The sequence below is a fragment of the Strix aluco genome, chromosome 4 (assembly GCF_031877795.1).
Source record: "Strix aluco isolate bStrAlu1 chromosome 4, bStrAlu1.hap1, whole genome shotgun sequence".
Lineage (NCBI taxonomy): Eukaryota > Metazoa > Chordata > Aves > Strigiformes > Strigidae > Strix > Strix aluco.
In genome coordinates, this window is record NC_133934.1 from 125122757 (window position 1) to 125266935 (window position 144179).

The 144179-nt window shown below is 41.4% G+C and overlaps 1 protein-coding gene across 2 annotated transcripts; it reads left to right on the forward strand.

Annotated features, from left to right (window-relative positions):
- Nucleotides 1–59050: 59050 nt before the first annotated feature.
- NUDT14 (nudix hydrolase 14) lies at nt 59051–120273 on the forward strand. 2 transcript variants are annotated; one of them, XM_074820986.1, is made up of 6 exons: nt 59176–59249; nt 77843–77917; nt 87458–87504; nt 101292–101356; nt 106172–106409; nt 118203–120273. In XM_074820986.1, exons 3-6 carry the CDS (start codon nt 87488–87490, stop codon nt 118441–118443), a joined length of 561 nt encoding a protein of 186 aa, XP_074677087.1. In that variant the 5' UTR covers nt 59176–59249; nt 77843–77917; nt 87458–87487; the 3' UTR covers nt 118444–120273. The 2 variants fall into 2 exon arrangements, with proteins under 2 accessions (XP_074677085.1, XP_074677087.1); XM_074820984.1 differs by lacking the exon at nt 77843–77917 and having other exon boundaries at nt 59051–59249; nt 87461–87504.
- Nucleotides 120274–144179: the final 23906 nt, after the last annotated feature.

The following is a 144179-nucleotide window of genomic DNA, read 5'->3' on the forward strand; positions in this document are numbered from 1 at the left end:
GGTAGCCCCAGAGCCTTTTGTGTGGTCTATATTATGGAACAATTATCCACAAAACAATATACTTCTGGTGACATTTCGATTGCCCAAGAAATTGCCACCTTTCACTCTGCTGGTGTTACTGTCATTTCATATTCTCCTTAATGACAGTCAAAATCTTTCTGTTCATGTGGAGGGAAAAAAAAAGCAAAACCCTCAGAGCTGGATAGTGCTCAAAATACATCGTTGTACTAGGTGATTGCTAACAGGGACCAAAGGGTTATAAACGGTGTCAAATCTGGACCCAGTTGTGCAGTCTTTTCAGATTTACCCTGGTGTCTGTGAGAATAGGGCTTGTCTGCGGGTGTTCCCAAATGCTCCCTCCCTTTGCACCAGCTGCCAACACTGTATCTTTGTCAGTGAGATAATTGAAACGTGCGCTTATCTCCAACATTGCCGTCAGCTCTGCGACTTCCACAAAACACCTGTGAGTGGTACCTTCCTACGCGAGGTTGCGCCCATCTCTCCTTGGGAGTGAAGCGCAGCGCACCATCTCCTGACTGGGGAAGGGAAGAGGGGTGGCCAAGATCTTGGCACTAGCAGCCCCTGCTTCAGCCCCTTGCTGGTGCTTATCTCTTGCCCTCCGCTCCATCCTCATGGCTGGTGCCTGATGTAGGTGCACTGCTTGCTCCAGCAGTGGCTGTACCTCTTCACCTGGCTGCTGAGACATTGCTCTCGTTTTTCTGGTGAGAGTGATACCAGAGTATGTCCTCTTCCTCCTGAAGGCAAAACAGTCTGCAAGCAGCATTGCTGCAACTCTATAAAATGGGAGTCCAACTCCTTTTCCCCCTGTCTTTTCCTTTTCTTGTAATGACAGGATAAATTGTGGGCTTCTCTTGACGTGGAGGGCAAGCTGTAGCTTGGCAGCACATCCTTATGTGCACACACCTCCATCACAGCCTTTGCGGTTCTGATGAAAATGGAGAGTATTTTGACATTTGTGAGTGATTGAAAAGATTTAGAAGTTTCAGAACCGTGCTCCATCATAACTGATACCAACAGAGCAACAGTTCAGTCTATATCCTCCTGCAGTACTTGCTAAAGGCTTCTAGAAAATACATGAAATTAGTAAAGGCATTTTCCGGTTTGATTCAGAAAGCTTTTCTGTTCTCAGATTTAGAGTTCAGCAATAAACTCTGTGTTCGAGTATCACTGAGAAACTTTAAAATACGGGAAAAAAAATTGTCAGCACTCTAACAGAATGAGACAGACAGCCTTCTTTCACTTTCTAATCCCCTCTGCTCACTCACAATGTACAACAGTAAAGTTCCACAGCAGTTTTTCAAACAATTCTAGTTTGTGAAGAACTCCACTAAAGTTTTAATCTCAAGTAAAGTTTTAGTACCTTGTTCAGATTTCAGAGTTTTGTCCTAAAGAAAACATGAGCTGATACATTATTAGTAATGGTCTGGACACCCACAGCTCATTTCAAACTAGAAATAATATAGCTTCTATGGTAAACAGTCATAGATTTTGTTTATGTTAAAATTTGCAGAAAAGGCATTTGGAGGATGCTTTGCAGCCTTTTGAAACAGTGCAAAGAACATTATTTTTCCCATGAGCCTTTCAAACTCACATATCTAAGGGCAGCTTAAAGTGAAAGATATAGTGAGGGTGTCATGAGGCCGCCCCTGCTCCAAAATAACAATAATACACAAATAGTTCAGCTATTGAATAGGATTGGGTAATCCTTTGTACTTTTAGTATTTCACCATCTGCCATGTCTAAAAAGAAGTACATGTAGCCAGGAGCACTGTGAAAGATAGGCAGGCAAGGGATCACGACCCCTGCTTTTGACCTTGATGCTGAGAACTCACATCTCAAAAGAGATCTAGGGCTGCAAACCTGTCACTAGTCCTGCCCTTTAGAGGTAGACAATTGGCAGGGCACAGATTCATCTCTGTAAAAATGAGAAACTGTTGTGGGGGGCTTAAGATGAGAGGGGAACAAACACCAGAGAACGACTGCATTTCGAAGTACCCAACTTATTCCTCTCAATCTTCCTATCAGCATTTCCCTTCTCTCATTTCCATACCGAAGGCAGATATAAAGCTGTGAAAGATGTTCAAGATGTGGCATCCATTTGGAAACTTACCAGGCAGTTGTACTAACATGTTTTTAAAGACTGCCTGTAGGTCTTTCATCTGGATTAGCTGTACATTCTTTCCTTGACTCTTTTTTTTTGTACTGAAGAGCTCACTCGCTTTTATCCGCTGCAGGACAAAGTTCCCCTTAAATCCCCACCTCAGAACTAGCTAATTTACACAATAGAAGAGGCTTGCTTACCACGGCTTTTGCATCTGTATTTACAATCGAGTGGCACCTGGATCCAAGTGAAGCTTCTTTTGGGGATGGACTTCCCTTTGCAAATCAGGAGTACATTCCAGAGCTTCACTCACTTTAAGTTCACACCAAATATGCAAGTTCAGCTGGCTTATTCATGGGAGTAAGGCAAGCAGAAGCTGGCCGCCTACTTGACTTCTCACATGAGCAAGGTCTGTCTTTTTTTTTTTTTCTTTTTCTTTTTTAAGTGCTAGAAGTAAGCAGAGGTTTCTACTTTCAAAGAAAGGACTGGTGGATACATCACACCAATCTTGTTGTCCTGAGCTACTTCTCTTTCACTAGGTTGTTTTTTTATTATAGAAGAGGAAAATAACATAGGTGGAAAAAAATGCAGGAAGATCTATGCCAGACACATAAAGCTGAGGTGTTCGTGTTTTGCAAATTGTTTCTTCTCCTGTCTGCTTGTTGATAATGGAGTTTTTGACACTGAGCCACAGAAAAACAAAAAAAAATGTTGCCTGCCTTGGCCAACCTATTGAAACAAATCATCTCCTCTTTCCAGTCTGTTTTCATTCCCCTCATTAATCCTTCTTTCCTGCCCAGCTTAACTCTCCCATCCTGTTATCTTTGCTTCATGATGTTTCACCCAAGACAAGGGTGATGCCTACCATAATAAATTCCTCCAAGAGACCTGGCAAAAAGAGAACATGACAAGAATCTGCAGGTAGACAGAAACCTGAATGGCTGGCCTTAAGCTATATTGATATTTCTGTAGTGATATGTAAAGGAACTGCAGTAAAAATCTAGACCTTTGGCTCAGTAGGGCCAGATACTTGTTTTCAGATGTGGCTGCTAATTAGTCTTTCAAAGGAAGATGAAAAGTCACTGAGACCCAGTGTAATGCTACACAGAGGAAATTTTTCCTCCACCTTACAAAATCAGCAACATATGTCATGCTTATTCTGGTATTGCCTTAATCCAAATAGCTACAAATGTTATGAATCAACATCAAATAACTGAGTCCTACTCAAAATACAGGTCAACAAATCTGTGTATGAGACTATGTAATCGTGTTATTGGTCACGATATGTTGCCCTTTAAAAATTTTATTTTTCCTTCATTTTGGAAAGGCTGAAATATATTATCTGATTGTCTTTGACCCAGAAAAGGGAAATGAAATAAGAGCAGCTGGGTAGGTCAAGAAGGGGATGAATCATGTTACAGTCAACTCATCAGGAAGGGCCAGAGATCTGGACTACAGGAATTAGGACAACTGAGTGGGAGTAAAGCAGTTGCAAGACTTTTATCCAAATCCCTTAAAATGGGCTCTGGTTCTTGCAAAGACAGGGCCAAATAGAAAACTGGTAATGTTTTGTTGGAAATATATGTCAAAATTGGAAAAGAAATTGCTTTTAACACAATGTTCAGTGGAAAATGTCAATCCCTTATTTGAAAATATGGGCTGCTGTCTGAAAACCTGGAAGGTTTTAGCAGAAGAATTGTTGCAACAAAATCCAAACTAATTTTGGTGAAATCAACAATCTATCAGAAATGTTGTCAAAAGATTTCTTACCCTGACTTGATGCACGCTTTTTGATTTTTTTATTCCAAAAGTATATTATGCAGACCTAAATCAATACACTGAAATACTGGCAAATATTACGAACAATACATATGCTTTCATTTTACTATTAAAGTTATTAATGCTAGAAAGAGCAAACTGTGCTCTTTTTACATGTATCTGATTACTTCCACTTACAAATATGGATTTGCTTTAATAGTGATCTTCTAGAACAGGACACACCCTTGAATGCCTCACACCTTTCCTATAAATCATGTGTAAACTCCTTCCCCTGGCCAAAAAAATCTCTCTGCACCATTGCTCCTGATCACTTCCACCATTTCTGCTTCTTATCCACTCGATACTACAGTGTCCACAAGTAATGACTGTGATGTCTCAAACTCAAACAAAGCAATTGTGGGTGAGTGAAAAAAGCTCTGAGTCCACAGGACCTCAGATAACGCTCTAAATACAAATGTGCAGCATGCCAGTGGAATAGCTGAAAACTCTCTTCAGGTCAATGAAGATCGGGTAAAATTGGAGGCAAGCAAAGGCAGGCAAACAGTCTTTGGATTAAGCACACTGGTTTTTTGCTCTATGATTTTGCCTCAGGTTCATTTTGAAGTTTATAAGGTTTTTTAATTATAGTTCAAGTGTTTGAGGTTTTATTGGGATTTTGGGGGTTTCTTTTTTTTTTTTTTTTTTTTTTCTGGGTAAAAAGAATATCAAAATATGATAAATGCTCAGACAAACTGGCAGGAAATATTTCCTGAAACCAAGAGAAACAAAGATGAAAGTACCAGCAACTCACATGGCCCTTACTAGTCACTCCAGTGCTGAGGGTAATTGTTTTTTCTCAAGGAACAAGAAGGAATGTATGTGCAACAGCAGCATCTCCACAGGACAAAGGACTAGCACTGTATTGCCCAGTACATGAACTCCATTAGCTCACTGCTAAATATCTGCATGGTGGGACGTATTTAAGTATCACACAACTTCAAGAGAGCAATGAGTGCTTCAGATCATTGATTGTTGTGGAGTCTCCATCGCTGGAGATACTCCAGACTCAGCTGGATATGACCCTGAGCAACCTGATCTAACTTTGAAGTTGCCTCTGACTTTGAAGTTGGCTCTGCTGTGAGTGGGCGTTGGACCAGGTGACACTGAGAGGTCCCTTCCAACCTAAGTTGTTCTATGGTTCTCTCTAAAGCTGCTCAAATTAGTCACTTGTATATCTAGAGTGACATAAAAAAAGACAGTGATAATGCTTTAGTACAGAAGCTGTAGGCAGCAACATGAGTAATGTCTCTCTTTCCAGAGGTGAAGACAAGATGTGAGAGTTGCTAAAGTCATGATGATCTAACGATATAAACAAGGTAGTTGTTTGGAAGGAAAGATAGTATCTTTTTATTAAGCCAACTGATAAGAGTAGAAAAACAAAGATAACATTTGGGGCATGTAAGTCTTTTTCAGGTCTGCTTTTTTCATGTCAGGTCATCTTCAGTTGATCTTGTAAATAATCATAATTACTGCAGTGCTAAACTATGGAGAGATGGTGACTCTATGCATATAATTACTCAAGAAAATGAAGAATGTGAGATTAAGCTTTAAAATGTGTATTAAGCAGACGTACAGCCTGAAGCAAAAGGAGAATTGAGTTTGTTTTGAAATAAAATACAGTGTAAGGGCAAATTCTACAAGTTGGGTTTCAAAAGTAATTTTAATTTACAGGTTTATGTTTAATTTCCTTGGGATATTCCAGTTTGCACAGACTATAAAACTAGTGTTCAGTTCACTGGAGATGATGGTGTCTGCTGAAGAGAAGCCCTTGTCTGGGACAGCAGAGGACATTTCAGGTCAGAAGTAAAAGAGGTCTTTGCTAGCAGTGATGGCCTTCAAAATGCTTCCTAGAGCTGTGCTTACCTCATGCCAGCCCTATGAGTCACTCTTCAACAGAAGCAATAAATGTATCCAGATTATATATACTTAAAGCAAGAAGCCAGGCTTTATACTTTGGGGTTTTTTTTTAGATATGTCTTATTTCTTCAACTGTTCAACATTAAGACATCTCCCAAGTGCAGTGTGGCAGCCGTCTATATCCTGCATTCAGACAGCTGCCTGACTTGATCAGGGCTGGTCTGTAGTTTGGACAAATTCAAACCTCCTATATTTTTGCCCTTAGATTACCCTCTGGATTATTTGTTAAAAAGTCCCTGCCATTGAGCAGCAGAATGAGTTACTTCTTTAGAGTCTGAGGAGGACCCCAAAGCCTCCTTTCCTCTGGTTCCTGACTGTCTTCAACTCCACACAGCTCAGCACCCCTCTTCTACTGCCTCTCACTCTGTGTGGATTAATTAAGGGTGAAATTATCTTGGTGGGGGGTGTGGGGGGCCTCTTGGGACTTGTTTCCAATTGCTGGTATTTTTAAAGAATCCAAGGTTATATGAGGGGTGGGCTACATATGTCCCAAGTAAGGTAGCAATTCTGAGAAAAGTCACGATGTGCTGGTTGGAAAAGGCACAAAGGACCCACATCCAAAGCCCACCGGATCAATGGAAGGATGTGCAACAACCTAATCTGATGAAGCATGGGGCAATGAGACTCTCAGAAGCTGAAGCCTTTGATACATGAGCCCTGTAGCAAAGATTCCCTGAATGCCATGAAGGTGAACTGAGGTTAGCAGGGAGCAGATAAACACAGGAGGGTGCAGACTTCCATCCACCTGATGAGGGAGCACAGTTTGCTTTCATCTAAGCGGGGCCCTGTGTTTTCTAAACATTTCAGATGCTGCATTCTTGTTTTGGTTTGGTTTTCATTATTAAAAACGCAGCAAATGAAACCCCCCAAAAAGAGGCGGGAGGGAGAGCTGCTCCCACATTTTCACCTCTAGGTGGATTGCTTGACCCTGCCCACAGCCCCACCTCAAGTGACTAACAGAAACATAAATCCCTGCGGGACACGGGAATATACTGTTTTTATGTACCAGCAGAGCATGCCTCAGGAAAAGGTATGAAATAATCACCAAGGAATCTCAGCATTTGTGTGCAGCTCCAAAGTAATCACCATCTTCTGTTTATTGCCTGGGTAAAACCCTTTATTTCTTGGGTGCTGCGTATTTGAGTTCCTACCTATTGCAGAAAAAACGGACATTTTATTCTTCTTGCAGCTGCATCCTGTATACTCAGAGGTGTCCATGCTCTCTCAGATTTTCCTTTCTTTTCTCTTTATTGGCATCATTTTCCTCATTGAAGAAATACAGCAACACTTTGTGCAGGAAACAATGACATATACCAGAGCTGCCATGAACATCCTGTTATCTGTAAGCAATGCTCCCTATGCTTACTTTTCACAAAGGATATTTCAAAATTTCCAGACCAAAACGGCTTGAAAACTCATTAGTTAACATGAAGCTGTTCCAGTCTTTATCAGGCCTGATATTTCTCTGAGTACAATCCATCCTCAGTGAATTATGTCTACAGGGCATCAAGGGCCCTGTAGGGAAGGAGGAAAGTTCCCCATAACTCACAGCTCATGATTTAGGCAGGGACACCTGTACCAGGAAAGCAGAGGCCAATCAGGCAGCATAAACCATTCCATTCCCTGTGTACATTTATTACATGCATAGTTGTTTCAGTGATGCACCAGGTTCAGCACACGTTTTCTGCAAAGCAACAGCTGATGGAGAACTCCCTTTTGAACACCTACAGAAAATCCAAATCTTGAAAAACATCGTCTTTATGAGATGAGAAACAGCATCTTAACTAACATATGACTTGTGCCTAGCTTCTTATGACTATTGGTCCTTGGGTGCCAAGGCAAGAAGAACACAGGTTAGGAAGACATGCCCATGTCCAGACCCTACAGACACCCTCAGTCCAGGCGATGGCAGATTAACTGAGTTGAGGACAGTATCTGTTCTCAGGAGCTACCTAGGGCAGACCTGAGCAGGTGTCAGCACAAAACACAATCGACCTGAGAGGTTTACTTGAGCAACAAACCCTAGTCTTTGTATCACAAGCAAGTTTCAGACTATAGCACTCAGAGGGTGACTCGGATCACCCTTTCAGCAGCGTGCTATGATGGGAATACTGTAAAACACTTTGGCAAACATGAGTGTGCACTGTGTGAATGTTATAACTGCCAAATGTGTTCTGGGTCCCTGTGACTAGCCAGTGCTTAAGATTTCAGCAGGGATTTTATTTTGTAGCATGTCCCAGGGAAATGTGGGAAAGTCATCCTTGGTATAATTCCTTAGACTTTGGGGTGAACTGAGACCTGTGTAAGTATTATTCCCAGGTAATTATTCCATAGGATTTTGCTAGAAGAAGGTACAGAGATTTGATACTTGAGCACTCTAGGGCTAAGGAGAGTTGGGTTTAATGCTGAGTCTTCCACAGATCTTGTCTCGCATAGTCTGGCTGGGGACTGCTGGGTGACAAACACCATCTCTTCTCTGGTTATACCCTGGGAGACTGGCAGGAACTACATGGCATCCCCTATCTGCCCACCCCCTTATTCTTCTCCTCCATCCTCCACCTTTCCAGTCCAGTGCTTGCTGCCTGCAGCTGGCAGTCCCAGGAGCTGCAGCACAGCCTGCGTACGTCACGGCTGTTCTGGACATGCTCGTGGTTTTAGATGTCACGGCTGCAAAATGTTGCTTTGCCAAATTTATGTCACTTGCAGTCTCCTATCTGGATGTGACTTTACCAAGGCACAAAGATAGGTTTGTTAACACCACACCAGCTACCATGTTTTTAAAAAAATCACACCTTTTGCCTTGTGCTGGGAAATCTGTGGGCGTTGGAGTGAGAGATATATATACATACACACATATGTTTGTGTGTACGTATGTTATATATATTCTGCATATCTCTGTGTGTGTGTATATATATCTGTATGTACTTACATATATGTGTATATGTGTAGTTTAAGCTTTATCTGTAGAAGCAGGCTAATATGCCCCCTTTTTTGAAAAACAAACATTTATTGCTGACTTGTCAGGCATATTCCTTTTTGTTGTTTTTTTAACTTGGCCAGTTCTTAGAGTACAATAGTACATTGGCCATCTGTGCAGAGGAGAAGAGGGGTTTAATGAATAGACAAAGCAGGGAATGATTGACTGATTGGGACTGTTTCCCAGTCTCATTCATACCAGCCATACAATGGAATCACTCCCCATTTACACCGCCAGAAGTGAAAGGAGAATCATGTCTGTTTTGAGTTCATTCCTCAGAAGCTCAGATCATCCTCCTGGGCAAAAGACTTTAAAGCACGTGCTGCTGAAGCCAGGCTATCTAGTTTATTCAGAACATGCCCAAGCCTTTTATATGTGCTAGTAAAATTAGCTTCTCCTCGGCCCCTCTGATGGTGTCACGCAGCAGACGTGGCCTTTGTATAGGGCTAGGACAGTTTGTGTCCGGACAAACTTGTTTATGCAACCCAGTATGCCCCTTCCTTTTTTTGTCCCCATGTATAATGACAAAGTTCTAGGCACGTGGGCAGATCACTTTCTTTCCCCTTTTGTCAGAGTACAAATTTACAACAGCCTGTTTGCATACCGTGCGCTGGATTTTAATCAAGTTCACTGTAAGGAGAGATAATAAAAATGAGAACCATGATTACTTCACAGTTGATTTCATTTGAATAAAAAGCCGCTCAATGACAGATGGTTTCTAGAGCTGCTCTATATGTGAGCTGCCATGATGTTGAATAGTAAGAAGAACAAGAAAGTATGCTGCTGTGGTCTTTGGGTCCTTACTTTGTCTTATCTATATTCATGTTTTATTCAGAGAGGAAATTAGATTCCACACCATTTTTTATTCAGAAGAGAAGGTTGGAAAGGGATAATACACAGTATGCAAACCTGCCAGCTTCTCTCGGATCAGGTCCACATCCCTCTACTTTGCCAATACAGCTTTAACAGTATTCTCCACCAGCAAAACACCTTATTGTGAATGTAGCTTACATCAGGAAAACTGCGCTTTTGGCAGCGTGACTTGGTTCACCTCCACCCTCAGCCCAGAGGCAAATGTGTTATCCCAGAAGAGCAAAGCAAGGGTTTTTGTTTGTAAGACCTCTGTAAGGAAGGGATGTCTCTATGTACTGCCTGATGCGGCTATACCTGCAACTCTTTGCAGCGCAGCCGTGAACTGTGAGTCTGTTTCCACTGGCTTTGCATTTGGTTACTTCTGTTGGTTACTTCTGACTTATCTACTACAGTATTACACAAAATTCTTGAGGACTTTCTTTTCAGAGTTTTATTCTGTGACAGCAATGCCCCTCTGGCACGTATTGAGGGAGTATATAACCTGTCCAAAACAAAGATGTTTGCAAACTTTTCCTTACCTGCAAAACCAGACGTCTGCTGGTCACAACTATCATTTCTTACCTTATCTTGCAACATCTTGGTGACATATCCTTGTTGGAATGAGTGGTTTGTCATCAGCAACTTAATTTTTTTCTTTTTAAAAAGAACATTGTTTGTCCTTTCCCACCTTTTCTGATCTCTCCCTGAGAGACTTGATTAATTAAAATGCTAGGCTTGCTTTGCAGTTGGAACAAGTTTTCCAGAAAAGGCAAAAATCTGCAATTTCTGAGCATCCAATTAATAGTTAGGAAGGTCAAAATTTGTAGGGAGAAGGAATAGCCTTTATTAGACCAGCTGTTGTGCTTGGAAGGGTTAGACGAGTTTTTAAGCACATCACTGAACTTCAGTTCAGAAAGTACCAATCTTCAAAACTAGGTACAGATTGAAAACTATTGCTCTGAATTCAGTTAATACATCAGGAAGTAATATCACTTGAGATGAAAGGTAGTTAGTGCCTGTGGCTTGTTGGTGTCAGAAGTGGAGTCCAAAATGGCATTAGCCCATGTGGTTCAGAGGGAAAGAGACAGGTAATTTGTCACCTGAGGAACACAGAGGCATTTGCTGAGAATAGTTACCAAGGGATTAGAACATTCCATAAAACCACAGCCTTTATCGCATGCACAAATTTTGCATCCAGTAATGATTAAAGCCAAGAGGTATAAATATTTCAGCTCCTTGGGCCTCATTAATGGGAGTCTTTCCAGTGGCTTTAAAATGCTTTGAATTGTGCTCACATAGAGCACATTCATTTTGTAAGCTTTTGGACTAAATTTTTTTGGCTGTTGAATCATGGGTTCAGCTAGTGACCACCTGTGACTCTTGAGATCACTGTGATTATTAGCTTAGGCAAATGCACTTGTCTTCCATTCCTCCTTCCTGTCTCCATTTATCCCACTGGGTTATTCACCTGTTGCGTATTGTCTAAATCCTTGATTAGGAGGTCTCCGGGTCAGGGCCTGTCTTTGTGTCCTTTGTTAGATCTCTTCAATATTAATCCCTTTCACATTGGCAGTATATGAAAGGTGGATTCCTCACAAATTCTTATTAAGTACCCAATTAATAAGAGCAAGAGCGTGTTAAGAGCACAGCACAGAGACAATGCTCCATTCAGATGCCACATGAAATCTTGATGCTGATACTGTCATTTGAGTGAAGTCTGTCTAGGGCTGGGGATGAATCCCATGACAAGCACTAGGAAAGAATTATTAACAGAGCTGGGATTTATTTATTTATTTATTTGGAATTTGGTGTATGATGAAATTAAAATAATAAATGATTCTTTTGTTTTTCAATATGCACCATTTATACAGATTTTATTTTAGAAATTCAGACATAATTTGATCCTGGGAAAAAAGATAAATTGACCTAAACATTAGCCCCCAAACCTGAGCATAATCAGGGGCTTCATTCTGCTTTACACCTTCTCTAGAAGCATACCACAACACAGAGCCCTTTATGGCCATTTGGAGGAACTAGCATCCTCTCCTGGAATCTCTCTGTGTTTCTGAGGGAGTCATCAGTTCCCATGTGCCAAAGGATTAATGAAGTTGAGACATAAAGCCCAAAATCTGAGTAGAGCAGAATTGCCTAAGAGCATCAGAGAGGAACCTTGTGGCAGTTAGGTACTGAATAAAAAGGGGGTTCCATTAGTCTCAGAGGGGAGCTGAGAGCGAGATGACTCTTTGGGGTCAGTGACAGCAGGGAATTGGCAAGGGCCAGATGTCCACAAGAGCAAGCAAGCTGAAGGGAAAGGTTCTGGTAGGCCTGCCTGGGACTGCAGGTTGAGAGAAAACCCTAGGTTTTACCTGAAACACCAAACTAAATAAGGTGCCAAGCTACAATATTTTCTTTTAGAATAGATGGCTCCAAATTTCTGAGGCTCTCATCTGAGGTTTCCAGTGGGGCCCATACTGAGAGGTGCCAAGCTGTGAAACCTGGCTCTGCTTCCAGGCTCCTTCCCCTTGCAGGGGTCCAGACTTCCCTCACTCCAAGTCTCCACAAATACAAATATCAGAAAGCACGGGCATGCATGGAGTGCCTTGAGCTTCTGACTCTACCATAGCAGTGCCTTGAAAAAATATTCCCACGGTGCACCTCCGGCTGTGGATGCGAGGTGATAAAAGCAGGCCTCTGTGCGCTCCCAAAGATGCTGGGTGCTCGTTTGGCCATTCATTGCCCTATAGAGCAGCCTTTAGGCTGCTCTGAATGGTAACAGGTGCTTCTGGCCCCATTGTGCTGTCCCAGCTGTCAGGGATTTCTGGGGACCAGTGAGTGAGATTGTGTAGGAGTTGCTTTAGTGGCTCTTTGCCATTCAGGAATTCTTTTGCGCCAAGGGAATCCTCCAACAGCTGTTTGGGCTGGCTTGGTGACAGCTTTGTGCTGCCGGAGCTGGGCAAAGCAGCCCCAGCTGGGCCAAGGATCTGGCTCCTTGCGTGTAACTTGCTTATTTAGGCCTGTCGCCCTGTTTTGTAGGTAATCTCTGCTACTGTTAGTGAATGCAGAAAGCTGCTGAAGTTGGTGGCCTTTGCCAAAGAGCAAAATACTGACTGATGTAATTGGAATGTGAGATCTGCAACGCTTGAAAATTCTGCCAGAAACTAGTTAAATGGAGATGGCATCTCATTAAAGGGAAGAATGGGGTCTCTGTGCATGTTTTCTGTCCTTAGTGTAGGCAATGGGTCTCCAACAAGTTTCCTCTGCAAAAGATAAGAATTTGAAAGAGAGGATGTAGAAGAGCTGGATCTATGGGTGAAATCTGTAGGTGCAGGCCTACTGTATTCAAGGATGTGACATCCACAGGTGCGACAAATGAAGATCTGGCTGAAGGCTACACATCCCTTATAAACAAAGATATGCTTTGCCATGCCGTACTTTTGGTTTGTGCATATGCCCTGAATATCTTTCCTCATCCCTTTGTGCTATTGCCTATTCAGAGGCCACGAGGAGCATATCATAAGGCCAGTTAGCGACAGTGTCTCCATATCTACTGAGTCACGACTGGCAATGCACGCTTCGAGGATCAGCTGTTTGATTATCCAGAGAGCATGTGGCTTTACTCAGCTGCTCCAAGCAAAAAAAAGCCAAGAAGGACAACTGACTGATTGTCAAGAAGTGTGGACAATGAGGCAGGAGGGAGAATCCATGTGACTGGTTTCTGAGTATGGTCCTTCAGTATCCAGTCAAAATAGAATGGGCTTGAGCTATCTGATGACCTGCATATGTAAAAATATTTGTCTTTATTCAAAAGGGAGTGGGGTACCATATACTGTGAATGGAACAATGCATGCAAGCATTTGGAAAACCAAGATGTGCCTTGTAGCTAATTCATATGAAATGACATTATCTGTCCCAGTGTATTGTCGATGGGCAATCAAGTCCCAACAAAGCTGTGAAGAAAATAAAAGTGGCACAAAACAAACTCCTTGCTAATGAGCAAGACCATTATTTGTCTGCTGCTAAGTATGTAAATACTGAAACAGGTTAAGCACGGTAGCTTAAAAAGAGGTATTTTTCTGTTATTTTTTCTGTATTTTGTAGCCTAATGGATTAAAGTGCAAAGCTGACAGGTTGCTTTAAAGAGATGTTCCTTGTGGGACATTAAAAAGTCTTCATACATTACAGCAGGCAAAACAGACAACCACATCACTGTCTTTGCTCTGAGTGAAAATGGGGCTGCTTTTTATCTTCAGTACTACTAAAGGATATGCTTTATTCCAGTAACGGGATGGAGGAAGGATATGCAATAGAGATAGACATCATCTAGAAATTACAGTAGTTGCCATTATTTGAAATACATCTCCCTCGGGAGGATGGTAAAAGCATTCACTTCCCTCACCTCTGTTACAAATATGGTTACAGAATTATGTGGCCTGGATTCATCCATGAAAGTAATGCCTTGAGGAGATCTTCCCAAGGGAAGAGAGGTAAACGTGGTCCCGTGGTTCCCAACTATTTCCTTCTGGACTTTAGTGAAGATACTGCCTGCAGATGGTGCCCCTACGGGATGCCAAGACGGATGTGCCAAGGCAGGGCTACCGAGGAGTTCTGTCCTCAAGACAGCCTTCCAGAGCTTATCTGGAAAAGCCAGAGAGGACTGAAGCCCCACCACATCTCCTGCGCTGTCTCCAAGCTGTCTGCTGTGGAGCAGCAGGGTGTCATGGGGTGTCCAGCCCCTGTGGATAGGCATGACTTTCCACAGAACCCCTAGGATGTGTGATACCCCTGGAAGCCTCTTGGATGTGAACCGCCCAGCTCTCTTCTTTCTCCAGCCTCAGTAGTGAGACTTCACCACATTGACGGAGAGGGGCCTGGGCTTGGATGATGGGCACCCTCCAGACACTTGCTCGCCCAGGGGCTTTGGTATCTCCCTTTCCCACTGCGGGGGAAGCCAGTGCCCATATTCGGGGAGCTGAGCTGGGGGGCAGTTTCCCACAGGAGGTGAGAGAGGCTGGGTGGTTTGGAGCCAGGACTTGCAGCTATTTGAATGCAGAGGTAAAATTCATCTGCGCTCAGAGCCAGCGCATGTGGGGGTTGGAGGGAGGGAGGGATGGACTCTCCCTGAGGTGATATCCTCCCTGCAAGGGACTCTCCAGGGTTTTTAAGTGTAGGCTGCAGAAATCTTTTTGATTTGAAGATGCATGTTGCTCTTCTTTGAAAGAAAACAACCCCTCCCTGAGCTACTTTAAAATCTTCTTCTCCCATGAGGACTTTATCCAAGGAGAGAAGACTCCTCACTGCGTTAAAGAGAGCCCCGCTGGGTGTGAGCCATTGCACCAAATTCAAAATAAACCAGGAAAACGTTGCCAAACATCATAATAATAAAAAAAAGGCTGTGTGGTGTGAGAAAACATTTTGCAAGCAAATTAAAGTAGGGAAGTGAGGGGGATCTTTCCTGAAGTGGAGCCCAGAGGATTTCTTAGGGCAAAGTCTGAGCATTGCTGACCCAGCTTCTGCCATTCCACTCCTGCTCCTGTGCTACACAGAGTCCTCCCAGGTCTCCTGACTCTTCCTCATCACACATGGTGCCTCCTTTGCCACATGAACCATCCCACTGCCCTCATTGCCCCACCCAGGAAAATGTGACAGCTCTGTGTGTGAAGCTTGGTGCAGATTTACCCTGCTCCAAAGTTAGAGCATAGTACAGATTAGGAAGAAAAGCTCCATGCTCCTCGGAAAGCCTAAGTTTATGTCATCGCAATGCTAATACAGGAAGAAGGCCAGATACTATCTTTTCATGAAGTGCTTTTTGTCAGCTTGATCGTGAGTAATGTCAGCTCACTGATATTTTTCATGCTTTAATAAAATGCAACCAACACTTTGGGAACAGAATGCATTTACATTTTCTCCCTCAGTCTCAACCACCTTAAAAATCAGCAGTACCAAATGCTAGGCAGTTACCATGACCGACTTACAGTCACTGGTGATGATGGACCAGATAGAAGGGAGAATACTGTTTTCTCAACACCACTTTTATCTCATACTTTAAACCCCCATCAAAGAATTTCATACATATTTCTCTACATATTGCAACTTGTTGTAGGGGCTGGACTTGGACTGTCTTTTTAGTTAATTGCTACTTCACTTTATATTTTATTTAAAATACACCAGTTCTAAGAAGCTATGCTAGGAGGTCATTGTCTCAGGTACTGTGTAAATGTCAGCTATGTTTTCATTTGCTCCTTTATTTCCTTTTTTTTTTTTTGTGTTAGGATTTCCCTCCAGGCCATTCCCCCTTGAGGTTCAGAGTTCTTGAGCCTCTGTTCCAGCTCCTTTACTTTCCAGCTCAGCATCCTACTATCATTAGTGATGTAGTTCCAATATACACACATTTCTTAGAGTTGAGATAAGAATCTTTGGGGTTTTCTTTAAGTAGTCTCTCTTTCTTTAGCCTCACATGAAAATGTTGCCCTTCACATGCAACACATTTGCACGGCTTTGATTCACAAATTCATCTCCCCTGTCCTTGTGGACCTAATCCTGTAATTGGATCCGGACACAGAAGCTAAATGTACACTGGTAAATTAAACATGCCCAGCAGTGTTCCTGGTCACTGTGGCCAGTTGGCGTGGAAAAGTGTCTGTGTTAGCAAACTGCCTAGTTAAAAGTGTTCACATGGTAACCACTTGCTGGAAATGGTCCTTGGACTGGTCTAAGTGATGTGCCCAGGAACAGAATTAGAATGGGTCAAATTCATGTTAGGAATGCTCTAACAGTCTGCTAGTGCAGGCAGTCACTGCCCAGCACCTGAGGATGCTACTGCCATAGCTGAATTTACTAGCATAGCTGTTGCTGCCTGAGTATCGTGCTACAGAAACAGTGCTGTGGCAGCAGGCAGCAAGGATCAGCCCACTACTTTTTCTGGGTGAGTTGTTAATACTGTGGTGCAATCTGCATCTGCTGTATATGCCACTGGTGGCTCAACTGCATGTCAAGGTACATTTGTTTTAAGTACTGTAAGATACACCGTGAAGCTTAAGCCATTGCTAAATGACACACATGATCTGGATACATGGGTGGGTAGGTAGGTGGGTAGGTAGGTAGGTAGGTAGATAGATAGATAGATCAATCGATCGATCAATTGACAGATCAGGACTTGTCATCCTTTGGTTCTTCTCCAATGTCTAATTAGAGAAGATGAGGTGGAAGGGACCTCAAAGGGATGTCAATCCTCACTGCAGATAATCAACATAAAAATTCTTACACGAGGTCACCCATGAGTTCAGGTGCCTCAGGACCTTGTCCCTGACAGTGACCTGCAGCAGGTTTGCAGAGAGAGTCCAAAGCAGGGCATGGTACAGTAATCCTCCTGTGGGCATAGCCTCTTCCCAGCTTTTGGCAAATCAGCAACTTCCTAAGTCTTTGCATTCAATAGACACTAAAGGAGTTTTTCATCATGAATGTTTCTATTCCTTTTCTGAAACCAGTTATATTCTTGGCCTCCATAACACCCTGGGCAAGGAGTTCCACATATCCATTAGATGTGGTATGAAACAGTATTTCTTCTTGTCTGAGTTTGCTGCTTGATCATTTCTTTGTATGTCTCCCAGGTCTTCTATTGTAAGAACAGCTGTCTTTATTTACCTTTTCTATGCCATTTGGGATTTAAAACATTTTTCTCAGGTGTTGTCTTTCATCGTTGCTTTTTTCCATAAGGAAGATTCTAGTCTACTTGTTCAATCTTTGCACAGAAGTTATTCTTCCATAACTATCATACCCTATTCTATCACAGTTACAGATCTCATATAGTTCTGCTCTGTGCCTTTGAGATGCGGGGACTAGACCATTTGAATGTACTTCGATTTAAGTAATGGCTTAATAATTTTTTTTTTTTTTTGTATTTTTTTCCAATAATTACTAGCAACCCATTTGCCTTTTTGATTACTACTGATCACTGGTGGTGTGATAGTTTCGTAGGACTGTCCCCAGTGACTCCAGTTTCCCTTTTCTGATTGGTAATAAGTAGATTAGAAGCCCTCGTTACATATGTAATATTCAGATTGTTTTTCCCTGAAGTGCATTACTTTGCACTTTCCAACACTGAATTCCATTTTCTGTTTTATCATCCAGTCACTCAGTGATGCCAACCTCTTCTGCTACTCTTTGCTGTCAGCTGTAGTTTTGACAGGCACGTCCTACCAGATCCGGTGGAAACTCCCTATGCTGACTCTTTATTCCACCTTTGATTCCTCTCTTTTAAAAAAAGTCAGTTCACAGAAGAGCCCATCCATTTCTTTGCAGACTCACACACTATTGCTGTCGTCCAAACAGAAAACCTGCCATAGACTTGCAATTCTCCTCCAGTTGAGGTTGAACTAATGAATTAAATCTCTTATGCATGTTGCTGGGAATAAGATTGGACTTTTCCTACTCTATAAGTGATATACTGTGCTCCATTGGCCCCCTGCAGCAGTTTTCATCTCCACATATCAAAGTACTTGCAGAGATGGGGGAGTATCAATGTCTCCAGGTGACAGCCAGGGAAACTGATATCCCTTTTAGCAGTAACAGTATGCAGTGTTCTAGAGTGGCCTGAATGCTATTTGTTGAATAAATTAGTTAATGAGTAACAGCAATAGTTGCTAATTAACATACTCAATGAATATTTATGCTGGCATCTCGCCAGTTGTACATCTTATACAATGTGTCTTTCACTCTCACTTTCCCCTTATTTATTTCATACCATGAGCTCCCATCGGAAACGACCTATCCTGGCTCTGCCTCCCCAGCATCTGTCACAAGGAAAGCCAACTTCTTCTTCCCATCCTGTAACGGCCAATTACGATCAAATGTAAACCTCAGAAATTATCCCCAGCCTCGCTGTGTCCCTACTTCCCAGTGTAGCAGTCAATCAATGGGCCCTCCACAGCACCCCTAGGCTTTACAGAGTCAAACTGTATAGGGGAAGGAGGATCCCAGCTTATGGGATAAACCAGAACTGACAAGTAACCCGTGGGATTCAAGGTTACACCTTCACATTTTTTGTCACTGTCACAAACCAGCATCAGAAGAGGTGTGCCTTCAGAATATAAGTGTCCTGGGATATTTAAACCTTCATAAAGAAAATCAATAGCTTAATTTCAACCTGGAATCCAATCTGCAGCCCGCATAGCTCCAGGCCCATCACTGTACCCCACAGCCTGGATTAGCTCCAGTGCCTGGAATAGCCCCAAGCGTGTGCATTACACTCATCTCACTAATCAGGCATTTCAACTCTGTACTCCCTGTAGTATGATGAGGTAAGAATCGGTGTTTCTAACTCAAGAAGTGAAGGAGTCTGTTGGTGTCATCTCTCCTTTTGAGATGTCCAACACTTCTTTGGTCCAGAGAAGAGCATCATACAGGCACAAAACCCAAACTCTGGTGGCTTGTGTCCAATACTACCCTTAGAGATGAGACTCAAAGCACCAGCCCTCTACTAATCTTTCCCATCTTACTAAAAAGCTAATACTAACTGTGAACAGTAAAGCAGCTAATGCTGGTTGTGAAGAGTTGCAGAAAATCTCACTCTACCAGTGACTTTGATCTCACATTAGCGAACGCTAAAACAGCAAATAAAAGTTTCATGACAGCAAATGCAAACTCATGGTTGGGGGAGGGAGGGTGGGGGGTGGAACCCATCCTAACAATGTCTATACAGTAATGGACATTACATTAGCTATTACCACTCAGGAAAGACACCCTGCGATCACTGTGGATAATGCTATTAAGTACTCAGTGCTGTTAAGTACCAGCAGCACTCAGAAAGAAAAAGTGAACATCAGGAACTATTAGGAAAGAAACTGAGAAAACAAAAAGAGGCCTGTCCTCATCCCTGTGTTGCTGTGTACATTGATGGTATGTGCCCTCTTCACCACTGCAGGCAGGGCTGCTTGCTGTGCCTAGGAAAAATGGAGTAGGACCAGAAAGGTTCACAGGAGATCAACAGGGATGATCAAAGCTACGGAAAACCTTCAAAATAAAGAAGTATCATATGGGCTGGGACTGTTCCGCTGGAAAAGAGACCACTGGGATGGAAGATGAGAGAGGTATGTGAGATCAGGAATGGCCTGGAGAATGTGATAAAAATGTGTGTCTCATAGTGCAAGGACTGGGGAGTCTTTATGTGATTAAGTGTCAGGTTTAAAGCAAACACACCCAGTGCATAACCACATTGTGACACCCGTTGCTGCAGGATGTCGTGGAGGCCAAAAGTATAAATGGGTTCAAAAAGCAATTAGAAAACTCTTGAAAGAAAATTCCATCAAAGGCTCCTAGACTGCAGAGATGAAGATACAGCCCTGGCTCAGGAAGTCCCTAAACTCCAGATTGCCAGAAACTGGAAGGATGAAGTGGAGGAAGTATCGCTGTACTTGCCCTGCTCTTGTGCTCTTTTGCTGAGCATCCGCTATGGGCTGGTCAGAGGCAGGATATGGTCTAGGTGACCCCTCGGTCTGACTCAGCACTGCTGTTCCTGCAGTCTGGCTCTCTTCCAGCTGGGCTCATTCACGTGATGGCTGCTTGGAGGCTGTATTTCTTCATGTCCCATTGTCATGTGTTCTTCAGGTTATCCAGAAGAGAGGATTGTCTCTGCCAGTGGGGGCAGACCCTCATTGGGATCAAGTCAGAGGGGCATAAGTTTTCAGACACAATGACCAGAGCTGAGGAACTTGGTACTATGAGGTCAAGGGTCCTGACATAGCTGCAAAGGAAAAGTGATGACAAGGACAAGAGCAAAAACGGAGCCTGGGCCTGCCATGGCCAAACCAGCACTGGCTACATCACTCTGGCAGGATCTCACTAGCGTATAGGAAATCGCACTTAGATCCATTTCTTCTGAGACAGGCCCCATCTCCAACCTGTGCCACACAGGTGGGAATATGGATGTGTAAGGGATTTTGGATCCACGCCATGCCCAGCACTTAAACACTTTCTGCCAACTTCTCCTTCTACCAGGGCATAACAACTCTGGCTTTTGCACTGCAGTTCCTTGCTAAACAAAAGAGGGGGCGAATGTCGCTCCAGGCTCCTGCCAGGCTCCTCTCCGAGACTTCCCTGCCTTCTCAAGCCAGATGCACAGAGCTGCAGGAGGTTCAGATAAGGCCTCATTCAAAAAAAAAAAAAAAAAAGAAAACAAAAAAACAAACCACTTGAGCACCCAGGTAATCAGCAGCACCTGTGCACCTCTAGGCACATGGTGCTTCCCAGTGCAGCCCTTAGAGATGCTCCATGTGCTGGAAATTATGCCTGCACTTCAGTATTTTGCTGTATCAGGGCATAAAATTGTGCAGAAAAGCTCTCCTTTGCCTCCCTTTGCAAAACTACAGTATTTGTGAATGTCTCGCTGCAGATAAGCAGTTTAGGTGCATTATAGAAGTGCGGCTGTTTTTGAATTACTAAAAATCTCAGCACTACAAGCCTTGTCTGTGATAAGCCTAATCTTCTCTTCTCATCATTATCATGCTAGAAATCATGCTGGAGGCCTTTATAATCTGACTTGATTTTGCATTAACCATAATTGTGAGAACTTGCTTTCTGCATGCGTGTTTGGGCAGAGATTGTTTGCCAATGACTTTATACAATTATTTTACTCCCAGAAGTACACCAGAATTAATCTTTTTTCTTGATTTAAAAAATAAAAAAGGAATTATCCCAGGGGAAAAAGAAAAGGAGAAGAAAAGAAAGTCCCTGTCGTACAGCGTGACTCTGAAGTTTACAGTAATAGCCTTAGTAGCACAACTTACAGTTAGAGCTACTGAATAACCAGGCTTTGCCAGTCAGCTTGGTGTACATTCAGTGAACAGTGCTGTGACGGGTGAAGTCTCAACACATCAGCTCTCAGTGGGGGAAATATGGGATGGCATGTATTGCAGATGTATCTTCACTTTTGTTACTCTCTAATTAATATAGATACAGTGTTGGGTTTGGACATCCTTTTTTTTTCTTCCACTATTACCAAAATCCACACTGTCTGTTCACTCATTGCTTTTTCCTTTACAGACTATCAGGAGTTTTCCTTACCTCTGGAGACTGATCCTATTCCTATTAAACCAACAAGAGACCTTACATGAGGTGTGGGACGGGGGCAGGGGTTGGGATGGGAGCTGCAGAGGAAGCTCTGCACTGCAGAGGGTGTGGAGACAGAGCTCAGGCTAACAGCTCTCAGGAGTCAGTCAGGAGATACAGGGTTCAAAGAGCAGAGCCAATATTTGCAGCTGCAAAGCAGACCTGATGCCGATCCCAATCCTTTAGATCCCAGTCTGATACGAGAAAAAAAATATTTCATAGTCTTTCCATTAAACACCTTATCAGCAATGTTAAAACATCTGGAGTGACTGAGTGCTAAGGAGGAGACACTCATCATGAGAGAGGTTTATAAAGAACATGAAACCAAAGATATTATTATGGCTAATGAAACAAAGGCATTTGATTAATTACTGACATCGCAGAAGTACATTTTTAAAAGTGATTACTATAACTAGAGATATCGAACGTGATAATATGCACTGAACAACATACAATAGGGCAGGAGAAGATTTATGAGATTCCCCTGCACCTTGGCTGCAACAGGGTAAGTTCATCGAGTCCTAGGAGTTCACAGGAAGAGAGCTGAAGAGCTGTGCGTCTTCTCTGAGCCCCCGGAGAGCCACACGAACTAACCAAGAGTGTCAGCAACACGGATAGTATACCATGAGTCACCTAGGAGAGGGAGAAGGCATCCAGGCTGCTGGGCTGAGGGCCTGTTCCCAGTACAGGAGTATGGTGGCTTGGCCCTGTCCAGAATATCCAGGGAATTGTCTAAGCGGGGGCACATGGGGCAATTGCAGTGCTCACACTGATGTGCCACTTCTACCTGGCAGTCCCCATGGAGCAGTCTCGGGGTGGGTGGGGGGGGGATGGATGTTCTGCCATGGAGGGGCAAAACTGAGTTTCCCTGAAGGGTTTCCATGGGAAGACCTCCAGCACACGTGAACCTACCTATCTGCTGGTGCTTTCCACTGCCCTGGCCAAGGCACGGTGGAGTCATACAGCCTCCCTCTTCTTTTATGTTGCCTTCCAGCACTTGGTCCTGCACAGTTTGCTCGGGGAACACAGTTACACATTAGCCTCATCCGCTGCAGGGAAGGGAATGCATCCCACCTCCATTTGCTGCTGCAACCCCAAAGAGATGGGAAAAAGCTGGCCGAGGGAGGGGAAGCCCTCTGAAGAAGGGCTCTTCCAGCCTCCTGCTTCTAGATCAGGATGTCTCCAAAAGCTGAGGGCTGTCACTTGCATTATGGATAGATATAAGTGTTGGAAAACGGGTCATTTTTCATGAACATCTTATACATTATCAGTTGCCACACCTGGGTCTGATTAGTCACTGGTGTCTAGCAGAGCAGTCTGGAGAAATACCACTATCTGCTGCCCTGTTATTATCCTCTTCCAAGACACCAGTCCCTGGCTGCTCTCAGAGAACATCAACACGTAGCCTAAGCTCAGGTTACATGTTGCATGTTAATTTGTAAGCTAATTTTGCTCTCTTTGCTCTGTTTGTGTCTGGCTCTGAGTTCCCATTTGCAGTTAGACTAGCCAGGCATATTTAGACAGTGATGGTAAGGAGGGGAGAGCTCAGGACAGGCAGGCAGCCGGGTATTTAACATTTCCACCTGCATTCAAGCTGAGGATGGTACCCAGAAACACTGTTCCTCTCTGCATTCTGCACAGAAATATGGCTTTATTGATTACAGGTAGGGCTGCAAACAAAGCGTTTCTGAAATGGCAAACAAATGATGATCACAGAAAGAAAAACAAGTTATTAAAAAAAAAGAATCAGATATAAGAAGGCAAGTTGCAACAGTGAACACTGGGGATTTGTCTAAGGGCCAAAAACTAACCCAGGGTTGGTAGGTGCTCTTGGACAACTGCAATGTAAAGCTTTGGAGCCAGGTTCTCTCTCAGGGTAAGCAAGCAATGAAGTAAATTGCACTAATCTCATTTATAGCAACAGACACTCTGCCATTAAAAGCATAGATCCCTCCAGAAGAGCAAGGGGCATCTTTTATGAGTTGCTGCATGACAGCAATTCCTTACGCACTGGAGAAATATCTCAGTGATTTCATTGGCAGACACATGCCTGTAGGTATGTTTCAAAAGCTGAAAAAAATAACAATATCCTTAAGCTACCTGTAACAATTGCTAATTTCCAGCTACCTTCTTTTTTAATCATCGAGACTGGTGTATGTTGACATTCCTTTATCATTGCTATTAATCAGATCTGACTATCTCTGTTTAACTACCACCTTCATATGCCCCATGGCATTTTTTGCATTTGTATGACAGCTCCATAACCTTAACTGTGTTGCCCTGTGCTAATGACACTGAGTGTAATGCGATAGGTTCAGATAAAGGTGCTAATAAAATATGCTTTCTGATGCCCTTAACAGCAGTGTTGAAGGAAGATTATAGGTCCTGCCCTTGCCAGCAGAGGTCACTGCAGAATGGATGTGTGAACATTCACCTAGAAACCATTGAAGTCAAATAGACAAAGTGAGTTTCTTTCTTCCCTCTCAGACACATACGTCTGAACTCATACACATTAAGCCTTTTTTAAAAAAATTTACACTGATGGAGATATGAACCCAAACAGTGACAAAGCCTCCAGGTAGCACAGTGGATCTCCCCAGAGCTCAAGTGACCAGATACAACATATTTCTAATGCTCTCCCCGTAGGACCGATGACACTGGTTTTAGGCGAAGGTACCCACTATAACCAAAAGCAATACAATATTTTCTCAAAATAGCAACATATTTTAATATCATTGCTAGCAGATTGGTTACTTTTGATTGCAGATTTATTGTGTGGAAAAAAAAAAAAAAGGAGGGCTATTTTTTAATTATTAATTGTTCTTTATCTCAGTTTCTGAGGCCCTGATGTTGAATGCTGTAATCTCAGTGAGATTTAATTCTGATTATCCAGTATGGAAACACTTCTCTCATTCATCTCTCTGGGGTATATAAACACAATGTGAATATGGACCATATAGATTTGCCAGTGCATGCAGGGTCACACAAGGGTTGTCAGAGTAAGTACTAAAGAGTATTGGCATGGAAGATCAACTCTGCTATACATTCAGTTTTGTCGTGGGAGCTTTCATGATGATCATCTGACCTGCTGTATAACCGTGATGTAAAATCATCTCCCATGAGCTCTTCTCCATCTTCAGATGTTGTAGAGCAGATTTTGGGTAGTCATCCACCCTTGATTTAAAGAGAAACTGAGAATCCAACTTTACTCTAGTAAGTAGTGGTTAATTACCTTAAATTTTTTTACTTGACTTCTGTTCTGGATGTGTCTACCATCAACAACCAACCACTGGATTTTATTATGGGTTTATTTTCTGCTTGAAACATCTGTTGCATTTTCCCCATGCTCATACTTGTAGACCGCAACCAAGTCACCCCTTAGCCTTCTTTCAAACAGACGAATTCCACTGAGTTCTCAGTCTCCTACAGTAAAGTTTCACAGATCTCAGATTGCTCATGTACCTTTCCCTGATGCCTTTCCAACCTATCAACATCTTCTTTGAAGAGCGGACTTGAAAACAGGACAGAGCGATCGCAAGGTAGCCCTGTGCTTTTGTGCACAGAAATAAATCCAGGTCATGGCTCCTCCTGTGCGTGTTCAGAACGTTCTGCACAGCAGCACCACACGAGGAGATGACATTTATCTGGTTATTTCCCATCACCCCTACATCTCTACAGCTGCCCTGTGGCGCAAGGAATGGAGTCCTCTTCTTCTTGGAGGGATCTTTGACACACCCGCAACCCCCCCGCCCCCCACTGTAACAAAAGGCTGGCCCTGAGCTTGGGGAAGAAAATGGCTCCCCTGATCCTTGGACCATTTGGCTTAGGACCAACCCCAGGTTTAAGTTAGAGCCTCAAGGGAGACTCCCCAGCTGCAGCAGCACAAAAAGGATGGAGCTGGGAGCAAGGGTGGAGTCTGCATTCCTCAATCTAAAAGGAGACTTTTAGTCTCTTCCTCGCCTGCCTTTCTTTGAAATGTCTCTCAAGAGATGGTTAGAGAACAAAGGCAAGGAATGAATAAAACACACATTATCATCACTTTGCATGAGTCCTGCAGGGAAAGGTGGCAAGCTCTCTCCTTTTCTCCTCTCTTTCTTGTTCCTCCCTTGCCATAGTGACTCTCCCAGCTCCAGCTGGCTTGGCATTCTCTTTGCAATTCTTTGCAGATCTCCCCTTGGAGTCACAGGAGATGCTGGCTTCCTTCTCTGAGGGCCTCACTGCTTTGCTGCTGCTTATTAGCGTCCCAGTTAAAAACGCCTTGATTGGAATGACACAAATGGCAGTAGCAGAGGGAAACACACAAGAATTGGAACAAAATGCTGCACGATGATAAATGAAAAGCCATAACTGTTGGGGGGTGGTGCACACTACTGACTCACTGGGGAGCAAAGCAGAGCCGTATCACTCACCGCCATCAGGAAGAACTGTAAGGACTAATGTTACATCCTAGAACAATGACATTTTTAAAATGAATATATTCTTTCTTTTCTGTCTCTTGAAGAATACTTTTGAAAACTACATTGTCCAGTGCTGCACCATACTTGTTTTTTTTAACATGGGATTTTAATGGAAATTACTTCCTTTCCAATCCATAGAGCTTTATAGACAGTCTCTCCAAGTGTAACTCCATTAGTGTCATGCGATGGAAAACCAAGCCCTACATCTTGTCCTAATTGGTCAGAGTTACTCGTATAGGCCAGAAAATCTTTTGAGTGCATCCTTTTATTAGCTATTAAGGGTTTTGTGCCTTTTCCAAGCAAGTTCTGCAGAAGACGAGCATTTGCTAACCTGGAATATGTCAGCATATCTCCATGGATGATGTAAAGCCAAATCTGAATAATGCCATTGGTGTTAATTTGCATCATCATTTAATATAATCACAGAAAAGGTGGATAGGGATGGATTGTCCATTGTATTTTGCTGTACATGATCTGGGCTCAAAACAAACAAGAGGTGGTAGTTTTGCATGCAATAGATAGTAGATCTATGGAATTGCTTGCCAAAGGATGTTGTGGATGATAAAAGTTTATAAGGGTTCAAGCAGTGACTGGACAAGTTCACAGTAAAGAAATGCACTGTGGTTACTAAACATACAGAAACCACACCTAGCTCAGGAAGTCCCTGACCTGAGAATAGCTGGATGCTGAAAGAGTATCAGGGGAATGTATCGTATAGATTTTCCCTTTCCTTACTCTTCCCAAAGGCAGCTGTTTATGATTACAGTCCAAAATTGGATGCCAGGCTGGATGGACCTTGGTGTGACCCGGTATGGTTATTCTTCTGGTTTTATGTCTGTGGTACAGATAGTGTTTGTATTTCCTGAAGTGTTTAGTTCTTACGAGAAAAATTACCTTGATATTTGTATTTATTTCTACTATGATTTGGGTTATGCATGGCAATATTACTTATTTTCTGTGGATGAGTTGTGTCTCCTTTATTCACAATCTCACAAGAAAATCAGGAGAGTAAAAAAAAAAAAGGGGGGGGGGGAAATTAAAAACAAAGAAATCAAGTACACGTATTATTTTGACCCAAAACAAGTCCGTGACAGCTTAGTACACACAGACATTTCAACAGGCATGTTGGCTTTATAATCCCTTTTTTGGCATCAGCGTAAGTGATGAAAGGTAGCCATGTGTCCAGATAACTCCATATGAGTGATTAGAAAACCTGGTCATTTTTCCTATGGCACAGGCCCCTACCTGCCTTTTTAAAGACAGCCTTCATCCAAGATGCTTGATGGATGCCAGCTTGTTGCAGTATTATCAGTAATGTCATATACCTGTGAACATGCAGCCCAGCCCTGCAAGAGGCAAGTGCCAGCAAAGAGGATGAAAAGCAGCCCCTAAAAGCTTGAATACTCCAGATGGGCAGACTGTCCCCAGGGAAAAGCTCTCCTCTTGTTTCTATCAGCAAGCAGAGGGAAACAGTTAAAAGAGACAGGCCTTGTTTGCATTAATATTTAGAGTGTTTTGGCCAAAACGTAGCTAAATAATGAATCTGAAGGTACTAAACACTGTTGTGTGAAGCTGGAGCTCAGACCAAACAGAGGAAGAGAGGTGGCAGGAAGGCATCTTGGGGAAGCAGACACTCTGCTTGGCCCTGTGTGCCATCAGGGTCTCTCTGGAGGACTCCACAGAGATCAGACTACGAGACCATAACGAACCTGACAGCAACCTCAGGAGGAAACATCGGTGCCAAATTAATGGCCTGGCCAGTGGAGAGCTTTTATTGAAGTAGCTAAGGACTGCAGCTTAGCTGAGAAAATCCAGTGAGGGCTTGTCTATCCAGCAAGCCAGAATCACCTTGGCTGAATTACCCAGTGAAAGCAGGAGAGGCCTCGCTTCCCTGAAGGGCCAGAGATCACCTGAAGTTCCTCACTGCCAGTCAACAGGAGCGGCAAAGGAGGAACAGACGCTGAATGAACACCACCGTACGGGATATTCAAACTACAGGTGGAGAACTGAGCTCAAAAACTACTGCCAAGATGCTGCTGGGGGTGGGAAACAGTGAATCTCACTTAGCAGCCGTAGATTAGATCTAGATGCAGACACAGATATTGTTGGTTTATTAATGCGCCTATTCTCGAACTGGGTGGCATGTCCCCCCAGGGGGCTGGAATGCATAGGGTTGAATAGTTTACTTCTGTGAAGGAGAAAGCAAGTCTGAAGTAAATCCCCCCCACTGCTTCTCTCTTACTACTCTGTTACTGCTTGGATCAACCAGACTTGCTCTTCCAGGATGCCAAGACCCACAGGCCACATCCGATGTCAATGTGGAGCCCCCGCCGCTGCATCGCTTGTCCTCCCCTGGCCAGGGACATACCCAGCTGCTCTCACCATGCACTGGCCTGGCCACATTCCCGACCCTGCATCAGACAAACCCCAGCAATTCCTGCTGCTCCCCCAGATTAGGATATTTTCCCTGGGGTCTGTTGTCTGAGTGTCAGTTTTTCCAAGTTGAGGCTATGCCAGCTTTTCATTTCCTATTCTTTCCTCATACACTAACTCAAGCTTTGTCCGTGGGAAGCTTTGTCTAATAAAAGCACCTGGTGAAGATACTAGTTTTCCTAGGCCTCCAGGCTAGGGCTCGGGCTGGTGGTAGCCATCACATCTGATGAAATCACTAGGCATTTAAATCCATCTCTGCTGCTGTCAGTGGCAGCTGACAGGAGGGTTGCAATATCAGGGCATACAATAGCAATTTCTAACAAATGAATAATGTATAAAAACTGACCAGAGATTGAGATACCATGCCTGATGCACATAGTTGGTTCCACTGCCGAGAAAGACAGCCTACGCTGACCAGAAATCCTGACCTCTTCCATTCACTACCACCCATTTTGCTTCTGCTCATGCAGGTATTTGAGTTAATTCCTCTGCTTCTCGCACTGTGGTGCAAGAGGTTGGTCCTAACTCTTGCTCAGGGGGGTGTGCTGCCACAGCAGTCTCCTCATCTTTGTCAAGGGTAGAGCCAGAGAGCTAGTCTTCACCTCCTGGGCACTTCAGTCCCGCGTGAAGAGCACGGACACCACCTGCCCATGCTGCTTTAGTCACTGGTGTTCAAAACCCGCCTCAGTTCCTGGTTATCTGGGACCAGTGTCACTGCAGCAGAGGTGTGAGGGTAGGTCAGAAGAAAGTTCTTTGATTTCCAGTAACTTGATGCTGGCTGAGGTCCTGTCAGAGCCCATGGGTCTTTTCTCACAGCCTAATGGTTGGGCAGAAGCTGCCAATGGGATTGTCTGATGGGAAACTGAGGCCAGAGGTGAGTTAGTGACCAGTGACCAGATCAACTCACCAGGGCCACAGTGCTGGAAGTGCAGAAGTTGTATACTAAGAAAGATCACCCAATGCTGTGTGAAAGGGAGAAAGATATTCTGCCTTAGCGTCTCCTGAGGATCATCACAAGTTTAACTCCTGAGTGTGGGCTCAAAAAGGCTCTTAATTTTGTGATGAGAAATGCAGAGATTTGATTTGATGCTGGAGACCTCAACACCGGAGAGCTGGTGACTTTCAATAAACAGTCCCTATCAGCAGAGCCTGCCATAGCTTCACAAAGAGCTGAATTTCATTCTAAACAGATATATTTGTTTTGGAAGGTGTCCGTAAAGCCGAACATGGTGCAAGTATGCTGCTGGCAGTGAAATTTCTGGCAGAGTCCCTCTCGGCATGCACCAAAGTTACTAGTCCAGTCCCGTTGTTCACACTGGGCCTGAATCACCAGCATGTTGCTGCAGCTTTGTGCTGGTACCATTCCAGAGAAATGAGCGAGCAGCTCCAGAGAGCCCCTGAGCCACGCCATGGTCCTGCCTGCATGGCAAGACTGCCTGCCAGCGGCTGGGTCTGTGCAGGAACGTCCCCCGCACCACATCAGGATCCTCTCAGTGACATTTGCCATCTGCCTGTCTGTGCCTCATTTTCTCTCCTTGTCCTACATCAGGCTGGGTGGGCAAGGAGCAGCCCAGTGAACGCAATAAGCGGCTGCTGTTCCTCCTGCAAACAGTCAGAACCATGTCCTGGCTGTGTTGCAGAGTGATGATGACAGGGATGCCATGGGGGAAATTGGTGGGAGATGCACAAAACCCCGGTGAGGTTTGCATGAGCTACTCAAGGTGAGCAGTGCCTTGCTTTATTGGAGGAAATAGTCAAGTGGCTTAGAGTCAGATGTATGCCTTGTACATACAGGCAAAGAATTATTTTGAAGCTAAGACCCTCAACAAGGACTTGAAATAATAGGATTTAGCTCTCATCTGTCACGACTCTCATGTGTCACCAAACAACATTATTTCTCCAGGTTTCAGTTCCTTCCCTGTGGAATGTGGAATTTCATCTCCCTTCTCCCACCCTTTGCTGCTCCTGCCTATTTAAACTCTGAGTTGTTTAGGCCAAGGGTTGTTTCTCATAAGGTATATGTACAGTGCATATGCCTAAGAATAAAAATGGAAACTTAGAACTCCTGTAAAACTGACAAGTCCCGATAAGGAACCTGCTCACCCTGCAGGCTGTGTCTACCAAGTGGCAGCATATGTGGTCAGCGCTTTGAGAGGTATTAATCTGATGTTTCCTCGTACCCTCAGTCTCTTTGACCCCATGTGCTGCCAGACATCCATGACTACAGCAAGTCTCCCTAATCACTAGCTGCTGGCAAATACACAACCAGTCACCAGCTACTTTTGCAGCGTGCCAGACACATAGTGGAATATGTGCTCCTCTCAACCCATCTGCACAACGGGCTACAGATGCCAGCTGCTTTCCTTGGAGTGACATGGACGAGAGAGAAAGAAGGGAAAAGGAGAAAACTGAGTAACTCAAATTCGTATTCTCCACACTTCTAACTTGTTTCCCTCTTGCCTGCACGCTATTGTCTTGCTGTTGCCCCAATTTTTCTCTCCTTTTCATTTTTCTATTGACCAATTAGGCTATCATTGAGTTAATGAGGCTAATGAGTTTTTGTTGCATGACAATAAAATATGAGATGTTCCTAAAGTGGCTCCATATTGGTCTTTAAAATACAGGACTTTTATTCAACATATCGCCTACTTGATGGTTTAGATCACTTGAATACACTGACAAGAGCAGCCAGTTCTGAGAATCCCTCACTGTAACTCACCCTTCCTTCACAAAGAAAATTGACACAGCAGTTTTTCCTTGAGAATATGCCTGATTTTAAAAAGTGTAAGATACAAAAGAGCACTAGGGATAATAAACTTAACCTTGTTCTCCTTTATAATTTCCAAACGCTGCTCTGACTCCACTGACCATGATGAAAGAACTCTCCTGGTTGATGCTGGCCAGCAGCAGTTGAAATGGAAGCTGGGTAGTCTGAAGTGAAATCTAGCTGGTCTACACATGAAAATGTGAATGTGCAAGTTCTGAGGCATGTTGGTACGGCAAACTGTTGTGAACAAAGCTACTAGGTAAGTAGCTGGTCATCATGTTGCAACAATATTAACAGGGTAATGATGTCACCGTGACTCTTGTGCAGGATATTTTGTGCCAATATTTTAGGAAGAAAATTTACTTCGTAAAATTTTTATCCTCCTGGTGCAAATCTACAAGAAAATCCTCTTCTTTTCAAATAAAAGAAGGTAGGTATGATTTTGCACATGAGCATGGGTGTATCACCTGTATAAATTCCAGTGCAATGGAACTGAACTAGTAGTACAAAACAAAGTGCATTGGACCACTTGTGTATAGGAAAATAGAAGAAATAGATCATCACTATGTGAAATTTTCCTTTTGAAACCAAAATGAATGAAGGCAAGCAAAGGTTAATTGTTCCATGTGCCATCAGACAAAGGGTGGTTGATGAAGACAAGAAGTCATTCTGGGAGTTTGATTTTTTTAGCACACAAATTTTTGTGAAATTCTGAATTCGGTCAGCATCTACCACATCAAGCTCCCCAGCTTATCTGGGAGCCCTGCAGACCCTCCCCGCATGTGTAATGAATAAATAAAGATTGTGAACAGCAGAAGCCACATTTCTTCTGAGTGAAGTCTGTCTGCACAGACACACCATATGAATGAAACCATTTTCAATTCACAACTCTTATTAATTTGGTGACAGAGGGGGAGAACACAAGACTGGTGGGTACAATGAGCTAATTGGATAAAAGGCATGTGAAAACACTATACCTATAATGTACCTTGTTAGCATATGCAAATGAGATAATTATACAGGCTGATAGCAGTTAGGCACAGTAATACATAGTCCATGTGAACTGTCCACAAATACTTTTGAGATCAAGAAATGAAAGTAAATTCTTTAAACATCCTAACTGGTTGCCAAAAGGAAATTCATTCCAGCTAGAACTTAATTCAGTGTAAAGTAACGTAACTCATTTGATCTTAATGAAGATCAAAAAAACACAACCATATCCAGACAATCTTGGATTAGGATGCATTGTTTGTATATATTTACTGCATAAAGTTATTATGCAGAAACAACCTAAATGAGATGGAGGCTCTGTGAAATCATTCATTACTTTTTCTCATGTGTTATTAGTGAGCTGAACACTGTCCTGTTTGTGCAAGGAGACACTAGATCCTCCTAAAATCTGAGTTTGCATGCAGGATTTCTACAAGTCCAATGGATAGTCAGATGTTTCTTATTCCCTCAATTGCACTCAGTGATTTTGCACTTCAAATTTAGGCCAGCCTCTCACCTTTCAAACTATTAATGTACCTCAGAGACATTTTCTAGGGAATTATTCAGGTAGACAACATTTTTTCTACTTGATTTGCTATGAAATGACAAGCACTGTTAAACCAAAGGTTAATCATTGATTAAGTTTAATGACACTAAAAGAAACAGGTCATGTGAGAAAGCAATTGCACTTTCATTTTTGCTGTCACAGGTCATTTATAGCTTTTGATTCAAATTCCACCCCACGCAAAGGGTTGCTAACAACATCCTACTTCAAATTCTAATGTACTACAACTGCAGAGCAAGCATGTGAGCTGGCAGTAATCAGGCCATTTGTAAAGCATACACAGATTCTTTCATTCATCCTGGACATTAAACTGTTTGAAAAGATTATTTTATTGTTCCACATTAAGAGGCAGTGCTTTTGACAACTTGTTTTACAGAGAAGTGCCCTATTTTGTTTGTACGCAAGGCTGTTCTGCCATTTTTGTGCATTTAAGAACCTCAAACTCATCAACACCTGCAGTTCTTCCCACTTTGGTATGGACTCAAAACAAAAACAACAAAAAAAAGGAACCCAGCTTGAAAAGAAAGCATTTATTTCCTCTGTGACCAATAGCTCTTGTGCCCCAAAATACGTGAGGAGCTGAAAAGTCAACTGTATGTCTCTATGATTCTTTCAAGGATGGCTACATCAGCAGGGAGCTGCTCATAGCAGTAATAGAGCTTGCTTCTGATCTCATCCTCCTTTGTACCACGGCATATCCATTTGTTTCCAGGATGTGACTCTTCCTTTACACCAGCATCAAGCAGATCAGAATCAAATCCTCCACCTGCTGAGGGAGAGTTAATGGGCATTGTTAATCCAATATGCATCTATGCTTTGGCCTACTAGCCAAAATAATTAGCCCTCTAACAAAGAAAGGAGCCTTTGAAAACTTAGACATGGGCAGGAAATAAGCAAAAGAAGTAGATCATGAGGCTTATAAGGCTATATAAAGCCTCTGTAAGCTTTCTTTTCTTCCTTTTCGTCCATGTAATATGAAAAAGAGGGCCTACTGCTCTAAGGTTTTGGGCACTCACATCAGGACTCACATATTTTAAGCACCAATGTCAAAGAATTTTCAAACCTGACCTTGTTTGAAAGAAAAAAACCATGAAGGCAGTGATATTGGCTTGACCTAAAAAGTCAGGGTTTCTGTTACAAAGAGCACTTACAGGCAGAGGGGAACTGTGCTTTCAAAAAACTAATGGTGGGACAAAAGAGAGGAGATTGCATTTATTTGCAGATTGTACATGAATTCAGGGATGAGTCTGGCTCTCTGGTACTAGACCATTGCCAGATGCAAAGCTGTGGAGAACGGTTTGTCTCTGAAGCATAGCACTGAATCTTCATGCAATGGGCAAACCACTCTAGGTGTGATTTGATGAAAATGGACTGTTGGTATAGATCAATTCCAGAGTATCACCAGAGTTGATATCAAGAAATTGGCTTTAAAATGGTAGTAGAACTGATACAACAAAAGGAATGCCTTGAAGCATTAATATATTTCTCTTTTCAAAGAATGCGGTGAGCATTGTTCAAATACATAAAACATGAAGAGAGCTCTAGTTCTGCAATCCTGACATGATTTTTTTCCTTTAAATCTAATTCAGGAATGATCATAAAAGAGTCTGCAGTAAAAATTCTCATTTTCAGTGCTGCAGCGTTGGAGCACTGTCATGGGCTTTTTGAAGAGTCACTCCACATCCACATCTATTTTCACCCTTTCAACCCAATTCTATATTGTTACTGCTGAGTGGTGGAGCTGTCTTTGAAAACATACAAAGCAGGTGATTTTCAATTGTGTAAAGCCGTGTTTGGCTTTAGGCATTTGAGTTCATGGGAATAGCCTTTCAAAGTGCCTGGTCCAAAGCACAGTGAAGTCAATGGAAAATCTCCAGGTGACTTCACTGGGCCTTGGATTCAGTCCAAACTCTGGAGCCTCGAAGTCTGGAAGTCTCAACTGGGCTTGAAGTTATTCCTAATTCTTCAAAAACAGAATAAGAATTTTGTAAGGTCAACCTCCTCCATACATGCTGTGTCCTATTTTGCAATGACTTGAGAGTCTCCTCCAAGGCTATAGGCATTCAACACCTCGCAAAATGAACTCTCATTTTAGGATAAACCTTACATTGTCTCAATTCTTCTCTGCCCAAATTCGTCCAGCTGTGCAGTTTAGTCATCTTTAACCACAGGTTGTGGTTGTGGCTCATCTGCTGAATTTAGAAAGCCACATGGAAATTCACTTCTAGGAGACTATTCCCTCCAGGAAATCAGCTAAGAAAAATAAATAGCTAAAAACAAAAATACAAAAATTTAAATTAAAAGTGTGATCTGATCTCTGAAAAAATTCTTTATCCATAAAGTTCCCACCCGGTAAACCAGTTATATGCGTGCTTCAAGGAACTATATTGTTTAAAGAAACAGTAAATGTCACACAGTTAAAAGAGAAAGATGCAGCTAGATTTAGTTAAACAATTGGCTAATAACTCAGTCAACAATATTCTTATCCTAGGTAGTAGTTATCAGCTTAGACAGCTGTTACAGTCTTTCACTGTAATACTTAAAAGGCAAACCACCAAATTCAATACCATATTGTTTGTGTAGTAGTGTTTGTTTAAAGGTAAATCACTCATAAAAGTGTAATTTCCTGCTGATACATAATGGCGGATAGCCGCAGGAAGCCAGCCCGAGCAGACTGAGGCCCTGAGATATGCAGCACTAAATCGCCAGCAGTACTTTACCCCAGCTCTAAAATGATTGTGTTTTTACACCCAGTCACACCTAAATTAGCACCAACATATTAGGCCTTCTTGCAGACGCCTCTCTTCTCTTTATGCAACAGCACAAGATAAGAAAAAGTACTACAATCGACACAATGAAGTCGTGTTTCTCCAAATAAAGAATCTCTTCCTGCCGGGAAGACCCTGCTGGGCAAAATTCCCTCCCCAGTCTGTTTTTCTTAGTGATTTGTTACAGAATCATACTTATATTTTGGGTTTCCTTCTGCTTGCTTTCAGCTGACACATTAACTCATAGGATTTCATCATTTTTGGAACTGCTAATTGAAGTTCCCAAATTCACAGTGTTTCATTCAATGGTTTCTGAGTGTCAGCAGCATAGACAGAGAAGCAACTGCTGCTGGCTTTGGAAGAGCTGCTCTAGATTCATGTCAGTATAATCAAAATCCCAATTAACTTGTAAGCATGTACTAACTCTTCACCCAATGGGCCCCTCAACCTATATAAGGGCTGGGAGTATGAAAGCAATGGGGATGCTCCCAGGGATTAAAACTGAGACACTGGCACTATATCAAGCATAGGAAACACGCCCTGAGAGGAATCACCTATTGTTCCCATCTTGGTCCTTTGAGCTGAATGCTTTTTGCCCAACTTTATCTGACTAAATCTCAGGTTGCTGAGTCCAAGACAGCTCTCCACATGATACATTTTAAGTTATAATCGATGAAAGAGAGGCAGAAGGCAATTCATGCTGTGAATGCTGTGTACCTTTTCCGAATCAGCATCCATCTCTCAGATGGTCCCTGGTGCCCAGGGCAGGTAAATATGTATTTTACTTTCCTGCATTTCTCTAAAGAAATATCCTGGGTTGCCATCAATATGCCTTGATGGCTTGATGCCAGAGCATTCCCCATGTGCCATAAGAACACACTGGATAAAATCTTAGAGCCTATAGCTCAAGTCCATGCAGAGTGGACTTGAGGACTCGCACTGCATCTCTCACCCTTTCTCTGCCAAGAGCCTAATTGCTCAGCCAGCTTAAAAGAGTAAGAACAACTTGTGTCCTCTTACCCATCTGTATCTGAAAAGCTGGACCTAGCCAGACCTGAATCTAAGCCACGGTGTTCAGAGGAAGTTTTGATAGAGTGAGGATGTTGAGCCTCATTTGGTAGGAAGGGCAGTTGCTGTGGAATTTGTACTGGGACTCTTGTTCTTTTGGACAGGACAAACTTCTGATATGTGTAGACATTCTTTACAGAATTCTTTTTAGCAGTCCACAGGAAGGAAATAGGAGTCCTGAAAAGATCACAGAAAAGTGAACTACTCTGCTAAATTTAAAATCATAAAACATTAATAGAAGGCTAAATTGGAAATCAGTTCCATCTTCCTCCATCTGCCAAGCTCTGCTTTCTCAGCAGCAAAGCATGTAGCTCAGGGAAATTCTCCCATCTCTCTCCATTAGGGTTTGATATTATCAGCTTTTTCCTGTCACATACGAAAAATTACCTTTAATTAGCTCAGTTTACAGCTATACTACCCAGCCTTGGAAACTTGTTTTGGGATATGAAGAACCAGTTGTCTTCTCAAGTGTCTTATGAATCAGCAGCAGCAATAAGTACATCAAAGTCCTGCAGCTCAGGAGGACTGTCTGGCATAACTGAGGCCAATACTTAGTCCTGGAGATGGAGCTCCATTGAACATGCCATTCCTTGTGCACAGTCCTGCATCCAGCCCAGTTCAGCCATCACTGCCCCTAGGCTATCTCAGCACTGAGAGGAACAAGAGCAAAAAGCTACCTTGCCTTCCTATGTCAGAAAGTGTATCCCAAAATATGACCTAGATAGAAGACTTGCTTGCCTAAAAATCCTTTTTTTTTTTTTTTAATCCCAGTTGTGTTGGTTTTTTAACACAAATGCATTTAGGAACATGAGTTTCCAGTGCAGAGTGAGCTGCTCACATTCCCTGAAGTTCATGTTGTTAGAAAGGAAGGGGGATTCATTTTGTGATAAATGGGATGAAATCCTCTTGCAGGTTGCATAGTTCACAAGTAAATATAGCATTTACCAATGCTTTCCTCGCCTGGAGGAAGAGAAGATTGTCTATTGGTTTCCTCTTCATTAAACAGTTGCTAAAATAAAATGTCTTTGTTTAATTGAATGCCTCTGCAGACTTAGTCAGGTGCAACTCCTATTTCTTCAAACAAAAGGATAACAAAGGAAACGTGCAACTGCCATATAACCTTGTCATTTGCTTTGAGGAGAGGAAGAGTTACACACCAGTCATACATTTCCCTCAGTGCTTCAAGGACAGAAGGAACAGCTGTCAGTCTGGGGGCAGCAGGATGGAGGAGGATCACACACTATTTAAAAGCCGAATAGAATGTGGAGTTAAATTGCAATCAGCAGGAGAATAGTTTGGAAAAGGCTATGAGGGACACAGTTTTGTCATGGCAGTTCTCTCTGCTGGACCATCAGGTCTCTGCTGTGCTAGGTGGTTTCTCACCTGAAAAGTTCTCTTGAAGCCAAGTGAGATTTTACAATGACCCTGGTGTGAGTGAAGATGCCATAATTTGGCATCAATTGTGCAAAATGGACCTCTTTGGTACGAGGATCGAGTTACTGGCCTGAGTCAATTATCAGGTAAATGTCTGTCCTTTTTTAAATAAATATGATTTCTTACTATTGTTTGTGCCGCAACCCTGACTGAGAACAAGACCTCTTCATACTTACAGAGGCAGACCCTGACCATCCAGACTTGCATTTGAAATCAGTGAGAGAGATGTGGTATGGCAAAGATAAAGAAATGGAAAGGAAAGAATTAGGTTGTCAGAAATCACACAGAAGGTTAGCGGCAGTGCCTGAATGCTGATTTTAGGATGCCAATAATAGATGGCAGGAATATGGGGAAATAATTAAGGAAATCCCCCAGGAGTTCATCATTTACTTGATGATAAAATTCAGGGTTTCTGAGTAATACTCTGTGTTATTCATAATAACTGAATTCAGAATAACACACTGTCAATAACATACGTAGACCCATATTTTTGCAGTCTGTACTCCAAAAAAAGCATAGGAATCTCAGGCTTTTCTTCTCTTAATTCATCGGGCTTGAATTTGTTCTCCTTTCAGTCACAGCAGGGGTGACTTTGTGGAAAACAATTGAGTTATACCAGAATGGAATTCAGCAGAGAGCAGAAAACCAGCAAGTCTCCTGCCTTGCAGTTGCAGTGAGACTCTGCCTGCGTTGCTGTTGTTTGCTAGCCTGCAAACCACCTCCATGTCAACCTGAATCTGTCCCCTCTTCCCTTTCTCCTTATCTTAAATGGTACAGCAAAGGCAAAGTCCCACGCTGATCTCTGGCTGTGGCAGCCTGTGCATTCATAGCTCCCCAGACCTGAATACCTTCTCTAGCAGGAAGAATAAATCTGGGCAATGACTGCAATTCATGGATTTGTAATCATACAGCTTTTAAGGCCAGAGAGGCTGTCACGATCTCGTGATCTGATAGTCTGACCTTTGGTGTAACCCAGGGCAGAGAAATTCATGCAGAAGTTCCTGTGGTCTCAATTTGTGGTTGTTAGTGGTTTAGAAACTATGGCTTGCTCCAGTCTCCTGATGATGGAGAATCACCACATCCCTGGTCAGGTATTGCAGTGGTTTGCTACACTCAGTGAGTCACCTTAACACAGATCCTCTTGAGCCTCACAGGCCTCCTATCCACTTGCAAACCTGGAAACCAAGACATTTTGCAGATTCTGTTTCAGTACCATACAAATAAAATCTTGTGTTGGGTCAATTGCTCAGCCTAAAGCATCCAACAGAAAACAGAGCTGGTGCTCAGAATATATGGATATTCTCTATAAAGTGTCACTGAAGAGAGGAAAACCTACTTTCTACCTACATCACAAATTTACAAGCTGATGTATTATCCAACCCAGACATTGCTATTTAAGCCAGTCTTGGCCTCAGAGAGAAGGTATGACTTTGCCAAGAGGCTCCTAAGGACATTGAAACCGAATTTTTCTTCCTATTTGAAAACATCGCTCACTGCAACACTCTTTGAGGGAAATCACAAACGCAGGAAACAGCAGCTACAGTGCCGCATGTTTGTCCGTATAGAAGGAATGTGATGATATCATTTTGGAATGTGCTTTCTTTCTCAGGTTTTTGTTTTGGTGGTAGGAATGTCACTTTCTTAAAAAGTAAAGCACATTCTTGGCCGTTCTCTCCCTCCCCCTCCTTCCAAATTTTGCCTACAAATCAATATTCCCATCTCCTGCCATGTGTTTTTCCCAACCTGTCAGATACCGTTCTCATGTTACTAGTACAACCATCTGATGTCAGGCATCCTAACAGGCAATTATAAATAGTCATTTACTATTAGCTAGAGGGCTTGTTTCTATAGATATAAGTTTCAAGATGTTCTTTGCTATTTTAACTTGAAAGCTTATTTATTTGCGTTTGGCATAGAGGATTTGACCATTTAAAACATGTTCATTTCCATCATGCTGTGGTAAAACCCCAAGTGAAACCTTAGCCCTCTGAAATGAACCCATTTTCAGAGGAACACAAATGCATGTGATGTCCTGTTCTCCACAAATCTGACTGGGCACCTCTCTTTTACAGCTCTGCTTGAGAGTGCCTATTTCCCAATAGACATATTCTTATAGCCAGATAAGATTTGTCAGTGCAGATGAAGCTGGCCAAGACATGGACATCTCCTTTGCTATGCTTTTCTGTGGAACTGTCACTTTTTTCCCCATTTATATCTAATCCATGTGTTATGCACTTCTACTACATCCCCTATAACACCACACTTTTATGTTTCCAATTGTTGTTAAGACTAACTTAAGGTTAAGTGATATCCTAGACCAGTCCCTCAAGGCCTTCGAGGACTAATGCCCTGAAGGGACTGAGATGCTGGAGAACGCACCTGCACTTCAAGACACAAACCCTGTCTCATCATGCCAAGTTGTTTTCTCTGGGACCACCTTCCATCTCGTGGAGGAATGAAAATCCAAAATTGTCAGGAAACAAACCTTCAGACAGAAGAATCTGAGAGTTCAACACTATTTTTCTCATCTGAAGTGGCTTCCTGCTGTGGATCTCAGTGTGCTTTGCAGATGATCAGGACAGAAATGATCCTTCCAGGAAACCACACAGGGGAAACTCTACATGGTTGGAAAGTTCCCTTGTCCGCATGGGAAAGATGAGCGTGGCTTTCCCAGAAGACAACTCTAGAGCCTCAGGAGTTTGTCCTGCAGCAGTCTGGGACCTCTTCAAATGGCTGGTGGATCCCTGCTGGTTGGAAGGACAAAATGAGCTTCTTGTCCACTGTAGTGGCCACTCACAGTGTTTAAATTTTTATATAGAGAAGGGCAATGTGTATCAAAACAGTGAGTTACAAAAGTCCTACTGATCCCTAAACCCACCATGTTTTCTGAAGTGTGTGCTTCAGCAATGAACATCTGGTAAATAATACAGTAGAAGAACAGCTGGGCATAGCCAACGTGGGACTCAATTCAAACGCAAAAATGTTGATTCCTGCGTAAATGTAAGTTGACTCCAGAAAGCTGAGTCTTAAAGTCAGATCTTGTCCTAGTATATCTCATGGCTCAGAGATGACATGGTGTGTTTCCTAGGTCTTTATTCTCAGAGAACAGTGACATCAACATCAGTCAAACTGCAATCTCTGATCAGGATCACCATGACTATAGTAATGAACACAGAACTAGTGAAGCAGAATTCACTGTCCTTGATCTAATGTTCTGTCAGATCTCCAGGGTCATTTCCAACGAACTCTGTGGGTTTTTGTCATAAAAATCTTTCCTTTTATTGAAGAATGTTTGACAAAATGCTAAGGATCTGTAATTGGACAGAGAATCAAAATTAGCTAATATAATCAAGGACACTGCAAGATCAAATATTGACTTTGCACTAGCAAAGCCATTGCTACAAAACAATTAAGAAGCCTGGCTGGGCAGATGTAATCCTGCAAGCATCAGCTAATACATTTTCTTAAGTCTTCTATACTGGCTACAAAATGATTATGCAAAAACAGAGGCTTCCTACTGACTTAAATCAGGATTGTGTGTGGGTGTAAGGGTGTGCCTTCACTGGAAGGGCAGGGGCCAGAAACCCAACTCAACAAGTCTCTGTATTCTTTAACAATTAGATAAACCAGTAATAAGTTCATAATTACAATTCCACAAGGTAATTTCATGTGCCTGGGAGATGACAATATGCATACAATTAAAAGAAGAAAGCTTTTCATCCCTGCAAACTATATTAATGAATACTCCGGTCTTTTCTATTTGCAGCACACAAGCAGAAGGGAGGGCAGGGGTCACTCTGAGCAGCGTGGAGATACCAAGATGGGAAGAGGGAGTCCTCAAGGCTGTAAATTCACTGAGTTCAGTTCAACAGAAAATATGGAAATGCAGCTCTCTGATATGCTACCTCTTCTTAGCAATTTTCAGCTTTTTGGTTCTATGCAAGAGGAAATGTCTTGGGATAAAGTTCTTAGATCTAGTATTACAAATAGGGTATGAAAAATCCCTTTTACTCTGACCATCTTTGAAATAACAAAGCAGCTCAATTTCTGAATTATTATATTTAAGCTGTCTTTCAACTTTCCTTTTTCCCCCGACAGCTTTAAATCTCTCTGTGGGTGGAGGTCTAATGTCGGCACATGCAATTCTATACTTTAATCATTTTTTAACTACAAGATCAAAGCAAGTAGGTTTTTATTACTCCAGTGTCCGACACTTCATAACTTAACTATTGAATGTCAGGCAACAGCTCTTCTCAATGCACTGCATTAAAATAAATCTTTTCAGCTATACTCCCCTTCCACCAAGAAATGTAATAAAGAAAAAAAAAGAATATTTTATTAATCATATGAAAATTAGTAGTAGTACAAATAAAATATAACAAACTTGTTTCTACACTTACTCTGGGGCTGTGCAAGCAGTATACTGCCTAAGAAGAAACACTGTGGCAGACATCGTTAGCTTCTTAATCTTAATTTCTAACACTTTTCTTCACTTTCCCTGCTCCCACACAGGAATCCAGAGAAATTAATACCTGGCCCATAGCCAGACTGTCTGTGTGAGTAGTCTCCTGGGGTATTATTCCTCTGGCCATGGCAGTGCAGACCCATCACGCCAGAAGAATGAAGGCATCTTTTACCCCCCTGGTGTCAATCCCTCCCTAACTGTGCCTGTCTACATCGCTGGTCTCTCTCCACCGCCCTGTCTATGGGAATTCCTCCCATCCATTTGCTCATGTCTCACTCTCATGGCTGGATATCATGGCAACAAAGTTCTCCAGACTGACTGCACACTTGGTCATTCTTTTGTTGACACCACTGGCTTTGAGTTTGGGGCAATAACTGCAAGACAGGGCAAAATTTTGATCACTCCTTTATACTTCTGGAGAAAAGATTTCCCTTTTGATTATACACGACTTGTTAACATGTTCACTACTGCCCACAGGGAAGTGACATACTCTCATTTAGTAGTCCAGAGGAATCTTAACAGTGTCTTATCGTGACTGTAGCATAAGCTCTGAGTTAACTTTTCTGCATGTGAATCACTTTGGGCACCCAGGCAGTCCCACTGACCCTTGCCATTCAGCTGCTCCACGTGCACGTGGATTTGCTGAGCGGCATTTCCAACCGAGCAGAGCGCTCACAACGCTCGCACTTTGTTGTCAGGTTGAAATCCTCCCAAATACTTCTCTGTCACAAGCTGTTCCAATTAAGAAGGCATGCAGTAATATCCCTAATTACATTTTACTTTGATGAGAGATCTAGGCGTTTTTTAAAAATGCATGTTGTACAGGGTTAGGAGAATCTTCATTTCAATTCTTTGCATATTTTGGCATGAGCCCTGTCTCCGCCCTTTGGCGGGCTCCAGGCCCTGCAGGGACACGTGCATCTCTTCTGCTACAGCAACCCAGGCTCTGGATGCCAGATGCCAGCAGAGCGACACCGGGCTATTTTTTGCTGACTCACCCCAATGCTAAATCTTCAAGCTCTGACAGCTCCAATGCAAGAAGAAAAAAGACCCTGAGCAGTCTGTAGGCTTGGGTGGAGGGATCCCACTGTAAAATGCTCCCTCAGAGCTGTCAGGTTCAAGCAAGCACTTAGAAGGAGATTTATATTTTGTTGATTACAATGGTAATAAGCCACAAACACAAATTCAAAGAGTAAGAGGCAACCAAACCCATGTTCTCTTTGAGTGAGATAAAATCTTTACCTTTTACACGCCTATCTATTGATGTGTTCCTGGATAAAATGTGTAATTTTAATTAACTGAAAAAACCCTGTCTTTTATATTGAACTTGGTGCTAAAACGAAAGAAAATCATACAGCAAAAATGCCATGTTGGCTGAGTGCATCTATCCTTTGTGCTGAGAAATTGATATGTGCACTGCTTTCCTCTCAATCAATACACATTAGTGTGTAATTGGTGACTATAAAAATATCCACATCACTTTGCTAATTCTCTTGCCAAACAGGCACAAGCATTTATATGTTCAGCTTCTCTGATGCAGGTTCCACAGATAAATTTCTTTCTATTAGTGAAGCAGCTATGGGGAATGCAATTATCCCTAAAATAAAGAAGGAAAAGAAGAAAAATCTAAAAACAAATGTGTCAATACAGAACTAAAGTTAAGCACAAGGAAATTAGATTCTTCACTGTAATTGTTTAATACTGTTCTATATGAAATATTTGTCTCTATTATTTAAACTATTATGTCAAAACCATCTCCATTTAACACACATATATGTAAGTATGGATGGAGGTATACATATTTATCTATGTCTATCTCAAGAATGCTGTGTTTTTGTTGGATCTCTCAGGATTATTTGGTCAGTACAGATCCCTTGATCAGGCTAAAGAAGAATTTTTGGTCAGGAATTTATATTTATACTGAACCAAAAATCTGAGCAAATGGGTATTTCATTAGAGCTAACTTTTAATCTCCATCCAGACCCAGGTCTCAAACAACCCTTCCTGGATATCCTCTGTTGTCTCTGCCCAAGGGTTTTGCCATCTCACTCTCTCTTTCGACACCACCCTGTTGTCTGGCGAGCGAGACACATTGTTTCTCTAACTAGATCAAGGATTTTGCCAAGTCCCGTTGCTTCCACTTCTGTAGCATATTTAGAATTCCTCCAGCCCTCTCTATCTCGAAATTCTTGGCCCTGCACAACTGTTTTATTTTGGCTGCTAGAAGCCCACACTAACCTAACCAGATTTTGGCTGGCAACAGAGATCTTTTTAACCATGTCTGTTTTTCCCTGGGCACATCCTTGTTTACCGAGTCTGGTGGTGATGGAACCAGTACAGTAAAACTCAGCATATAAAGACACTGAGGAAAATCTATGCTGAGTCTTTAAAACAAATAAAAGTGCCACAAAACAGAGCTGAGGACATGGCTTAGCCTAAGACTCAGGTTTTCTTTGTTTTTTTTTTTTTGAGGATACTTGTGTCTATCTACTGACTACAGCTTCTTTTTAATGTTTCCAAAATGTAAGCATATGATGCACAATTTTAGTTTTTCCTGCCCAGTTTGCACACAGGTGAATGCCCACAAGCAACTGTCTCTGTGTAGCGGCAAACATGATGCAGAGACTCTGCGATTCTCCCATTAAAGCTGACTGAATTGGGCTATTACAGCTAATAATGTCTGTTAATATATTAGTGGATTGCTTGTTTAATGTACGCTGGTAGATAAATGTAGATGTTGGTATTGGTGATGGCAGTGATAAAAATAGAACAACACAAACATACTGTCTTCTGCTGCAAATCACTTCTTCCTCTATTACCTTCTCCAGTGTTTTAAGTAAAATTCAGCTTCAGTTTTAGTAGCAAACCTTTAAGTAAAGCTCAGATAACATTTATCCCATGACCATTTTTATCAGTATTATCTTCCTCCTCTGGTAGGATAGACAGAGCACTAACTTCAACAGTATTCCTATATACAAGATGCAGAAGATTGCTTTCATTTAAGAGTTGCCTCAGTGGTTTACTAAAAGACAAAGTTCATCTTTTTTTTTTTTTTTTCCCCAAAGCTTTTTGTAAAACCCATTTTGGCTGAACTTGGAAAATGTGACTATACAATGGGAAAGGGCAGGCCCTCTTTTTTTTTGTCTGAACACAATGGCAGGATAAGGGAGGCACCACTCATTACAGGGAATACACTTTATTAAAGTTGCCCAGCACCAAGTATTTGTCTTCCACCACTCTAGATGCCAATGTTTGTTTTCTGTCTGGGAGAAGAAACAGACAACACTTTTCATTTTAATAAAAATCTTTCCGAATGAAACAAATAGATGACTTAATTTGGAGGATCTACTTCTTTGCTTGGTTTGCAAGTGACTTAGGAGGTAAAGATGACTGGAGGTCTCCCATTACAATGTTGCTGGAGGAGATTTAACACTTTCCTGCTCAGTTTGCTAGCTGAGAAGCATGAGATCGATTGCAATGGTGTTTGATTCGACTCTCACTGCTTCAACAACATTGCTATTACTGTCACATACAGCTTGGCTTGAGTGGGAACTGCAAAATATGCTGCTATGACCAAAACTGCAGTTGGAAAGGTGGAAATCTGGTTGCATTAAACACATGTGGGTGCCTGTTAAAATTACTTCTGCAACTAAAACCAGGACTTCATCTTCAGTCTCACAACAGTCCCATTCTCTGGTACGACAGCATCCAGTGTTGCCAGTTTTAAGTATATCACCACAAGTTTTCTGATATGTTTCTTTATCCTACAGTATTGGGTATCTAAGTATATGAAGACAAGAAACTATAATCATAAGGAAGACTCATCTTTCACCTAAATAATTCATTTCAAGTCTCCAAGTCTGTGCAGAAAAACACAAAAGCCTTAGACTCAGAGTGCAGGGAAATTGAAATGCTTATTTATTTTGAACCCTCATTATATCATGGCCAATCTCCAGGACTTCGGGGCTCAAGTGCTACATTTTTTATGTTATTGGCTGACAGCAGATACTAATAACACTTGAGGGCTTGAAGCATCTTGTCCTGTCTGGATGTAGCAACTGACAACAGCAGAGATTTACCTTATTGTCTGTGACCAGGTCGAAATAACAGCCTGAAGACTCCTGTTCTGGTCTAGGATTCATCTGCTTTAAAGCCAGATCTCCCACCCTTTTCTCCCAGCAGCACTTAACTCCCCAAAATCAAGGGAGGAAAGGGTAAGAGGAAGGGTGAAGAGGCAGAAACATGACACCTAACTCCTCTTTCCCCTACATGACCTCACATACCATGGGAGCAGCCCTGTTGTCACTGAGCTGCAGGCACAAAGGACGCCAGCACTGCAGGTTGTCCTCCTGAGACTCTGCTGGGAACACAGGAGGGACACCAGGGAAGAGGAGACAGGAGGCAGTGGACGACTGGAAGCAACACTTTTTCTGTCATGCACTTCTCCCCAGATAAATCCCTGCTTGTATTGTGGCACACAGCCCATAACAGCTGAAACTTGGTGGATCTGTCAACTTGTCTACAAGCTACCAAAAAATATCATATTGACTATCAGTCACCACGAGACGATTTCCCTTGGAACCTGTGCTCCAGTGTATGATCCCCACTGTTGGAAACATCTTATTTCTCATTTAAACTTGCCTCGCTCTAGCTTCCTACTGCTAATTCTTGCTATTGCAGTGCCATACGGCATCTCCCTGAAAGGGTGGATTAAGCAAAAATGAGGCACACAAAGATATTGCAATTTTTTTTGTGAGCAGAAGTGGGACATGCTCCTCTGCCTGCCTGCACTGGAGAATACAGCCGGTATTACTGACAGCATGGAGCTGCTTTTGAGGCCCAGGCTACCTGTGCGATATAGCTAATGTACAAAAATAAATGGTCTGTTGTAAGGATATAGCAGTAATATCTGGCAAAACATACACTGGACACTGTACACCTTGAGGGGGGCGTTGACTGGTGACAAGCATGTCTCAGAGTCATCCATGAATTGATCAGTCCTCATTTTCATAAAAACCTTGTTTATTCTACTCGCCCACCAACTACTACTATTAAAGCAAATGACACCATGTATGCTTTTGCATGTACATTATTAAGAACATCAACAACCTAGAACTGCCAGGCACCTAGGTGTGTTGCAAAGTGCTGAATGCAAACATCTACACCTATCAGATGAGCACTTCTTTGATTGTCCCTCTTTGCTATCTCTTAGGGCATGTCCCCTTGTGGGCCCTGTCCATACTGATATCAGCTGCCTACCTGTTTTAGCCATCAGTTGCTACCAGCTCTGTGCTCTTCATTTGGCAGAGCTCTCACTCCTGGGCAGGTTGCTATGGTTATGGGCATTTTCCTGTGTTGGAGGAACCTGGAGTGAAGGTGCTTTCATGTGCTTTTGGCCCACATCACCTCTGTGGCCCATGAATCCAACTCCCTGAACCCACATCCCCTGTTCACTGCTGACATTGGAAATTATTCTGGATTCAATGGTACAAAATGTAATTTAATATGTACTTTTCCTCCCAAACACTGTAAACCACCTTGGGATTTTTTTTTTTTACCATTTCAGAGGTGACATCCAGGAGGCTGTAGGATTAAATTTCCTCTACCAAAACCAGAAACACTGTGTCAGCAGAGAGTTTGTCCCATAAACTGGACTGGAGCTGGACATGCAGCACTCCTGGTGACATGAACAATGAATTATTCTGGAAAATAATCTATAGAAATCCTTGTAAATCTCACCCGTAGAGAGGTGTCAGAGATCCTGAGCTGGGGCAGACACTGGCACCCAGGACAGGTTCCTGAAGACATCACTACACATAAAGCAGCCACTAAGTTTATCAACTCCAACACAAGAGTTTCATTTAGATGAAAACAGTTCAAATCAAACATCTCATCATTCATTAGTCATGTTCTTTTCTGTTTTTTTCTTGTTGTAAGAAAATGTTTTTCTTCCACCCAGAGCTTTTAAAACACTTTTCATTTAGCAGTCTGTTGTCCCTGCTTGGGAAGTGCAGAAAAGAAGTGGAGAAATATAAATTTATTTTCTATAGATTGGAAATCTCTTTTTCCGGTCAGCTCCGTTACTGAGTCAGTGATCTGTGTGCACTGCCAAAGGAAGTAATGGAAGTTGTCTATACAAAACAGAGGGAGCACAAATCACCAGGAGAGAAAATCGGGTTTCCCTTGAGCCACCGGCAAAAACAAACCTATCAACGATGTAAAATGAGACAGGGCTCACTGCAGACTTGCAGATTCCCTGTTCTGTGTTGATGATATCTAAGTTGCATGACTGCTTTGCAGCTCTTTTTCCTTTAATCCAAATAGTATCAGCCTTCAGACTGCTTCTCAGCGTATCTGTCTGCTTACAGACACTACTACATTGATTTCCATCTGGTGCACGTTTTAGAAGTTTTCCTCACAACCTTAAGGATTAACTGCCCTTTTTTTATACAGAAGTTTAGATTCTGAAGCATGCTGAAGAAAACAATCACAGCAAAGAAGCACCAAATCTCTTGCAGGCTCTCGCCTGATCATTGGGCATTGAAAGATCTACCAGCAGCTGTTAATGTAACGTTATGGATGTTTAGCAGGACTTCCTGTATCTAATGAACATAGCTCTTTCACTGAGGAGACAAAGTGCAATGCTGTCCCAGGAAGATAAAAACGATGTGACATTCGGTCAGGAATGCACTTACTACACGGCCCAGAATGGTGAATTGATCTCATGCTTCTGTAACAAAGATCTCATCTGTAGTCCCCATGCACTGCAGGCCCTGGCGCAGCTTCAGAGCGAGCGCGATGATCCTGCTCCCGAAAGGAACTGATTAGGAGGGATGTTCCAGGAGCTATTTGATACACGCAGCACAACCCAGAATGCCACTTATAGAGTTAAAAAAAAAAAAAAAAAAAAGCAATCTTAAATATTTTTATGTCTAAGAATGCCAACAGCATCATCTAACTGACAGTGAAAATAAAGGCTTTTTAAACACTCCTATAAACATAGTGTTCCTGGATTTGAAGTAGGCAGAGTGGATGGCCAGATGTTTTGGTGTGAGCATGGCACATAAAAGAAAAAGGTTCAGTTTGTTTTCCACTGCTTTCCTCTTGATTTTAACAGGAATTATACATGTAGGTCCACTTTAAATCCTACCGCTCATTTCTCTCTGCCTTGTTGCACACAGAATGTATCCAGGGAATTGTGAAGCAAAATGTAAAGTTGTGAGGCGACTCGGTGGTGTTGGAAACAAGGATGATGTAACACAGGCAACTTGTAAGAAAGGCGTTCAGCATCTTTGGCCAACTTTTGGCAACAGTGCAAGCAAGGGAGTGAAAATGTACTTGGAGTTTTGCTTCGTCAATACTATAAAATAAACCCAAGTTAAAATGGGTGTTGCCCAATCCAGTTGTCAAACATAGCTGCTGCAATACTAAGACAAATGTTTATTGGTTTAACTTTGAAACTGCAGTAAATGCTCTTCTATTCAATTAGATAAACAAATACAGTACTGAGTATATAATAGGGTCCTTTCAAGCAAATTATACTTCCTAACTCATGTGTAAAAGAAAAATGACTTTTAGTGTTTATATTCCTATAAAATAAGAAACCATCAAGGCTCTCTTTCTGTTATATGCCAAATATTAAAAAAAAAAAAAAAAGAAGTTTGAAATGATGTCCATTTTATGACAACGTGAGCAAAGTATAGCCAGGTTGACATTCCAGCTTTTCTTCTCACTGTTACGAGAGAGACGGAGAAAAAATTCTCCGTTCTGTTCTCATTTACAGTAGCACAAATCCCCAGGAACTGCACTGACTTCAGTTGGTTATTCTAGATTTATGGCAGACTGAAAGAGATTAGAATTTGGTCACACATGAATGAAGAGCAGAACATCCACATTCACTCTAAATGTATTTTCCGTTCTTACGTACACAAAACAGCAATGCTGTCCTTAGCAATGACAGATTATGTGCTATTGGTTTACCTGATTGCCTAGAGATATTTATCCCGGTACCAAGCAGGATGCCTTAGTGATGGAAGTACTTAGTTACTTCTCCAGCAAATGCATCCACATCTATCTCCAGAGAGAACTGCACTCTTTACGTGATCAGGGCGTTCATTGGGCTAAAATGAATACATACAGCATTATGCATCTAGTGATGAGAAACACCTGTTTGTGAGTCTGTTCTCTTGTTTCTGCCAAAGACTGGCTCTAAATCATGACAATCTCTCATGCAGACATATTAGCATACATGGATTGTATATCTTTAAAATACCAAGTAGAAAACTGTAGCAGTTATTGTAGAGCACTATGGTTAAAACAATATATAATTGCTGATCTTGATGAAGAAGGGCATTCTCTTCATGCAGTCTGCTTAGTTATGAGAATCTCAGACCTAGTCTCAGAAAAAAAGCAATGCAGTGAATAGCTCCCTATCAGTTTAAAAGCAATGATACCCCTTACACAGCCCAAACTGCCTTTAGGTCCTAATGTCCCATGCCTTGTCCATCTTGTTCAGCTGAGGTGCAACATCCTTACTCACGAGCTGGTGGCCAGACAAACAGTGTCTTTCCTTTGGTCTTGACAGCTATCAACAGTAAATACATCTGCCTCTTCCATTCTGCAGGCTTTCCAGTGAAGTGGCTGCAGGCAAGAAAGACGCATTAAGAGAGGGAGCATTGCAAAAGTAAAATGAAAATAGGCTGCTCCAGGAGATCGACAGAGATTAGGGTTGGATATCCCTGGGCTCAGTTTTACTGTGAGCATACTAATGCCCAAATCTCCAATTGAAACGCTCTGGAAACCTTCTCTGCAGCCTCCAAGAACACAGTGCAAAATAATAAATCCAGCAAGATGGTTCACAAATAGGAAGGGGGGGGGGGAAGGGTTGATTTTTGTGGGTTCTGGGGTTTTTTTGCTGAACTATAATCAAAGAATTAAAAATGTCTAAATATGCAGAACATTTATTAAAAAAAAATAAATGTCAAGGTTTCAATTTCAAAGTCAAGCACTCAAAAGTTAGGAAATGTCAGTGCCAACAGTTTTGAGTGTCCAGTGTAAGATGCCTACGACTTTATTTTTCAGAACCTTGATTCTTTTGGAGACTCAGTCTCTTAAAGACCCAATCTCCAACTTCCCAGCGAGCTCTCAACAACAGATCAGCTCAACTGCTTGCAGGATACTTGCTAAATCACCTCAAGTCAATCAGTCCAACTCCTGTATTTCTTCCTGACTTCAACTCTCCTACACTGAAATCTTGCTGCCCTGTATCTGCAGCCCACATCCTGCACAGCCGTAGTGCTCCCAGGCTCCATTCTCCATGCTGTCCTTCAATCACACACGCTCTTTGATGGAAAGTAACACCCTCTTGAACTAAGTTGTGGGGAGCTTACCCTGTCCTTCTTCAGAGCTCTCCTCCAACTCACTTCTAACCACAAGAATCTCACAAAAGCATTTCGGCTGTTTTGTTCTGTGTTTTGTTACTGACAAGCACAATAAAGTTCTGGATTCCTAAGCACTGCTGCAATACAAATAAATACGAAAATAATACAGTATGTCTAATGAAGAAGAGGCAGGAAAATGGCCAGTTGTGTCTCCTTACCTTTCTCTCTCATAAATCACATATACATGTATTTATATTTAAATATGTCAAAATAGAAGCTAGGTACCTGCTCCCTACATCTGGTGGAAAAAAAAACCCTCCGACTATTTTTTTTCCTCTGGAATGTCTCAATTTACCAAACAGAAACATTTCATACAGACAAGTATTCAATTAAATTCCTTCGGAAAACAGGCAAGCTTCCACTGGAGCTATGCCAGCCCTGGCTTCTGAGCAGCCCAGCTGGTAGTCTCCTGAGGACCAGGGCTTCCAGCTCCCACAGCTTCAACAAATCTTGCCAGGCAAACTGCCTGAAGATTAAGGACCCTTGGACTTATAATGCCTGCAGTCCAGGGCAGGCTACCAGGCATAGCACAGTGTCCTGGTGATTGGAGAGCTCAGAGATACCAGGGTCATGGCTAGAGCCATGGCCAACATTCAAGTATCCAATGACTCGGGCTCCAGTCCTTTTTACAGACTATTTCAAACTACTGGAACATCAAGGTTCCCTGAGAAATCAAATACTTTACTCCTTCCAGCTCTATTGCATACATATGGGGCAAACAAAAGTAGATTCTTCTTATTCCTTTACTCTCCTTCATCTGTTCCTTATTACTGTACGTTAGTCTTGTTTGTTCCTTTGTATGAATTAGTTTGCAGCTCTTTTGGGAAAGACACCATTTTCCTACCTGTATTTGAAGAGTTTCTAGCATAATGAGACCCAGATTGTATCTGTACATAGTACTGTAATACAAACAACAAGGCGTTATCATTTTCTTTTTTCTCTCATTAGAGAGGAGCTTATTGAAAAATCAAAGTCTTCCCTCTAATCATTTTCACTCTGTTAGCTGTAGGCAACATTTGTTGGACAGTAATTAAAATAATTTTAAAGTATCCAAATTTTGCATGCATATTGTTTCTTATTTTTTTACAGACTGTGTGTTTGTTCTTCCCTCAGCTGAAAAACTAGAAATCAGAATTTACTTCCCATGTTCTCACCTCCCTCTCTCTACTTTATACCATACTGCAATTTGGCATATTATATTATTAATAACTTATGAACTGTCTAATTGACATATTAGCTACATATTTATGTCAAAGAGTTTTTTTCCTCCACTATTTTTAGAGATCAATTTTACATGTCATGATATCCACATCTATATTTATACTGAATATATTTCGATTTTTTTTTCCTTACCATATTTAGTTCAAGGATTTTAATGATGATATGCACTGAAAAAAGAGCTTTTATCAGCCTTTCATTTCACAAGGCAGATGGATAAAGTTCATCACACTATTCTACTAGACACAGGTGAGTTTTCCACTACAGCCATGAGACAGTACTTGACTTTGCAAAGTAAAGACCGAGATGGTCTTTTCTTATTAAAAGAGACACACTTTGGTTTTCTGAAAACAAGGAGGAGCTAATGAAAACATCTGAGGGAAACAAACTGAAATATTCCTCTAACTTAGAGTGGTGCACATCAGCAATACCGCACACCATTCCTGTCTTGCTCATGCTGTCAGTCCTTATGAACCAAATTCTGCAAACCCATACATGAATAATTACCTGAGTTCTTCAGACTGAGGCTATTCATGTGATTAAAGCAGCTCTGAACCAACTGATGGTGAATAAAAGTGTTGGAACATAATGTTATGTACTGCAGTGTGGACCTCTAATTTTATATTTCGTAATAGAAATATAAATTATTTATAAAAATGTCATCTCAGAAATCTTACTACTAAAATAAAAACAAATTTCTTTAGGGTTCTATTTACAATGCCAGAGAATTGCATAAGCACGATTCCTGACTTTCATGAATGTAACCAGGGTGGTTATGCCCCAGAACTGAATAATAATTAAAAGCTAGATATTGGCAGCTTCAGGCTTGCTTTTCTGCAGGAGCCTAAGGGGTAAACTTTAGAAGGCAAACTTCACAACAGCCACTGCATTACAGAAAGAACCTGCATCTGATCCCCAGAAAGGCACTCAAAACTAAGGTCTCTGTGGCAACGCGAAGATGGCCCACATGAAGAGGATAAGCTTTCATGCTGCCAACCATAAGGATTCCTAACATGAAGTTACAAACTTTGGATATTTTCATCCATCTATCTCACTATTCCTTTACAGCAAAGGTGTCTGACCTTCCTGATACCCTTATGTGACCTTTAACAAAAACTGCCCATGGCCTGGGGAACCGAGGAGGAAGTTCTGGGAGTAATTTCTAGGCAGAAGACAATGGCTCTGCAGGTGTCCCAGCCATCTGCTGCGGGATGGGGCTGAACCAGGCACACAGCTGGATCCCGGGTCAGCCAGCGCCCCTTGGCTTCAGCAGCCTCCGCTCTTCTGCCCAGAGCTGGGAATCCAGGTTATGTGTCACCCCAACGTCAAAGCCTCTCTACTATGTATGTGGCATTGCTGTGGCACAGGACCTGTGCTTAACAGCTCACAAACCACAGGTTTGCCATAGCTTACATTTCCTGGCTTTTTTTCTGCAACCATGAGGGCTAGAAATCATTTTTTAAAAATGAAAGCTGAGAATTGCAAGTCAACATGCCTCTAGTTGCTGAGGCTTTGGTACTTGCAGTATCTTAGTAACTACAGTACTCACAAATATGAAAAGAAATGTAAGAAAGTAATGATACTCTGCAATGTAATAAGGAGCCCTCTGGAGATAAGAAAGTCTCAGGACTTGATGATTTTTGTTCATGAGCAATGGCATGTCAAAGAGCAAAGCGAGCCCGGTAAGGATTGACTGAATTTAAAAGCACATGCAGAAACGCACAGACACAAAAATCACTATGGAAAACCTGCTGCCTAACTGTGCATGGATGAACCCAGCAGCTCAGGCACTGTGCTAAGCTCCAGCAGGAAGAGGGAAGTACTGCAAGGGACATTCCTGGGTGCCCACCCACGGAAAGCAGGTGGTGAAGGACTGTCCCGAGTCCCTGCACACCCACACCCAAGCACGCAGGTGGAGGCGAGAGGGCGTGCTTGGCGAGCAGCAGGGCGGTAGCGCCAGGTTTGCACGGGAAACCTTCCCCGTTGTGTCCCAAAGCAAACAGCAATAAAGCAAACTGCTAATGAGGATGCAACCTGGCCCTCTGCAAAGTACGTGCCCAAGGACTGTGTGTCTGCCTGTGTTCAAGGGGAAGGGAAGGACCATGTCGGCGGAAACTTCAAGCTCAAGGGGATTTTTTTAAAAGAACAACAAAAAAAAATTGTTTGGATATTTTGCTGGTAATAAAAGTTACTCACAAAGTAATAGAAAGCAACCACTGCTTTGAAGGAAAGAGAAGACTGTTAAACAAAGAACCTTACCCTGCGGAAAGAATTCCTTTCTAACGCTAACATTAACATTAAATTTTTTATAAGAAATCCCAGTGAATCTTCCCTTGAGACTCTTCAGCTCCAGACAGGACACCTCTTTTTTCCTCTCTGCCTGTTGACCTACTCTGCTGATTTTTCTTTCCAGGAAAGAAACAAACTTTTACTCATGTTTTTTGCTTTTTTTATTAGGTTGTTTATCACACTGTTACACAAACCGTTCTCTGACCCATTAAAGCCTGTGCAGCCAAAACATCTAGATTTCAGCATTTTACAACAGACCAGCAGCTCCAGGAAACTTAAGAACCCACGAGAAAACCACTCATGACAACATTCACAGCACTCTTATCTGTTATTTTAAAAGGCAAGAAAACAACATATAATACAGAAGCCACTTCTAAGGAGTATAAAAGAATGTATTTAATGTAGTGAAAGGCAACCTGCTATTCTGACACCTTCCTGTTTTTTGGGGAGTCAAATTAACAATATGACTTAACCAGGCAGATGTGATGGCACCAGGCAGTTGGTTTACTGAAGCATATCACTGGCAGCTATTTCAATTAGGAGCATAATGGTAAACATGGATAGTGCTCTGAAAAGAAACTGTGATGGTGGAGGGTAATCCAGGATGTAAATTTGGGAACTGACAATCTAGGGACAGTATCATAGAAACGTAAATGATACTTTATGGAGCAGTGCTAACTGAAACCAAGAGATTTTGCAAGCAGTTAAACATAGGCTTAAACTTAAGTATCGGAACGATCTCAGTGAAGTTAATAGACAGGAACACAGTCCTTGAACACCTTGGAATTATGAATGTCTATTTTCACAAGTTTCTGGAGGAACACCAAGACTGCTTTAAAAAAGGAGCAGACACACAGGGATGTCAACTAACGCACAACAGAGTAGTCCAGAGATCTGCAAGCTGATTGCTATCTGAGGTTATAAATCCATAGGCAGCTGTGCTCTGTCTGAGCTAACACGCCTGGTCTCTCCATGTCCTTTGGAAGCAAGTTACGCCAGTAGAAGTGGTGAGCGCACGGTGGGCGCATCTGCCCTGGTGGGACTTTACATGTGACCAGAGCTCTCCCACCCCTGAGCCAAGCTGCTGAGTAACATTGCATCCTCTTGTACTTCTTGCTGTAAAGTTGGTGCAGTTAGAGCCAGGTCAGTGACCGTGACACTCAGCACAGGCAAGCCACAAAAAGTAGTTCAAGGGAACAGGAAAGCAGGAGTGCATCTCACCCATCCTAAGTTATTCCAATGGACAGTAATGAAGGGGAATAAGTGGGAGCTGAGGGGTGTTTCCTTTGCAGGAGTGTTCCTGGACTAGCAAAGGCAAAGCCACTTGCTGCAGGGGATATCTAGGGTGTAATGAAGAATCGTAACAAAATGCATGTCCAGCTGCTCAGTGCTAGTCCCACTACGCAGGACATTTTTTATTTTCTCACTCAGATTTCACCTGTAAAATGGTAACACTAAGACAGCTCCTCAATCTCAGCCTGTTAAATCCTTAGTTCAGGTAGCAGAATCACAAGGAACATTTTCCAATAAAGAACTCTACACCTTTCAATTGCAGTCCTAACACTAGAGCACCTTGAAACGTGTTTTCCTGCGATACTGTGCTCAACCGTTCCAGGTACATTAGCGTGATCCTGTCTGTAAGACATCACAACCCCAAAAGCTTCCCACCTAAGGCTAAGAATGGAATAAGCAATCCATCACACGCTATGACAGGTTCCCCAAAACACACACACACTCAAAACCTTAGAGTGGTGTAAGAATGTTTATTGAAGAGGGCAATCTGACTGGCTGCACTGACCTGGGTAGCCGGTAACTTTTAACATAAGCAAACAGAGATACTGTAAACTTGCTGTGCATGGAAACTGTGTTTATACTTAAATTGGACTTGTAAGACTGAAATAATTTAATAGAAAAATATAGCTGAAGTTCCCAGGAGCTCTGAATGACCTCAAGATCATTCGGAAAAAACAGAAATATACAGACACATCCAATGATGCAAACAGAGTTACACAAATATTTTCAAAGTCAGCTAATAAAACACATCTAGTTGCCTATTTGTTATGATAGCTTTGCAAATATATGTCTAAAAGCACACTTTTCAGTCCCAACAAACATTTTTTTTGTCACTTGTGTTATCAGAACTGAAGATAAGTGTTCTGCAGTGTAAGTGCTGCCTCATTTACTTATTAGTGAGTTTTGTAATTGCTGGATCTGTTCTTTTTAGCCTTACTGCTAAGATTCTTACTACCACATGACAGGGTAATAAACTTTCTTATTGATGCGGTAGATTAGAAGAAAAAAAAATGGACACAAGAACTTTTATATTATTCTCAGTGCAGTCGATGTATTGACAAAATAATTTTATTTATATAGCAACTAAAATAGGTGTACACTGGAACATCTACATAGAAAATGAACACAAATCAGGGAGATAATGACCAAGACAAACTGTGAACTCTCTTGCTCATGAATCTAGGAAATCATTATCAGGAATATTAAAACACCAAGGGGAATCTAACCTAACAGTGGATAATGATGCTCAAACTCCTATGAAAATCAGGCAATCATTTAATAGTGATTTGTTTAAAAAAATGAAGGGGGAGAGGGTAATTATTTTGTAACTTTGTCGCTGAAAACAGCCAGATGAGTCTAATGAAGCTGCATTTATTCTTCTCCCATGGGCTGGGTGCGTGGCCATGACTGGAAGCTTATGCCGAGAAGGAAAGTTTAAGCACCGAATGACGCATTGCAGGTTACCAATGAATCTGTATTCGTACCTGCATCTTCCACACCATACAACTCCCATTTCGACACGAAAACACCACACACGCAGACATAAGAGACCCTGCTTTTAACAGCAAGGTCCTCATCCTGAAAAACCAGACGTACGTCCAGGATCGGGGCGACCTGCAGCAAAATTCAGCACATAGATTACACCACGCGGGAAGGGGCCCCGGTTTCTGTTTAGTGCAGGAGTCCCCCATGAATTTTGCTGCAACGTGTGGGAATAACTGACCCCCGAAGGCCATCCCCCAACCTTCTGAGAAAACGGCATCACAAACAGCTGGTTTTGCAGAGTAAAGGCGACAAGGCCACTGTGTGACGCTGCCGCGCCCCCGTTTTGGGGGTGAAAGGCAGCATTTCGGCTCTCCTCCGAGGGAAGGGGGCAGGAGGGCGCCGCAGCCCCGTCCTGCCACGGCTCTGCGGGACAACTGCGAGGGCGGGAGCCGCCGGGCTCTGTAGCGCGCCGGGAGCGCGGCCCTGCGCTGCAACCGGCAGCCGCCCGCCCGGCCGCGGGCACCGCCGCGGGCCCTGCGCGCACCGCGTCCTGCCCGGTCCGGCTCGGCCCCTGCCCGGCTGCGTCCTGCCGGCTCGGCTCGGCCCCTGCCCGGCTCGGCCGCCAGCGGCTGCGCGCGCCTCTCCCCTTCCTCCTCCTCCTTCTCTTCCTCCCCCTCCACCTCCCGGCGGCCGCTGCCCCCAGCAGGGATGGAGGCCATCGAGGAGCTGGCGCTCAAACCCTGCACCTCCTCCCTCTACCTGCGGCCTTTCCGCCTCTGTTACCGGCAGGTGAGTGGCGCCGGCAACTCGACCCTTGGCGCCCGCCCAGCCCCTTCCCTCACGGCCGGGCCATCCCGTCCCGTCCCCCCGCCCCTTCCCTCCGCCGCGGCCGGACGGCGGGGCCTCTAACGCCCCGTCGCGGCGCGGAGGGGAGGGAGGCCGAAGGAGAAGGGCCGGGCCGGCCCGCGGGCCCCTTGGTGTCCTGTCACCCCTCTGCCTCCGCCATTTTGGGGCAGTGGCGGTGTCGCCGGAGGAGCGTGCGCCTCAGCCTCATGGCGCCCTCCCGCCCCGCGCCGCGCGGAACCGCCCCTCAGGCGGCCGCTCTGCCCCTGCCCGCCCGCCGCAGCCTTCCCTGGCCGGCGGGGAAGGTGGAGCGCTAGGGGGGCAGTGGAGGTAGCCCGAAAGGCCAGTGCATGTGGAGGGCACTGCCTTGGGGTGTGTTGTCAACTCCAGCTCCTTTATGTGCCCCGGGTGCCCGCGACCTCACCAGGGTCTGGGCTGTCTCCTTAACCCCGTTCTGTTTTTTCGGTTCACCTTTGAGCGGGGCACCTCTTGGTTTGGGCCTTGCTTTGGTGCTGATCGTTTGCAGAATCGAGCCCGTTGCTGGCCAGCCTTCAGCCAGTAACAACCAGCAGGTTGTTACTTACATGGACAAGTTACGCCGCTGCTCTGCCAGGCCAGCCTCAGCGCCAGCACGTAGGAAGCCAGGAAGGAAATCCCTTTCCATATCATGTTTTTATCAATGTGAGTCACCTTTCAAGGGATCCCTGAGAGCTGGTACTTCCAACAGTGGCAGAAATGCAAGGTGTGAAAGGAAAGTAGCTTCTCGCAGCGTAAAGTGCTGCGTGTTCCTTGAGCATTTGCGGGGAGCGAGGTCGTGCTCAAACCCAGTTGTTGACTCTAGCTGACGATGCAGCATTGCCCGGTCCAGTGTGAGCTTTTACCCAGGTAGAGGGGTAGAAGTGGAAATGCAGAAGACTTTGGACAGCCCTAGAAATGCATGTTGCAGACCACATCCTCTCTTAATCCTTTGCTTTGCTTCTAAACACAGTTGAAAATGCAGAAGAGGGAATGTACATGGAGGAGGTGTGTTTAAATCCAACAGTGAGATAAGATACAGAAAAGGAAAAGTGAAGGTTCAAATAGTTTGCATCAAAACAGATGAACTGATTTTTTTACCTTTTTTAATACATTTTGTACATGATTTTCCTAAAGAAATCTCTCTTCTTGTTGGTTGGGTTAAGTAAAACAATTTGATTCGTGAACAGCTGAAAGCTTTACAGTGAATTAATTATTTCTTTTTAGGTATCAGAAGAAAACCTGAAGAACAATTCTTTCATGTTTTGAACTTTTGCTGGCTTAGTATATAACTGACAAATCTTACTTGTTCATTTTAATTTCTGAGTCATGCTCTATTTACGTGAAAAAATGTCATTTAATTAAAATTTACAAAACAGTATTACCAAATTACATTTAATTAAATACAAGCGCCTAAATGTGATGAGTATGGTGAAGAAGAAATAAGGATGTGTTTGGTCACGTGCTGTGATTTGACAGAGACCAGCGTTGCCACCAAAAGAAGTAGACTTGCCCTTCCTGCACGTCTTGCTACTTCCTCTCCTTGCACAAGTGTTTGTGCAGCAACATCGTGAGCTGGATCAGGGATCTGGTCCAGGCCAAACCTACTCTGGCCAAAAAAAAAGTTAGTTTTAACTTAAACAAGGTCTCTGATTCAATTCAAATGCTTATGCTGGCACAGGGGAGATGGTAATGTGGTGGTTAGGGATGAGTGTTTGGGGGCTGGTTGAGGGCAGCGATTGTTTCTCTTGGCCACAGCGCTGTCTTAAAATGAACATGAAAATGTAGTGTATATGGCATCTGTACAGAAGATGACTTGGGTCCAGCCTACTGAGAGCATAAGCTCAATGAGTGTACAAGTGTTTGCACCTGACCTGAGACGCAGGCCCTAGGTTTATTAAAAACACATTTTGCATTTTGAAACTGACTTACTCACCAGAGGAAATACTAAATATTTTTAGTCATTTGACTAATTGTTTCAAAGGCATTTAGGTTTGCTGAAAACCCCATTAAATACCTAAACAGTTAAGTGTCTAAAATCTAAGGGAGTTAGGTGCTTGATCTGCCTAATAATTTTTGAAAATTCCACAACTCATCTAAAACTGAAAATGATTTCCAAAATCTAGCACTTGATCTTAATGGTTTTATGCTGAGTACGTCCTCCCCTTGTTAATCTTATTTTTTTATTCACTAGCTGGAAAAAGAAAAGAAACTTTTCTTCGCAGTTCCTAATTGGTGCTGTATCTTAAAGTAAAATTAGTTTCTGCCTTCCATGAATTCCTTGCACCTGCTTGCTGAACTTAACCCAAATCTAATAAAAAAGTCTGTCTGAATAACAGAATACTCTAAATGAGGAAAATTTAAATAACGGCATTTGTTGCACTGTGAAAACAGAGACTAGTTGGGATACTTTATGCACTATCTGGCATCATGCTGTAATTGGAAGGCTTGGGGTGGTCTTACAGATACTTTTTGTGAAGCTGTAACATGTCCCCTATAATTCATTGCAGTCTGAAGAAGATTCATTGATGCATATTTTTGTGTTTATATAATATTGATGAAGGTTAATTTGGGCCTAGAAGATTGAGATTTTGAAATCTATTTTCAAACAGATACGCTCCTAAAATAGGCATTGCTATTTCAACATAATTCCTAAGTCCAAAGACATATATAGAATTAGAGTTATTTTATTAGTTTGGGGTTTTTACAACTACTGCTTTTCTGTACAAACAGCAAACTGAAAGAATTTTTACATACAACATGTGATTTTAAGATTATTTCAAGGCACTCAGGAACACTTATGTTACAGCATTGATTCCTAGACATTTCATCATGAGCACATACGTTACAGAACTGATTCTATGGCATTTCATCTAAGTATTAGGCTACTTCTGTGGAAGTAATTTTGATCCCATCGCTATAGCTAAAACAGTTAAGTCTGCATCAGTTAAACATAAAATTAGATATAGGTGATTTATATCACAGCTTATTCTGCTAGTCTGATTTTATTCATTCAGCCCACACGCCACTGAGTTATAAACCTCTGTTGTTTTAGCAGGTTTACAGACCACCAGAAATTTGCAAGACATCAGGGGGTGAAATTTAAACAAAATGCTGAGTAAATACTGTTGTAAGCCTACACAGGTTATGCGTGTGAAGAAGATTGTGGTCACACCTGATCAAGAGTGGAGCCAAAGACTCAGATGGTCTCCTACCTGTTCATCAGAGGCACTTAACACATTCAAAACTGTAGGCCCAAAGATTGGATTAGTGTTTTGGCCAGTTGAGGATTCTCCTTGAGTATCTGGATGTTCAGACAGGGCGGTGTGGGCACACACAGGAACGGAGAATCAAGTCAGGCCATTACTATCATGTTAGAGAAGACTCCAGCAGCATCTTTCTAGGTTTGTGCTCAAGTCCTAAGTTTCCCTGTGTTTTAAGAGTTTGAGTCGTTCTTTGGATTGAACCTGTTGTATTTGGTTACATATAGAAATACTCTTCCAAAAGATCACAAGAAAAATGTAGGTTTCCAGGTGTTTAGCTGTAGTGAGGATTGTCATAAGACATAGGAGTTCCTGAAGTTACAGCAATTTATGCCCACAGTGGATCTACTCTTCCAACAGAGGGTCATGAGATCTTTTCATGAGGTCTTTCACCTTCCTCTTCCTCTGCACACTCATATTTTAAATGAAAGTGATGAGCTCTGAGTGTTTCCTATAGAGTGTAAAAGTAGGTGTACTCCTTCTGAAAGAATTCTAGGTTTTGAACCATGCGGGTTGAGGCAACATGCAGCTTGATGTTAGGCATCCAAGCTATGGGGAGTAGCCTGGCTCTCCAGACAAATCACTGTACCGACTCCTTTTTAAAATTATTTATTCTGTATTTGTATAGTGCAAAGGTAGAAAGGGGAGTGCAGTAAAGGAGTCATGAAATTCAGCAGACTAGGCACATTTGGTTAGGGCCAATATGGAGGAGTAAAGTACAGTTTAAAACTATGTTCTTCAAAATAGACATCTAACAGCTCCACAAAGTGAACCTCATTTTCTGCTTGGGATTTTCAGCTGTCAACCCTGCTCAAGATGGGGCCCTCAGTCAAGTAAGTCATGTTATTTTAAGTGGGGTGGCCTGAGGGTGAGAGATGGACAAGGTACCTCACATAGCCTGATGAATATCCTCTTCATTTTGTCAGTAGGAACCCTGTTTACATATTTCTGTTCTGCTTGGTACTGAAAGAAGAGAATTAATTTATCTCACATATAGGGTAGCATCTGGCTAGTTTTAATGTGTACTTGCCCCCAAAGTGCAAACTGATTTGTTGTCTAAAGTGGCTTTACTTTTTTTTTTTTTTTTTTTTTTTTTAAACATATATCACCTCCTGAAGAATTGGCTTCTTTACCAGGAACTCCATGGTAAATGTCTTTTCACTTTTTCCTATTGAAGTTTTTCTGCTTTTCATAAATAATTTATTCAAGAGACCAGAGGGATGGCTAATGAGAGATTAACTCAATGCCCAAGGGCTAGGGCATTTCCCTGGGATGTGGTAGAGTCAGGCTGCAAGATCTTGCTTCAATTAATAGTGCTTCCCACATCACAGGAGAGTGTGCTCACTGCTGGGAAACACATTTCTGTGTAAAGCTTCAGCTCTCTTTTGTGTGTGTTAGCCAGGCACTGGCCTATATTTTAGACAAAAAAATTACCGAGTTTAAGAATTCTGCTGAGACTAAGTCATGAAGTACACTCTGAGTAGTAACAGTTGAGCAGAGTTGTTAGGATTTTGGGCAGCATTAAGTATCCAAATGGGAATCAGCACCTGAGCAGGGATTTCGGTGGTTCTGCATGTTGGATTTGGACCCTAACACAGGGCTTTGACCGGCAGAGCTCTGATGAATCTTGCTGTAGTAATTTAAGAAGTTACTGTATGCAATTGTTTGTCCCCATGCTAGCAGTTATTACCTTCTGAGAATCAGCAGAAAGGAAAGTAGTTTTTTGCCAGCTCTTACTCTGCTGTTCCAGTTCAAACCCACCTCCATCGGCCCTTTAAGCTAGATTACTGAGTTTTGCATAGAACGAAGTGAATTGCCTTTGCATATTCTTTTTGGTGACCTCTGTGCTGGGGACAGTACCCTTCAAGGGGAGGCAGAGCATCAGTTGGGGGGAAGCATCTACCTGGGGGAATAGTATCTTGAGCTGTTACAGAAACTTTTGCCCAGAGTTCACATATCAAAGCCTTTGTGGATCTAGCCCAGACTCCTCTAGCTTTGTTTTTGAAGGTTGTTCTGGCAAGGGAGCTCTTGCCACTGCTTCCTCACATTGTATAAACATATATGTGCATTCTGCCCGGGAACTTTTAGAAGTTTGCTACTAGACTAATATCAACTGGCAGTAATTTTCCCAGTATGTATGTAAGTGAGTTTGTATTTCAGATCTGTGGAATGGTGAATGGGCCTTTGTTTAATGATGTGGGATAAACCTCAAAAACTTCATGCATATCGACTGAGCCATATAGTCAGTAGTGGTAAATTGGAACTATTTGCTCTTTTGTGAGCTTCACATTGCTTCCGCACTTCAGAGTAGTCCAGTGCCTGAGCATCACATTTCCTCTATTGATTTAATGTTTAGAATCATTCATTTTGAAGATAAACATGAAAAATGCTCCCTTCAATTTCATTTTAATGCATGATGTTTTCATGCAGTGTTAAAGGAATTCAGTTATAATCTCTGAGTTGTACAGTCATTCTAAAGTAATTTTCAAGACTATTGTAGATTTTAACACATCATAAACTTTATAACGGGTAGAAGATGTATTTCAGGAGTAGTGTGCAATTCATCAGTGAAGAAGGAATTTCTTATTTCTAATCTTGAATTTGCTACTGCTTTCTTCTGTGACCATAAGCAACCACCCTGTTTCTGTGCCTTACAATTTAACTGTCTTGGAGATGTCATGAAGATTAAAATATGTATATATGCAGAGAGAAGTGAGGCCTATATCATTAATGTCATGAAAACTTTGAAGAAGAAAAAAGCAAAGCAGTGCAGTGCTACAGTAATATTAAAAATCTGATTTTACATTCAGAATTTTTTTAGTATGATAATAGCAACATGAATGTGCCCAGCTGCCTGAAATATTCTCTGGAACTTCCGTCTGCTTTTTTATAAACATAAAACATTCTTTTCTATTTTGACAGTTAAAAATTATGCTGTTGAGGGAATAAACAGATTTTAAGGTTACCTGTTGAAACAAGTAGGTCTTCTGTTGAATCTTCAAAAGGTTCCAGTAGTAGGAAATATGCTACCGAGTAATACATTTATTTGCAGTTCATTTTTTCAAAGCAGTGGTGCAATAAAAGATGCCATTTTTTCTGCAAAATTTGTCTCATTTTCTTCAGCATGTCAAGTCGATTATGTCAGTATATAGTATTAATCTTAAATGCAAACATACCACTTCTATCTCAGGAAGTCACTGAGCTGCAAATTGCAGGAGGCTGAGTATTTTAAGAATATATTCTTCCTTAGGCATCTTGGCTTCTGGCAGAGGTAGGATCCTGGATGAGACAGATTTTTGATCTGACTGATCTGACTGCTGCTATGTTAACTGGGTATTATGGTTGAAGTGCAGTATAATTCTTTTATATGGGTGAAAGAAATGTGAAGTTTTTGCAGTGACAGCATTAGGGAGTTAAACACTGAGGGAACATAATTTCCTTGGAAAGAAACAGTCGTCTTTGCAATTAGAGCACAGGTTTAAGAAAGGAAGTTAAGGAATCTAGGCATATCTGCTTCTGGCTCTGCTATATACCTTTAATTCCACTCTGAAAATCTGTACAAGTTATTTTTGTATGAGACATTTATGAATTACTAAAGGGAGAAATGAGACGAATTAGTTAAGAGTAGTAGTTGAAAAGAACACTAGTATTTGGTTTTGTTTCAGTGAGTATTACATTGTATTAGTCTTAATTTTTTTATCCAGCATGCTTTGACAAGTGAATGTAGGGTTCTTTGAAGTAAATACGTGAAAAGTAGTTGGCAGTGACAAAACTTATTATTAGGTCAGTCATATTATGATTTAACAAACTTATGACAGCAAATGTCACTTATTGGAAAGAATAAGGCTCTGTCGAGCATCTTTTATAGCATTCTTGCACAGGGCTGAAATCTGTCTACGCTTGCATAAATGAACATTAAAATCTCATTTAATGTCATCAATAGCTAGACTACTTGGGTTACTGTGCAATAGCTATGAAGTTAAGACTATTAGGAGGAGTTATGTAAGTTGTAGTTAGTTTAAAACGGTATTATTCAAGTTCTGATACGTAGCTCACTGAGGCCCATTGAACTATTGTAGGTCACCCATGTGAGTCAACTAAGAAAAGCAGATCAATCATCAGCAGATTTTAATGTGCTACAAAGGGCTGCAGCTTCACTGGAAGATGTTTCCAGGTCTGCAGATGAAGAGGTTGAAAACCATTGGCTTTGACAATACGACTCCAGTAGCCTCATCTGCAAGGGCTTGTCTACACAGGACTTTCCTGATTAACTCCATGTCTTATTCTACAACAAAGAGTCTGGTTCTGTTTACGTTAAACCATTTTCAAAGTACGATTGCACTTTGAATTCATACCCTACCTTAATCCATGTTAACTTTCCAGTGCATGCCCTAAGGGAGCAGTAAACTAAACTGAATGACTGTGTCCATGCAGTGGTTTAATGGAGTTTAACTAGCAGAATTCAAGTTAATCAAGGTACTTATTTCAGATTCGTTTTCTTGATGTCCTGGTATAGACAAGCCCTAAGAATAAAAGTGGTTTAGTTCTAAGTGAATGAACCATGTTATAAAATCCATCACTGAGATTTTATTATCTTTTTTGTGTGTCGAATACAACTACTGTAGGGTATAAAGTAGTCTTTTTTGACTTGTTTGGTACCGTCTCTTTTGTAGTAATTGCAGTTAGATCTGAGAAATAAAATAGTGTTTATGTTCTGCAACAACTAAGTGCTTTATTTGGTTTTCACTTTGGATCAAAATACATATGTTTGCTTAAATAGCAGAAACTTCTTTTTCCCAGTACAAAAAATATCTGTCATCTGAATCATAATTTCAGCTATGACATTATGTGTATTTGATATGTTTTAAAGCAGATGAATGTTGTAACATTTTAAGTGTTTATAGCAAATCTGAGTATTATGGAAATCAGACATTTTCTGTAAATGGGAATATTCTTTAAAATGTCTGGTTTTGATGGTCTGTATGGGATGAAATTATACTTTGTTATATTCCTGAAAATACAAGTGTGTTTTAAATATTAATTTTTACCTCAACTGTTGCCATATTTAAACTAAATTTGTATTTTCAGCTGTAACTCATAAAAGGTCAGCTCCCGTGCTTTGAAAACTCTGCGCAAGTTGATGTTGCATAAATAAGCGTGTTTTACACAGCAGGCATATAAAGTTAACTGCCCCCTTGACTTGCATTCAGATTAATTATTCTTCATAATTTTTAACTAAAACAAGTTAAAGAACTTAGCTTTTTTGGTACTGTCCTTCAAACATTGATCAAAATCTTGTTAATACAGTAACACTAAAGTTTACTGAAGTTTAAACAAAGTAAAGCTCAGTTTTTCTTAGTGGTCAGCTCATGTCACACTAAAGCCCTGATCACAGATCAAAACAGCATTAATTATTTGTTTCACGTTGTGGTTGCTGTGTCAAAATCCTCTAAATACCTCTTGGAGCTGGGAGGGAATCTTACGGCCTGTGACAGAGCAGCTGGTCTGGACATGGGCTGATGCCCCAGTTGACAGGTTGTTGGATTAGAAAGAATATCAAAGGCAGTGAGTAAGATTAGGGATAAGTGAACATCTGACAGCAGTTTGCAGCAGGGGAGAACAGATGATAAACAATGGGAGCGGGGTGCGTGGGGGGGGTGAGAGGTGAGAAGGCCATGGGAAAAGTGTGGCGGCAATCACTAAAGCTCCAGGTTGCTGAGCCTCATGAATAGAACAGGAAATGGGATTTGCTGGGACAGATGTGCTGAGCGGTGATGAATACATTATAGGGAAATGAGGCTAAACTCCTAAAGGTGAGAGATGTTCTTTCTCTGAAAATAGAAAATATGAGAAAAGAAAAGTTTACCCTCCTGGAGAAGTAAGCGTTAATGCTTGAAAACTAATGCAGAAAGAAGTAATGCTAATGGTGATTTTAATTAAACAGTTATTCCGCAGTAGCATTCATGAGGAACTCTAGGTCATGTACTTCTGGCATAACAGTCTTACAGTGCTATTACACATAATAGTATCGCAAGTATTTATTTTAAACCTAAGACTGCACAAATGGTAGAATAGTTTGAATGCTGGAACAGCCTGAATGGAGGCTCTGACTGGATAATGCTCAGACGCATATTCTGTATCTGGCATGTATTATATAGCACTCACATAACATATGTTTGATCCTGCCACCGTTAAAAGAGAGTCATACTGAGTGATCTTGTGAGGTCCTTCCAGCCTTGACATTTTTTCAATTCTGCAAAGTGATTGTATGCTTGTAGAAAATGATACATAGCTGTTCTGTTCCTTAGGATATTGTTTCTGTACTTCACAAACTTCTTTAGTTTATATTCTTGATAGATCCTTTTCCAATATTTATGATAGAATTATCTCAGAAAGCCAACAGAAACGTTTTGTGTGTTTACTGATAGGACTGTATGTCAGTTCACTGACTTAGAATTTATTCTGTGGGGTTTTTTGTTTTTTTCTTTTAAAGCAAATCTCATTAAAAACAACTCAGATTAACATTTTAATAGTGTATTACTTCAGCAGAAGGAGGAGAGGCAGAAAGTATGATTGTTGACGTTGCTCTGAGAAAGTATCAATAAGATTTGTTCTCAGGCATCTAGAAGTTTATTCCACAACGTATTCTCCCAGTTTGTTTTACAAATATGAGCTTGCGAAAATAAAGTAGAAACACAGACTGTGAGAGTCACCAACTGGAAAACATAAAGCTCAATGGTATAAGGACAAGAGGTGACTGAGCTGTAATGGGAATGCCCACCATCTGTCTTCCCTGACCTCAGATCTCCCGTATGTTCTGCCCCTGTCCTCAAGATGAGGAGACATGTATCTGGCCTCCTTTAGTCCCCGTTTGCTCCTAGCCATGTGTACTGTAACTGTAGCCCTAGCTTTTAAAAGAACGAGGGATTGTACCTAGAATCTGGGATGAATATGTATGTATGGTCTATAGCCTTGCTTCATGGAAGTAGCTGTTCATGTTGCAGAAACGCCATGTGTGGTATTTTGACCACAGCGGCATCACTTGAATACAGCAATTGAAGAGTCCGTAGAGCTCTGGAGTTCCAGAAGTTCCCAAAAATTAGTGATCAGCAAAGATTGTACTTCAAATGGGCATAATAATAAAGAAATAAAATGGTGGTAAGCATGGCAAAACATGGATAAAGAAGTCCGCTTTACTGATTCTGGCAAGCGTAACCACTATTCTATTAGTTCTGTTTGCCATAAAACTTTGAGTTTTACATTTGAATGAAACTATAACTGAAGAACTTACCATTTGTTACAGTCAGTTCCCATTTTTAGAGTGGTTGAAGATTATTTGCAGTTGGCTTGCATAATTCTTTAGTTTATATCCCAAGATTTAAACTGTTATAGGGTCACTGTCATTGTGAAGGGTTCAGAAATACTGCAGTAAAACACAGAACTGCAAATCACTAAATGATTCAATTAATTGAATGCCAGTTGTATATGACTTTTAAGCAACAAGTATTTCTTTATACCAGTGCTTTCTTCAGATGACAGGTTAGAAGATGTTTCCAGGTTACTTCTTGAACCTTTCTGGTATTATCTTTTCTGAACGGGAAGATATGAGGAGATGACCTCTGCTATGGGAATCAGATTTCAGTCGAGTCTACCAAAATTGAGAGGTAAAAGTGAAATTAAGAAAACAGGAAAACCTGGAGCTAGTTGCATCTGTCACTTTGAACTGATTTTTGGGGGGTGGGGAGAAAGGAGAGGAAGAAAAGCCCTGAGGATCTTTGTGAGGAGGGTCTGTGAGAAAGTCTTAGGAGAAAAATCTAAAGATTGTTACTAAGCCTTGGCTTCTATTAGCCCCCTGCTGCTGTTCTTCATCAAGTTGTTTTAATGGCTTTCAAAGCAAGTGAGTGGAAAATGGTTTCTCTGGAACTTTAAGGAGACTGAACTGAAAACTGTCATTGCTTTATAAGTAAAACACATCAAAGATTGATGGAAGAATTGCTTGTTAAACACATTGTGGATTTTAATTAAAAAAATGGGAGATATCATAAAAGAGACATCAGATCATCATAACTACCTAAAGGTGAAAGTTTAATGGCTTGTCATCTGCTCAGGAACCTGTGTTAAGTATCTCTTTCATAGCTTTTGTGACCCTCTGTGTGTGTGTGTGCATGTGTGCAAGATATTTTTTTTTCCCAAGGTTTTATTTTCCTAGTGTACATAGGGAAAAGTACATGAATGTAAAAATGTAGGTGGTGGTTACTGTGCTTTTTAATTTTCTTTACCCTGTGTTTAGGGATGCCTTCTTCTGGTATATTTAATTATCTAGTGCTTCAAATTCTTACGTATTTCTGAAATAGTTACTTTTCTTTGTGTTGCAGTGTATAAATGTCCTGTGTTCGGTGTGTGCAAAGTGCACTTGTGTATCATCTAGTAATTGTGTGAGTGTTTCTTCTGGAACCTGGTCCTCTCACTTTCTTCTCCTCTCCCCACCTTCTTTTCCCTCCACAATCCTCCCAGTCAGTAAATAGTGTGGGTTTTGGAGTTGTTTAGTACATCTAATTAAAAAAAAAAATAGTGGGAAAAATAGTGGGCATAGAAAACAACATTTTCACTTGGGACATTGAGCTTCATTCTTTTAAGCCAAATGCTTGTTCCGATATGTCGTGCAGCATATGATCAAGGTGCGTTTTTAGTAAGCAAATACAAACAATTGTTTTAAAAGACTAAAAGAATTCCTCAGCAGGCTGATAAAGTACACTGTGCATTATCCGCTATCCATCTTAAGTTTTCAGAAATGTTGCATGTTGTAGTTTCAGTTTTAATTCAGGAGTTCTTTCTGGAGTTAAACAGCTACATTTATTCATGATTGTGACTGGATCTGATTCTTAATGTAGAAAATCGTTTTTTCCCAAGAGCCTAATATGTGATGACTGCAATTATTGTACATTTTCTGTATGTGATATGCTTAGAAATGCTATATATCATCAAAAAGTATAACATTATTTGAGTGATTCTTTAAGATTTAATGACATGCAGGATCATTTAAATTAGGAATCTGAATATTGACTATGCAATCAACCACATAGAATTTGATAACTTAGTGTTATTATTTTAAGGTTTTTTTTCAATTTGTCATTTTAGCTGATGCTTTAGTGATTTGTAATAGTTATTTGTGAACTTGGAATAGATGTACCATTTTGTTTTGCTGCATAAAAAGGTTCTACACTATAAGTGGGTTTGGACTATGAAAGGCCAGATACTGAGATCCTTAGTATGTATATTTTTATAAACTTTTGAAATTCCAACCTTACTGAACATAATGATACTTTTGCTTCTCTCATTGGTGAGGCCAGGTCTTCACTTGCATTGTTTCTACTTAATCCTAGTTTAGGCAAAGACTAAAGCAATTTGACTAACAGATATATTTTTGTTTTGTTTTCTTAGAAAGTAGATGACTGGAGTCACAGCAATTCACTGCTTTATGACCAGAAATTACATGTTCTGACAAACTGAGCTGGAAGTCAAGATGTGGAAAAAATAGGGGAAACAGATACGTTTGTATATGGATAGAACATTGTAAATAATTTTAAAGTTTGTTTAGTATATGAACCTATGTAGCTGTTGTATATATTCTTGTCTTGAAATGCTGAAATAAACTATGACTGTTGGCTTCATTCAGTTTTGCTTTGGCTTTAAGACATACCTTTGTTATTGTTTGGTCACTTAAGCTTGTTGAGCTTTTGAAGCAGCAGGTTTAGAAGAAAAGTTGGCTATCATGTCTTTTGGCAAATCTGTCTGAGAATTTCATATGTATGTCTACACTTAGCACTCTGCTTCCAGCGTTGTAACATTTCTGACACTTTCAAATATTGGACAGAGGTAGGCAGTTTCTGGCTTACTTTGTGCTCTTTAGAGTGACGTTTCATAGTGCTGCACTTTGTATGGCCTAAAATTTGATCTGTAACTCATCTCATATGTGTCTTTCAGATAACTTAAAGAATAACATGAGGTCATTGGCTTCCTATTTAGTGAAACCAGTCAGTAATCCTAAGTACAGAAACTATAGTACTTTATAGGATAGTTCCATCAAATTGGAAACCTGATTGTCTCCCTGATTGTTTCTGTAAACCATGCTTTTTTCTTGTTGAGGAGAGATGGTTGACCTGTCAGTCTGGAGAACCCTGTTTCTTTTTATCTCCTTATTTCTCTTTGATCTGTCTAGGAGTTAAAACCTCTTGGCAGGTCTCTCACAAAACTCATGGGAACGTACAAGCCTCCCCAAGAGCATTATGGTACACTTCATAGAGAAAGATTAATTTGTAAAAGTAACAATATAAATGTCAAAATTTTATGTTGGGGAGGGTGGGAGAGTAGAGATTTAATCACACCTAGGGGCTGAAAAAAGCTAGTCGGGGAAACTGTTTCACTAAACGTAAAATCTGTTGGAATATTTGCTTTTGAAGTATTTCTCAAAAAAAAAACAGGTGAATGCCAGTTGGCATTGTGTCTGCCCTCCCCTCTGTCTGTACATTCTTCTGCAGCCCTTATGATAGAGCAGTGCATGCCTTCCAGTCCTGCATTAAGTGGGATGACAAATCACACCTAACAGTTGCGCCTTGGGGAAAGGATAAGAGACAAACAACTTTCTGCAGTGCTATGTTTTATACACTTTTTGGTCAGAAAAGTGTGTCTTGCTCGTGCAAGGGAAGGTGTGTAATTGTCTGTAGCACTTGGGGAAGTTAATACTTCATTCTCAGACCAGCCCTGCTGAGCTTGTGGAGTGAATTTGTGACCTTCATTCTTTGTCTTAAGATTTTAGGCTCTTCTTTATATGCTGGGTTCATGCCATTGCATGCTCAGGGTAAAGTCTTAGAGAGCTTAAGGTGTCTTGGTATTCTGTTGAAGGAGCCAACAGAAACGACAATAAATAGTTTTAACATGCTCACAGTATTCAGTACTGTTGAGGAGACATGCTAAAAATCCCAGGACCTGGTCTACGAAAACCCTTGCAGTAAGCGCTAGCCTTGAGTTCTTATGAGACTTGGTGGGTAGGAGGCATCCTTCCCTGCTCTTACTTCACCCTGCAGACACTGCAGTGCTGCACCTGCCATCGTTCCCAACTTTGTTGAAACTTAGGATCTCCCGAGTGCTGCTTGATGACCTTGGTCATTCTTGTTAATGCTAGTTCTTTGTTGGCGGGTACCACACTGGTGTGTGATGCAAGGTGTACAGTTCATTGAGCTATATTGTTCCTGCATTGATTTGACTTCTGCATCAGAAATATTTTGTCCTTTGTAAGTTATGAATAACAGAATAGATTCGTTAATTACTTTTTCGAATCATACTTTTGTGATCCACGCTACTGCTTTACAGGTGCATTTGCAAAAACAAGTATCTTTGAAGTTATGCATGATGAATTGTTTTCTGCGTTTTGTTGGGGTTTTTTTAAATCCAATTTTAATGATACTATACACAGGCTTTTTCTTATCAGTGTTCTTCTTTAGGTGACATGGTAGTTTTTGTTTCTGAAATTAGAACAGTGTTCCTCAACTGCATAGTTTTTGAATGCAACTTTATTATCTATCTATCTATCTATCTATCTATCTATCTATCTATCTATCTACCTAAAAATGAAGTGGTCCAGTACTGTGGTAGAAGAGGGATATTTTTTTCTGCTGGCTCTTTGTCAACCAGAGAAGATTTTAATCAGACCCTGTGGAAGTTGCAGTGGAATTTGTTAGAATGACTGAAGAGGTAATGAGAAATATTAGACAATTGATGGTGGTGATTAGCATTTGGCTGAAATACCAGTGGCAACTTAAACTGTGGTTTTATGGTGTTGTCAGTGTTTTCCTGAATGGCATAGTGAAATTAATGATGAAAGGACAGGGTTTTTTTCCTTCCTCTTTTGGATGAGGGTCATGACCCAGGGTAGCAAAGAAGAAGAAATTATGTTTGTAGGCGTAGTGGTTGCCTTGGGACTGATGATTTTAAGGTTCATTTTCTCCTTCTACTTTACCTGTGTTTGCTTCTCTCCCTGTTGTGCTTGCAGAGATGAGGTGAGAGCCCTAAATCCTGGCGAAGTCAGTGGGGTGAATGTCTCTGAGTCAGAGACTCTACATGAGATTGCCTTCAGCAGTCCCAAATTCTTTGGGGTGCTATACCAGCAAGTGGTCAGGCAGATCACAAGTTGTGGGAATGTGATTTGGATCAAAGCAGTGTTTGTCCAGTATGTATCATTTGGAGAATCCCCTTCCTAAGGGGTTGAAAAGATATTTTGACTAATGAGTGCACAGGATGAGTACAGGAAGGAGTTCAAGAATATCAAGTGAGGTTTCTCATCTACTGTACGGTCTCGGACTCACAATGGGTACTTTATATTGAATATCTTGAAACAGCTACTACAGACATAATTGATCTAGGTATGTTATGACGAGTGCAGAATTATTTCCCCTGCCTGTCATTAAATATCTCTAGTCTGAAATTTCACAGTCAGACCCTTTATCTTGGTAACTCTGTGGTCAAAAGAAGCAGCTGCCAACAGACTAGAAAAGATTAAAATATGCTTCCTGGAGATGTTTTTAATTCTTTTGGTCTCTTTAAAAAAATTTAAAACAAAGTTTATTTTTCTTATAGTTAGCTGTGTCTCAGTAAAATTGAGCAGTTTGGAAGATGTTGTCTTTAGTGCCTTAGGACTGTAAGTGCCATTTTCCAAAGGAATTTGCAGGAATCAGTGTCACTGAATTTCACTAAGACCTCATCACGTTGCAGAACAGAAACAGTTTTAGGACAAATATTGCAGTTTAAATCCCACCACAGATTATGACATTATTCAATAAAGGTGTTTACATGTTATTTGGGGGTTCTGGCATTTGCCTGAAATGACAGTGGTTCAGAATAAAGTCTAAATTCAGATCTTCCACCTTTCCAGTGATTGCCTTAAAAGTGAAGGTTACTGAATGCTACAATGTGCTTTCTTAAGTCTCATCTTTTGGAGTTGTTCATGAATTATTATAAATTGGAGCACGGATATAAACCCATGTGTCTTGTTCTCCAGATTTGTTTATTACTGAACCATGTTTGTTTGTTTGTTTCTAACTCAATGAATATGTAATGATGTATACAAATAAGGAAAACTCCAGAAAAAGAAAAGAAACACAGAACACCTAGGAGCTCTCAGCAGGCCTCTGGCTGAGGTATTTCCCTGGCTTTTATTCTCTGAGCTGGAGCCAGCAGATGTGCCTCCTGGATCTGTGTTTCTCAGCCTCTTAGGTTGTTGAGGGAATTTTATTTTTCATTTTTCTTAATGCTCACTGGTTGTGTAATGTGTACCATAAACTAAAAAGAAAAATCCATGCTCCTTTTCCACAGGGATGTACTTTTAATGTTAGTATCTTTTTTTAAAATGTTTTTTAATGTTAGTTTTGCTTGTCCGGATAGAGAAAGACAAAAGGTTACCATTTCTGAACACGTTTTACCCAGGACAATTGTCTCAATTGCTTCTAACTTTTGATCTTCTTCAGAGTAAGAGCATTAATGCCATTGAACATCATCAAATCTAGTATGCCCTTAATTATTTGGCAGATCAGAATTGTAGAATGTGAGACATGAAATTACAGGTACAGTTGTCCCCTCTTTTGTGTGGCACATACCTTTAATGCAGTGGCAACGTGACTGGCAATAGAGAAGACTTCTTGCGCTGAGTTGGTTTAGTCACTAGGTGACATCTTTAGTGTGGCTCAGTGTGTGGTTGCAGAAATGTTTGTGCTGTTTGTACGCAGGAGACCATGCAGAAAGCAGGGAAAGGGAGGGTGATACTGTTTTGATAAAATGCTGATTTAGGTCAGATTAAGCAGAAAGCATGGCAAAAGAAATCTTAGTAGTTTAAATTTCCTGAGTTTTTGTCTCTTTGATAGTAATTTTGCAAATAAATAGTTACTGCAAATTGCGTGAGGTTTCTTTTTTAACAGTAACACAAACACATAGGGAAAAGATTACAAAAATGGCCTTTGCTGTGCAGGTTTTCAGCAAGTATGGATGTAAGTGACTGTGTGAGATACGTAATGCATCTGTTTGAAAGTACAGTACTTTACAGAAAAGTATTTTGCTGTCACGTCATCTGAATGCACAGTTTACAAATGGTATTATCTCTGTGAAAACATCTTCCATTATTAGAAATATATTCCTTAACTATGTCCAGTCAAAGTTTCAGATTTCATGTTTTACTATAACTTTGTGGCAAAAGTAGTGTTAGTAATTTTGTAAATATGGGAAGTGTATGTTCCTTTTATCCCTGCAAAATAAGAAAGTGTGTCACAGACTTCAAGGGGAAAACACAGTTTAGTGAAAATGGGAAAATACATGCAGCAAAATTCAGTAATATGACAGGAATTTAGAAGAAAGAGCAGTTGAATACTGGCTTTTGAATTTTGTCATATATATAATAACACTAGAGTCTGAAAATTCAACCTATTAGCAATTGGTTCCTTTGAACAGAATTAGAGTTAACTTACCTCTAGGAAAGCCCCGTCTGTATCTCAGTTTATAACCTTAAATTATATGCTGACCTGGCAGTAAAATGATGTGAGAAAAGTCATAAATTTGACCTTTGTGCGTATCATGTTTCTTAACACAAGCACCGTATCCTTATTCTTTGTGGTATAGATTTCAGTATGCTACTACATATTTGCCTTGGAATAAAGCATGTTTGATATATGTGTGCAATTGTTCTTAATCATGATGTATATTAAAAACAGAAAAACAAGGCGAGAAAGGAGATTTGACTTAATTTAGAATACTTACATGTGCTTAATTCTCATGTTTTATAAATTTCATTCAAAGGTGAGTGATCTTACTGATAGCTGAATGCCAAGCTAAACTGCAACAACTCCATTGTTGAAAAGTACACACAAAAAACAAACTGTGACCTGAAAAGTAAACTTCCAGAGGATTATACCAGAAAGTTTACTTACACATCAAGTATCTTAGTTGTAATTGTTCTGGCAGTTGATGTACATAAAATGAACAAAGTGGCTTGGCCCAGTATTGCATTAACAGTTGAATAAATGAATGCATTCTCCATTGTTTATTTTACCTCCTAAAGTGTGAAAAAAATTGCACCTTTGAACAGTAAACTCTATTGCCATAACCATCTGTTTGCAGTTTCATTACAAACTCCTACCAGAATAACCCTCACTTTGAAGAGAAAATTGATATGGGTTGTAAAAATTACAGTCTATGACCTTAGGTTTTATGTCTCTTGAGGTATCCCTGGTGTGGTCTCCACTGGTATACATTATGATTTCTTCAAGAAGTACCTTTATGTCTTCAAGCTAATTTCAGATAAGAAGACAAGTCCATGCCTCATAGATTTTGCTATCACATAGAGCTGAGCACCTCTGTCTCTTGTTCAAGATCCTTATACATAAAATGGGTGTAGTGGAGACCACAGCAACTTTGCCCTGCCCTGCCCAGAACTGGAGCTGGCATGTTGTTCTTTAGTGTTTAGTATGATCTGTCCCCATGAATTTTGCTGGCTTAGTCTTACTTCTGAAATTGTTAATACTGTCAATTAAAGCCAGTTAGCAGCAGTAGTATTTGTGCTTCAGAATGTTAATTTTTAGTGCTGTTGAAGAGTCACCAGTTTGTGTATTTTTGGATGCAGATTCTACAAAGGCACTAAAACCAGGCATTTCTAACGGAAACATTTGAATATGGGTATGTTAAAAACTGCAAAACGCCATTATTTGTAATCATGATGCTTTTAAAATAAACATTCTGGATAGTTTAGTAATGAAATCTTACAAGCTTTGTTTAAAAAACAAACCCTTCCCCCCTTCCCCCCCCCCCCCATTTCTCTTGAGCTTAAACAGTGGCTTGTTTAAAAAACAGTAAAATTCCATAACACTTAAACTCTTTTGAAGTAGTTCTTCAACATCAGCAAGTAATTCTGCAAATTGCTTTTGAAGATGAGGCTTCATTTACTCCAGCGTGTGCAGTCTGATGGAGTGGATTAGTGGGTGTGGGCTGAAATTGTAATTTAGGCTTTTTTGTGTGCATGTGTCTTTCTCAAGAATACTCCTTATCAGATACATCTTTATCCTCTTGGAGTAATTTTGAATAGACCAAGGCTGCTCTGTCTAATAGTCATTGGTGAAAACTCGGTATGTATATAATGGCGTCACATTCATGTTGACTACTAAAAATAATTTTTTTTCATCAGGTTTTATTGTAGAGCACTTTTTGTTTAATCAGATCAGTTCCCAGAACCAGCTGCTTGTGTAGTTATGCAAATGTCAGCGATGAGGTAGGGACAGGGGTAGAGCAGAGATGTGCAGCTGGGGTAGAAAAAAGGGCAGCCTGGGTTTCGATCGACTTACACTGTTACGGGACTAGGACTGAGTGAGTTTAACACCAACACTTTGCATTTAAGTTAGTAGTTATGTAATATGATAGCCAAGCATAAGACAGTTCCCTCATACTGCTGTATACATTCAAAAGGGGAAAAAAAGGGCCAGGCACTCAACTAATGCAAATTAGAATGATTTTATTGATTTTATTATATATTTTTTTAATTGAGTTGCATGGTTTTATGCCAGCTGAATGTGCTTCCTCTCATTTTGAAAGATAATGTAATACTTTCTATGAAATCTGTAATTACATAAAAAGACCGCTTTCTCCCTGCTTACCACAAATCAAACCTTTAAAGTAGACAAAAAACCTATGATAAGTTGTTATTTCAAACAGATTTCATGTGCAAAATAGTCTGTTCAGGACAGGGTTTTTCTTTTAGATGAAAAAGTTGAATATTAATTGTCCTTGAATTTTTGACAGTTCCTTTATACTTTCTTTGTGGATGAAGAAGATTTTTAGATACAGCATGGCAGCTCTCTAGCTTCTATAAACAAAACCACCCCACTAACTTATTAATCCAATAAAAACATTCAACAGGAAACTCTTAAAGCATATAGAACAGGTATTTTATTTTATTCTTACTTGGAAAACCTCACAAGTCCAAACGTGCTTTAGCTGTCTTTGATTTCTGTTCTTCATACAGGTTTCACAGTATCACGTTAACTACTAATGCTTTATTTCTTTAAAAAAATACCGAACTTTGGCTTTTTGGAGGTAAAACTGGTGGTTTATTTATTTATTTATTTACATAATTTTTGTATGTGGCATAGTGCTGAAAAGACTATGGAAAATATTCGTACAGTGCAAGGTAATTTAGTCACTAATTGTATGATAGAAAATTGAAAAGCATAAAGTGTTCAGTCCTAAGTTTGTCCTGGAAGTACAGCTTCTGTGGGCACGTCAGTGTGGACGTTGGAAACATTATGTATTGATTATATATAACAAAGAGTTATAGCATTAATAATTCAGCTGGCAAGAAATGGTTTATATTAGATTATAAATCCTCATATGTTTCCACTGAAAACTGCTACAGATGTGACATCAGATTCCATTAAGCTGAAAAAAGAAATGTAACAAGGAAATGTCAACTGATAGGAGCACTTCTTCTGTAGCGGGTGGAGAAAGGAAGGGAAAGGTTCGTTTACAGAGGGATGAGGCTTAACTTTCAGTATTCAGTATCTCCTGTCTTGCTGGGTTTACCATAGGGGAAGACCACTCTGTTTAGCCCAAGAATTGTGACTCAAGGTGAAGCAGCAGCTAATGCACATCTTCAGGGCATATTTTCCCATTTGTTAGGAGCATATATTTTATAAACCAAAAAGTACTGAATTACTGAGTTGCTTTTATTGTGAATTTACCTCTTGGCAGCTTTTATTGATCATAAAAAGCTGAATATGACTGAAAAGCATTAAGTTAAGACTACTTAAGGAAATAAAGATGGCAGGAGCTGAGTGTGTTGGTGCAGATTTTTGTGTGTCTTCATGAGTCAGTTTCTTGATTCCCCAGGCGTGCTGCTCATCTGGAGTAACCTGACAAAACCCCATCTAATAAAGTGACAGCTTTAGTGTTCTCTTGCCATGTGTTTCTGGGCAGCAAGTAGACACCTCAACAAGAGAATGTAATGAATTTCCAGATAGAGGCATTGCCATGCACATTGATATTAATCTCTGTAGTTAAATTTGTAGAAGATTGGTTGAACATGAAAATGAGTGCAATAGAAAAACAAGTTTTACACATGTTTTTAAAGAAAAACATACCCTCATAGCTTTTAAAAAATTTTTTGAGAAGAGAAAAAAGCAAAATCGGATTATTCCTCTAGGGAGTTTTACTGCTTTGTTACATGTAAATCATTAAACAGGGACCGCACACTTGCTTGGTTTTGCTGACTCTGGTTTAAGACCGTTATTTGCCAATTAATTCTCTTATCTGTTTTTCTTTACCTATAGTGTTATTATTTTATTGCCTGAAGCATGGTCATAATCCCTTTGCATTAAGGACATTAACTGCTTTTGTGTCTTAGGAGTGTGGAAACAGTAAATGAAGCAATGAGAACAGAGTTATTTTTATGTTATAATTGCTTCAACTTTTCGAATTGGATTTTTTCACAAACATGGAACATTTACTTCTTGGATGACTGCTTTAAATCCAGTCCAACTGGTAGAGGCTAGGGGATCATGACTGTTGTTTGTCATTTTAACCCTCGTAACTTGTGCATGTAGCTTATCTATACCATAATGTATTTGTCGTTTTTCCTTAACTGCCTGTTTGTTTACACCAACTTTTGTCTGGGCTCTAACTGAATTGTAAGATCATTGAACAGGAACTGTTCCCACTACCTATGTTTAGTGCCTATCACAATGGGTCGCCAAACGTCATGTTGTCTCTCCTGTAATGTAAACAGTAAGAAGTTAATCATTGTCACGGGCAGATTTTTTTTCTCTTTTAGTGGCATATGTGAAGTTAGTTTGCTTATTCTGGACATGTCTCCAGCATTTTAAATGATCTGCCTGCATGGCCTGTTACCAGACTCCTCAAAAATCTGTAATAGAAGGTATGAACCCCTTTTACTGAGGTGGCTTTGGTGTGACTTTACAGTTCTTGGCCACTTTGGCTTTGTCTGTCCAAGCAGAAGTTTTCTGTGAATAAACATGGGAGCTGACATAGGGCAGTGCCTTTAATTCGGTTGCTTTTTAAATTATTAAATACTTAAATAAGGCAAATAAGACAGGAGAAGCTTTAAGCAGATTTTAGGTAAAGATCGTTTCTGCTTCAGTCACATGTTTTCTGTCCAGAGCTCATTACAATAAGTCATTTAAATCAGTGCAAACCCAATGTAAATTTTGATTTGTTGAATGGTCTGAAGTCTCAACAGAGTAACTACAGGAAATCTCTTACTGTAAACCTGCATGTTGAGGATTCATTTTAGACACCCTCATGTGATTTTGTGAAACAATTATTAGATAAGGGAAGCATTTAAAGAGGTTTTGTGAGTGTTCTTGCACCTGTTACACTAACATGTTTTCAGTTTACTCTTCAGAATAGAACTTTTAATAAAATCTAAGAAGTACAAAACTAATGACGTGTGTTTAAAACATACGTGTAATACAGTTTGCACGTAGGTGTTTCAGAAGCTATCAGTTTTGTACATGAAACAAGCAAGGCAAACTTCTCCGTGCAGCTGCTGGACTTAAGTACTGGTTCCCTGGAAGGAGACAGATCAGTGCCCAGATAAGCCTTAGCCTTTCTTCTCAGGTAGCCAGCTATGACATAGTGCTTCTATATTATGAGAAATTGTGAATAATCGTTTCACATTCACTATCTCTATGTCATTCATGATTTTACAGACTTCTGCTATGTCAGCCCTTAGTGTGGCACTGTACCTAGGTTACCTTTAGCTGCATGGCGTGGCCTGCTGCACCACTATCCCTTTCTCTTCCTCATCTCGAAACTCGGTAGCACTGGAAAGGTGCAGGTTGTCTTATTTATAACTGGGGCACCCCAGCTCTAATTCACTTCCATTATTTATAAACAGATCCCATTCTTTGGAAGGGTCCTTAGAGGTGGTGCTTGAGGAAAGGCCTACATCTCTCTCTCTAAAATTGTATTTAAGTACATATTCCCTCCATTTGAAAAAGCTGCATCTACAGAGAAATTGTTGTGAGCCCCAGCAGGGCTGTACACAACAGCAGAGACCACAGCCAAACTGAAGGGGCTTTGGTTTGGTTGGTTGGGAGTTTTTTGAACACCCAGGATGGTATCAGTGTAACACTGAGCTGAGTGTTGGCACATGTGGAGACACATTTACCTGACATATGAGCTGGTTCAGGAGCTTCTCAGGTGGCAGGCCATGTATGGGTGCTGCACTCAGGGAAAAGAGGAAGGCAGGCATTCAAGGTGCTCCAAATAAAGAAAGAGTAGAGGGAAACTCCCAGGTGACATGTGTCAGAGTGTGGCCAGGGTCTGTCACATCTGAAGCACACCCAGTATCACCATAAGATCAGTGCCAGTGAATGTTTCTTCCTACATTGTTAGCATAGCATGTCCTTTTTATCTTCTTTATTGGGTAGCCTGGGCCAAGTCTAAGGCGAGTTTCTTTAGTAAGAAAAAGTGATCCTTTGCGTAGGTATCTTGACAGCAATTTGACCATGTTGTTCAGACTATATTGCCAAAGGTAGTGGAGGAAAGCGGAGGACAGCGGTATCACTGGTACACTGATTCTTAAAGCATTTTAGCCAGAGAGAGTGTAGGTGGGAAAAAGAATGGTGTTTTGATTATAAACTGCAAACAAGTCCAACTTATCCATAACAGACGGTGTGAACAGGCTCCTGCCTGTAATTATAGCAATGAGCAGGTGCAGGAAGAGTCTCAGGAAAATGATTTCAAGGATGGAAGCAGGACAGAGAATGTAGAGATCAAGTATGGGTGGCATCATAAACAGCTTTCTGCTGATAGGAGTCACATCTGCTGAACTTGCATCCACTGTCAACACTTGTCTAGCAGAGAGCTCTTTGCAGTGCATGGTTGTCCTGGAATCACTTGAACTGAAAGGGATTGAGTTATCCTTGTGCAGACTGTCAAGCTGGTAGCATACTGTTGTAATTCTAAGTTGTCAATGCCATTATCAAGTCAGTCTTACAGACAAGATGAGCAGGACTTAGGATACACTATTGCATGTTCAAATAGTTTAGAAATGGCCATTTGTGCTTGCTTTTTGGGGTCAGGGGAGGACTGTGTTTAATTTGGATGCCTTTTTCAGGGATTGTCTTTTGAGACCCTTTGGCTGCCTTTTGTCAGAGGCTTGCAAGAGTATTCTGGGGAAGCATTGCTGTATGCTTCCTTTGTTTAAAATTTTCCTTTTGCTGTTAGAGACAGCAAGATGGACATCTCATCTGACCTGATATGGCATTCTTATGCAATTTGTTCTTATGTGAGTAATCTGTCCCCTGTGTAACATGAAACGATGATGTCTCACATGCTGTCTCTCCTGGAATACAGCTTTATTAATTTACACATACTATATGCACTAGTTCAGCATTGCAACATCACAGAACCTGATCACTGAGCACAGAACCAGAGTGCGATTACTTTGTGATTAAAGATTTGCCAAATCAAATATGTGTTATACAAGGTTATTGCAGCATCAGAACTGCTATTCTGAACAGATAAAAACTAACATAAAATACTTTTGACATGTTTGTCTTCATAAAACAGCACAGGACACATTTCCTATTTGAAGATTAATTTTTTTAATCTCTCTCAAATGTAATAATATACTAATTTCTCCTTCCCATTGCCAGTGTTTATATCTCCCAGCAATCAATTTTACTTATTTCTCTCACTTCATTGAGAGATACTTTGATTATCCCTTATTAGACACTGGAGAATGGACTGTTTTATAGTAATTCAAATATATGTGTTTATTAAAATGAAGAAGTTAAGGGTTTGAGAGAGCTTTTGTATTTCACAAAGATACTTCTCTTTTTTTGGGAGTGATGTTGACCGTTGATACCTTTAATTATTTCCAACAATCTGTAACTGTGGTGATAGGAGAGCATTGTCAAAGGCCAGGATGTATGAAATGGAACAGTTTAACAAGTGATCATGGCTTCTTGGCTTTTAAAAGCATGAATCTTGATCAGTTTCAGCAATTAATATTTTTGTCTTAAGACAGAGATATTACATATAGCCTGATGTAGTTGGTTAGAAACTGGTTAGAATTAATGTTCTGTAAAGTATGTAAAGCAGCATAAGAACCATTGGTAACTGTTTACATGCTATTAATAATTAGCAACCTTCATACTAGTCTGTTAGGAAAGAACCACGCATTGGGTACAATAGAAACTCAACTCATACGGTTGGGTTCAAATTACATCTGACTTGGACAATAGGGCATGAATGGGGCTCATTTGAGTTTCTGCCACTGTAAACAATGAGATGTTGGAATGTTTCATTTGTTTATTGATTTATTTATTTGGACAGGTGCAGGCTGATCATATGAAATAATTTTTTATTCAAATATAGGCAGAAAATAGCTTAACGAACATTGTCCAGTCAGATTATATGATGATAACTGACATCTTGAATGGACAGACTGAAATTATTTAGCCTGTGGCTGGTTTTGAATTTGGGTCTTAAGATAATGAAATTATGTTCTAGAGAAAGTGCTTTATGTGCTGTCCAGCCACTTAGAAAATAGAAAATACAGATTTTATTTTCTGATCAATTTATTTCTAGTTCCTTCTTTTACTTTCTGTTAAAAATTATGTGCACGTCTGTGAGGTAGATTCTGTTAATGCTAATGGAGCTCATCTTTGAGAAGAGGTCATTCAAATCTGATGGATCCCATCTGGATGAGGATGATTCTCTAGGGTGTAATTTTCCTCAGCTATTTGAAACCCTTTCGTAAGTGCTCCAAAGCAATCAGATTCTATAATTTGGAAAATGATGGTAGGGGAAAGAGCGAGGAAGATTGTTGCTGGGATTGTTAGGAAGTAGTATCACAGAACTAATAGCCTAAATTAATGCAAGGGGAGCCTTGATTCAGGCTTTTTTGTCTTCTCCATCAGCTGGACACCCGCATTTCTCCCAAGTGGACACTACAAAGGGAGAATGGATGATGGTAGCACATCTTACCATTTGGGGCAGGGGAAGGTTGAAACTGGAGAAACAATATGAAGGTACATGCAGAAGACATTATCCTTGGTCCACAGTTTCCCAGCTCACTCATGTCACATGGAAAAATGCACAGCAATGTGCAGACAAGAGAAAATCCCACAAATACATGTTTTACAGATAGAAATAAACCTACAAAAGGATTGAGCGGACCTTACACATTTAATATCTTGAATTATTTTACCACACAACTTAGCCTATGCTATTAAATTCAAGTGTTGCAACTACACGTTGCATCATAGTCCTTTCAAAGTTGTTCCTCTCTCTCTCACCAGGTGGAAAGGATTTGATATACTCTCAGCTTGATAAACAGTGGCTTTAATATTTCAGTTCATACTGAGAATTTGCTGTCTTTATTTCTCTTTCAATGTTATGTTGCATTTAAACAATGACAAGGCTTCTCTTCTAATGCACACGTTTGATTCCTGTCAGTGCTAACAGAAGGTATGTGCAGCCACCAATGGAAGAGTAGACTAGAGTTTCTCTTGAGGTGAACAACTGTTTATAATTAGAGTTGTGGGAATGAAGAAAAACCCAGCTAGCAAGCAAACAGTCACTCTTCCAAAAAGCTTGGTAAACTCATAAAGCTCAAGAGCTTAATCTCTGAACCAGAGTGCTTGTTATCTAATCCCTACCAGCTGTTGTGTACTTGGTAGCCATGACATCTGTAATAGAGCTGAAGGGCCTGTCTATATTGGTTGGCACCTTTACCCACCAACTGAACTTGATTCTTCCTTCATTGCTCACATTTACCTGCTTTAAATCATTAACCAGTTGCTCAGGGTTTGATCATCCATTTAACCATACTTTATAATAGAGAGCTTGGGCTGCTTTTCACATTAAGCATATTTTAGGTATGTAGGATTTCAGCAGGTCTAGTTTTTGCCTTGCTAATAAAAGAAAGATATCAACCAAATTAATTTCATCTGGTTGCATACTGATTCCTTATATAGACTTAAAACTGACCTAGGAGTGAAATCTCTTGAGTTGTATTTTAGCTGATAAATACCATCACACTTCTAATAAGCAGGGTAAACAATTATATACATGTCTCTGTTAACTGGTGTATATGAATTGGTATAGGTGATTATAGAAGATAGAATATAAATGTAAGCAATTTGGTACATGTTCATTATAACTGTGGAAGAATGCTCGTTCTCAGGGATCAGTTTCAGCTGTGCTGTAGTGGATGTCATTCTTTTTAAGACAGCAGAGGACAGAAATTGGCCCAACTTGAGAAAATAATCCATTTTATGTCTCCAAGTTCTTGGGTGAGTGCTGTGACTTGGAGGCTACTGTTAGACAGTATCCTCACCACCACAAGCAGGGCAGAGTAACAGCTGTTGCGTAGAATGGAGTGCCATCTCTTCGTGTTAGGCATATCATGGACAAAACTACTATTTTGGGCCTTGTAAGGGGTTAGAGGGAAGGATGTCTTGTTCCTGGATCCCATATGAGTTGTTAGGAGGTAAGCTGTCCTCCTAAGATAAGACCATTTTTGGATATAGCACCTGAATGATCTGAAGTTGGTACTGTGGCAAAAATTGGGCCTGAAGACTACCATAGTCTTAAATTAGCTGTCAGCATAATATTGTGGATCTAAGATTTTGAACTGTCCTAAGACATTTCTCAGCATCTATAATACTTACTGTCAAAATCCAGAATAATGGTCTCATAAATAAAACCAACTATACCAAGTTTTCAAAGAAATGCTTGTTAAATTTTGTTGCATTTCATTATAGTAATTTTTCACTAGGAATTAATTTTACTGATGGATTTATTTTTTTCCCCCCCCAGAATGGCACTAAGAAGTTCTGGGATTTTATGAGGACACATGACAGGTAACAGATGGAATCATGTTTTTCCTTTTGTCTTTATGTGGTATTTCATACTGTCTTCTCTTCCACTGGTCAGATCTTGTTGATGTGGTGTCACTTCTTTTTCCTTCGATTTCCTCTTCAATTCTCACTTATTATGTAATACTTGCAGATAGTTCTCTACTATTTTAGACAGAATTAGCAGAAATTTTAAAATCTCCTCATTGTTTATTATGCTTTCAGTAAGTTTTGTCTGTGCTTGACTTTTCAAATATTAGTGTTGATACGTGATGTATTGTACATTTTAATGTTTACATAGAAAATGGAACTGAAAGTTTGGATTGTATAAAATTTTCTTTTTTGAGTGTGAAGGGAGGACTCTACCCCCACATAATGAACCCTGTTGTTATTTGTGCCATTAAATGGTCTAGTCCCAAGTATGTGACCATACTCTCTCACCTCTGAATATACAATCCCAGGTATTGCCCTAACATAAAGACTGTTAAAAAGCAATCTAAAGTTATGGTCCTACTGTTTGTTTTTTTTTCCACTGGCAATTACTTGGAATAAAGTTGTGATTCTGTTTTATGTTTGAGTAAATCGTAGTATTATGCTAACATTTTTATTTTACTCCTCTCTGTCACTGCTATATAATGATGTTTTAGGTCAAGCCTAATTCAAGTAACTTAACAAATGCCTGAAACCTTTCAGGCCCTCCATTCTATACAGCAAAACCCTCTCCTAAGCACACAGGAAGAAATTGATGGTAGAAACTTTGTTCTGTTTTTCCAATTGTATTTCTCCTATCAGGGAAGAAAATCAGTTAACTCCTGACTTTAAAGGTCAGTTCATGCAAAATTATAACAAATAGGGTATATATGAAACAGACCCAGTCTCAGAGTTATTAAATACTAAAATATTCATATGACTTTTTTTAAAGTATAAAAATTTAATGCAGTCACTGAAAATTTAGGTACTAGAAGATAAAAATAAAAAGCAAAGGTAACAACTTTTCCCTAGAAAAAGCTTTTCTAAAGCTATTAAATGTAAAAACTGTAGCAAAACACTAATGGCAAAAGAAATTGTGACTTATAACCACAACCATGTTGAGAGATGAATTCTTCTTGTGCATGAAATAAGTAGATAAAATCAATTGCATTTTTGGAAATTCTTCTCTGTTGGAATCCTCTAAATCCTTACAGTGAGTATTTTTGTGTGTAGGTACCTGGGATGGACATAAAGCGATAGCAACACTTTTTATCAATATAAACATTATGAAGGTAAAAGTTCCAGGAAGACTGGGAAAATATTAGATAGATTAAAAGTGCCTGTACTGCTTGAGAATGAAGACAGAAAAGGGAGTGATATTTCAATACTGACTTCACACTTGCTTTTGGAATTTTCCTGGAAGACAGTTCTGTCTTTGCACTTTGTCTATCCATATGGGCATGTGCCTGAATTTATGATCGCAGAGACAAAGGCTGAAATGATAATTGATTGCTGGAAATTTAATATACGCCCTGTACTTTCAAGCAAGTGAATCCAGCCTCAAGTCACAGTGCTGAGAACATGACTTCCAGATGAATAATTTGTATTACTATTTTTGTTTAAACTTTTAGTTTATTGCTCTGTGATAATGTGCGAATATATGCAACTGAGTGGGGTAAATATTAAAGGATCAGTTTTCCGTGAACTTCTTGGGAACAGTATTTCTGAAGGACTTTTGTGGACATTTTTAAAATAGTTGAGAACATAACTGTATAAAAAGGCTACAGCCACATGTCATGCCAGTCATCTCTGGTCACATAACATTTGTTAGCTTCAGATGTACAACAGCTGCCATCCTAACTTATTAGTGACTACTGTTGAACTGTAGAATGTCTAATGCTCTTTCACAAGTAAATTCAGTGCAACTTCTGATACCAAAGGTAATAATGTGAAGTCCATGGTTTTACATAAATTCTGTTTGTGAATATGAAGCCAATTATTATCAGATAAATCAGTATAATGCATTAAAGCTCTACATTCTACTGTATCTTAAATAGGTTAGCTGTGATGCTAGTTATATGGGAAAGTCACATTGTCTAGTTGCTGAAGATTATGCAGAACTTCATACTTAGCGGGCACTTAGAGGTTCATTACTCTTAATGAAGGATAAAATCTAGAAGAAGATGAGGGGTTTCCAGGATACATGTCCTGTTGGTGAGGATTTCCTAGTGCATATGTCTTCTTCAGGAAGATTGTAGGTGTCTTCCATAATTAAGATCACTTTTCCATAATACTTTTTCAAAAGTATTCAAAACTTATTTTACTTCTGAAAATTCTTCAACACTGTTAAATGCTCCAAGTTTTTTTAATAATGCTCTTTACCTAAATTGAACATACTCATTGGAATGCCAGATCCGTAAAGTACACATATGTATATATTATATTTACATATAATTGATATGTATAATGAATTTAATGATGCTGAATTAAAAAAAAATAAAATACTGTGCTAATCGTATCAAACCAGACATTGAGCCTAACTCATGTCTTTATCTGTCATCCTCTTTTAGCAGCACAAGTAAACGTCTGCTTAAGAGTCACTTCCTTGCTGTATGACAGTGAACCTTAGTTCACTTGTATGCTGGGTTCCTTTGGGACCCTTGTGTTCTTTCTCATTTCAAATGAGGTCAACATAAGTCAATATTCAATAGATTTGTATCAGAATATAGACTTGATACAGGAAAATACTTAGCAAGAGAGATGAAATTATTTTTGTATAAGTTTATCCTTTCCAACTGTTCGGATGAACAGCTGATTAAATTATACAAAGATGAAAATGTGAGGACTGCAGTGGTCATTTCATTTGCCTTAAGTGTGAGTCATCTTTTAAAATCTCACTATATATTGCAGTAGGACAAGATCATTTAACCATATGCAAGCTGGCATAACACTAGCACAAGCTGAAATAGCAAACTTTTTATTAGATACTACTTTTTATTTTTTTAGTTATTGCAGATTTGGGCTTGAGTCTATAGTGTGTGTCTCCTGAGCTTTCTTAAGATCAAGACCATTCAGAACTAGAGCATCAGTCCTGGAGTCACCTATGCTTTACACAGTTTGTGATTTATACTGGACAAATAATTGCTTACTCTCAGTCCCTCCATGCCACTTAAAGGCAAAAACAGTTTAGTGCAAAATTATTACTGGTCACAAAATAAACTGTTACCAAGGCAAACCTGTCAAAAGTCAACTGAGTGTCAGTATAGACAAAAGAAGCATCATTTCTTACCATATTTAGGTTTAAACTGTAACAGAAGGAAGACCTAGAACACAATGACATATCCAGGGAGAGTAATTAAGTCCTGGAACAGTTTGCCCAGAGAGGCTGAGGAACCTCTGTCCTTGGAGAAATTCAACCCTTGACTGGACAAGGCTGTGAGAAATTAGACCTAACTTAGAAGTTAGTCTGATTCTGAGCAGAAGATTGGGTCAGATGATCTCCAAAAGTCTCTTACAACCTGAAGGTTTCTATGATTTTATAAGTAGATTAAATACTTAATGAATATTACAGTTCCCATCTGACAGCTGTCAAAAATTTGTAAACTTGTCAAGAAATCTGTCAACTTATAAGCCATTTTCCTATTGGAAATTAATATGTTTACTATCGTTTTTGTCTTGCAGCATTACATTTAAGTTAATTGTTCTTTCAAACATATAGATTAACATTATCAGAGCTCATTGCAAGGTTTTATTACGTCGTTAGAAACAACAGTGAAGATTACTAAAAATGAAAGAAGAAAAATAAAAATCCTTGATTAGCTCTTTTTGATTGTAATTATTGAACAAGTTTATTGAGGTGGTGCACGTAAGTGTTACATAATTCTGGTCTGTTGTGTCAGGCTGTGACACACAGCAAAAAATGCTTTCTGCAGTTATTTTATGCAATGCTTGATTTTCTGATTAAGTATACTTTTCCTCTGAATACTCAGCTGATGTGTTTGCTCATTATTAAACATGTCCTTATGAAACACAAGAGGCGTGCAATCTATGAAAATTGAAGTGCAAGGTATATTTCAAGACCCTTCTTAGACCTGGGTCTGTTGGAACTAGTTAGCAATTTGTGGTGGTGTGATTTGTGGGGGGAGGAGCTGTTAAGTTTTTTTTAAGGTCACTGTTTTTAAAAATAAAAAATTCGATCAGGAGGACATTTTCCTTCTGCAAGTTTATGGTGATTTTCTGTCAGAAATAGAATACAAAGTAATCATCGATGCCTGTAACAAAAAATTATCCTCTAAAATCAGACTCACGTTCCAGTTATATTGTCTCTCATCCTAATTTTGCTATATTTAATATAGTAAGAGCCTGAAATGTAATACTTAAGTTTTACATTCATCTACTTTATAAAGCAATAGACCAAGTTCATTTCAGGTTTCAGCAACTCCCCTTAAACAGATTCAAGGCTTTTAAAAGACATAATTTGGGAACAGATGAAGGTCAGTGTACAGTCATGTGCTCGCTTTTGTGCTTTGAGTAGTAATGTCTGAGAACAGGAGCATAACTGTACTTTTTACTAGTTGACAAGTAAAAGGACAGCTTTCCAGTTGCATTGTGAATGGCTATAAAGCAAAATTATGGCTACTTCTCTACTTGAAAATATGAAAAATTCACTGTGAAGTACACTACATTTAAAAGAAAACAAATTTGAGGAGACTGAATTGCATGCAAGATTGTTATGTGAGTTCCTCTCAACTCTGAAAATACCATGTGACAAGGAAAAGGCATTTGGACTAAAAAGATTTACAACTCTGCATGTGCATTGTATCCTTTTTATGCTGTGTTTTTACCTACAGAAACATGTCACAGTGGCTCAGTAATAGTTCCGGACTTAAAAATTCTTAATGGAAGAAACTTTAAGTCTTTTCTAATCTCTCTAAAAAGAGGAGGAAATAATATTCCTACTTTATAAGACTGGCTTCTTTTATGCAGTGAGATTAATTTATTTCAGATTTAAAACAAATTAATTCCTAATTTAATTTAATTGTTTACTAAGAAAATAGGCTTTCTACTTTATCTGTTGCAAAGACAACTGAAAAGTGTGGTTTTCCATCATGAGGGATTTTGCAGAGTGAAGGAAACCAAGGCAATCTGCACCCCGCCATGTTTTCTCCTGCACGTACCAGCCCTGGAGTGAACAGAAACAGGTTCTTGAGGCAAGTTAAAAGTGAATGTAACTCAGAACGGGAAAATGAATGTGCTCAACCAGTCACTCTGTGCATTGAAGTTACCTGACGGAGCGCTGGCTTCTGCATGCTGCTGGTCAGGGAACGTGGCTGCACAGGGGCATCGAGGAATGCTGCTGCCGAACGGCCGTGCCTGGAGCCTGCCTCATCCCCGGCCCTGGCCACGAGAGACGGCCAGGTGATGGGTTGCTAGAGCCACGCAAGTGGCCTGGAGGAGCAGGGTGGCTATTCTGGCTCAGTGGCTGTAGCAGGCAGCTATGGAGACAGGGTGGAAGTCATGTGCCCTGACCACATTATAGGAGTGGATTAAATTCCTTCTCCTATTTCATACGCCAGATCATTTAGGCTTTATGGAAACTTAATCCTGTATGTATTTTTCTGGTTTATGTCCTAGTGTATTATAAGACACCATGAAATTTAACTCAGATGCTTCCTTTGTGCAAGAATTATCACAGTAGCTTTAAAATGGGTAAAATACAACTTTGTAACATCTTTTTAGGTAAAAAAAAAAAACTGTTTCTTGGGTGGCATGTGCCTTTTATGTGCAATGATGTGCTGTTGTGCTCTAAACCTTGTCTGTCTTTGTAAAGTCTCCTCCAGGGTGTCAATGGTGTGGAATTTTCTTGATTATCTTCAAAGATAGTGCAGAAGGTAATGCACTGTTTAAAATAAACTGGATGAAGTTCAACAAACAACAAAAATGATGAAAAGTTTAGGGAAATAATAGCTGAGAGAAGGTAATGATGGCTGGGCATGTTCGTGCAAAGGATAACACAACCAAAGAGAAAAACTACTACTTATAACAAAAATGTGAAGGGATGTTCTAAAGCATGCCAGAATCATTCAATTTATCAGTAATCAATGACAGAACAAGAAAAGGTGTCTCACATGGAAAGTATTTTTTAAATGAAAGACTAAGAAACCATTTTTACCAATAGGCAATAAGACAATCTAGGAAGGCATGTTTTGTAATCACTGTCATTGAAAACACTCAGGTCTAGACTTGATATCTGTCTATCAAGAATGCTATCAGAATAATGATATTTTTCCTGCTATTAGAAGGAAAAATGTAGTAGCCTATTAGTTTCCTTCAACCCAAGTAATTACATGATTTGTTTACATATGATATTTGCAAATAAAATGCACTTAATGCTTGAGTTTTTTTGCTTCTCATTTTTGGGGTTTTTTTTCAGTGAAGACTTGGCAGATCCTCTGCTTCTGTGCCAGGAGTTCTGCAGGCGTGTTTGCTGTCTTTTAAGATGTCTTATTATGTTGTTACCTTAGGATCCGATCTAAATAAAATCATAGCAGTGAGGCAAAAATAAATGTATTTCGTGCTTTAAAGTTATCAAAGAAAAACACAAAATCAAAAGCCAAATTTTGAGATTCTCATTTCACCTTTTTCAGTATGTGAAATGAAAGCACCACATAACATATAAACTCTTCTCTGCTGTATTACTGAAATAGGGTAAAATGACAATAAAATCTTTATTTAGGGCATTGCTTCATTGGGAAGTTAAATGTTTGCTTAATTTTAAGAACGGAATCCATAAAAATTCTTAAAACGAAGCAAGTACACAAGAGTTTTGGCTGATTAGTCATAAATTTCTAAATACAGATTTCTGGTATCCAGAGGCATCTTGTTTTCACAACTTTAGGGACTTAATTTTTTATTATTTGCAATAATATGCAAAATAAGTGGGTGTGTTTATTCTCTTATAGTCAGTAAAATCAAGAAGAGTCTTCCCTCTGCTTCCAGGTGGTTTTGAAATAAACCTGTTCTGTCTGAAGAGTATCAAAATTTTTTACATGGTCTAGAGACAGTAACTTGGTCATGGCCTGCATTAGGGATTGGTAAAAATAATCTTATGAAAGCTAGGAAATGTTCTCTAATCAGAGAACCAGTGTTTTTAGAATTTTATCTGAAAAAATCTCTTGGAAAAGAGGAAACTAGTGAAACCCTTATTCTGGAAATGGGAAATTAGGTAAAATGTTGACAGCTGCCAGTTTCTCAGCCGGTGTTTCTCGCTAATGGTGGTGAGATGATACATTTATACCTGGCAAAAAATTGTGTTATTCACTTCATATTTGGCTTCTGCTAGTTAAGAAACAAAGTTGCTGGTCTGTCCATTACTTTAGCTAGGGCAGAACACTCAAGCTTTTTATTTTGTGAGGTGTCCATGAAATCTGATACTGTTTTAAAAATTTGATTTCTGCCATTTCTGAGTGGGGTCATACTTATGCCTTTTAGATGGATTATTTATTGGTCTTATTACATGATAGCATTTATAATGGCAGTTTCACAAATAATTAGGAATTGGAACAAAAGCCCATCAGGCTCTGACATCTGTTGCACATAATGCCCACAAAGCTTTATTTAATCAAATAAGTTAGCATAAAACCTGAATTTATTTATTAAAATATTTTGTTGAAAGAATCCCATTGAGATGCAATGTGTCATTTCCAAGGGTATCCTAGGATACAGGCCAAGATATGACACTTAAAGAATGTTATTGAGAGCAATGTGCTTTGATGTCTCATTTATTTTGCAGTTGAATTTACTTTCTGTTTTTTTCTTTGTTATATGAAAACAGGGTGCTGGGAGGATTGTTTATTCCAAAGAAGTTGTCCTGCATCATATTCTCTGGTTGGGTACAAATGACTACTTTACAAGTAGATAGAGATTATGTTTTAAAAGTGCATGTAGATGGATTTGTTAGCACTTCTTAATTCATTCTTCCACTGGTCTGATGATTAACCAAACATATGCTTCCTGCTTTATGGTGTCATGAACAACTTCCTCCTGCAGTTCAGTTTACTGAAACCAATCTTCCTTTTGATTTTTCCAAAGTACCATTTATTTTCTTAAGCGTACGTGTCTCACCACTTTATTCTGATTTTACTTAGTATTAAATATTTACGTTGTGTTGGAGAAAGCGTTCAGATTTCATCAGAATACAGCAGTGTTCTAGACGTCTCTAATTATCTTTTGCCAAATCCACTTTATCTGTGATTAGTATGAAAGGCTGAATGTTTTTGTCGGGAGCTTATAGCTTTGCTTTTGTAATAGGCTGCATTTTAAGCAGCCAATTGGATTGGTGTTGGCCTTTGAAAAATGTAAAATGCTTTGAAGGAAGACTTAAATGAACCAGTAAAGATTGTGCAAGCACACACATTTAATCTCAGGACTATCTGCATTATAGTTAAAGCTCTGGGAAACTAAAGGAATTGCACTGGAGAATAATCAAAGGGTACAGCTTTATTACATGTCTGTTCTGAAAACGAAGGGACTGTTTTCTCTGGCTTAAGATACTAGGTGCTGCTCTGATAAAAGGAAGAAGACAGCACTTTAGACACCACATTAGAAGATTTCAGGGACATGTCCAACTGTGAAACGGATGGTTAATTTGAATACAGAAGTGACACAGGGGCTACATGTGCAAACAATACTACAGACTTTCAAGTAATTTTGAGATAGTATTTAGCCTTTAAAAGTAGGTGGAAGTGGCTGAGGTTAATAGCTAGGAAGCCCTGGCTTTCAATGTTAACATCAGTCTTTTTTTAGGTGCTTTATCTTCCATTATTCAATTCTGATCACAATTTGTGTGTGACACACACGTACCCATGCTAGACAGGAGGAGATCCTGAGTTACTCTTACAATGATTAAAGAAAGGTCAGTTTCTTTGCCTGTATTACCTCATCAATTACTTAGTGTACTATAGTATTAGTACAAGATTATCATTAAAAATCCTCATCTCCAGCCTTGAGAGTCTTATTTCATTCACAGAAACACAAGAGAATCTTGTCCTTTTCTTTGCTATTACTATACTGTGATTTTTTTTAAATTATTTTTTAGTTTTGCAAATTCACATTTGTAAAGTATGCATTAAAGTCACATCTAAGAATAATGAAAGGTTGAATCAATCTTTATTTATTAAAGGATTTTAAAAGTTTTTCTTATGAAGAGCAATTAGTGTTAGCAGTTGCTTGTGGATTAACTGTAGCCCAGGTCAACAAATGACAAATCATCAAGATAGATTACCAAACCGATGACTGCAAGTTGAAATTACATTTCTACCTAAAAAAACTCCAACAACAAAAAGCAAAAAACACCCTCAGACAAAAAAAGGCAGCACAACCCCACCCCCCCAAACCCCTAACCCCCACCCCCAAAACCTTCCTTCAAGTATTTGAGCTCTAGAAGTACATGTTCTTGTACCTTTGGCAAATCTTATTTGCTGATCTTAATTGCTAGGATGTATTTCAAACGAATTAAGTTTCCATCCCTCCATATGTGTGTGCACATTTTAACAGGATGTCAGTTTTCATCTGTCCCTTAGCTCTTAACTGCTGTGGTCAAATGCTGCGTTTTTTTGCACTGCTCCTAGAAACATCACCTTCCTTTCTCAGGTTTGAGTGTGTGAAGTTGTAGTAGTATTTCTGTATAAATGTCTGCTCTGCTGGAATGTCATAAAGCATCAGTTATCGTGAGTTCAATAAATACAGGCTGTACTATGTTGGGGGAAGGAAAAGATTTGGAAATAGTTTTTTAGGCCAATGGCACACAATGAAATAATTTTCTAAACGCTTATAAGAGGTGTTTTCAACTGTAAAGGTTGTATTCAGGTGGATATATTCTCTTTCAATGATAATCTTAAAGGCTGAGGAAGAATTAAGATTCTGGACTCCTGTGTTGCAGATGTCCATGGGTCAGTTGTATGTCATTTCTGCACATTGACTTAGACATTTTAGGGAAGCCAAATATCCATTAGAGAATCCTAATACTTAAGTATTTCAGTCAGGGTTTTCTTTGAAGTTTAAATGGTTAAATGCTACATGAGATCCTTGACTGAATAGTTGGAATCCCTTTAGGAAAACATTGTGTTAGATACCAAGACCAGGCACACTTTAACTGCAAACTTGAGTACAATAAAAGCTCAAGTACAGGTTAACTGGTCTTTCAGGATATGTCTTGCTGATGTTTTAGGTACACATCTTTCTTAAAATATTTTAAGGCTACCCTAATTGTTCCTATGTTTACAGAAAGAACAGTACCCTACATTACTGCACAGTAACCTGTTTACATGCGTGCTTTCTTCGGGAGAGTCTCCTGTAATTAGAGTAGTGATTTATTGTATGTATAAAGTGAGTAGGAGCTACTACAGGGGGAAGCCAAGGAGGAGTTGGGCTGAAGGCTGAGCAGGCCTGTGGTCTTCATCAGCCCTGGAAGACACTGTACAAACCTGTGTCATCACTTAGTATGTTGTCTTTCTGTCCAGTTGTAGTCCCTAACGCAGCCACCGACAGATGCAGTGCAGAGGAGACATCTCCTTCATTGGTCCGAGGTGATCTATGTCTTATGGAAGCAAATTATAGCTCTGGAATGACACGTAGAGCACATTTCAAAGAGTTTTCTTCTCAGCAAGCCCACTGGCCCTGCGTGCAGCAGTTGTGCTGGGTGCTAGTTGAGTCCCAGGTGCAGGTGTGTGGCTCAGTGGCATTGAGTTTGCATTAATGACCTCTCCTCCTACACCAGCAATTTCCCTGAGTGTCAGCTGCTGGAGGAACAGCCAGCAAAGATGTACAACTGTGGAATATGGAAAAAAGTAATAATGTGCAAAACAATGGCAGGTCTAAGCTGAGACAATGTTTCATTTGTGCAGTTGTGTTATAGCTTGTTTTTAAGGTATGGAGGCAAAGTTTGGATCCATCATGATCCTTTTACATCTGAGTATTCTTTTCCTTTGTAAAAATAACAACAAAGTGGTCTTACACTCATGTTTGGGACATGGGCACAGGAAGCCTGTTGCTACATTAGGACCTTCAGTGTCCATTTCAGGTTAAATTCTTGTCTAGAATTCCTGCCTCTTTTAGAAAGTTTGGCTTGGCTTTCTTTTCCCTTCTAGTGGTTCTGTGTGATTTTTCTCTGATAACATACAGCTTGGGCTTTGTTTATTTTCTGTATCTTTTATTTGTGGAGATGTTCCCAAAAGTCATTGTGAATGTTTTAATTTATTTTATATATTTACTCTTTATTGATCACTTTAAAGCTTATAGATGCATATAAAATATTCTAAAATAGGGTTGGTTTTAACATTTTAAAGGGAATTGCTGAATCAAATACCCATGTAATATCCTGTGGTATGGTGCCACTGAAAGATGTATTTACAACTTTGCTTTTGTAGTAGTCCTTTTTGGTAGCCTGGATCATCTGTAAAAATAATAATCTCAAAATAATTTTGTAGTGAATTCTTCATAGCATGATTTAAAACTTCAGAAGGTAAATACTTTCCTTATCTCACAGTCTAGACCAAACAGCTGAACCCACATATTTGAATTGTCGCAGCAATAAGGAAACCCATTGAAAGCAGTGTCTCTGGGGATCCTCCACTTAGATCAATTGAACAGTCTTGCCCTAACTTTCTGTAATATTCAACTAACTGTCCTGCATTCAGCTTCAAATGGGTTATCAGAAGTTACAGACCTAGTGATCTGTGGAAATATTTCATGTTATGTTGTTTCTTGTGGAATAAGAAATACCAAATGGCATTTGTAATGTTGCAATCCTCCTAAGAAGGTGTAATTCTGAACTTTCTCCTCCATGACTCTCCAACTTTGACAAAAAATATTAGAACTTGCGTGTTGTGGTTTGTTAAAAAATGTAAATTTATGTTCAAAATTGTCAGTCTCTCAGAAAATTAGAAGTAATTAAATAGAAAGTTCTACAGATTTGTGCCATTTCTGTACCCTCTCATCTCAAGATGTTGTGAGAAGCAGACAATTGTAATAACTTGCTGCTACTCCTTTCCAGCTTAATTTGATCTTGTTCCTTAATTCTGACAGATTGTTTTTAATTTTCCCATCTGTTCCATAAAAATCTCAAGTGATTGACTCTTAGGAAAAAATAACGTCTAATAGCTGAGCCATTTTTAATGAGTTGGTATGAGTTATTTAATGAGACGTGCCGAAGAAGGCAAGCCAAGTGAAAGATTGGGCCCAGGGTGGTGGATGTAAAGAAAGGTAAAGGGCAACTGTATGCTTCAGGAAGTCTCTACTCTTCTCTTTAACCTCAACTTTGGACTGCTGCTGTCTCCAGTTTCAGGCGGTGAACATCCTTAGACCCATGGACAAAAAACAAAGGTTCCGTAGCAGTAATTCCTTTTCCCCTTTTATTTTGTGCAATGTCTAGCCTCAGACAGTACCGCTTTGGAGAGGGGAACAGTCGTGCAAAGGGGTGGGGGGAAAACAGATCAAAGAATAAACCTAAATAAACTTTAAAATGTTGTAGGCTGTGGTTTAACTTAATTTCTTCTAGCAACCTACACCATAACTCCCAGATACTCTACTGTTAGGTCAGAAAGAACACCCGTGCCAGTAAACAGGGTGAATGTTCTCCAGCCTCTATGAAGGCTAAAACCTTTGCTTTAAAATTGCCTGCAAATGACATCTCCTGGGGCAGGAAGCCATCAATATGCAGTATGGGTCTTTGAGAATAGCAACCATGAATATAAATGTTAACATCTGGACTTCTCCTTTCCGTTTTGGTTTTTATATATTATTATAATAAACATTAACATTATTTTTAATAATCATCAAATAGCAGTTTCTCTGGCAGCTTGAGACTTCATTATTAAGTGAAATAGTGAAAATAAATATACAAGGAAAGTTGAAAGTTTGACTCAACTCTGCAAATATGCCATTGTTAGTCTAATCTATTGTAGAATTCATAGAATAATGAATTAACTTTCCAATTGCATACAGTGAGGCATAACAAATGAGAGAATGCTACCATGCTAATGAGCAAAATATACACTTGTTTTTGCAGGTTTTAATGGGCTACCAACTAAGGAGAGAGACTTTTGTCTGCATCTTTTTTAACCAGTAAAATCTGAGTAATTTAAGTGAACAGAGAACATAGTACTCCACACTTTCTGAGCATCTCCAAATATTCAGCCTGTCAGGTTTCCCTGTGACATGTATTTCAAATGACCAAAGAGGATGGGGGAAAGATTAAAATGTGACTTTTAAACCACTGAATGTGGTAGCAGTTAAAACCGCTTCTGGTTTAAATTTGTACAAAATTGGACTTGGATAGTGTCTGTTTTAAGGCCCACGCTCAGCAAGTAGCCAGAGATAGGAGATGCTTTGTGCTTATACAGAAGTCTCTGGCTCAGCTGACGAGTTAGGCTATCCTAATCTAGGATTGGTAAAAGGGAAGAAAGCGTTTTTATTGTTAAGGAATTTTTTCCTTGTTATTAATATCTAGTAGCAGTGTTCCTATAGTTGGATTTTTTTTTTTTTTTTTTTCTGCTGGGGAGAAGGAATTGATTGGTGGCTTACTTTGCATGGCAGGATACAGAAGTGACTTAATTTTGGGTAAATTCTCATGGGCTTTGGGAACATGACCCATTATCTATCCCTCTTGATGGATTTTGGACAAGGATATTCTTGCATTGTGACTTTCGTAATAAATCTTGTATGTATTTATGTAGTTAAAAATAAATTCACAAGATGTAAGTTTAATAGTTCTGCGTTAATCCTTCATAAAGCATTGATCTTTTGTTTTTTATCTTCTTCCTCAGTGTGTCAATCCTGATCTTTAATACTTCTCGGCAGTGCTTTGTTGTGGTGAAGCAGTTCCGCCCAGGTAATCCTCTTTTTTTAGATTTACTTTTGCTCTGTAGTGGAGCAAGCTTTTAAGGGTTTAGCAGTTAAAAGTTGGTGCATCTGTGGTGATAAAATCTTTGTTCTATATTCTGTTTCTTTGTATGATAGCCCACCCTTTTCAGTTGGTCAGAATTTCTAACCAGGGAAATTTCCATTACAGATGAAACGAATGATCAGGGTAGCCTTACATTCTGCTTTTGGGCTAGTCATTGTCCTCTTGGATGAAATTACAAACAGCTCTACAATGATCATGCAATAGATTGCTTTTATTTGGTGTTCCTTCTTGACCTATCTAGTATTTAGTAGGCAGCTTCTGTGCAGAAGCACAATATTTTTTTTTTTGGTCTTAAATATTCCTTTGGTTTTTTAATGTGTTATTGTGCATTGTATACTTGGGAATTTAAAATGAGGGAAATTCAGGACTGTATGCTTTTTCATCAATATGTGGACAGCTTCCTTTTAGCAGTGATTACTATGAATTTAGGTAATATAGTATTTTTTTCTGAATTTTTGTATCAGTTATTTTAATTCAAAGCAATATTTACTTTATGGAAGTTAAAAATGAAATTCATATTCTCTGCATGTTAATTAAAAAAATCACAAGATATTTCACTGACTGTTGCTAAGAGACCATTTCAAGACGATTCATGGTAGACTTTATAGGAAACTTTCTAGGGTGGTGTCATGCTGTCCTTTCTTACTGATAGTGATTGACAGCCTTTTCAGTGTTATTCAGCACTGTTACACTGACAGTGCGTACTTCTCATTGACTATTATAAAGAGAAGGTATTTATTTGTTTATTAATAATCCAATGTCTTTCATTTGCCAGTCAAATAAAATGGCTTGATATAGCTGTTGCTCTCTTTGAGGCAATCCTAGGCAGAAGCCTTCATATATGTGCATATATTTATATATGTACTGAACAGCAACATGTTCATTACATCATCCGTATGGAAGTGTCAAATCTGCCTCAAAAGACTGGACTGTTCTCAGAGTTAAACTGTTCCAGGGGCTGGAGCTGCTCGGAAAAAGCTGGCCTTAGGGACAGTGATGGGTCATAGCAGTTCAGTGATTGCAACCATGCCCTGACAGTACTCACATCAGTAATTATTATATATTTTTTATACATACATAAAATTATATTTCCATTCCATGCTTATTGTTTGCCTTGGTGCCTGTTCCACAAAGCAGAAATGAAAGCTGAGACTTTTCTCATTGCTAGCTCCTATCAGAGTCCCACCAGGAAGGTGATAGCTTGTTACTTGTGAGCAAACAGCTGCCACTCACTCAGCAAGCACGTCCCCTGCACGTGTGCTGGTTGACATATGTGCTTGCCTTTCCTTAGGGTGTGGTGTCATGATCAAGCTTTCCCACTGAAGTCTGTGCTGCTTATAAAGGCAGTCATCCCTCCCCGTACGTACATTCCCACCCCATTCCCTTTGGCAGCACCAGCCCTTATGCAGCCACAGCAGAGGTCTTACATGGCTGCAAACAGAAAAATTTGCAGTTTAGGCAGTTTATCTGACTGGCCTGAAAGAGTTCATTCTGGCTTGAGGCGTGGCAGGAGCACACAACTAGAGTAAGGCAGACAGAACCATATATTTCAGTGTATCGTGGACTTAGATCATCTTGAATGATCATGAAATCACACCTTTGGAAGGAGCAGAGAGAAAAAAGTTACACATATATCTCAGGAATTTCCATATTAGTTCCTTACCCATGACTGATTGGCAAAGGTCTTGGGCAATGCTCATTTTGGTAGTCAATTGATCACACGTTTTCAAATATAATGAGATAATATGTTCCTGGGAATGGCTAGGGTTAGTACCTATGAACATGTCCCCTGTTTTTTTCACTGTAAGTATAATGACCTTACAATGGATTGTGTTGTTTGGTTTTGCATTGACTTAAAATAAACAGTATCAAAGATTGGAATCATAAGCCATGCTCTGTTTCAGGAGGTATGAAACACTGGTGCAATCAAAGAGAAATCAGAATTTTAAAGAAAAGCTAGCATGTTCCCCAGTCAGCTAAACCCCGCTAACCCCTCGGTCCATACTGTTGCTTTCTTCTCTTTAGGGATAGCAAACAAGTCCCTGTATGAGTCATCTAACAAGGCTGCTTTGAATAACAGTTATGATCTTATTTGATGAGTTTGGTTGAGCCATCTATCCTTTGTCCCAGCTTTGCAGAAAAGAAGACAAGTACATCAATTCTACTGAAGTTTCCACTCTGAGACTTCTTACAGCTAAGTGGCCCCAGGGTAATTAGTCAAGATGTTTAATGAGCACTAGATGGTTTGAGTCCTCACTGTGCTGCTGCTCATCATATTGTCCATCTGATGATGGAGACTGCCCAGTGATGATGAAGTGGCCGTTTCTGACCAAAGTAACATAAACCATTGGAAGACAAGAGAGAAACCAGACACGGCGACTAGTGGGTGGGTGACTGTGCTGGGATCTGAGCTCTTGTTTCTAGTTTCTGCTTTCTAAACTCTGTGCATTTGCAATAAGCTGACAATTTGTGATGAGGAAGAGGAGAGTCACAGGTTTCCCTCTGAAGAGTGTGCCCTAGCCAATAGGCCACAGACTGCTTTTCCATCTGGTACTTTATCTCCCCTGGTGCATCACTTGTGCAGTCAATTTTGCACCTTCACAAGAGGGATGGGGACTCCTCTGTTCCCTGATATTAGCAGGAAGGTTGTTTTTCTAGGCTTGGCTTATCTGTGAGAGATAACTTGAGTTTGAACCACTGTGAGCCTGGTGATATTGAATTCATACTCCAACTACTTGGTGAATAATATTTGGATTCTCTTACAGAAGTGGCTGGTACCGCTTTTCTTCCTTATCTACAGAGAAAAGCTGTTACTGGGCTTTAAGTGTTGGCATATTGCAGGGTTTTGCTCTGAAGAGCACTGCTGGATTAGGTCCTTCTGGCAATGTAGGTTTTGATCTACGTGGAGTCCAGTTGTGCTGAGGGAGAAGGAGAACGGCAGGTGCCTGCTGTAAGGACAGGATGGGTTTCAGGAATTCAACAGACTTGTAACAGAGAGTTACTTTAATCACAGTTTCATATTTCTGTACCCCACACTCTTACCTGCATCCTGTTTTGATGCCCAAGTCCTTTAGTGGGATGCATGTGTTGTTCCTTTTTGTATTTACTGATATGGATATGTCTATACTAAAAAAGCAATAAAACCTTAAGAATATTTGGCTCATCTCAGAGACATCTTGGAAGTAGTTGTCATTTATGATAATTGTCATAGCTTTTAAAAGTTTTTGGAATAATGACAATAGACACCCTTCAAGGATCTGTCCCTCAGAGTCTGCATGGAATATTTTTTTTGCCGCCTTCATGCTGCATTTTAAAAAGAAAACTGAGCTCTAGTCATGTCTTTCAAGTAAGAAATGGAGGCACGTTTCCTTAACTGTTTGAATCTCAAAGGCCTAGATGTACCTACTACAAACAGCTTTGAAAGTTTTAACTTCTGGAGAAAGACTGGGTTTTGGACAACAGAGGGATCTAGACATCTCCCTTTCAAGTGCTGATCTTGCTATACTACACTTCTGAGGTGTCGCAAGAAATGTTGCAGAAGGAGCCTAAGCACAAATGTCTGGGGTGTAGACTCTTCCTCAGACACCAAGTGCTTGAGAAGTCACTGTGGTATTCGACTTTTATGCGACAACATTTCTCTAGATATTTTGTTGTATATCACAGTTTTAAGAAATAATAAATTAAATCCAGTAACTGGGAGAATAAAAAGTTGTCCATTAAACTTGAGCTCTTTTATATACCAGTTCTGCAAGACTTAGAATGGGAAATAAAAAATAAGCTCATTTGAAAACCATGTTACATGCATATAAAATACGCATGTAAAATATTTTAATGGAAAAAATAATTTCAAATTTTAAAATAGTTTTATTCAGGGTGTTTTATAACACCCTCATTGTAACCTTTCATGAAAAGCAAGGGGCTAGACATCAGGAAATTTCAAAGAAGGAATAAGTGGGATTATACCTGTAAATTAAAGTTACAGTGGTCTGGAATTGTCAGCAGTGATTCTTTGTGTGTTAACATCCAGTCCTGCAGTTCTCACTCAGGCAAAATTTCTGTTGACATCAGTGAGAGTTTTTGCTTAAATAAGGACTAAAATCTGGCATTTGCACTTTCTTTAGGAGTGCATTACAGTGGCAGCTGTTTGTAGATTAATTCAAGAAGTCTTTTTCAGACTCCACACAGGAATCTGTGCAAGGAACTATATGTTCAAAAGAGGATTTTTTTTTTTTTTTTCAAACAAACATACATGCTTTTCATACCCTTTCTAAATAACAGCTGAGTTGACAGGCTGAAAGACTCATCATTGTGCACATGGTACATAATGTGCAACCCAACTTTCCTGGACGATAACTGCATAGTTTAAATTAAATCCTGATATCCGCATTGCCCAACAAATGGAAGCTGTATGGCACTTCTGGGACTTAGACTTCTTGGATGAACTCACTTCCTTTTTTCTTTTATTTATTTTAAGGTGTGCATGAATTCATTCCAAATGATGTTTTCACAAGGAATAATTTTACAGAAATGGCAAGAGAACCTTTGTTCTCTAAAATTCCAATTTCAGTGTGTCACAATTTTAACAGATAACACAACTGAATTCCTTGTTACTCTGAAGTATTCCAATGGTTATTAATTTCCAGGGAAAATTTGTGTACCATCTTTTTTTCTATTTAATATGAATAAACTAACACACCACACCCCCCTTATTTATTTTTCTTTTGTGGTTTTTTTTTTAAGCTGTTTACATGTGTGAAGTAGAAAGGCATCATCCTCAAGTCTTTCAGAATCAGGACAAGGAGAGCTTCTCTCATCTAGAGGATCCCTTACCTGCTCTGGAAGGAGTGACCTATGAACTCTGTGCTGGCATTGTAGACAAACCAGGCCTTTCTTTAGAAGAAATTGCATGTGGGGAAGTCTTAGAAGAGTGTGGCTATCGTGTTCCTGTTACAGAGCTAAAGAGGATCACTTCTTATAGGTAAGTAGCAGTAAGTTAAAACGCTTCGCATTTTGTTGTTTCACAGATTGCTGAAGTGGCCTGAAGGTAGATTAATATTCCCTGTTTCCTTGTTTAAGCAGTGTGTTGGAGGAACAGGGACATCTGAAAGTATATGAAAGGTGTAATTTTTAGCAAGTGAGAGGAGTATTTACAGAGATTTAAGAAATTGTAAACTCATAATTATGGGATTGAATTCCCAGTAAGAATGATAAAGATTATTAGAACTGAGAAAAGTTGAATTGGGCTCTTCAGAGCAGTTTGTTATAGTGCTAGAAAACAGCCCATCTTTACTGTGTTAGGCATTTTCCATCCCTGATACTTATTAGTAGCAGTATTATTATCTTATTAACAATAGAAGCTGCCCAAGGTGGACTCTGATGTACCATTAACACAGTTTTGCAGAAGCATGAGAACGTGTGCCATTAGGTCTCTTCATAATATTTGGGCTGTAATTAAGCCTTCTTTCAGTTGGACAATAATTAATATTACATATGAAGATTTTGCTGATTTGACTATGAAAATTTTTACACTATATTTTTTGCAGGGTTTCAAATAGTTATTGAAATAGATTTTAACATGGTTTAAAACATGTATTAGGTGTAAGAGGAATACCTAATAAGTAAGAGGAAAAATACAAAGTGTGTGTTGTTGGAGGGGGGAAAGAAAAAAAACCAAAAAGCCCTTAGGAGAAACTTTGCACAGAGCTTTAATCCCATTATATCTCCTTCCCAGCTTTTAGCATTGTTATCCAAAATGTATGTATGTTTGTATTTTACAGAGAAAGCAGCAGGTTTTTTACTTTCTTTATTTTGTTTGACATCTCCATTGAACTAGGCCCTGTCATTGGTTTTTAATTTGGGAATTGAATACAAATCCACAGCTGTCAATCCTGGCAAATGTTATTTCCTGCTGGATTAACAAGCAGTGCTTCTGTTGAGGGGAGGGGGTGAATCACAGGAGCTGTCTTTTACAACTCCTTGAAACTAGATTAAGGGTTTGTTCTACTGAAAGAAAAAGTGCCTTCTAGATTTATGAGCAAAAGCTGTCTATAAGATTTCATAGGTTGGGTGACACTGACAGGCTATAGCATGCAGATATGTACATATGTATACGTACATATGTATGTGTATACAAACACAAAATAGGAAAAGTAGAATATAATTTCTGTAGCTGTAGAAGTTTGTAGCTTCAGAGTAGAAGTTTGACTCAATTTACATCTGGCTACACCACCATATGTTTTTTGGTTGATAAATGTATCTTACAGGCGGTTGTTCTTTCAGTTGTTTTGTTTTTTTTTTTTTAATTGCACTGACTTGTGAAGAGAGTATACAATTGGAAGTTTTCTCTGTTGAAACCCATGCAAAGGGCACTTTATATGTTAATCCCCAATCCTGCTTTGTCTATGTGGGCACAGCTTTCTGCCCATGGAGATGCAAGCTGAAGTCAGAAGGGCCTGTACAGTATTTACTTTTTTAGATTTATCTGAAAGGTTGAAGCATCAAAGATGGTATTTTACAGTTTCTTTTGTTGGCCTTCCTGTGCTCTGTATTAGAATTTTATTCTGAATGTTACAATCTTCCTATTACAAGTGTCCTGTGCTCCTTCCTTCAGCCAAAGCCTGGCATATCTGTCTGATCCTTGAGGATTTGATGCAAAGACAGGAAGTAATTAGTTCCCCTATGGTCTGCTAAGGACATTTTTTCCATAATGGCTATATTACATATAAGAATTTCTGCGCTTTTCCTAATTGTAACAGGTTTTTCCAAATGGTTTATGCTTCTGTTTCATGCTGTGACTGTCAATAGAAAGCACTGACATAAAGCATTTACATTAATGCATATGCGTGCTGTTAATAATTACAATACCTCATGCACTACTTCTATTATCTGCCATCCCAGTTATCCGTGTAGTAGTTGATCTATAGTATTTATTGATCCAGTGCATCAGGTCAGAGAGAAGCCTTAGAAAACAGAATTGGGAGGAATTTTGGGAGGATCTCATCTAGACCGCTTCTCTTCCAAATATCAGGCTCAGCTGGATTTAAATGACTTCTGACAAATGTGCATCTGTGCTTCCTCTAAAATCTGATCATTTCATAGGCTCTCTTAGATGGTTTCAGCATTCTGTCTGAAGTGTCTAACTACCTGTACCATGAACAAGTTTTTCCTCATGTCTTGTCTATATTTACCTTTCTTTACTTCAAGTCTGAGACTCACTAGCCTGTTCCTAGTGGACACGAAGTACTTCTGCACCTCCCACATACTTGTTTGAACATGTCTCCCCTTTATTTTACTTTTGCATATGCAAAACTGTCTTAGTTGATTTAAGCTTTCTCTTTAGACCATGTATTCTAGATGTCTGATCATGCCTTCTGCTGTCCTCTGCCTTCTCTCCATGTGGTCTGCATATTTGTTAAAAACATAGTCTCCAAAGTAGAGCACAGTATTTCAGTGGGGGCTTTACCAGTGTCAGAGTGGAAGCATTATTTCCCTAGTCTTACAGATGATTTTGCTTATACACTGTAGTATGATGTTTGCCTTTTTTGCAGTGGCATTATGTTGTTGACTTATGGTCCACAATGCCTCCCCTATCTCAAAACTATTTTCTGCAGCAGTTCTGCACTGTCATTCACCTCCTGTCTGCATTTGCAGTGTTCGTTATTGCTGCCTGAACACAGAGCCTTGAACTTGCCTTCACTGAGTTGCTTCCTGTTTTTTCCGACCATTTCTCCAACTTGTTGGGATGATTTTGAATTTTAGTATTCATCTCTAGCTTCTTATAAATAATCTATCTCAGCTTTGCTACCTGCAGTCTGTACTTCAACATACAAGTCCTAAAACATAATATTGACTTACACTGAATGGAGGATGGTCCCCAGGGGAATCCTATTTAGTTTGTATTTCCAATTTGACAGCGATATCCATTCCATGAGTACCATTTTCATACCAGTTTTGCACCTATTTCACAGTTTCTTCAATTTCTAAGTATATCATGATCTCCTAACTTCTTAGTGAAACTGTCACATTAGATAGCATTCAAAGCCTTGATAAACTGAAATTATATTGTGTTGCTGCTCCTATCCACAAGACCTGTTATCCTATTATAGCTGATATTTGTTTGACTGCACTTGATATATTCCTGACAAATCTGTTAGCTGATGTTCCTTTATTGATGCAAATAAAACCGCATTAAAATATTTAGATAACTATCATTAATAATTACTGAGTTAAGTCTACTAGATTTATGTAGCTAAAAACTCAAGGTTCTGTGGACAGTGAAAAGGGTTTCATACAAACAAGGGTTTCAGTCCTTTGGTCTGAAAGCAAGGGGATGTCTTGTATTCTTGATGACACCCCTCTCTGGAATCATGGTCATAAGAAGGAAATTGCCTGACTGGAATAAAAGCAGGACTTGAGCTAGACCTGACAGAAGGACATGGAAAACAGAAGATACATCAAATGTGAAGGGAGAAACAGTTTTGCCTAGGGAGGTCAATACAGTTTTGTGGCTAATGGATTAAGAAAGGGAGGGCATGGACAATGCATAGAGAGAACTTAGACTTGGAGGAAAAATGGAATAGAAAATCCTTAAGTGGAAAAAGAGATGAAGGAACAATGCAGAGGAAAAACATGGGCTGAGAACTAAATGGACTTGGGCAAAGTACCATTGTGGTGGAGAAGAATTCTCTTTAATGAAGTGAGGAAAGTACTTAGACTGTATTCAAGCAGAACATTGTTCTCAAGCAGTGGGAGCAGTAAAGATTGGAGGTAATCTGAAGATAAGATTTTTTTTCTCATTTATTATCAGGGCCTGCAACAGTGGTTTTGGGGGAATTTTTTTTAAATGTTTCTCAGCTAACCAGAAAAGGTTAACTACAGTACTGCTACAGATATTTCAAAAGCACATACAAGTAAGCTATTGGACCCTGTTCTTAAACTTTGTCAAAGCTCCTGTGACAAAAAGCTACTCATCAGATAGAAGTCACGCACTGAATTATGCAGATCTCAGACTTAACTACCTTGAATGATCCACAGAGTAGCTGTGGAGTCAATGAGTAATCAGGAAAGAAGCCAGGAGTTGGGGAATTTACGCTAGTTGAGTAAGAGTCTTAGAAACAAGTTGTTCTAACAGCAGGAGGACAGTATGGCATGGGTGAATGAAGGAGACAGGAATGGGGGCAGATAACAAGAAAGACAAACATATTAAGAGGGACTTGACTGGAGGTCAGAGGAATCACACTTTGAAGAATCAGAAATATCTGCTCTTATTATAGAAAATTGCCAACCAGAAGGTGAATTTAAATGCAAATAATTCGTTTTACTCTGTAGATAGAGGCAAGAATCATTATGAAAAAAATCTGTGTTGTGAGTTCTTCTCATTGTGGCTACACAAAGTGCTACTTTTGTGCTTGGTGTGGAATAAGTAATCTCATTTTGGTACTACAAAAAGTTTATTTTCTATTCTGGCAGCAGCTAATCTGCTTTTGGAGGCTTCCTGAAAGTTTTGATGCCTGCTGGTGTGTTGAGTTCTCATCAACTATATGTATGGCCTCAGTAAAAAATGGCATAGATTTTAGATGTGTGTATGGGTGTAAAGGAACCATTTAGCTCAATAATAAAACAAAAATAATACTGTAGTAGTATAATTGTAAACTGAGGCTTCATGAAAATGGTTGCCAGTTAAATTGTTCATTTTTAAAAGCTCTGAAAGAAATCTGTGAGCTTCCCTCCAGTTTTATTTCCTTAAATGCAAAATTTGTGAACGACTTTGGACTTATTCATATATCAGATATAACAAATTTTTTATCTGTCATGGTATCCTGGCAGTTTTCAGTCTGAATCCCATGTGAAATTCATCTGTGAGTTAAGTTTCTTAGGTTGAAGTACTTCCAGCTATCTTCCTTGAGTCTTGTTTCCTTGCAAGACAGGGGCAGGGAAATATGTTGTTGTTAAAGATGTTATTATTGCTATTGCAATTTACAGTATTTTCTTTTAGTTCTTGAAAATTTTGGTCCTCTTGAAGAATATTTGTAAAATTATTTGGAATTAAATTCAGAGCATCAGGATAAAGTGGAACCAGAGCTTCTGGTTCACCTTCCTTTTCCCTTCATTCCATCTTTATTTTCTCCCAGAGGTTGTAATAAACTCCTGGCTATGAATTGGATACAATAGGAGCTGCTGGTTCTCAGCCCTGCTGCAAAAAAATCAGATGGATTAGTTTAAGGGCCTAACTATAGGTACTTTAATCTTCCTACATTTGATTTTTTTCCAAAAGTATACAACAAAGAAGAGCATTCAGAGAATTAATATTGGATGTTCCAATTACTGTGCTGTGGCTGTTAGCCTCTGTGCAATGAGGTAAAAATGGTTTGTATTCACAGGTTATTATGTAGAAAGAATAATAGCCTTGAAAATGTTGGAGTGCATTATAATTAGAAAGATCACCTGCTAGTACACCTGTTGGGTGATGGCATAATGTAATATAATTTTATGTTAATTACTTCTCTGCTTTTTTCCTGCACCTGCTGCTTATAATGTCAGAACTGTACAAAGGTCCTAAGCGACAATAGGAGCGGCATGTCACTGTTCATCAGTTTACATGTTGCATGCCTAAATAGATTTTGATTTCAGCATAAATAACAGAGATTTGTGTCGCATTTATTTGTAAACATGAATTATGTATTCACTATATACCCAAATTCTGCATCCAGATGGCTTACATCTTATAAAAGGGTATATTGCATTTAGGAATTTTCACATTAACTATGTCAGATTAAGACCAAAAAAATGTATTTCTGTGTTGATAGGAACAGGTGAATGTTGATTGTTTATAGATTTTATGTTTATTAAATACTAAGAAATGATGAGAAATTTAGCTTTTAATTGCTGTCTATCAGAAATCTAAGTTAAACTAATAAGTCTTCACAATAAGTCAATTTATTTGTTCCCCATGTTGCAGCAGAGTACAAAATATTGTTTATTTCCTCATACATGTTTGTTCCTTCAAATTAAAAATGTAATAATTATGAATGTAATAATTATGAATGTAATAATTGGTTGGCATAGCACCCAGCCATGAGAAGAAGGCAAAGCCAGTCTTGAGTACATGCTTTGAATTTCAACCCTGCTTACAAACATGCATGTATACATACATGCACAGGTGTGTGCACACACTCAGTGTGAAGGAGAAACTCACTGTTACTGAGCATCAGCAAATATATAAGGTGGACTGAATCTCACTTGCAACTTTTAGGCACTAGTAGAATTTTTTTTTTAAAGCAGTAAGATACTGTTGCCCACTTGTGATAAAATAGTATGTATGTAATGTATCTTTATGCTTATGAACTTAGATATGACAAGTGAAAATCCCCATTTTGTGAGCTCTATTTCATGTAGTATGTATTTCCTCATGCATTTAATAAAAGGGAAGAGCTAAACAAAAGCTTTGTGATAGCTGCTACTGCCGTGTTTCAAAAACAGATTGGAGTGACAATCTGTCTCTTGTGTTTTCCCTGGTCTAAGAAGGAAGTAGGTAGAAAATACTCTAGTTACAGCCTCATTCTGCCAGCCAGTCCCATCCTTGGGCAGGAGGTGAGGAGAAACACTTTGCAGTCATTCTGCAGAAACTGCTGCTCCACTGTGCTGGTGTGTTGCCTGCAGCTTTGAAAGCCATAGCATGATTTAATCAGAGTGTTCGAGTGTTTTATTTAAAATGAAATATGGGAATGCAGCATACAATCTTGTTTTGATGTGTTAAACTTACATTTAAGTCACTGTTGTGATGAAAACCACACCACTGTGGTATCCTTACTTTGACATGCTTACATTCTTAGACTTGCTGTTGTCAAAGGTAATGGAGGTTTCTAACTGTCTCTGAAGCAACACTGAAAGTTTAGTGCTAATAGACTTTTGGTTTTAAAAATCTCTCTCCGTTGAAGTTACAGGGCCTGTGAGCTTAAGCTCTAATGATTTGAGGAAGAGTATCTGTCAGCCACGTAGCTGTTAATTGAAACAACTATAAACTTCTCAGAGGTTTTTAACTGATAAACCGATACAAACTGATCCTCTTGATAAAGAGACAAGGAAAAGCGAGCTGTGTTTTGTATAGATCATTTGCATTTGTCCCACAGTGGTAAATAAGAGTCAAGCACTGTACAGGCACTTCAAAATACATCTGGAACAATCAGCTAGGTCAAGCCAGGCTTAGTAGGTCTGGGTCAGTATAAGCCATGACATGCCTGGTCTGGGCAACATGGTGCTAAACCCATGGAGCGAGACTGAAGCCTGAAGTCTCACTGTGGGCCGGTGCTGTGAGTTCAGACCCTGCTTGCCCTCCCCCAAACCAAGGCTCTCCTGTACTGGGAAGGGGAGACACCTTTATCAGGTTTTCCCAGGGTGAAACTCATCACTTGCAGTTTGGGTGTGCTGACCCCTGTGATTTCCACAGATGCAAAGCTAATGAATAGAGCTGTAATCTGTTAATAGGTGACTCATTTCAGACCATGGCAAAAGCATTTTATTTGTAATGTGAAGTACTAGGGCAAGGAAAAACATATGTCACAGACTTGGGATAGAGGAAGAAGATATCAGAAAAAGGAATATAACCATGATTAAAGGCACATCTAAATTCCTTAAACATCATACTCAGAAAGTGCAAGAAAGCGTGCAAAAGAATAGGAAGTTTCTAGTGACAGATAAACCTGAAAACATAATAGTTGCCTGTTGCCTATTTACCAGTCAGACCCACCTTCTCCCTCCCTGCTCTCGTCCTCCTCCGGCCCCAGTACCCAAAATCACTGAAATGTATACACTTTTCCAAGGGTATGTATTAAAACACGTTATTACTTAAACCAGATGGAGGCTCAGAACAGCTTCAAAGCAACAAACCTGCTAACTTTTGATTTCCATAAAAAACAAAGGTAGTAAGATAAATGAAATGTCAATAAGATTGATTTTTGGACAATTTTCTAAAGGACAAGCAGGATACATTAATATCTGAGTCTGGAAATGTGAAAGACAACAGTAAGCAATATTGGAGAATATTTAATTTAGTAAAGGGCATTCCACGTGGATCCATGCAAAAATGATCAACTGGCATAGTAAGCCAGAGCATTTAGAGAAAGAAATATCAAATAAAAAATGGTAAGAAATATGGCTTTTTTTCTGAATTAAAGTATATTCCTGTACCTTTCAACTTCTTCCTGAAACCATTGAAATGGACATTTGGTTAGCCAATAAATAAAAGCAGTGAATATGTTTATAAATGATGCCATGCAATAGTCTCCAAAGTCACCTGTCTAAATAGTGAGGGGGTTCTAAGTGCTCTTAGAAATGTTAAATTTGTGGGTTTGGGGGGGAAGGAGTAGAATAGAATACCATGAGTATTAATACCAGCAGTCTTTGATTTTATTTCTAGCTCATTCCGAAGTTTTTATTAGTTTTTAATGTATAACTCATGGCAAAGTTGCACCAGAGAAAGGTAAGTTAGGTAGTCAAATAAGAACGAGTGAACATGTGGGTATGTCCTCCTTTGAATATGTATTGTTATAAAGTTTTTGTTGGTATCTGTGGCAAATTATATGCCAGTATATGTGAAGAAATGCCATAACTTTGGGCATCATAACAAAGGAACAACATTAATGGCCAGTGCTTTCATCTTTTAAAGTATATTACGTAGTAACCACTCTTGATGTATTGAGCTCTTCAGAAGAGAAACGCTGATTTAATAGAAGTATCGTAGGAGTATATACAATGAAATAACAGCATATTGAAATCACTCCATGCTATTTAAGCTACAGTGGCAAGAAACTGTATCTTACAGTGTAACACCTCAGGAGGTTTTCCTTTACTTTAAAGAAAAGATCTGTGGAAAGTGAACTTCTGTGATTTCCACAGCAGCAGCTATTTCATAAGTAAATGGTCACAGGTGGTAAAGAAGGAGATTATGCTGTAAATAATCAAGCCAGAACATTCTTATAGAAGGGCTTCTTAAATAAAATCTTTACATTTTTGTACATAACCTTTTACATAATATTAAGTGGACATAGGTATACTCAATTTAGGATAATTTTTGTTCTCCAGGTGGGGCACCCCAGATGAAGCTCAGACTTGACACTTATCAGAAATAATAGAACATTAAATATATTATGTGTAGTCTGGTGTTTTTTCATGATACCTGTGGAGACTAGCAAGCTGCATTCTTTGTCTTGCGAATTTTACGGCATAAATGAACATGTGTTTTTTATTCTTATTATCAATTACCAAAACTCAATCTCTAAATTCCTATGTCTATGTAATTACTAAAAATGCAATTCTTGCAGAAACAATTGAAGAACAAGTGATCACTACATAGAGAGAAAAAGAGATCTGCATCTCTAGTTGATTAAAAAAAAAATCCTTTTTGCCTCCTCGCACAAGAAGAAGGAGAAGAGGGAACAAAAAATGAACAGTCTATTATTCCACCACAAATAGATAATCTCGGTGAGGCTCCTTCTAACAGACATGGCTGTGATAGTGAGGAGCAGGTAGCACACGGGTCAGTGGTCAGTGACAGGCATCAAGGTGACTAAGCTGAGGGAAACCGTTCACTGAATGACTAGAGCTTAAATAGTCAGACGTGATGGATTGTGAAATAGATCTGTTTGTTTTTAATCAGTATTTCATTGCCAGTGTTGCTTTTTAACATTACATATATTTTGCTTGATTATACCAAGAAAAATATGTTGTATTTTAACACAAAGGGAATCTAGTACAGTATGCCATCATCCTCATGGCAGAAAGGGTACTGATAGCACACGAGCATAAAAAATGGCATTCCAGCTTTTGTGAGCTGGTTGCTGATAGCAACTTGATGAAAAATGGATCTACCTTACTTTTATAATGAGGTCAGAATGATTAAGCCAGCATGGTGGGCCCAGTGTGCAACTCCTGCTGCTTTCAAAGACTGTGTTGTGTTGTGCTGGCTGGATCTTCAGTTGAGGTGAGATGAGGGGCAGCATGGCTGGGAACAGCATTACTCTTCCAGGCAGCTTCCCGTCGGAGAAGGGAAAAGGGGAGTCCTGAGAAAACATTGGATCTGGTGCCAGGGGCACGTACAGTCTGTGGATGGTTGTCAGCCCTGGGTGGGTCTTTTATTGGCAAACCATCTCTGATGGTCGTCAGAATAGCGGACAAATACCAAGGACGGTGGCTGCAGAAAAGTGGTCGTTAGGGAAAGTATATACTGAATCGGACTGACTGAGGGAGGGGGGCATGTACTTTGGTGAAAGTGGAAGAGAGAGGGGCAACTGTTGGTCTGTCCTCTTGCTGCATCCTAGTAGGTCACATTTTGTTGGTTAAAACGTGTTTAAAAAAACCCACTACTGACACTGAAATAAAGCGATGAGCCCAGAATGAAAGAAATCCCATAGCAGCCTTCAAAGTTCATGGAAGTGCTGAAGATGGTTAAGTTCTATTCTTAGATATACAGGAATGATCCTGGTGGGGTGAAACATCTTGTGAAAGTCACAGAATGTATCAGAAGTAATTTTAGGAAAAGAATTCACTGGTTCGCTCCCTATTCTGTGTTTAATAAAAAAGAGTGTATATTGATATAAGAAACCAACATTAATAATTACTGTTAATTCTCCGAACAAAATAACTGCCAGTGTTCTTAGAAAATTGAGAGGCAAATGATTAATGCCTGCTATGGGGTATGATGTATGCTGGATTCATTGAAATATTTAGTTGACTAATGGTCGGATAAGTATGGATATATGCTCTAAGATCCTAACACTGTTACAAATGTTAGAATCCTCTGTATGCATAATAATATGGAAGCTAATTTTTCAGCTTGCCCTAATGCCTCATTCATAGTTTCAGTGAACTGTGGGTCCAGATTCAACATGAAAAGTCACTTGTAATCATGTGAAATGAAGAAGTTGCGATTACGATGTGAATATTTTCTTGGAAGGACTAAATGAGTGGATTATGTACTTATCCCTTATTTAATAATACCTAAATGAAATAGTCCTAAGGAAATAGAGGATTAACAAATAAGAAGTATAATACACAGCAAGTGGTCTAGCTGAAGAAAGACTACATAATCTAAAATATCCTCAACTAAATCCACTGTAGCAAATTTAGCTGGGAGACTGAATTACTTCAGATACATGTGTGCTTACAGTGGTCCATTTGGGTCAAGGCTAAAGTTCAGGAAGGATAGAGAAGGACTCTCAGGCCGCCTTTGTGTTCTTGTACCTATCCAGTCCATGAGTAGAGGACTCCAGCTGTGAATGGACATAATCTTCTTAAGAGTAAAAAATCTAAATATTTGTGTAAAATCAAGCAAACAAATGTAGCATAATAGCGTAGAGATACACCGAAGAGCTTGAATTCTGTTGTTTGTAAATCTCTGAGTCATTGTGCAGCCCAGCTCTCACTAAGGTCAGTTGAAAAATCTGTTGACTTCAGTATATGTAGAACAGCCATTCACCAATTAAAAAACTTATTTTCTCCCAAACTAACATTTTACCAAAGTTGCAGGATATATATGAAGACAGATTGATTTCATATGCAACTGTATTCAAAAGTGTTGGTATTTCTGTGTGAAAGTTGCACTCCATTTCTGTATTAGTGAAATTGCATTTATAGGTTCTAAATGACATTATCAGAGAGTAAGGACATGCATTTTAGTGTTGCTTAGTGACACAAGTTAAGGACCCATGTTTCCATTCCTAGTTCCTAGCTACCTTCTTTTCATCTAAAACAAAGTTTCCTCTCTGCTTTTTTCCAGGTCTGGAGTTGGTGTGACAGGTTCTAGGCAGACGTTATTTTATGCAGAAGTAACAGACCAGATGAGAACTAGTGAAGGAGGTGGCCAGCCTGAAGAAGGAGAGCTGATTGAAGTTGTAGAAATACCTTTAGAAGACTCTATGAAGTTTGCTTATGATGAGACTCTCCCGAAGACGATGGGTGTCATCTTCAGCTTCATGTGGTTCCAAAACAACATAGCACCCAAGTTACCAAAAAAATAAAGTGCCATGATTTTAAGAGAAGCTTTCCTGCTGGTTCTGGGCATAGAGGAAATTGCAAATCTGCCTGCCTTGGTCAGCTCAACTTTTCACAGAGAAAATCTTTCTTTAAATAAATTTGGAAATCTGAATTAAAATTCTGACTCGATTTCCATCATTAATAAAACACTTACTGGCTTCACTGGGGCCAGGATTTGCCTCTGAGAAGCAAATGTTGATTTTTGCACAAAGGCTAAGTAAATGTGTCCAGTTCTCCTTTTTCATGGCACTGCTCTACCACTATTTTGAAGAGTTGCTCAGGACTTCAGTGCAGCTGCTGTACGAGCCTGTCACTGTGGTCTGTACGTACTGGCAGCTGTGTATTCACTGTAGTTTCTGATATTTCGGGGGGAGGCAGCAAACCATAATAGTCACAGATACACTAACTATATTCCTGAGTTCTGCGCAGCTTTCAGGGAACAGCTTTCTCTGTGGTGTGTAGCTCCTGTACAGAGAAAATGTTTGCATTTCTGAACATGCAAACCTTTATTTCATAAGCAAACATGTCTGTAAATCCTTCTGCTCATGTGTCATTTTGACAATAGACCAGCTGTAAGACTGTGTGCTTCTGTTTGTTCCCACTGTAATGCTGAGCAGCAGTGATGTGCTAGAGGGTTGAATGATGGGGGCTTCTACTGGAACACATGTTTCTTTGTTTGTTTTATGGGTAATACTTGATTAATTAGATCAAACTTTATCCTCTAGAGCGGGATTCAAGAGGCCAAATTCTTTTAATTTGACCCTGAGGTGACTAATACAAGTGATTTCTCTGAGGTGTTGTGGTCTCTATTTCCTTATCACCTAAATGGGAAGAATGGGACTTAACCCCTCAAATAACGCTCCTTGAAATCTAGTGATCAGAAGTGCTTTATTGAGAGATTGTATCACCATTTGTGCAGTTTACATCGAACCCGTGCAACCTGCACAGAGCAACACGATTTAATAAAGTGGTCTAATTAGAACGTATATTACTTGTTCTGTCAGAATAGTTTAGATGTGGACTATTTGTCGTGTGAAACTGTTAAGAGCATGATGAAAGGGAATCACATCTGGCAATTTAATTGTACACTGGTTTGTGTTATTCACTGACTTAATTAACATGCCTACATTATACGTGCTTCCAGGATTACTGATGTACTAGGTACGTTTAGAAGATGAGTACTGCAAATATACAAACTTTCATACAGCAACTGGAATAAATGCAGTGCAGATGCCTGAGGGTATCCAGTGGCTGATTTAAAATCACTGCATGTCTAAATAGGTGTATAAATAATTTAAAAAAAAAAAAATGATTTTAGAACTGGTACTTGCTGGTTCTCCTGCTGACAGGGAGGAAAGGTCCTTGGAAAGCCACTGAAGAAAGAGCAGCCTTCATCTGTGGGAGTCAGACACTTCTGTGAAAGTTCAGACACATTTGCATTGAACTGTGCCTGGTCTGTGGTGAGTCGAGGGCGGAGTTATCATGGAAAGCAAATAAATTCTGTCTGTCTGGTGTATTTACATTGGAAGGTGTTTCAGGGTGGGGTCTCCACTGCTCAGCATCTTTACAGTGTGTAGTGCAATGTGTCCTGATTGCTGCTGAGGCCTTTATGAACTACTACAATATGTATAATAAATAATGTCTTTTATTCCAGGCTGTAGTTACAAAAGTATCTTTCTGATTCTATCAAAATTATTATACAGTAGCTTGCTGATCTGTTTCATGTCAAGGTAATAAGTGTGTGTGTACACATGTCAAAAGCCTTTTTTGCTGTATAATGCAGTAATTTGAAAAAATAAATCAAGTGTAGTGGAGGAGGGTCAGAGTTTAAAACTTTTCAAAGCAGCATTTATGTATTTATACCATTTGCCCTTGAATTACAAATGGACAAAACTCTACTTCTAATGAGGCTCTTCACGCGATGCTGAGAGCTTTCCCCCAGTCAGACATTCCCTCCCCTGCCGCCTCCAGGACCTGGAGGCAGAGCTTCACAAGGTGCACTCACATTGCCTTAACGGCCTCGGTGAGAGCCCGTGGCTTTGACCCACCCGCGTGGGTGCCAAGTGTTCAAGGTGCGATTCACCAGACTAAATACACATTTCACTGATTAGTCTGTCTGGAAGTGCCTTCAAACCTCAGCACCTGCGTTCGATTTGGACTCCTCAGACCTCTTGGAGGAGGCAGGCCTGATCTGATCAGGCCGGCGCTGGATCTGTTGTGCCACCAGGCCACACACATGTGATGAACGACAACAGGCTGCCAGGGAGAGCACACGGCCATACCCAGTGAAGGGGAGGATGGAGATCTCCACATCTCTGCGCATCACACAGCTGGTGCCAGCCGCTCGTGCCTTGGCTGCACGTCTTTGAGCCAGACAGTTTGAAACACAAATCTTTTGCGCCCTCCAAGGCGCTGTGGCTGTCCCGCTAACGTACGGTCCCTCGCCAAGAGTGTGTGTGTTGGGAGGGTGCCAGGGGCGGTGCCAGGCTTGCCAACATCTGGCCCAAACCGCTGCTGCTGGTCAGCAGAAGGCTGTTCCCCATCACTCAGACAGCAGGGTGGAGGGCTTGCAAGTTGGACGTGCCTGAGGCCTGTCTGCTGGACGTGCCTGGGGCCGCGCAGGGCGGTACAGAGGAGCTGCTGCCACCGGAGCAGCAGCAGAGGTTTTCCGGGCGTGGGTGAGAGTGGGAAATCTCAGCGTGGGAAGAGGGGACACAGCATGGAGGGGTGCACATGGCGGGGAAGCCACAGCCCTCGTGAGGGCACAGGGACAGCCGCATGACCTCGCCAGTGCAAGCGATGGGCTTCAGACTCACCATTTTTTATGCAGTTGCTAATTCTCTTCCAGATAACTGTGACAGGGCAGTTCACGAGCTGGGCAGTCCCTCAGCACTTCATGATCCGGAAGGCCAGGCAAGAAGCTGAGCAGAATTGCCCCCACCTCCCAGTCCATCCCACCCCAGAGGTCTACGGGGCAGACACCTACAAAATCCCAGGGGACTGCGGTGGCTCTAAAGCCTTTACACCCCAAGGGATGCTACACCCTGGCCCTGTGCTCTGCCCAGCCGTCACCACGATTTGTAATTCTCAAACAGCAAATGGTCAAGGGATTACATTGGTTTCCTTCCACAGTTTGAGAATTTTCCACAGAAACAGCAGAGATGTGATACCATGAAAGCTGTACATAGAGTGATGTTGTGTCTGGTGTTTGGCTTTGCAATATTAAATACAAACATATCTTCATCCTTTTCCTTTTGCCATGTTAATTTTGGGGAGGATTTTCATAAGGAATTAGGAAGGTTTGAAAATGCAGGCGAAAGGGCTTGAACTTTTTTTGAAAGAGTAGATGATTCATATTTATAAAAATAAAACCACACCACTGGATGCATCACAGAAATTATGAGACAGTTTCTGGGTGGAAAATGCTTTGTTTTCTGATGCCGGGCTTCCCCTGTGCAGTGCAAAACCCTTTCTTCCTCATTGAGAGGTAAACCAATTCAGATGCCACTTCTCTCATCAGGGCTCATTTCAAAGATCATAATTAGAGCAAATATGATATACATCAGCCAAGCCCAAGCAGGAAAAAAGTGCTTCTAATGCAAGCTTGAAATCACGTCTGTGTTTTAGATGCATCCTTTGGACGTGCCACCGCACATATGTCCATTGGGAGCAGACAGTTCAGAATAAAACAGGGTCCCCATTTGCTAGTAATGAATACTGACTCCAGCCTGCAAAACTCTCACCGGATCTCATCCAAGCACCCCCATGAGATCAGCATCTTTCTTTTAGTGAGTACATTGGGGTGGTCCGTGCTTAAGAAACAAATCTTAGCATCTCATCTTTATGATGTGGCTTTGGGATCCAGAGATAATCTAATGAACCTGAAATTATGACTCAGGCTTCTAATGAAGCCTGCAATTATAAAATCTTGAATGTAATGTCACTGTCAGTCTTGCTATTAGGTGGCAGAAGAGACATCACCAGCACCTTGCAAGTACATGGGCCTCATTTATTATTGTTGTTTATTACCCTGTTTAAACCCTGAGCTACTCCCAGGTCTCATGGTATTATCACTGAACAGTGATATGATTAAAATGCCTTCTTTAAAAGGCTGACACAATAAATAAATAAGCTGAGTTACACCGTGGGGTAGGTGGGGGCAGCTGTGGGGATGGGGTGCGGGGTCCCCCGGCTGCCCTTGCTCCCCGGGCACGCAGGGATGCTCCGTGCGCTGCTGGAATCGCGCTCCCCTGGCAGGCGGCCGCTTGCCTTTTTGCCCGCTCCCTCATTACCATCCCTCCCCGCCAACGATAAAAGCAGCATTCCCCGACTCCCCGCAGGGCCACGGCCGAGGCCAGACCAAGGGCAACCGATATAATTGCTCCTGAAATACACGTGCCGACCGAGCGGGGCGACCCATTGGACAAATAGGATTTTTGCTAAATTAGGACAATTGCCGAGCATGCTTCATCCCCTCACTGGGGCTCTATACATAGATGAAAGGCACACCCAGTTGTGAAATCTGTTGAAATGGCACACCTGGTGCTGTCTGCAAGTCTATTCACAACCGTTAGCAGGTGCGACTTGGCCTTTGTGGCCATAAAAGTCTGGCTGCGCAGCTCCTGCTGTGCTCCCTGCGCCTTCGCCGCCCTGCGCGCTTTGGCAGGGGAGGCTGTCACAGATTAATACGGTTGTTTGAAGCTGTTAGGAGCCACCGCCTGAAGCATGTAGCGGCTTCAGAGGGATCAGAATAAGGCCTGTGCACACAGGGCGGATTTGCAGCTTCAGTCTCGGTGGCTGTGCTGGGGTGGAGGTAATGAGCAAGGCAGGGCAGAGCAGGGCTGCTGCTGGAGCAGGGACACAGGGCAGCGTGGTCCCCATTTCAGAACTCCCAGGGATGCTACGGAGCGGCCCTGCCAGCAGGTACCAACGATCTGCAATCTAGACTCTGTTTGGGCTCAGCCTCTCCAAAAAAGGATTTTTCTTGCTCAGCTTTGTGATGCTACATCTCAGCACAGCTGTAAGGTGGAGCTCCTAAAACCCCAGCCCCAATCCAGACTTGAAATTGATTTAAGGAAGGACTCTGTGGACTTTGAAGCAGGTTTTCAGCAGGAGTCTTCATTCCCACTGGTTCACACAGGATTTTGCTTGCTATGAACAAAAGGATGCTCATACAAATCCTGCGCTACTGCAAAAGCTGCTCCTCAATTTGTCTAATCCTTCAGAGCCAGTCTCACTCTTTAATTGGGAACACATTTTTACAAGGGCTTTAATTGTTCTCTGGATGAATCATGAGGGAGGAGAAGTCATAGCATAGCTAGATGGCCCAGATTTGCAGCACTCAGAGCTCTCTGGCCTGCCTCAGGACTGTCTTCAGTGCATTTCTCGTAACTGGAAATACAATCAGATACTTATTAAACCCTGCCAGCTACGCACTGTATTGCTTTGCTGATGAAGTACTCAATATCCTGTGCTGGCTTCAGTCTCTAATAAAACATTCAAAAGCAGTGGTGCTCTGAGAAACCCCTTTTGGACACTTGGTTACAATGAAAATGGGCTGTGAATGGGCAATGCGGGAATGGCTGTCAACCATCATCAGTTAATGGCTACCCTCATGCCCCAGCCTCCTTAACAGAAAAATCCCTGGGGTCTTCTTGCACCCATCTGTGGTTCAGTGCTCAGGGTATGGGTGCAACAGGTAGAGCATTCAGCAGTAACACAAAAACGATTCTATCATTTTACAAGAGCAAAATGTTGCTGTGATCGCTACAAACACGCTTGTGGCAGGCAGGAGGCAGCTCTGGCTTGGCCACCTCTGACCAACTGGGGATGGACCAAGCACAGCGAGTGTGTATGTGGGGACCTCCTGGGGCTGCAGACACCCATGTGAGATCCTGACCCTCTGAACCATGGCAGCTGAGTGCGTGTCCATCACACTGTGAACACAGCCTGGTTTTAATCCTGTTCCCTTGGAGTTGTGGAAAGGGGCTTGGGAAAAAAGAGCAGTCAGTTAATGCCCCTGGTAATAAGCCTAAGAGGACAACATCCCACCTGACTCCAGGTGCAGTGGAAACACTGGTGAAGAGACTTGCCCCACTGCATCAGGGTGTCTGCACAGCACTGGTCCCATCCCCAGCCCTTTCCAAAGCCCTCACTGGGTGCTGGTGGGCATCACCCCATGGGTGACACAGCCCAGCCACCGCCTTTGGGGTCTCCCCACGAGCCACAGGTAGGGGCCGGGACCATGGGAAACAGTGTGCTGCAGCCAGTGTCCCCTCCAGAGCTGCTCCAGCTGCTCCTATGAGCCTGGGGATGGGGACAGGATTCAGGGCCAGAGTCACTAATCGTTTTTCCAGTAAGCCTGGCCAATGGAGGTGGTGGTGAACAAAACATATCTCCAGCTCCTGCCCGCCATATGGGTCCCTCTAACAGCCCTGATGTGTGTTTGTGGAGATGGCGTGTTTAGGTAACACTTTTGCTTGTGCAGCAATTGCTAAAATAACTGGACAAGGCACAATCACGCACTTGAGAGTGCTAGAAACAATTTAAGAAATGTTCTTGGGACAAACGGCAGGCGCTGTGCAAACAGCTCCCCGGGGTTTGTGAAAGGGGCCCCGACTGCCCAGCCTGCTCGACCCCACAGGAATGCACTTGCACCGATAACCCGCTCCACTCCTTTCGTAACCTCCTTCATTTCATCCTTCGCTCCCACCCTGGGGTTTCGGGGTGCTCCTTTTGCAATAAAATCAGGAAAACAAAACCGGAGCTATTGCAAGCCCATGCCATGTTATCGCCAGCTCCTCTTTTCTATTCAATATGAAAGTGAGAGACTTTGTAAGGACTTGAACACTTCCCACTGGTCTTCCCAGAGAAGTAACTTGGGTTTTACCCCTCGATAGCTTCCCAGCTTCAGCAGACGTTAAGTTGAAGCTCGCTGGCCTGGCCAGGTTCATACTGCAGCTCGAGCGCTGCTGACCCCGGAGCTGGCGGTGCAGCAGGGATGCGAGGGCTTGAGTTACAGCAATCCATCAGCTGCTAATCCACTCTGCCAGCCCCACTGCTCTGTGCTGCTATCAATCACGCACAGAGCCCCAGGGCAGGTTTGCAGCATGTTTGTTCCCGCTCCGGTGGGTTAGCAGGGTTGTGGCAGCACTGGGGAGCCCCAAGTGTATGGGGCAGCCCCCAGAGCTGGGACCTTCCAGAGGCAACAGGAGAGGGAGGGGGAGATCTACAAGGTGTCTTCCTGGTCTGTGGGACTGGTGTCAGGGATCTGTCCTGTCTCTTGCTACCATGGTTGGGGGTTGGGGTGCAGCATCAGTGCACCTCAGGAACGGGCAAAGCGGACGAGGTCACAGTCAAGGTTTGTGCTTAGTCATGGAAGTTCTTCAGAAAACCTCATTTGCTGCGGTGAGCAACCTCTGCCTCTGGTACTTTTGCCTGATATTTATGAAACATCTTCAAAGAGCAGGGAGGGGGGGCTTGCAACAGGCTCCCAGTGCAAAAAGGGAGCAGAGTTAGGCCGATGCCAGGTGTGTATGAAAATTGCAGAGCCTCACGTTGGCCCTCCAAAGCAGCCACAGCCCTTTGCGTCCCCGGCCAGCTGACACTGTAAGGGTGAGGCTGTCCCATCTGCAGCAGCTCTGGTTTGCAGCAGCGGAGCCGCACTGAGCAGCTTCAGGGCTGCTCACAGCCAGAGCAACACGCAGGAGATGGCCAAGCCAGGTACCAGCTTTGTACCCAATGTTCCCGTCTGCTGCATCCTCCCGGTCATCCTGCCAGCTTCAATCTTTTCAAATGGCTTTCTTTTACCTCTAATGCCTTTGTTTGGTTTGGTTTGGTTTTTTTCCCCCTTCTATTTTTTTTCTTTCTTCTCTTGTTCTTCCATGCAATCTGATCCCAGTCTCTCAGATGAGCACAGCCAAAATAACACCAATACATCAAAATAATAAGATCTGATTCCAGGGGCTCTTAGAGAGCCAAGGCACTGAGCAAAGGCTAACAGGTTTATTGATCACAGCAGAGCGACAGCTCTCTAGCAAAGGATTTAGCTCCTAGATGGATACTAATGTGTAGATCTGTTTCTTCTTACTGGCCAAAGCGAGGTGTAAATATTCTGCGGGTAATGATATGGGTCTGCTCCTAGTTCAATTAATAGGGAAGGTGTCAGCAAACATGAAAAGAAGCATAAAAATTGAGGTGAAGGTCTTGCCTTCTAAAGCAGCATGACTGATCCTAATGCCCTGTCCTTTTTCTATCAATCAAGGCTGACTGGCAAAGCTTTTTAATTCAAGTCTCTAAGCAGGATGATCAGCGTTTACTTAGCTAGTGTTGATTTCCACTTGACCAGGCTGCTCTGGAGTAACGAATCATCTTATAGTGCAAACCCTCTTACAAGGGATAAAGAAACTGAGACCACCTTGATCCTCCTCGTTACCTCCCCAGACCTAATGATTTTCCTGAGCAGCCCTTGGTGTGGGTTTTGGGCATGGGCTCCCATGGGAGCCGGGCTGGCACCCAGCAAGGACCAGGGCTCAGAGGGAATGGGTGCAGGGCACAGGACATTGTATTTGGCCCCAGCCCAGCTGTGGTGGCTGGCTCGTGGCTGGGCCGGCTCATGGCTGGGCTGGCTGGTGGCTGCCCGGCCCCGTGCCCCCCTGGTCCCCAGCCCCTCTCCCCCGGGTGCTGCGCGTGGCCTGGGCCCAAGTCCCAGCACTGCTGCAATATAAAACAAACCTGGCACAGGGAGCACGCAGCCTGTGACACATCTCCCCTGGCTATTTTTAGCTGCTTTTCCAGAGAAACAGGCCTTAAGCAGCTTGTCTTCAAGTGTGGGGGCTCTGGCTACTAGCCACCCCCAAGCACCTCTGCCTCTCGGATGGGTTACTTGCTCCAGGATGGGTTTAATGATGCTGTTGGAGAGAGCAAGCCCACAGAGCCAAGACACAAGCATCCTGCGGACCCAGCCCCAAGCTCTGCTGCTCCCAAGGTGATGCATTTCTCCCAACGTTTCTTCTGCTGTTTGCACCTGGGCACCCACCCAGGGCTGCCCGATGGGGAGAGAGAGGAGAAGGAAGCATGCAACGTTTAACGTTAAATGAAGTGACTCATTTTTACATAGCAACGTTGTTTTCTCGTGAAACATGTGGTTTGGTAAGGTCCTGTTTCTGGAAAAGATCAGAGAGGGTCTCGCGGGTCGGAGCTGAGCAGGGCAGTTCAGCTTTGCAGGACAGGTGCTTGCAGGGCTGGTTTTGCCTCACTGGCTTCGTAAAGCACATCCAGAATGTGCATATAGAAGTGCAGAATTAACACAGAGCACTTACTCGTGATATAAAAATGAAGAACTTTTTTTTCCCTCAGGTACCATATTTAGATCTTTTATGTGGAATAAGAATTTTGGGGGTTTGGGGTTTGTTTTCAAGGAAAGTAGAGACTCTGTGCTGACTCCCTGGAAGAAGGTGTGGGAGGGGAGTCTGGAGCCAGGCAGGACCACTCTGCTCGCTTCGGAGGGCTCAGGACCCACCTCTGGCTGAGACTGCCACAGCACAAGGAAGCCCTCAGTGCTTGGGAAGGGGCCACGAGGCTGTAGGGACAGTAGTCTGGGGTCTCATGCAACATGCCCTACCACTACAGCAGTTTTCCAGATGCAAATATCCATCCTATACATTGCTCAAAACAAGAGCAAAGTGTTTGCCTGCAGGAAAGCAATCAAATGCAGCTTGGGTAATTTCTCAGCTCCTCTCATTTTGCCAGCAAAGATTACACCAGGCTGGGCTACAGGGATGAAACAGGGGAGTCAATGGGAGCCATCCGTGTTCCAGCACTCACTTATTGAATGTGCTCACCTCCTCTTTACCAAATTAAAACATTTAGCTGTTGCTGTTTGGTGTACCAGTGTATTCACATATTCACAAAGATTGTGCATCGCAGCTCATAATACTGTCTTAGCTTACAATACTTCATCATTCACATTTAAAGAAATGTAAATGCCAAACAATAAAAATATTAGACAATTCTTCTAAGTCTGTGTGTGCAATAATATTCCTATTAGGCCACAGAATGCATTATCAAGCACAGAAGGACTATTGCACTAATGCCCCTTATAAAACCAGCCTGAGTTTGAGTACTCATAAAGCTGCTTATCTGTTCCTTTAGAAGCATAAGAAGACTCAAATGCCTTTCAATTATTAAAAAGGCTGAATTCTGTCTCAGTCTAAACTTGGAAGTCAGAGAAGCCACAGACCTCTCCGAGACCTCTGAAGGAAGTAAAGTCCTTTAAACCCAAGCTCAGCTTTTCAGAAAGAGCATGCGACTTCGGCAGAGATCCCTCATTTATTTGTTAGTTTGTTTGTTTGTTTGTTTATTTTCAACCAAACTTATTCCCAAGCAATTTGCATTAACATACTTTACAGGCTTGGGCTTTCCAGTGCTTCAAGGAAAGTTCCAGCCTCAAGGTCCTGGGGGATAACAGATGGACATGAAGGGAGGGACTCAACGCTCAGCCCTGTGTATGCAGGTCAGTCTGACCCCCTCCCAACATCAGGCCACCAAACAGACTTTTATAAGAGATGTTGTTTCCACCTGAAAATTTGGAGACTGGGACGCTCAGTCTCTTTATTTAGTACAACCTAACGCAGCACTGTAATCCTGAGAGGTCTCTGCATCAAAGGCAAAAATTTCACTTGTAAGCTGCTAAAGCTTTGTAAATGGAGTATTTCTTTGCAGAACACCAGCCCTGGGTAAAAGCCAAGGTCCTGAAGGTTAAAGGATGGTAGGGAAATACATCAGATCTACGAGGACACTGGATATATTTTCTATTTGCAGATTTATACGTCTGTCCTGGCATGTGTTTTTTGTCACGCATACACCATGAGTGCTGTATTTGACACTTCAAATCAAGGAACAAAGGACTAAAACAGTAGAGAGGACTAAATTGAATTGAATTAATTTGTTTATCCTGCAAATCAACATCTGCTCAGACCTATTTCTTTCAACTCTGAAGTTGTCATAACGGAATAGTTTGCCTTCTGCTCAGTCTAATTATAGACACACAAGCCAAAAGCCCTTAATTTTACTCACAGCCATCAGTGGGAGCTTTGCTGCTGCACTAAGACCGGGCAGAGTTAAACCAAGCTTTGTTTAAAAGGCTCTTTTTCAGGAAAGTGTTTTCTCCAGTAAGTTACGTGTTGGTACCTATCTGAGGGGATGTTTTTACCCTGAATTCATTATATAGATGCTTTTCAGCACTGATGAAAATCAGCGCAAAAGAAGACACAGGATCCCAAAGGATTGGGTCTGCTCAAGCAGAGATGGGAGGAAAGCGTTTGGTGGCACACAGTGCTCTGTCATCATCACCCTGCAGTGGCCAAGAGGAGATGGACTTGTGCCACAGCAGAAATGAAGCACCCACCACCACCAAGAGTCTCAGAAAGGATCATAACTCCATAAAAAACCACCATGAAAGCCTTTCCTCCATCGTCATGTGGAAATGTGGCTCCTGCAGGATGGAGGTGCCCAGGCTGGGGCAACCATGGGGCTGGTGGCTCCACCAAGCTCAGCACAGACGTGCCTGCAGGTTCAGTGGCATCAGCCCGGGGAGCCTGAGCCTTGTGCAGGCTTGTCCACACACCTTCAACTGCAGCATGTATATGACCTTAGCAACCACGGTTGCATTTCTGATCATCTCAAATTACATCCTTTTCCTGCCACCCCCATGAGAAGCCCAGGTGTCCCATGCTAAAATGATAAAGGACTGTGGCTTAATCCTTTCAGGTTTCATCATTTTTTCTTGGAAATATGAAGCATCTTTGGTTCAAGAGGTCTCTGAAAGCAGAGGGAAACTTTCAGCTGCTCGCTGTCATGATGGAAATGATATAGCTTTATTTGCAACCTCAGGGCCAAACCAGGTTGGATGCAAGTAAATACAGCTCCATTGCTGTCAGAGAAGGGTCTGTGTTGACTTACACCACACAGGAAGATAGCATGACTTTTCTTTGCCTTGATTGTTTTGGCACAGCTCCTGAAGCGACGTGTCCAGCTTATAAGGAACTGTCAACACTGAACTCCAGATCTGCTGTTGAGGAAAAGGAGCACTCACAGGGTTTCCAGGACATCTGACCACAGAGCTGACCAGAAAAAGGACATGGGGATGGAAACATGCAGAGAAATTGCTCTTCCTTCCCTCCAGAGCTATACCTGTCTCTGAGCTCCCCCCTGGACATTTTTCTGGTCAGGAAAGTGTCTCCAGCATCTGTCAGTGACTGCCCCTGGTGAGGCCCTGCCCTGCGGCTCCTCAAGATATTGTCTGCCTGCCTTACCACCCTACTGCTGCTTCTGCTTATCAGCAGCCCTGGCTTGAGGCTACCCCAGTAATTCTCAGTTTCAATGCATGGCCATTATTTCCTCTGTAGAGTTGCAAAGTTGGGTAAAACAACAAGCTTTTCCCAACGTTTGATATTCACAGCTGTGGGTTGCAAACTAATTAACTCCCCTATCTAAAGTCATCTACAGCACACCAACTGGGTCTTCTTTAAGTAAGGCTTTTTTTAAAAAGAGCATCTTGTTAGTAGTATTGGGCCTCATACATTTAGGTTTTTTTCAGAGAGTCCTGGGGAGATGAAGAGTTTTTGCCTTTAAGTCACAGTCTTCAGATTTGCGTGCTTTTCTCTCCATTAGATATATACCCTGGAAAACGCAGGGTATATTACTCACTGAAAGCAATCCCTGTGCACGGGTCTGCATTAGCATACACACAGGAGGGGTCAGGATGGTTGTTTTAACTTCTCTCCATGTACCTACAGCACCTTCCTCACCTGCTGCCTCTGGATCCTCTGTCAGAGTGGTTGCCTCAAACATCCCGTGGATCTCGGCCATGGATGTGACATATTGGACCAGAGCTTACGGCAGAAGTTTAATATTGCCATTTAAATATAAAGACAACATTAAAAAAAAGCTCCTCTGAAAATCAGCCCCTCCATTCACACCAGGTAGCTCAGTTGCAGGTTCATCCTCCAGAATCCCTGGAGAGACAAAAGTCCCACAGTGAGGGCAAATGCAGGAGTGGTCCAGAGGTTCCCTGTAAAATGTGGAATAAACAGCTGGAGGGAAGTTAGTGCTGTGGTTAGTTACTGAGATGCTGCCTAGCAAATGGGCACAAAAGACCCAGGGCAAAGGGACATGGTAACCATCCTTGTTTCTCCAAACACTGGAAAATGTCTGCATTTCTCCAAGTGGTGCCTGGCTGGGCTCTTCAGTTCATTTTAGGTTCTAACGAACAATGAAAAAGGGTATGAAGTAGAGCAGGAATATGCCTGGTGAAACCCTGGCCTGTGCAAGTCAATCCACTGTTTTTGATAGGGCCAGGATTTGACTCTCTGTCAGCGCCCTTGTGTCTGTAATCCTGTGTAAGGAGCGTGGCAGTGGCTGGATGTAACTGCTGTGTCCCAAACATCTTCAGGACCTTCTCTGCAAGTGGCACAGGCTTTCTCCAAGCTGAAAGGTTTAGAAAATGAAGGTAACGCTTAAGCAATATCCTCTCCCAGAGACTGAACAGGAATTTGGAGCACTTGAATAGTCCATCCCCAAAGAATCTCTTCCAGGTCTGACCCTGATCCTGGTGCATGTTGAGACAGGACTATGTGAATTCGTAATCAGTGCTGTAGACATGATTTAAGACCCTATAGTATGTATCTCACTATCACATCACAGTGCTTTGCATCAAGGAGCTCCAAGTATTGTATTTTCATGCATATAGCCTGCATCTCAGATAACTCACACCACTGTAAAAGAACTGTCCTTTGCAAATAAGCACTGAGCTAATCAGCATCCTCAGATAACCCAGGGGTCATCTCAGAGTATCAGTTATGTATGTGTAACCATGGGTATAGCGTGGCAAGCAGCCGTCCCCTTCTTCCTCTAAGCCTCCACCATCCGTTCCTGCTCCCACCTCCTTCCCACAAGGAGACAAGTTCCCTTCTCCCTCCCTGTGTGCAGCAGATGTGAGATGGGACAACAGAGCCAATGGTGTCTCATGCTGCTCACACCTACCCTCCGGTTCAGTTTTGTTTCTACATGTAACTCCTGGTGCTGGCACTGAACGTGGACCTCTCCACGGGCTCCAAGGGACAGTCGGTGTGGTGGCAGCCTGCAGCTGCCAGGAGCTGATGTGAGGAGGGTGGAAAGATGGGGGAAAGTCACAGGTTTGGCCCTAAAACTGTGCTGAAAAACAAAATAACTAATTCTGTCTCTATTGCACACGTTGCCCTCCCAGAGGTAGCTCTAGCCAGATGATCTTTCTTGTCTTCTGATTCCCAACTCGGAGTGCAGACGGTAAAACCTCCCTGATGCAAATTTCCACTCCAGCCTACAGAAGCTTGGCAGAGGAGCTGAGCATTTACAGGGATGCTTGCTGCAGCCAAGAGACTAAAATTAGACTTTTAATGCCACAGCCAGCACCCAAGTGGTGACCTGATTTCCAGAAGTGGGGGGAAATTTCAAACCCTGGCCCATGTATGGCTTGATACTCCATAGAAGCAGCTGAGTCTGCAGCAGCTCCGAATCAGCTGCTTAAACCCTGTTTTACACCAGTCGGGCAGGTCTGCAACACAGAAGGACGCCATGCTCGTAAAATCCAACTGCCCCCTCATTAGGGGACTTACCTGCACAGTTGTTTCATCTGTGGCAAATTTATTCAACCACCTTGCCTCCTCCAAACTCTTCTCACTTGCAAAAATGTCTGATCATCCCTTTCAACTTCTGCAGTTGAGCAACTTTGTACATGCATTTATTCAGCTGATGAGATAACGGCATAATATATTTGCAAGCATCAGTTCATGGGCACAGAAATTTGCCAGGCTACAGGGTTTATTTAAAAGCATAAATATATTTCATGGTTTCCAAATGAGCCAGAGAAATAACTAGTTTCCCAGCCAGCAGCAGCAATGCTGCTGGGTGTACATAAGGCCAGCCAGCTTCAGCAAGACAGTGACACATAAAACCTTTTTTATAACAAAACCTGAGTGTATTAACCCCTTTGCACCTGCTGCACCTAGGGGACTGTGTTTGGTTTTGTCCAGGGTCATCAAACGAATTATATCCTCATTGCAGGATTTGTTAGAAAGGTCTTTGAAAGCAGATGGGATTGGGAAACACTCTTTTACTACACCTAATGCATTGCAAATAACAGTGAAAAAACTGACAGCAGGCTGGAATGCTGAGAAAATTGCTTTGATAAACTAAAGTGTTTAAAATAAACTTTAATGCTATTGATTTTAACCCATGTCGGGAAGCTGAAGCAAGAAGCATTCTTTCTAGAGTAAATGAGTTCAGCTGCAAGTCTCTGTAAAATTGAAAAAACAACACAGGGAGCAAGAATTAATCTGTGAAAAATTAGAGGTGAGCGAGACATCTCAGAAGAAAATAAACACAGGCTGGGCATCCCTTAAAACTTGCTCTGGTTTTATTATTTTCTTTCACAGAGGAATATGAGTGTCCTAGCTAGTGCTGTGTGCTCTAGCTTGGTACGGTGTTGGATGGAGGATGCAGACAGTCGAAGCACACTGTCCCTGACAGCGCTGTCCTTTGGGCAGGGGAGAGCTCATGTAACACCTGTGCCAGGCAGCACCAAAGGGCCATCACCTGTGCTGGGGATGAGCTGGGACCCTTCCAGGCAATGTGTTTTAGAAGACATCTCATTTGATTTCCATTACAAAGCCACCTCCATGTCTTTGGTAGCACCTGTATTGCCACACAGAGACAGCATCCCATGGTTCAGTCTCTGAAACTGAGCTGACACAAGCATGTTCACCACCAGACAAAGGCAGTGGAGAAGGGCGAGACACTGTGATCACATCAAATTGTCTATTAAAGCTGTGAAACTAGAAAACAGCACTCACTGGAGCAATGTCCACAGAGAGCCACTAAGTCTCTGGCCCCCATCTCATCCCAGGCTTGGGGATATGGGATTTGTCTTTGCACTGCTACAGACTGGAAGGAACAACAGTGACAATCTCCTACGGGCAAATGTCCCCAGAGTCATCAAAATACATAGAATCATAGAATCATGGAATATCTGGAGTTGGGAGGGACCCATAAGGATCACTGAGTCCAACTCCCTGCTCCTCACAGGACCATCTAACACTAAACCATATGACTAACAGCATCGTCCAGATGCTCCTTGAACTCTGATGGGCTTGTTGCCATGACCACTTCCCTGGGGAGCCTGTTCCAGTGACCAGCTACCCCCACAGTGAAGAACCTTTTCCTAATGTCCAGTCTGAACTTCCTCTGACGCAACTTCATTCCATTCCCTCCCCTTCTGTCCTACCACTTGCATTTCTTCTGTCCATAGAGACAGGGGAGTGTTTGCAGCCCAAGGGACCAGGCACTGCCCTCCCATACCTCCTCCAGCAGAGACGTCTGCTCCAGGGAAGTGGCAGCACACAGGGCAGCTGCTCCACGGATACGTGGCTGATGGATGTGCTGCACTGGCATGAACCAGTATGCCCAGAGGGTTGGGCCCATTGCACACCAGTCCTACCAAGCAGGCTGGTGGGGCAGCCAGCCCCATCCCTGGGCACTGGGATATCCCCTGTGCCAGTGACCTGTGTCCTCTGGACCATTCCCCCTGCCCCAGAGGTTGACACTGATGGAAGCTGCCAGGGCTTCTCCAACCGTTGCTGTTTCTTATCAAAGCGGCTGGTCACTTGCCTTCAGAGATGAGACCAGAACATGTTACTCTCTCCCAGGAGCTTTTCTGCTTCTCCCTCCTCCTCTGATCCCATCCCTCCTTTCTGACTGTGCAGGTCTCATTTCTGCTCAGGGATTGTGTTGGGTCCATCCATCTATGTTCGATGGTAGTCCAAGAAGAAGACACAATCTTTAAACACCCAGAGAAACACCATCAACAGCCCAGGAGAGCTGGGAAATGCTACCTTCTACCAGGCCATGTCACAGAGCTGGGCTGGGACTGGGGTCTCTGAACTGATCCTGGATTTGAGGCTTTAACGCCCCATCCTGCCCCATGTCCAAATTTCCTTGCACAGGCCCTGAACTGAGCAGAGGGTCGGATTTGTAAAGGCTGCTTGCTTCTTTTTCCTGGAAATCTCCCAGCCAGCTGCTGCCGTGGCCTCGTCTTGTTTGGCTCATGAGGTCTGATAGGCTCACGGCCTGAGATAGTACAACCTCAGGCCAAAACAACTGGTGTCATCTGCTCCCTCAGCTGTAGGAATGAACCCCCGAGGACCCGATGGTGACAGGTCTGTAGGCCCCTCTTTGGGGTCCTCCTGTCTGCAGCATCCCTTTCTGCAGAGAGGATGTTGCTGATACATGTTCTAGGTCCCTCCTTTCAAAAACGCACAAAATAAACCTGCATTTGTCTCCAGGCTTTGATAAATATTGTTATGTAAAGCAGCTGCTTAATCCCTGAGGGCTCTGTGCTCTCCCTTTGGATCAGACTCTCAGGAAGTGGAAGCAAAATAAAAACAAAATCTCCTGATGAAACATCTCAGCAGGACTCAGGGACTGGGGATCCATGATGGGAGCGCAGGACCCCCAGCTCCAGCCCCACCTTGCCATGGGCAGCTCAGTGATGTCATCCCTTTTTGTGACATGATCTGTCTCTGCTATAACTCACTCCACTTTCCTACCACACCTGAGGCTTTGCTGCTTTGCCTTTTGTGCACACCAACACAGCACCTCTGGGTATTAAATCCTAACTCAGGTCCAAGTATTTAAAAATATATATCAATATATACCATTTCTGAAAGTCAGGAATAGGCAAAGACCCTGGTGTTGGATTACAGAGATATCTGAGGTGCAAATAATAATAATAATAAAAATAATAATAATAATAATAATTAAAAAATAACCTGTTTAGGCTAATGACTGTTCCTTGGGTGGTCACTGTAGGCAGGGTCCCACGTGACAATGTTCCCCTGTCCTGCCCCGTCCCAGTGTATGCTGGTGGCCGTAGGACTACTTACATTTGGAACTGAGGAGCCAATTGTGGGCCAGAAATGGCAGAGCATGGCATAAAAAAGAGGGTGTGATTTGGCCCTGCAGATGTATTTTTAGACTTTCTATTTTGGACTACTCATCTCTAGCATAACATCTGTTGGATCATTTTATAGCTGTGATTGTTTACTGGTGACCGGCTGACACTGACACTGCAGGGATTTGATAATAGTATTTATTCTGTGTGTCTGTAGATACATGTTACTGGAAGGCAGTGGGGATGGGTGAAAGAGCTGTATTTAAACACCACGGCAAAGGGAATACATTTTTAAATCAATCATTTTCTTGCTACTTGTAGGATTGTCTAGTCTGTAAAAGACAAAAGAAGCAAACTCTAGGCTAATGTTTGCTATTCAGAGATTACCTTGAATTTGACCCTTCTGCTCAATTTACTCTGTGGAAGCTGCTGAAATGGTCATGTCCAAATGCTACAGAGTCCATTAATCCGGACTTTGCAGTTGCAACTCTGTCCAGGGACTCCATGGCTTCTGCACTGTCAGTTCCTGTGAGAGCCTTATCTGCAGGGCACATCAGACAAAGGAGAGTGAGGGGTTTTTAAATTATAAAATTGTGGTTTATTCCAACAAAAAAGGAGGAAGAGGGAGGGAGAGAGGCAGAGAGGACAAGCGGTTTCCATGAGAGGAGAATCAATCCGGGCAGAATTTCCAGCAATGCACATTTAGAGGCGGTGCGTAATGGAGATTACATTGATTTTCCTCCATTTACTGTAAGGTAACTGCGAGTGAAACTGTAACAGGAAACTTAGAAATGCTCTTCACAGAAGCTATATTTAGGCAGACACACTGACATGATACCACTGAATAAAATAAACATGCAGGAGACAACCAGTCCTGAGAGACTTTCAGCTCCATCCGCATGACATGCAGCAAGGGGAGTGTGTTATTCCCAAGCCATCTATGCGACCTTTACTGTAGAAACCTATAGAAAGCCAGCAGGCTGCTGGGCAACAACCTGGGTAAACTGGGGGCATCTCACTTAAACGCAAGGGTTTTCCCTTCCCTGCTAAACAAAACGCCTGCTAGCTGGCCGGTGCACAGCTTCTCGGGCTGCTGTTCCCTTTTATATAACAGGATAATTTATGGCTTGTTGTCAACAGAAAGAGCAACAATTTGTTTGCTGTGCAGGCTGGGAGAGATGAGATTTCTCAGAAGTCCGGGTCATTTCTCGAGTTAGGGGCCAGCTGCTTCTTTAAAGCCTCTGGCATCATCTCCCACGTGAAATTAAGCCGTGCACTGGGTCCAGCCGCCTGGTCTTGGTGATGCCATCACAGTGTATGTGAGGGCCTGATTTTCCATGGGACACCCAAAGGTTTATCCAGTTGCCAGTGCTGAATTCCCTATTGCTCCTTTCCCACTGGCACGGGACACCTTTCCCAAAAGGGCAGCTCCCAAAGCCCCAGAGAAAGAGAGCAGCCCTCTGCCCTGGGGCTCTGCTGGCTTTTAGGTCCTGCTAGGGTCTTTCTAGAGCAGCCCCGGACAAGTCACTTAACTCCCCTGTAAGTGGGAGCGGTGATGCTTTCCCTCCTCATAGTCTGCACGTGACACATGCTATGTAAATATTTAGTATTTGAGCCAACTAATGCTTGCCGGAGCGGCACAAGTGAATATCAGATCTGCAAACATTACGTCCAGGAATGCAGCAGAGAACACTGTTTATTTTTATGAGCTAAGTGCACACCTTCTCCTCTTGGCTGCAAAGGCTGCTCTGTGATGGGAGAGGAAAGCAAAAATCTGAACACTGTCCTGAATATCATCTTATCCCTCCTTGCACAGCATCCACGTTGAAGTTAGCCTTGCAGGCATTAAGGATGAGATGTGAAATGACCTTCCCACTAGGCTGGAAGGCCTCAGGGTGCCACCACCATTCCCAAATAGTGAGAGAAGACAGGGAGTTTTGGCAGATAGCAGTGAAACTTTCTACCCACACTCTGAAGGAATTGGTGTTGAGGCCAAATACCCTCAGAGATGAGAACGCAAAATGAGAGGATTTTGTGGGGCTGGCAGAGTCTGCGAAGGAGAGGAGACACAGGGATCTATGCCAGCTGGTCTTTGCCATGATCTATGCTTGAGGATTCCCCCTGAGCAGCTGAGGAATAAAGATAATCCATGCAGGCAGAGGGTATATTTCAGCCCAAGAAGGTGACCCATGTAATCTACTCTTCGTTATCAAGCAAGCCTATTGTTTCCCATCTTCTGGTTTATACCAAGTGCCAAAATGATGGATTCATTTGTGGGAATCAGCCACGTGAAATCAAGCCTTTGTTTTTGCATACTTGGGGTTAAGTCACTTCTCTGTGTATTAAAGCAGGTTTTATCTATCTGCCCACCAGAAAATAAATTCACGACTCTTGACCCAGATTGATTGCCAGGTTGGGGGGGGGGGGGGGGGGGGGGGGTTGCATGAGCAACGCCTTGCTCCATTTCATGCACACACTTAACATTTGGTTACATTAATCCCACAAAACTGATTGCTAGGCTATTTTGTCTGCCAGGCAGAGGCAAAAACCCCTTATTCTGTGGTTACAGACTGCAGAACATGCTCAGTGCTGAACCCACAAGCTAAGATAAATATGTTGCGTAGATATTTCAAACATTTGTAATGGCTCGAAATCCAACTGTTTTCAGGACAAGTTTCTGTATGAGTTTCACTTGTTACAGACAAGTGTCTGTAAGGCATCTCCGAGGCTTTTATCCTGTACATGCTCCATCTTTCAGATGACTACTGTGGTAAATCAGCACAAGACATCTACTGTAAAAATCTGCCGCACGACAATTAGATGTGTTTGCTGGTGCCACTCATGCTCGTTATATTTAGCAACAGGAGCACCAGGTGGGCCAGCCAGGGCTGACCCGCTGCAAGTGAGAGTGTGGATGATCTCACTCCCCTGCAGCCCAACAGTGTGGGAGGGGAGGAGGAGGCGGCAGGGGAGGCCAAGGCGAACAAAGGATATATGTCATTTTTCAGTTATTCTGCTGTCTTTTTTATCGTTTGGTATAGGTCACAGGGAGGCCACTGGCCAAGGCAAAGAGACATCTCTGCCACCTCTTTGGGGAACGTTTCTCCACAGCAACAGTAGCTTGATCCAAGTGGTACCCGCTCATGAGGAGCCCACATCCACTGGTGGCAGCTGGATATTTTGAGACAGGAGAAAGAGCATGGTCCAGCAGTTGGACTCCCAAGAGATGATGTGATGGGGTACAATGTTGGCGGAGGGAACTGAAGCCCAGAGAAGGGTGAAACATGCGTGAGGAGTTGCGGACACAACACAAGCCGTCGAGTGCCATCTGCTGCTATCTGGAGATCATGTTAGCTCTGCGAAGGGCACGACACTTAGGGGTCTGCCTAATATGGAAGGAAAAGCAGGAATGAGCTCAGTGGTGCTGCATCTGCTCTCCCAGGCTAAGGACGAGCAAGGAAGGGGTCTGGAGATTGTATAGATCCACCGGCTGGCTCAGCACAGCCCTGATGCTGATCACAGCCGTGCCCCTGCATTGGGGAGGAAAGTCTTTCCCAGTGATGTTTTTCTTGCCGCCAAACATTAATAACGTGGTGTGAGGTCCTTGCAGACAGGCAACTGCTGCCCTTTCTTCTCCCGCTGCAGAGCTTTCTGAGGTGACGTTTGTCGCTTCTGCAAGGACGGCTGGTTTTCATAGAGCCCTCACTAACACCGTGCAGGGCCTCCAGCAGCAGAGAGGGCAGAGCAAGGCTGGCAAATGTCTTGCAGGAGCAAAGGAGCAGCTGTAGCTCCCAAAATAGTTGGGTTGTGCTGTTTTGGTCCCAGTGGACCAAATCCAGCACCCGTGCTTGCACAACCTTTCCTTGTCTTCTCCATAAGGACAGAGCTGCTGCACCAGGATGTGACCTAGGGGCCACCAAGGGAACTTCACCACAAAGAGGGTGTGTGACACATGGTTGCCTGCTCTCCTCTCCCATAGCCCACAGCACCCCAAATCATGCCTTAACCATGGCAGGGCCTTGCCAGAAGACAGAGGACACACACTGCAGCAGCACCACAGCCAAAATCCTCTTGCCGAAGCCTGACTTGAGGAAATGCAACCCCTTCCCTTGACTTCCTCTTTGACCTCTCCCTAAATGCAAAGCGAGGCCCAACTCTGGTGTCCATTCATTGTATCAGTGCATGGTGAGCTGTACACACAGGGCTGAGGCTGTCAAATTACTTTATTCTCAGGCAATGCAAGATCTGCAATTTTCGAACAAGTGCTCCAGTGATTATTTCATTACAGCATCATATGAGTTTGGCCCCTCCTGTCATTCCCTTAAGAAAGACTGACTTGGTTAGGAGGGCAGGTTCATTTGTCAGTGGTGTAACAGCTGCAGTTAAATCCAGTTCTCATCCCTGCCATGCAGCTGACCAATTTATTCACAGGCCTACCCTGATCGACTGGCCATGATACCATAACCTGCTCCATGCAGTGCTCAGCACTGAAAACAGTGATTTCTTTAGAAATATGGATGCATCACAGAAATTATGAGACAGTTTCAGGGTGGAAAATGCTTTGTTTTCTGATGCCAGGCTCCCCCTGTGCAGTGCAAAACCCTTTCTTCCTCATTGAGAGGTAAAGCAAACAGTAAAATTGCTTTTTTTTCACCTAGATGGGTCTTTGGATGTTGTGAGCTACTTCACAGCATCTTTTCTCTGACACAATCAGTAGCAGGACAGGTCTGGGCAGAATCTGTCCATGGCACTGGGGACAGGGGATGCCGGGGGAGCCGTGCTGGGGCTCAGTACAGAGGCGGGGGGGGAAAAAACCAGCACACGCTGTCTCTGCCAACAGCACCTGCTCGCGTGTGAGTCAACTGCAGGGCAGGAGGCTCTTGAGAAAACATAAGAAGAAAAGCAGATATTTAAGAAATTAGTCACAAACATAATGGCTTAATCAAGAGCCTGTTGGAGGCAGTTGGGCTCTGTTTCACCAGAGGCTGCTCTGACCACCTGGGCTGAGATGCAGGGGTGAGGGGTCTCGTTCAAGAGCATGGCTGACTCTTGGCATCCCTGCATCTCTCCCTGCCTCGACCCTTGCCAGTGCCAGGCAAACCCTCCCACCACGTACCTGCTCTGTGGCATCTCCACGAGCCAGCCCAGGAAACTGATTCAGCTGGAAAATAACACAGAGAAGGAGAAAAAATAAAATCACATTTCCCCCACAGCCAGATCTGATCTCTGCTGCTGTCCTCACCAGACCCCAGTACCCTCCCTCAAGCACAGCCAAGAGGATGGAGAAGAACAGGAGCAAGTCACTGGGAAAGAGGAGTGGGAAGGGTTGCTTTGGCTGAAACTCAGCGGGGCTGGAGCTGATGAGCCCAGAGATGGGTCACTGGCCTGTGTTGGTGCATCCGGGCAGGGTGTCACACCACCCCATACAACGCTGGTACCTGGCCCACCACACTGAGTCACGCAGACATCACCTTCAAGCCTTCAAAGTCTCCAAAAGAGACGATGCTGTGATGGCTTCCCCTCCCTCACACTGCCTGATGCTCCTTTAGCTGTTGCTGTTTATTATAACAGCAGGTCATATATGTATTTATAATGACAACTTGGGTATCACTACAGTACACACCAAGGGAACAGAGGGGTGAGATGCTGAAAAGCGTTTGTATGTTTATGCTGTTCATACTTGGCAACTGGTTAGGTCTTCAGTGCAAAATGGACACTGAAGGTAAAGTAAGTGCATGTCCCAAACAGGAAAATAAAGATTATTCCATGAACAAAGAAAATTCAGACTGAATCATCAGAACATATGAATTCAGAGGCTGCAAGTACCTTGTATTAATAGCTGCCTATTTAATGTCAAGTACTGACTGGAATATATCCTACTAATAGACAGGAACAGAGGGCACACTGCTATTAGTAAATTTAGTTGAAAGATTTCTGCTGAAACATTTTTCCTAGCAGAAACACTCATTTTTAAATAATTCCATAAAAGAAATCTAGGTATTCCTGAGGAAAACCAAAATGCTTCAATGCAGCTAAAACTTAATTTTGTCAAAAAATATCTCAGTTGGAAAAGGGGAGGAAGAGATAAGAAGAGGATTTTCCTAGTCCACTCTAGCCATTAGCCACTTTGTTGCTCGATATCTTGATTTCATGACCTCTAATAAAAAGTTAAGCTACAGGACAGGGAAGAGTCCCTGCATAATAAAGTTATTTTTTCTGTCTCTACAAAATGCCTCAGTAAATGTTTGGCACGATGTAAGAAGTTCTGATAAGAGATATTGCCAATAAATTCCCAGATGCATTAGGATGTAAACATAAAAGACAAGCATTACCAAAAAAAAAAAAAAAAAAGAGTAACAATTTATGTTAAGAGCATTCAGGATGGAAAAAGCAGTTGCTATAAACAAAGCTAGAGGATTGAATTAGATTTTTCTTTTGGTTAGCCCACCTACTTCAATCTGGTTCAGGAACTGAAGGCAGAATCTGTTTTTTTCAGTGTACATCTACCATTTGCATATCAGGTCTATGAAAATATGCTATCAAGCTTAAACTGTTACTTCTTGTCTGTTGCCTGAACACAAACCCTTTGCACAAAGAAGTAAGACTATATGGCCACATTTTCCTTACAGTAAAACAAATGAGAGCAAGGAGGGAATAAAAGCCACCAGCAAAACCCACTCCTTCTGTTTAAAATTATAGATGTAAGCAAAGAGCCCAGGGAGCAGCCCATATTAGGCAAAGTGCACTCTTTTCTTGTAAAAAGTTTGAAGAATTGAAGGTCTGCTGTCCGCACTTACAATCGTCAGCACACTTGTGTACTGCAAATGAAAACAACAGAAGATGCGAGGATACCGGAGCTAAAGGAGGGGCTTTAAACTCCTTGCTGTAGGAACTGAGGGGTGGATGGGGTGATGAGATGTGCTAGATGGAAATCATGGGGTCGCCCCGGTTTTAGCTTGGTACCCACGGCCGGGCTGGGGTTAGCACCGCTGCTGCACCCGCTCTGCAACCAAGAGGGGACCTTTCAGACGGGCTCCCCCTGAGAAAGGGCAGCTGCGGGGAGAGCCACATCCCAGGGGCTTGTCCAGGCTGCCCAGCTCCGTGCTGCAGGTCGCAGTGTTGGCCCACGCTCAGCCCCACGGCCGATGGCGCTTGGCTTGGCAGCCCCGCAAAGAGCACCCCACGCTCCTGAAGCGCTGTCAGACAGGCTGTGTGCACCCAAGACACAACACTCTGCCTGTGATGACAAAATCAAAGCTTGTTTTAGCTCTGAGAGCCTCACCGTGCGTGACAGTGCTGGGTAACCTAGTGAGGACATCACAAGTAATCAAACCTGTTCGAAGCACGATGTAATGCTATACCTGGGTCAGGATCCCAGGTATGATTTCTGCCAGCTCTGCAGCTGAAAATGTGCTTTCTGGTATCTGGTCTCTCTCAAGCTTCAGGGATCAGATTGGTTTATGAACCTGCTTATATTAAGAGCAAACAATTTATCACTGCAGATTTTCCGTGGAGTCGCCTCGCTGTTGTTCCTCTGGTTTCACAGCTACCTGCCCGCGAGAGCTCAAACCTCAACCCACTGCTTCTGGGAGCTGTGCAGCCTGTGGTGACTCCGTGGGTACCTCTCCCTACTTCTGCCCCAAGGCACACCTCAAGTCTGGCATTTTTAACCTTTCTTTTTATTTTTCCTGTAATTCTTCCTGCAAGGTGTCTTCAATCACAAACATTGCATAA

Bases quoted from the DNA above. Each gene is read 5' to 3' on its own strand.
- NUDT14 (XM_074820984.1), top strand. From the start codon at position 59,169: ATGGAGGCCATCGAGGAGCTGGCGCTCAAACCCTGCACCTCCTCCCTC. The intron at 59,250-87,460 runs GTGAGTGGCGCC...TTCCCCCCCCAG, and splicing joins TCCGCCTCTGTTACCGGCAG to AATGGCACTAAGAAGTTCTG. The intron at 101,357-106,171 runs GTAATCCTCTTT...TTTTTTTTTAAG, and splicing joins GGTGAAGCAGTTCCGCCCAG to CTGTTTACATGTGTGAAGTA.